Genomic DNA, 132333 nt, shown 5'->3' with positions numbered 1-132333 from the left:
AATAAATGTCATGTATCCCTTAAAATACAAAAAATATTCATCAAAATAAATGTCATGCACTAAAGTTTTATAGAAAAACAAAATTATGAATCATTTATATTTTTCAGTCCCTAAAAATATCATTTATAATTTAGAGTCGTAAAGAAATATAATATTATAAAAATATGAATCATATATATAGTCAAAAATCTATCAATTGTGACTATAGATATCATATACTATCATATTAATTTCGTATAACATTATAAAAACCCTATCGGATTTGATATTATCGTCCATATCAATGCACATAACCAATTAATATCAATTAATATGACTAAAACATTATGTTAAGCTACTATTATTTCACAATGGCAAAAAATGTAATAAGTCTAGTAAGAAGAGGATTTTTACACAAAGAGGTTGAGAAGTAATATGGTGTTGCCATATAGAAAATGTCATTCTTGTTAATAACACATGAATATAAGGTTAGTCTCTAAAAGTGCTTCTATTTTAATATATAAGGGATATCAACTATGTGACAAAAATTTGAATATGATTTTTAAACGGAACTTACTCTGCATCAGCAATGAAATCTTCGGGATCTCTTTTCCATTAACTGAAAACATCTGAATGCGACCCACTTGCACAACATGTCCGATGACATCTATGATAACCAAAATGGATTAGTAAAACAACTATATAACAATACGCTGCTAGTTAAACAATATTTGATACTTCATGAACAGAAAAAAATTGAATTACCAATCAGAATATGAGGATTACGCGATCCATCGAGGATATTTTTGAAAGGCACAAAACAAAAGACAGCCATTTGTGTTGGGTATCAACGAAATGTGACAAAGAGTTTTTATAACAAAACAAAAGACAGCCATTTACTCACCTAGCTTTCCTTTTATAACAAATGTGACAAAGATTTTTTATAATTATGGTAACATCAAAACTAAGACTATGCCACAAATATGAAACATTAAAAGAAATATCGCTAATCATATCAATTAAGCCTCAATTACGTGGTGATTGAGTTAATACGGAAAGAGTGCGATCTGATTAGGGACTGAATCCTAAATCAATCATGCTTTGCGAGATTTCATATTCAGGAAATTCAAGAAATTAATGCAAATAATAATGTACGATCTGATTAGGGACTGAATCATAAATCAATCATAATTATTCCTTGACTGGCATACGAAATTGGGAGATTTTATATTCATGATTTGCGAGATTTCATATTCAATAATGATATTTATTTTATCATTAAATCGTTTTAAATTATGCCTTCATTGTATTATAAAAATACAAAAGTATAAAAATTACGATACACATAAAATATAAAAACAATTCTTCAAAATATATGTTTTCACGAAACGATGGATGTGTATGAAAATATGACATACAACTATTATAAGTATGAGCATTATATTAACAATATATATATAAATATATATGTTCTTGGAACAAAAATATATATATATATATTCTACGGTGAAAAAAAATATATTTTATGTTAGTATCAGCATTATAACTTCAGTTGAGAAAGAATACAGCACCAAAATATAAAAGAAGTATACATAATGTTATTGTCTGTATAAACATAAACTATAAAACAGACATATAAAAGTGTCATTTCCTGCGAGCAATATAACTCTATTTTATAAACATATTTTGTAAACATAAAATATAAAAGAGGCATATAAGAGGTAGTTTATGGTTTAGCATGAACGTAAAACATTGGACATTAACTATATGCACATCACGTATAGCACATCACGCAAAGCATTGGGTATTAATAACATTTATTCCCTTTTGATTATAACATATGTCCATTACAATGGCATGAGAGGTAAATATTCTAGGCAAGGATGGGCTTTTGAAAAATTGGTGTGAGGTGAAATGTGGAGATGCCACATAGGAAATGACACACATGTAATAAACACATGAGCAAAAGGTTAATTTGATTAGTGGTCTCCTAAAATAATAGTAAGGGGATTTTTGAATATAAGAATATTTTTGACTAAAAGATAAGTAGAAAATTACAATATAAACGTTAAGCCATCATTTAAAAAAAAATTAGACGAATAAAAAAGATAACTACGTGTTGGTGCAGAAAATATACAGCATGGTGTACATATCTACACTAGGCCATAAATCTTATGAGCAGTGCCGGTCTAATGTTTTTGGATGTCCTGAACAAAATTTTAATAAATTATATTTTTATCATATATATAATTTATTCATTGTAAACTATAAAACAAATAAATTGTATAAAAGCTTTCATAGTTCTTTAAAAATAAATAAACTTAACATTTCATCAAAATAAATTAAAATAAATACAAAATTTATTTGAGAAACTTAAAAACAGAAATCTTACTAAAATTAAATCACAATAAAAAGAAGTCATCTATTAGTAAACCATATGGAGATGGTCTTTTTATGCTTTCACTTTTATTAATGATAAGTGAAAATATTTTCATAAAGTTTAATGTGTACCATGTTATCTTAAACATTTAACTATTTCAATTCCAATTTTATTAAAATTATTGAGAATATGAAATTTTCTTTTTAAATATGTTATTGCTATACAATGTACTGACTTAATATATTTAATAAGCAAAGTTTCATAGTAATGTTATTTTTTAATAATATCTTTATTAAAATTATAAATTCTATTTTACATATAATACTAACAAAAAATAATATGGAAAGTTAAATAAAATATCCCCCCCCCCCCTTAAAATTGGATGTCATAAGCGACCGCTTGAGTCGCTTATCCTATGAAATTAACAAACATGTTGAATCTTGAAAATATTATGTGATGTTTTTGGGTAAGTCTTAAATTTTTCGTTTCTTGATGTCCCATGTCGTTCGCTTCTTAAAACTTAGCTATTTCTGGAAACTAGTAGATAAACCATATAAAATATTACATGTTCTCACATGTGTGCATTTTATCTAGAATGGTAGGTTTCAAACATTCAAAATCTCTTTCTAACGTCGTCGTACCAGCAACCAGCTGAAAGATCAGCAGACTATACAGTGTGTTTTCGGAAAGTGTATTTGCTCATCATCCACTTCTAGTGTTTTTAATCAAAATAATGTCACAATACATAGTCAAATATCGGGGTTAGGAGAATGGTCTAGTATATTTATAGCTAGGATGATTTTCTAACTTCTTGTGTTTGATTAACCAATACAAAAAAAAGCCAACTTAGGTTTTTTCTACGAACACGACTCTGTAAGATATTTAGCTACCTTTCAAATTTATCAATCAAATCTCACGAACCAGAAAGCTTACCTACCATTCGACTCTGCCTTTTTCGCTTCCAACCTTTTCAATGAAAATAAATGCATTGATGGTTTTCTATATAATATTCCTATATTCCACGTCGTGGTGGGATTAGTAAATTTTCAGTAGAAAAATCTAAATCTTATTAGGTTAATATATACTATAGTATTATAGAATTTACAATGTCTCGTTTATTATTCTACGATACGAGAAAACATCAGGACAATCAGCTGTGGACACTAGTACAATGAGTTGTAGACCAATATATGGGGAATTCCGTAGGTGGTCTATATGCTATCACGGTATTACACTATTACCTGATTATATCCTTACTCGTATATAAACCACGTATACTCATTTTAAATTCAGCTCATTATCCGATACTTGTATATATCAAAAGGAATTATGCCTTTCACTAACCTAACGGTAAAAGCTAGGTGGTAAAGTGCCAATTTAAATTTCATGACACACCGGCAGATTATTATAGTTATATTCCCACACCGAACTTGGAACGATGTTCATTTCTGAACCTTTTTTTTGTGCACAAATTTCATTAATTAAAGTTTAAGGCGTTACAACGATTACAACCGGAGGTATACTCAACGGTAAGATGAACAACGATTTTTATTTCTGAACTAAAAACTTGTTCCGATGATGTGGGAGCTACGTTGATATGGTCTTCGATTTTCGGTGTTCTATAGTATTTCAAACCCCAGTATGGAGAAAGGCGGATATTATTTTTGGAAGAAAATTTTCATCTTTCGTATAAAACATAACATTATAAAAGTAGGTGTTTACGTACATATGCACATATATGTGTATGTAAAATTATTTAAAAGTGCTGATAAATATAGAAAATCCGTAAATAATATTAAAATATTTTTGTTCCAAATAACACTTAAAAGATCAAAATTCTTAAAATAATATTAGTTAAAACCCCTGTTCGAAACTACGCTAGGCGCTAGTCGGATGGCGAGTCTGGACCTAGCGAGTTACCGAAAAATCGGGGAATTCTCGGAGATTATGCAGGACCTAGTTTTAAATACAATTTAATATATTTATAATATGTTTAGTTAATTTTAAAGATGATGACACAAGTTCTTATACATAATTATAACTTCTTTAGATAATTTTTTGAAATGATCTCCTTTCAATTTATCGAACATTTAGATTTGAGCGTGTTTGATACGAGAAAATCCCTAATGTAGTATATATGTGTTTGTTTTGGGTTAGATAACTAATTGTAACTATTTAGTAATCAATAATTATACAAATCTGTCAATAATGAGTAAAAATAATCAATCGTATTTCAGCTTTAAAAAAAAAAAAAAACTTAGGCGGTCAACGCGGGATTAGGCGGAATTAGGCGGTTAACGCGGGAATTAGGCGGTCAAACGCGGGTCAACGCCTGGATTCACCGATTTGGCCCAACTCGCCGCGGCCACCCACCGAATAGCGGCTAGGCGACCACCTAGAAGGCTAGGCGGCCGCGTTTTTGAACAGGAGTTAAAACTTTATTTTATATCTGGATTTCGGTTTATCTATTAGAATTAAATATTTAAGAGTGATATTAGAGTTTGAATTTAAGGTTTGAATTCCTTTTAATCTTTTCACCAATTAATTAATGATATTAGATTTATCTCTTTTTATGCTACTTTGTCATAATTTTTCTAGTGAAGTCCAAATCATTTGCCCATAAATATAGATAATTTTAAAGTTTTAAATCCTGATAATCAATTTTCCAGTTCCGGGTTAAAACTAAAATCATTACTGCATTGCTTAAATTATAAAAGCTATAATGTTTGAAATACATATAAGCCATAAGCTAAAATCCTATTCCGAACCAGAACCATACTAAACCGTAACGTATATATGAGAACCAGGTTTAGATCAATAATTATTTTAAGCAAATTTATACCTAACCGAGATATGCATGGTTTTGTCAATTAAAAAAATACCTTTATCTTATATATAGCTTATGCTTCTCATTCCTCATTTCTCACTTACCATTCAAACCCACCACTATGACTAATCTCTTCCTCACAATCCTTCTCCCTACTTTCATCTTCCTTATTGTCCTCGTCTTATCTCGCCGCCGCAACAACCGTCTCCCTCCCGGTCCAAACCCATGGCCCATCATCGGGAACCTCCCTCACATGGGCCCTAAACCCCATCAAACACTAGCCGCCATGGTAACCACATACGGCCCTATCCTCCACCTACGGCTAGGGTTCGCCGACGTTGTGGTTGCCGCCTCTAAATCCGTGGCCGAACAGTTCTTGAAAGTTCACGATGCCAATTTTGCTAGCCGACCACCTAACTCCGGAGCCAAACACATGGCATACAATTATCAAGATCTTGTCTTTGCGCCTTATGGACAACGATGGAGAATGTTGAGGAAGATTAGTTCTGTTCATTTATTTTCAGCTAAAGCTCTGGAAGATTTTAAACATGTTCGACAGGTAAAATTTAGTTATAAACGACATTCTCATTTTTCTAACGCTATAGCTCACCTATAGATTTTTAACCTTGTCGTTAATTTTTATGCATGTTTCAAAATAAGTTTGTTTTAGATAAGTAACTATGGTACTAGATCTGGTATTTAACAAAATAAGTATAGAGAAATCTATTGCTTTCTTATAATATACCTCTATATACATCTATATTATATATATATGTGTGTTCATGTGTAGTATATTGAGTTATTCGAATTAAACTCAATTTTAACTGAAAGTTTTTTTTTTTTGAAACTCGAGTGAAGGTATTCTATATACGGGAAAATAGGCATAAAGTGTAACTGTGCAAACTCTCAATATCGTATAATTTGTACAGTGATACGATGTAACGTGACGATACTTCTACTACTATTTATAGAAAGTGGAAAGCTCAGAAACTCACGGAAAATTACTCTAATAAATGATATATGGACCACATGATTTTTTTATTTTTTTTGTAACAGCAGACCACATGATTTTCTTTTTTGAGAAAGGGCCTAAACATAACCACATGATTTTCCCATGAATATGATAGGCATCTAGATGGTGAATTCGTAATAGTTTATATGCTTGTTATGAAACCTTTGTTTCTTTCTTATTTTCGTTTTAAATATGTCAATGAATGAAACTAGATTATTTACGAAATTTAATTACATGTAAATTAAAATGGGAAAATTAGATATATATATATATATATATATATATTATTTTAGATACAGAACTTTAGGGTTTATAAACCGAGAGAGTTTATTGGATAATTTAATTGTAAAACTTTGCTTTATTGGAACTTTTGTTACTAGTGTTATAATTTTTAATCGAATATCATGACCTGGTTTTTATTGGTTTTACATTATTAAAAAATCATAAAATAAAAACTAAAAAGGTAAAAATTCGAAAGTTAACTATGTCATATTAGTTACGGTTTCAGAATCAAGCTTTTTTACTCAAGATTAAAAATTTAGATTTTTAAATTAGTAAAGATTTTTACCATATACCTATAATTATTCTAGTTGCTGAAGGTTCACTTTCGAATTCAAAAATCTTTACTAATTTAAAAACCATATACCTATAATTATTCTAGTTATTGTTATATATATGATTTTTAATTAGAAACCATATACCTATAATTATTCTAGTTGCTGAAGGTTCAGATCGTAGAATATATATTTTCTTACTTTGGTAAAAAAAGAAAGAACAGATTGTTTCGTACCTGTCATACTTAGGTTTGAAAGAGATAATCTAAATGGGTTAATATCAAAACTGAATTTCACAGGAAGAGGTTGGAACACTCATGCGCGAGCTAGCGCGTGCAAACACGAAACCAGTGAACCTAGGCCAGTTGGTGAACATGTGCGTACTCAACGCCCTTGGACGAGAGATGATCGGACGGCGGCTGTTCGGCGCCGGAGCCGATCACAAAGCGGAGGAGTTTCGATCAATGGTCACAGAAATGATGGCTCTCGCCGGAGTGTTCAACATCGGAGATTTCGTGCCCGCACTTGATTGTTTAGACTTACAAGGCGTCGCTGGTAAAATGAAACGTCTCCACAAGAGGTTCGACGCTTTTCTATCGTCGATTTTGGAAGAGCACGAGATGATGAAGAACGGTCAGGATCAAAAGCACACGGACATGCTTAGCACTTTAATCTCGCTTAAGGGGACTGATTTTGACGGTGACGGTGGAACACTAACGGATACTGAGATCAAAGCCTTGCTATTGGTTCGTATAATTGCTAATTTCTTAATCTCGTAAAATCAGGAGGGAGATGATGATTTACTGATTTATTTTTTTTATTATTATTACAGAACATGTTTACTGCTGGAACTGACACGTCAGCAAGTACGGTGGACTGGGCCATAGCTGAACTGATCCGTCACCCGGAGATAATGACAAAAGCCCAACAAGAGCTTGATTCCGTCGTCGGACGTGGAAGGCCCATTAACGAGTCAGACCTCTCTCAGCTTCATTACCTTCAGGTACCGTTTACTTTAACCGGGAACTCGTGATTGTTTTGGTTAAGCTCTTGTTTAACTGGTCTTGGTTTAAACAGGCGGTTATCAAAGAGAATTTTAGACTCCATCCACCAACACCACTCTCGTTACCACACATCGCATCAGAGAGCTGTGAGATCAACGGCTATCATATCCCCAAAGGATCAACCCTTTTGACAAACATATGGGCCATAGCCCGTGACCCTGACCAATGGACCGACCCGTTATCGTTTCGACCCGAGAGATTCTTACCCGGTGGTGAAAAAGCGGGCGTCGATGTGAAAGGAAACGACTTCGAGCTCATACCGTTCGGAGCAGGGAGGAGAATCTGCGCCGGGCTGAGTTTAGGGTTACGGACGATTCAGTTACTGACGGCGACGCTTGTGCACGGATTTGAATGGGAACTGGCCGGAGGAATTACGCCGGAGAAGCTGAACATGGAGGAGACTTATGGGATCACTCTGCAAAGAGCGGTTCCTTTGGTTGTTCATCCTAAGCCGAGGTTGGATATGAGTGCTTACGGGCTTGGGTCTGTTTAAACCTAAGTTTGCTTGCGTGAGAAGCTATAAATAGTGCCTTGTGATGTTTGTGTAATGCAAGTCCGTTAAAATAAAGTTATTCAAACGGCGTAAGTTGGTTCTTAAAATATATACATGTAATTCCCAAAATTAAGTCAATTAAGATGGTGTGATTTGTTGTATGTTGTCTGCATTGACAAGACACAAGAGGATGGCTGTCTGAAGCAAACCCGTTTCAGTTATATGTTTTCATACCACGACGTTAGATTCATTATATGATGCTTTTAAATTCAAATTTTGTGTATTTCATTGTTTCAGATTTTTTTTTTACAATACAGCTTGCTGTATTAAAACATTTTCCTTACAGTACCATATGCATTTAAAACTCTAGATTTTTTATGCCAGCAAAATCAGATTTTTCTATATTTACCATGCATTTTAAAAAGCTAGATATCTCCATATTTCCATATTACTGTGGAACACCACCACCACCTGCAATTCTGCAACACATGATGCGTAAGACATTCACTTGGCGTTTTCCAATAAGTTAAATAGTAAGTAAATGTGTAGAAAATATAGAAGTTTAGATATAGAATAGGTTTTTTTTTTTTTTTAGAATAGGTTGTTTCCCTTGTTTCTTTTAGGCTAAAAGTCTGAATATGTCTGTAACATTATAACTCGTTGGATCAGTCGACCAAGCTATCATAGATTGCAGTTATATTTATTAGAAATTTATCTTTCATTTTTTGTTGTTTGAGAGGCAGCAAAATCTTGTAATTTACTAAGAATTTATCTTTCATTTTTTGTTGTTTAAGATGCATCACTGCAATTTTTGTTTTTATTTAATTTTTTTGAAATGGGTGCATACTTACAAGTTCACATGGAGAGCTACAAACAATAATGAAAAAGCTGACTCAAGAAGGGCTTGAGAAGAAACAAGAGTCACGGAACAAGTTGTCGTTCTCAATCTCAGTACAGTACACTAGTGTCTGCTTGTACACACACTCTCTCTCTCTTCTTCTTCTTCTTCTATAACAATAATAGAAGAGAAAATTTCTATCTTCATCTCTCTATAATCTATCCCTCTCTGTTTCGACTAATCAACAGTGAACATTTGTGTATCTGCATTCCCCTCATGGCTGTTCTGTTTCTCTATCTTCTCAGTCTCCTCATGGCTGGCCATTGTAGTAAGAACTCTCGCTCTCCTCGCTACATCTCTTATCTCTTTATTTCTTTTCAGTGTGTCTACTTACATCACATATATTTCTTGCCTGACAAAGAAAAAACTCTTGTTGATGATTTTCAAATATTGTCTTTTAATATTTGAAACAACACTCTTCTTAAAACTTCTTGCACCTCGCTCACAATCTGTTTCCTTTGGTAGGCGCCACATGGTGTGTGTGCAAAACAGGGCTGAGTGACTCAGTGCTCCAAAGGACACTAGACTATGCTTGTGGAAATGGAGCTGACTGTAACCCAACTCACCCAAAAGGGTCTTGCTTTAACCCTGACAATGTTAGAGCTCATTGTAACTATGCTGTCAATAGCTTCTTTCAGAAGAAAAGTCAAGCTTCTGAGTCTTGTAACTTCACTGGTACTGCCACTCTTACCACCACTGATCCCAGTAAGTTTCTCAGAAACATTGTTATTGTGTAAAGCCTTAAATAGTTGCTTGAGGCATAGATAGTTCAAGGTCATTTTCGTGACGCTTTTCTCTCTGCTGTGTGAAACCTTTTTTTGTCACAGGCTATTCAGGATGTCCATTCCCTTCTAGTGTTAGGTATGGCTCTTTGCTTCCTACATATTTTTCTTACTATCTATAAACTGAAAGAGAGACAAACAAAAGATATCTCCCTATAATTAGTATTACACATTAATGTTGGATTAGCTTATAATTTAGCAGAGAAAAGTTATACTAAAAAGGCAGATCTAAATCAAAAGTTCACATTTACTATTATTACTAAACAAAGTTTAACTAGATCACAACCTACAATGATTTAAATTGCTTTCTTTATTTGGGGATTAATTATAATGTATAAACCTGTAAACAATGTTTTGACCTGCGTCTCAACTGTTACCAACGCTAATATTTCCGTTTACCTTATCTAACCTGAAATGAAACACCGAACACGTCTTACATAATACCGACGTTACTTTAGATAAAACTTACCTTATTTTAAATTTAGATAAAACTTGATAATGAGTTTTGTTGTTTTACTTGCTTGTTTTACAGTGGCACTGGAGGTGGTAGCAGCAGCACCGTGACGCCAGGTAAAAGCAGTCCAAAGGGAAACAGCCCTATCACGACATTTCCCGGTGGAAACAGTCCATACACTGGCAGTCCATTCACTGGCACACCAACCACCGGACTGCTAGGAGGCAATATCACTGATGCTACCGGAACCGGGTTAAACCCGGATTACTCAAACGAAAGCACCGGTTTCGTGCTGCGTAATTCCAACAATTTGTTCCTCTGCTTGTTTTCTGTCTTGATGATGCTCTGAAGACGATGGATGGTCTGGTCTATCTTTTGTTCACTATCTAAATATGTTATGTTCTAGCTCGTTTGGGTTCATGCTTATCTATTTTAAGGAAAGCAATTAACAATGTAAAACTGAATCGTTTTGGGACGAATTTGGTTTCTATTTAATATCTTTAAATCTTAAGAAACATATTAAATTTAAGTTTGACCCCTTTTTTATTCTGGATTTGGTTAGAATTAAGTCTTGAGCAATTAAATAACTATTAATAAACTTAGCTAATATGTAACTTTTTTCTAGTTTAAGTCAAACACTTTAATATAAATCTCGGTCTACTTCGGTTTGGGCTGTGGAATTGTTGGTGAACAAAACACTCTCGTTCGGTTAAGAGTCTCCGACCGGTAAATCTTTATATATACTTGGCAAGAAAACTGTTTTCTTCTACTTCAAGAAGCCGATCTTCTTCTTTTCTGATTTTCTAAAATCTAAGTTCCTTTGCATAACCATAAAAACCATTTAAAGATCCTTTTTTTTTGTAAAGAACCGATGGAGAATTTGAGCAAAAACTCACCAGTAAGATCATCGTTTCTTGATTTTATATCCCATGATCGTCTTTGGGAATCCATTGATTACCTTTTTGAACTGTTTGATGATTATGGATACGTCTTGATCATCATGTTTTGATATTGATCAACACCTTAATTCATATTTTCAATTGATCTGTTTGCGATTTGTTGATTATATTAAAATGTTGTTACATAGGAGCCTTGTCAGATGTGTGGACATATCGGTTACGTGGATTTAATAATGACCTGCTTCTACTGCAGAGAAGTCAGAGAGCATACGTAAGATCATTTTCATTTCTTGTTTATATATAATATGATTCTGATTGTATAACTCTCTCGTGTGCATCTTCAGCTATTGCGCAAAGATCTATTTAAAGTCACCCCCAGACATGTGGCTATGTGAAGTGTGCAGATCCTCAGCTCGCGTGTTACATATACCGAGTCTTGTTGACAAGGATGTGGAGGATTTAACAACTGATCATGGTGCTTCAAGCTCAGAGATCTCTAGCGATCGAAGCAAGAAACACAAACCACCGTATCTGGCGTTTCCTTCTCCAAAGAGAAAACCCAGGACGCCTCGAGTTCCAGGTAAAATATGTTTTAACTTCAGTTTCTGTCGGAAAATGAGATTATGTTTTTGTGTTTCTAATTGTGTATGGGTGTTTTTTTTCCTAGTTGATCCTGAGGAAGCTCATGATCCTTGTGTCTTTCGTCGGATCGACTGACACACCGCTAACTGAGTGCACCTGCGATTCCTTTGGGCTCAAGTTACTTATACCGGCTATGTGAGGTTGGACTTCATTGTCATGGGACGTCCTCTCATTGACATTATTTCCTTGTTACTCTGCGTTATGCTTATGACCTCATTTGAGTTTGTTGTTTAATTTTCATCATATAAAAATGTTTAATACTCAAATTTTGTGTTTGACTCATCATTTATTTTCTGGACTATTGAATGCTGGTAAAAAAATGCTGATTTGTATACTTTGAACCAAAACTATTATTTAAAAATTAACCGCGCTTTTAGCTTATTTCAAAGAATTTTGTGTAACAACCTTTTAAACTTTTGCGGTTTTTATTAATAACCGTTAAATTTTAGTATACTTAAATTTATAATAACATAATATATTATAAAATATTACTCTATTTGTTACACAAAGTTAGAAAACATTATTTCAAAATGCATGTTTATTATTATGTAAAAAAAGTCTAAAAGATGCATCATTTAAAACAGATCGAGTATTATTTTTGGTATAAAACCTACAAATCTATAATATAATTTACCTATTATAATGATAAAACTTTGCATAATCATAAATTTAGACAATGCATATGTAAAAATTAGTTCACATTTAATATCATTTATGGCAATAGTAATTGATTTCGTAATAATAATTATTTTCCTACAAGTATTAATTATTTTTTGGTCAACATATTACTTTCTTACTTAAATCTAAATTTCCAATAATATAATTTCTTACTTTCTTATATATTTTTGTATTTTCAATAAATTTTGTATCAGTTAATAATGACTAGTTGTGAATTTCAAAAAAAAAAGTTTACCCTTGTTGATTTTTTTTTGGTTTAAATTATTGAAATAAAATATCACAAAATATATAATTAATATTAAATTTTCTATTATTATATAGAAAAAGCTAAAATATGCATCATTTAAAACAGATTGAGTATTATTTTTAGTATAAAACCTACAAATCTATAATATAATTTACCTATTATAATGATAAAAATTTGCATTATCACAAATTTAGAAAATGCATATGTAAAAATTAGTTCACATTTACTATCATTTATGGTAATAGTAATTGATTTCGTAATAATAATTATTTTCCTACAAGTATTAATTACTTTTTTGGTCAACATATTACTTTATTATTTAAATCAAAATTTCCAATAATGTCATTTCTTACTTTCTTATATATTTTTGTATTTTCAATAAATTTTGTATCAGTTAATAATGATTAGTTGTAAATTTCAAAAAAAAGTCTACACTTGTTTAATTTTTTTTTGGTTTAAAATTATTGAAACAAAAAAAATCACAAAATATATATTTAATATTAATTTTTTTATTATCATATAGAAAAGTCTAAAAGATGCATCATTTAAAACAGATTGAGTTTTATTTTTGGTATAAAACCTACAAATTTATAATATAATTTACCTATTATAACTATAAAAATTTGCATTATCACAAATTTAGACAATGCATATGTAAAAATTAGTTCACATTTACTATCATTTATGGTAATAGTTATTGATTTCGTAATAATAATTATTTCCTACAAGTATTAATTACTTTTTTGGTCAACATATTACTTTCTTATTTAATCGAAATTTCCAATAATGTCATTTCTTACTTTTTTATATATTTTTGTATTTTCAATAAATTTTGTATCAGTTAATAATGATTAGTTGTGAATTTCAAAAAAAAAGTTTACGCTTGTTTAATTTTTTTTTGGTCTAAAATTATTGAAATAAAAAAAATCACAAAATATATATATAATATTAATTTTTTATTATCATATAGAAAAAATCTAAAAGATTCATCATTTAAAACAGATTGAGTATTATTTTTGGTATAAAACCTACAAATCTATATATAATTTACCTATTATAACGATAAAAATTTGCATAATCACAGATTTAGACAATGCATATGTAAAAATTAGTTCACAATTACTATCATTTATGGTAATAGTAATTGATTTCGTAATAATAATTATTTTCCTACAAGTATTAATTACTTTTTGGTCAACATATTACTTTCTTATATAAATCGAAATTTCCAATAATATCATTTCTTACTTTCTTATATACTTTAAAATTATTTTATTTGTTTAAAATTATGGAAATAAAAACATTCACAAAATATATTTAATATTAAAATTTAATATATTTATTAATATGTAAAAAAGGTTTGAAAATGCATCATTTAAAACGGATTGAGTATTAATTTTGGTATAAGACCTACAAATATATTGTAATTTACCTATTATAATGATAAAACTTTGCATAATCATAAACTTAGACAATGCATATATAAAAATTAGTTCACATTTACTATCATTTATGGTAATAGTAATTGATTTCGTAATAATAATTATTTTCCTACAAATATTAATTATTTTTTGGTCAACATATTACTTTTTTATTTAAAGTGAAATTTTCAATAATGTCATTTCCTATTTAAGAGGCTTCATTACAACAATCACGTTTTTCTATAAGTAATTAAATATAACCATGAATAAAACATATGATGTTTTAGTTTTTTTTAATGTTTGATTAGTTATGTATTATATCGATGAGAAAATTATATAGACGACTATATGGCCGATAATTTTACCACCGCATGAGAATATACATCTGACTGTACTATTTCCAGCCGTCCCATAAAATCAATGTCTGAAGATACGCTTGTATCATGCTGAAGACCTCTTGTAACCATTTTCTTCATGATTTTCATAATTTGTGTGTTTTGGAATTTGAATCCATACCTCATGGTATAAAAACATTAATGAACATTTACTCAAACTGGTGCTCTGGATTAAAGGATTTCAAAATGTGTTTTTTTCTTTCAACTAATTGAACAACTATGTATACCTTGACCCAAAAAAAAACTATGTATACATAGATTGCATTATATCATCTTATTTATTGGCTTTCTCATCAATTGAACGAGTATATACGCATTAAACCATATATTCAAGTATAATTAATAGAGAATTAACATGTGTGTCACATATTAATTTCTGTTTACTGATTTCAAGCATTTGGCACATGTCTCGACTTAATCTATCTTATTAAAACAGAAACATTATGTTGGACCTAACATTTATTTTGTAAGTTTTTAAATTAAATACACCTTTATACTTTATAGTTAAACATACATTAAATCACTAATGTTCATTTCTTTATACTATTATCCATGTTTCCAAACAATATACTTATTTCTTTATAATACTATTAATGTTTCCAAACAATATACTTATTTCTTTATACTACTATCAATATTTCCAAACAATATACTTATTTCTTTATACTACTATCAATGTTTCCAAACAATATATTTTTTATACTACTATCATTATTTTCAAATAATACAATAATTAATCTTAATTATTTTATATCTATCATTTTCTCTTTAAAATTTTGTAGAAACATCATAATTTCATAAATTGCAAAATAGTGAACTTTAAAATTTCGATTATAAGATTACAAATTATGAAACTATTACAATTTAAATCCAATTAGATTACATATCGGTCATCCATCAGTTCAATCGGTTAGTCTCGGGTTTTAGTGATTTTTTAATATGAATATTTTAAAAACATAAATTGAATTGTCAAATCTCCGGATTAACCGGTATAATCACAATCGGGTTGAATTTAAAAATACTGATTTAAATACAAAAATATTTTAAATACACACTCTTTAAAATTTACCAAAATATTTGTTAAATTATTAGTAAAATTTTTTATCGTAAAATATTCCGCGCTTCAAAAGCGCGGGTCAAAATCTAGTTATTTTTATAAATCTGGAGCAATAAACCCACAAACATAGATATAGTTACAACTTAAAACATTGTCGTAATGTTTTTTTTTTGAAACTAACATTGTCATTGTCCATATTTTTATGCAACTGATAAAACTCTGGATTTCAAACTTGATATATACACCTTCACCCTTGTATTTTTAAGGTAAGAAAGAGTAGAGAAAAATACTCTGAACCAATGTTCAAATACCAATGCGCTGCTGAGTAAGCAGAAGTCTTTACTAGTAGAGATAACAATTCCAGCTTAAAATACTTAGTTTTCCAAAGACTTCATTTAAACATCTAATTAATTTATTGGACTGGAGCTCATAAAAGATGAGCCTACAACTTCAGCCATGATTGGCCAATGGCACAATGCCCATAACTTAATGAACAAAGTAAGTGAAGAGAGAGTCTATGTTCCTCTAAAATCCAGTATAGAACAAAGTAACTTCGATGCTAAAACAATCACTAACAACAATATCAATTGGCCACGAACGAATATTCATTCTGTTTTTTTTTTGTGCGCCACAGAAAAAAAAACATGATTAACATCTAATGACGCCCTCCCTTACATGTCAATAACTATATATCCTTTATTAATTGAAAACTAGATTTTGACCCGCGCTTTGGAATCGCGGAATATTTTACGATAAAAAATGTTACTAATAACTTAACAAATATTTTGGTAATTTTTAAAGAGTGTGTATTTAAAATATTTTTGCATTTAAATCGGTGTTCTTAAATTCAACCCGATTGTGATTATACCCGTTAATCCGGAGATCTGACAATTCAATTTTGGTTTTTTAAATATTCATATTAAAAAAATTTACTAAACCTCGAGACTAACCGATTGAACTGATGGATGACCGATATGTAATCTAATTGGATTTAAATTGTAATAGTTTCATAATTTGTAATCTTATAATCCAAAATTTAAAATTCATTATTTTGTAATTTATGAAATTATGATGTTTCTACAAAATTTTAAAGAGAAAATGATAGATATAAAATAACTAAGATTAATTATTATATTGTCTAGAAACATTGATAGTAGTATAAAAAGTATATTGTTTGGAAACATTGATAGTAGTACAAAAAAATTAAGTATATTGTTTGGAAACATGGATAGTAGTATAAAGAAAGTAACATTAGTGATTTAACGTAAGTTTAACTATAAAGTATAAAAATATATTTAATTTAAAAACTTACAAAATAAATGTTAGTTCCAACAGAATGTTTCTGTTTTAATAAGATAGATAAGAAATTCGAGTAACCCTTGGCAGCTCGTACAGCTCTCGTCACTAACTTTGCCGGCCTATCGCCGCTGCTTTCCCAAAAAAAAAAAGAAAGAGAATCCGTTCTTTGTATTCTCAAAGCTCCAAAGTCTTCTCCTTTTCAGCTTATTTGATTACTGTTCAATCAATCAACTCATCTCTAATCGAAAGTCGAAACCTTTTTTTTTTTATCTGGGTTTTCTCCAATGGGTATTTTGCTCATTACTTCGATTTTCCTCATGGAGTGGTAGAAACCTGTGTGTGTGTGTGTAGCTTTTATACTTACTTACAGCTTCTCTCTTAGAAAGCATGAGTCTTTGATTCTGCAGCCTCGAGTGAGTTTGTTTTTTTCGACGAGTTCTAATGTTTATGGAGCTGAATTGGAGAAGTATCCAAGTGCTCTCCTGATTCTTGAGAAGAAAAAAACAAAAATAGAGGAGAAGAGAGATGGATCTATGGTTAATCGCAGCTACTGCTGCTACTGGATACATTACCAAGCATTTGCCAAATGTATCCAAAGACAAAGAAAGCGAGTCTTCTTCTTCTTCTGAGGATTTGACTTATGTGAAGAAGCCTGAATCTCCCAGATGTCTGGTTAGCACATTTGTCAGAGACAACAAGAAACCAAACGAAGAAAACTTTGAGGATTGCGTAAATGGGGAAGATCTTGATGTATTGGGAGTAGTGGATAGTGAGGATGTTTGTTCAGATTCCTTTGGGAACAGAGCGTTTCTCAGGAGAAAACAGCGATATAGGAAACTTATCAAGCCTTTTTCTATGGAGAAGAGCGTAATATCATCTCGGTTACATAGAGAGGAGGTATATATGCTTAGCCCGTTTCCATCACCGTGTGGTGTTTCAGTTTCAGTTTCGAGGCCCTTGGTTGTTACTGATGGTACAGAAGTAATAAGCAAGAAGAACAATGGAGATTCTCTTAGCCAGCGAGCTCAGAACTGTGGAATCCCTCAGCTAAGGAAGCTGGAATCTTCAGGTCTTTATGTTAAGAGAAGAGTCGGAGATGCGAGTAAAAGATCTGATAATGGGATTGGTAAACCTCTTTTTCTTTAATAAACTTAAAGGTTTGTTTATTACACTGAAGACATTTACATGTTAAGTCTGTTTTTTTTGGTCTCAGGAGCAAGTGATGCAGCATTACTGCTATGCGTTGGGATATCGATTGGGATAATGTCATCATTTGTAGCTAACCAAACCGAAGTAAACAAGGTCAAATCAGAGTTAAATCAGACAGAGAGTTTGGTAAAGGATTCAGAAGATGATGATGAGCTTAAGACGAAAGACTCATTGTTGACAGTGAAGGATGATGAAAAGACAGCAGATAATAGTTCAGAATCTATTGGTGGAATCGAAGCAGAGCTTGTAGCTGAGCTGGAAAGGCTACAGATCGACATCGACTCATCCAACACTGAGACACAACCCTCAGATGCCTTCGAGGTGAGCTTTTTAAATACTTTTGGTCATAAGATTAAAAGAGATAGACAAGTCCAGTTTGGTAATTGTTTTCTCAATTACTGCAGATGGAGCCGAAATCTGAAGTAGAGTTTGCGCAGGGAGAGCTGAGAGATGATGATGAACAGGTTGAAAGGCAGCGCTTTGGCTTTGATGAAACCGAGTCTAACCAGGAGGAGGAACATCTTGGAAACGCAGCCACACCTGAATCAGGAAACTATACAGTCTCACCTCGCGAGCTAAGCTTGCGTCTGCACAGAGTTATCAACTCACGCTGCGAAAAACGAATAAAAGAGCTCGAGATCGCCTTAGGAGAGAGCCAGAGGAAAGTGGAGGAGCTAGTCATGGAAGCAGAGGAAAGGAAGAAACCACCGTATTCATATTCATCGTCAAGGTTATTATGGGAAAGCCATGCAGCGAAGAGAGACTCGATTCGTAAGCATAATAATAATAATCCTGGAGAGATCCAAATCCAACCTCTGGTTATGAATCTAGCAGGGCCGCCGGCACTTGATGCGTTCAATGACTCTTACGAGGAGCTGATGGATATAAAAGATTATTGTGAAGAAGGAGATGAGATGCATGAGAATACGCAGCGAGAAGAAATGTATTTGACAAGCAAAAGCTCACCTAGGAGCCATAAAGATTACGTAAAGGCTTCCTCTAGAACATCAGAGGATGTTAATTTCTTCAATCTGCAAGATCTACTTGGTTTAAGCGACGAAGAAGAAGAAGGAGAGTTTGAGAGTGAGATGGAGATGGAGAAGCAACTGATAAAGCAGATTGTTGAGAAAACAAAACAAGGATCTTCTTCTGTGTTTAATGCCCAGAAGATGCTATCTCTCATGAAAGAAATAGAGCATAATCTATAACGAGCATAAAAAACTGGTCAGAACTTCATTGCTTTCTGATGAAAAATTTATAGACATCTCTATTAAGTGTATAGATATGTAAGATTTCGGTGAAACTTTGTCTTTGTGAGATCAAAACAAACTGAAAATGAAAATAAAAAAGGAAGATGTTAGGTTCAAACTCAAAATTGTGTGTGTATTGAGAAAAGTTTTGGAAAACAAATTGTTTGGAGCCCTTTTAAACGAGTCAGAGGTAAAAGAAACCTTCTAGTTAGGTGGGAGGGGTTCTAAAAGAAGGCGCCAAAAGCAAGGAGAAGCAGTGAAAGTTTTGAAAAAGGCGGCGGGGGATAATTAACGAAGAATCGAATGGCTCCCGCGCAAACAAAACCACTTTGCTTCCATTTAATTTTTTTTTTTTCACACAAATTTTGTTCGAGAAAAAAAAATAGACACATAGAGTTTGATAGAGATGGAGAATTCAGTGATCCAAGATGGTAATTGAGACAGTATTATCGAACCAATCCTTCCTTGATTCGTCCTCGATTCCACTTGAGATCGTCGTTCAAGTCGTGGATCTTAAACCTGTTGGAAATCGATATACGTACGTTTGTTTCTTGACCTGAGATACGGTTTGTTTGAGATCTGTGTTTCAAGAAATTGGTTTTTGTTTCGATTTTATCCAGCTAAAATCTATTAATCTATATTTGTTTTTTTATATGACTTCTTCTTTAATTCATACTCTATGAATAGTTCCTTAAATTTCTGTAGCGTTTTGCAGTGCTGCAAGAATGGAAATGACCAGGAGGATGCTGCATCCGCTTGTGTCCTTGAACCTTTACCAAGGAAGCTGGACCATTAAAGTCCGTGTTACAAACAAAGGAGTCATCAAAACTTACAAAAATGCTAAGGGAGAAGGATGACACATTCCAGATGGGACAAAATTTATTACATATCGAGGGGATCACTCAAGCTTGCTAATAAGCAGTTCAAGACGGTGCAAAACGATTATGAGATGACTCTTAATGAGAATTCAGGAGTTGAAGAAGCTGGGAACGAAGAAATGTTAACAAAGTTCAACTTTGTACCCATCTATGAGTTGGGTGCATACGTGAATCAGAGGGAGCTTATTGGTAAGAGACGCTTCCTTATATGTATAATAAAACTCTTCTTGTTTTGTATGCAATGTTCTAGTATGATAATCAGGCACTTTAATTTTTGTTATCACATTTTTTTTCAGATGTTATTGGCGTTGTCCAAAGTGTTTCTCCTACGATGAGCATCAGAAGGAAATATGACAATGAGATGATCCCAAAGAGGGATATAACTTTAGCTGATGAGACAAGGAAAACCGTTGTGGTGTCCCTTTGGAACGATCTAGCAACTGGCCTAGGGCAAGAGCTTCTAGACATGGCTGATAAGTACCCAATAATTGCGATCAAGTCTCTCAAGGTTGGAAATTTTCAAGGTAAAATTCTGAATTTTCATTTCAAGTGAAAATAAGCATTTTTGTGTAAATTGAGTGCTGATAGAAACCGTTTTTTTTTTTAATTCATAGGTGTGTCATTATCCACTATCAGCAGAAGCAATGTGGTGATAAATCCTGATTTACCAGAGGCTACAAAGTTGAAATCTTGGTATGAGTATGACTCTCAAGGTAAAGAGACTTCTACTTCTGCCAACAATGGACCAAGATCCATGTATACCGACAGAGTTTGTCTTTCTCACTTCACAAGCAACCAGTCTTTAGGCGAGGAAAAGGTACTTTCACGTAATAAGATCTGGAAGAAAGAAAAGTTTGTTTGTTATCTAGTTCCTGTTTTTTGTATTGCAGCCTGTATTTTTCAGTACTAGAGCTTACATAAGCTTCATCAAGCCAGACCAGGCAATGTGGTACCGTGCTTGCAAGACCTGTCACGAGAAAGTCACTGAAGCTATGTACTCTGGTTACTGGTGCGAAGGTTGTCAGAAAAAGAATGAAGAATGCAGCTTAAGGTGAGATGAGATGATACTCTGATTCATAAAAAGTTTTCTAGAGAAATTGGATCTTCTATTGTTTTTAATTGTGTGTTTGCTTAATGGTGTGATTAGGTATATATTGGTGGTGAAAGTCTCTGATTCAACCGGTGAAGCCTGGTTTTCTGCATTCAACGATGAAGCTGAGAAGATTATTGGATGCACAGCTGATGAACTCAAAAAACTTAAATCAGAGGTAAGAGAAACTAAAACCATACAAAAGGTTTAGAACATTATTAACTCTCCATCTAAAACTGTCATTGCTTGTGTTGGTTTTTTCTCCAGGAAGGGGTAGTGAATGAGTTTCAGACAAAACTGAAAGAAGCTACTTGGTCAGCTCATCTCTTCCGTGTCAGTGTTTCTCAACAAGAGTATAACAGCGAGAAGAGACAGAGGATTACTGTAAAAGGTGTTTGTCCGATTGATTATGCTGCTGAAACAAGACTATTGCTCCAAGACATTTCCAAGAACAAGAAGGCATCTCAGTTTTAACATTATTTGTCTTAGCTTTCGCTTAAAGGTGCCTAGTTTTTAACAAATTGTTGATTTGTTTTTTATATATTTTATATTTAAATAAAATATTATTTTTGGTTTAATTTATAATTTTGTAGACTTGTATATTATTGTTCCATTTAACAGATTTAAATTAATTAAAACTAATCAAAACAGTTTAAATTGATTTAAATTGTACAAATTGAATTTTTAAAAATTATTACAGTAACTTAAGACTGAGTTGCTGCCTAGACAAAAATACATTCTCAAGGCATTGTGAACAAGATAAAAGGAGCAGTTGCTTCTTTTTATTAAAGAGAGAAGAATGAAAAGTTTCAAAGGATTCCTACGAAAATAACTATAGAAGATTAACTATAGCTTAAGCAAAAGAAAAACAGAATCCACTGCATAATCACAGAAGTTTAGGCAAAGGAGAAGTCAACTCCTGGAAATTGTGAAGACTTCCGGTGAAGTCAGTGAACAGACCATCAACACCAATCTTGTTGATCCAATAATCATACTCCAAATACGCATCTTGATGAAACCCGGAATGCAAAAACTGATTCTCGTTACGGTATGTGTATGGATGCACCTAACCAAAACAACATTGTTCAAATCAATGATTAATATATAGCTAGAGAAAGAAGCTTTGAGTCCTACACACAAACCTGAAGGTTACGTGAATGTGCTCTTGCAACCAAATCCGTTGGTGTAGTGAGACGATTATTGCTAACAGGAACAATAGTGTCCTTCCATGGACCAATCCCAACCACATATGGTTTAATGTAATCTAAATATGCATCTGATGTGATCTCAGCGTATGTCTGCATTCACATACGTATATAAGCAGTGCCGTGCCTACATTTTGTGGGGCTTAAGGCAATTTCAAAACTAGGGCCTTTATAAAAAAAAAGTTATCATGTAAAATCTGAATTTTAATAAAGTATATATTCAGCATAATGGAAAATTTTAAAAATTATTTTATGTATAAAATATTATTTAAATGTGAAGTCAACACAGTTGAGAAAAAAAAACTAAAAAGGATTTGATATAAAAAAATATTTATTAAGGTTCCTTATGTATATTTATCGTATGGTGATTCAACAATGCATAACATATAATACCAAATGAATTAAGAAAATTATTTGATAAAATAATATGAAAAACATATTTAGAAAAGAGTAAATGATAAAATTAAAAAATCGATCTTATAAAAAGCTAAAGAGAAAAAAAAACTAAACATAATTATACATTTGTAGGAAACTATTTGCCATGAATAAATTATAAGACATAAAATGTTTTAAAACTATTTGCATATAAAAACTGGGGTCCCAAATTCAATGTGTGAAGTGGGGGCCTGGGGCAATTGCCTTTTTACTAAAACCATAGGCACGGCTCTGTATATAAGCAACTTTGATTGATTTTTTGAAAAAAAAAAAGTATTGGTAAAAGAAAGACCTTATTAGTGTCTTCGGTTAAGATAGTGACATCGTCGATCAAGAACACTTTTGGTGAGTCTGTCATGTTTGAAATGTAAACTAGCGAAGTTGCAGCAAAAGACTGAATGAATATTGGCTGTTTCAGCCAATCTTGAGACATATATGAGCCTTTGTATCCATATTTCTTCAAAGTTGCAACAATCTTATCCTCGAACTTTTTACCATCAGCCCATTTCACCTGCAGAAGATATAAAAAAAAAAGAGAACGTTTTAACAAAACCTCGGTATTTGTTTAATCATCAATGACTATAAGTGAAAAAGTTGTGCTTACTTGCTGATTGATGAAAACAGGGTTCTTGATCTCTGGATATATCCCAACAACTCTAGTTGCATCCAGCGCTATTGCTATAAACTCGTCCAAAGTAATAATTGGAAACTTCCCTGATAAATACCAAAAGTTTCCATTACAACTCGCTGCAGCAACAGTTGGTTTCAAAGTTTGTAATAAAGAAGAGAAAGCATATGAACATATTACCATTGTACTGTTGATCCCTGAAAGGATACCTCTGCTTAGCTCCAATTGTTTTCAGCTCCTCGAGAGTAAAATCAACTGTTCTTGGAAATTGTTCAATCTCATCGTTAAAAAGGGGGTTGTTAAAAGTTTATATTTAGTAGTTCTTTTACCAGTAAAGAAGCCGGTCATGTTCATCCCTTGGACTTCATAAGTTCTCTTACGGTCTGCAAACTCCTTGTGGTCCGCAACATCGGTTGTATCATCGAGATTCACATCGTGATGGCATATAAGAACACCGTCTTTCGTAGATAGAATATCAGATTCTATGAAATCTGCACCTTCCTCGATGGCCCTCTGCAATACGTAAAACACAAAATAAAACAGATACAGAGGTCTTAAAGAAACAGGACAAAAGTTTAGTGTAAAAAGTAGAAACTATTATTAAGGAGAATGCAATAACCATATATGCAGGAGCAGTTTCTTCAGGGAACTCGCCGTTTGCTCCTCTGTGTGCAACATTGAACGGACGAGAAGTCTGAAGCGGTTTCTTGGTTCCAGCTTTTGCTAGACTTGGGAGCGTATACAATGGCCTTGAGGCACATTCAGCAATCAACAATGACAGTAAAAGCAACGGTAGACAATCTGGCAAAAGAACCAATCTCACTAAAAATGGACACAAGAAAACCAAAAAAAATACAAAGAAAGCAACATCAAGATCATTGTGGGAGGCTTTGGAACTTACACTTGACGCCCATGACTTACCCACCCCTAAGAGTTCCTCACAAAAACAACGTTATATTCGTCCTTTATATAGATTATAAGAGCTCATCTAAAGAACAAATAAAAGATCTTCCCGGAAAAACGTAACAACCCATAAGAACATAAGAATATATCCTTTTGTCAAAAAAAAAAAATAAGAATATTCCAGTGAGAGATGCATAGTAAGTAGGACTAGGCAGATTTATCGTTTGAAAAGAATATTCTTTTCACTAGAAATTTATGATTTTATAATTCAAGAGTTTCGAGTTTTTTGGTTGTTTTAAAAATAATAATAATCAAGAGTCTGAAATTTAGATATAAGTGTGAACGAGGATATCATAAGCTTGGTGAATAGATGAAAACGTAAATTGTGAATAAAATATTAAACGCTTTACTTCTTTTGCATATCAAAGAATCACAGTCACAGAAAACAAGAAACAAATCTTGAGCTGAGATTACATAAACTAGACTATCAAGTCTAGACAAGAGACCGAGAAAGTGAAAAATAAAAACTAATGGAAGCTCCTCCATTGTTAATAAGGTTTCTTCAGACAGCCATGAGATCACCATAGTTACGCATGAAGAAGATTCCTCCTGCAAACTCCCCAAGTGCTCTCACTAGTTTCTGAAGAGACGCAACCAAAAAAAACAAAAGTATGTCGTGTCAGAGTGAGAAGAAGGGTTTCAATGGTAACAAAGTCAAGCAAAAGCACAAGGCATAGGGACTTGTGACTGATGAACCCTAGTAAGAGCATCTTCAGCTCTACTCTATTTTCACTCTAAAATAGAGTTTAGAGTAAAAATATTCCAATGGTACTCTATTTCTCATTATATAATACAGTGAAAAATAGGTTTACTCCAAATATAGAGTAAGTTGTTTTTTTTTCATTCATCACTCTATTTTCTAGAGTACCATTGGAGCAAACTCCATCTCTATTATAGAGTCACTCTATTTTAGAATAAAAAATAGAGTAAACCTTTGGAGATGCTCTAAGTCTCTAAATACCAAATTCGAATTCAATCAACTGCTCTCAAGACAAGACACCATGAAACTTACAAATAAAATTTACTGATTTGGCGTCTGAAAACATACAAACCATTGTCAACGTTGCGTGCTAGAGAAACGCAACTTTGATCCGTCTTGTTTCTTTAGGAGACTTCAAAGCAACTATTATAACTCTTTAAGGGTTCATTAAATTACCACTAATAAAAGCTTTTCATTTAGGATCTTCTTTTGGGTTTTATGAGCCCATCTTCAGTCTCATAAACACAGCCCGTTCCAAGGCCCACGAAGCAGAATCTCGGTTTAGTAACGAACCAATACAAAAATTCAAAATCCAAACAGATCAGACCGGTTTTATAATCTCTTCGGTTTCACCTGAACTGCGTTTTCCCATTTCCTCAGCCAAATCTCTCTCTCTCTCTCATCAATGGCGAAATCAGCTGCGACGGCGGCTTCCTCCCTCGTCCAAACCCTCAGGCGATACATCAAGAAGCCATGGGAGATCACTGGACCCTGCGCTCACCCGGAGTACCTCGAATCTGTGCCCAAGGCGACGGAGTATCGCATCCGATGCCCCGCCACGATCGATGAAGAGGCGATCGTGCCCACCGCGGATCCAGAGAACGTGTACAACATCTTGTACCACGCGAGGGATCAGCGCCGAAACCGCCCGCCGATCAGGCGATACGTGTGGAAGAAGGAGGACGTGGTTCAGATGATGAACGAGAAGAAGACGTTCGAGGAGTCGGACTTTCCTAGGGTTTACTTGACGACCACCGTCGAGGAGGATGAGAATGCTCGTGGCGGAGGCTACGAGTGACGAAACAGGTGAGTGAGGATTTCGATTTGATTGCTAGGGTTCTTAATTGGCAAAATGATTTTTGTAAAAGTTGAGAAATTTAGGGTTTTATTAGCTAAGTACAGCATTGGGCTTCTCGTTTGGTTTCTAAAGTTGTGAACTTTCTTACTGTTGAGTGAATTGCCATTAGCTTTACTCTCACTAGTTAGCTGCTGAAGGATCATTATTCGTAGGATCCATTGAACCATATCATTATGATGGCGGCATCTGGATGGAGATAGATGTTTGGATGTTCCTGGACAATTAGGTGGAATAGATTTAGAGGTAAAGTCAGTTTTTAGTCTTAGTTGAGTTTCAGTTTAGTTTGGTTACTGTAGTATTTTTGGAGCAGTATTAAAGAAATGGCATGTTATATTAGAGTCGCTACGCTGTGAGTGAGTAACCCCTGTTGGCCAGTTAGAGAATGATGTGTTTGGGTTTGTGCATTAGCATACAATTTTATTATTGCTGCAACAAACTCCTAGTAATTCAAATTTCCATGTTTGGTATATAAAAAGACTGCTGAGTTTCCATTTCTCCGTACTGAACATTTTGACCTTCTTTGTAGGTTTTTTTCTCCTGTAATCTGCTTTGGTGGGAGACAGACTGCGTGTGATATTAATCTCACTACCGAGAAGAATTCTCACTAGTTTTCCATTATTATTATCCAATAATAAGGTTTGTAGAGTCTTTACAAAACACTTTATGAGTTTGTTCCTCCACAAGAACTTGGATTGTTGTTCAGACATGACAATTACTATATGTTTTTGTTTCCTATGGTGAGTGAACTCATCAAAATATTATTTCAAGGCTAATGTAACAACACAGAGAAACAATGTAGTAGTCTGTGTGTACTTAGGTCCGTTTTTCTAATGCATCAGTGATAAGTGATAAGTATCAAGAACCAAAGAGAAAAATGCGGTGACTAATCTGATGTTGATTGAGGTTTCTTTAAAAAAACAAATGGAGGTGCGGGGAATCGAACCCCGTGCCTCTCGCATGCGAAGCGAGCGCTCTACCATATGAGCTACACCCCCAACTTTGGTAAAGGGATTCTCTCAAAAAATCATAAATCTGTTTCGAGAATATCCGCCGTTGATCCAAATGGGATCCCACATGTACAGAATGTTTGGAATATCAATCGACTGTTCAAATTCGTTAGGTGTTTCGTTTGTCAATGCACACCGAAAGGAGGAGTTGTCTTTAGCTGGACAAGGACGGCCTGTCGGAACAAACATCCACGAGTGTTCCTTACCAAACAAAACCAAACCGGTCAAAATAATGTTTTTTTTCTAACTAATAAACGAAATTCTGTATCCAATTCTTGGTTCGATTTTCGGTTTGTCAATACTCAAAACCAATCGATTTGAATTTTTTTTTAAATATCCGTAGATATAGAGAGAGATTACTTACATTACAACTCTGCTCAAATTGAGAGAGAGAGAGAGAGAGATCCGTTTGAGCTTCACTTTTGCTATCTCGATTCTGTCTGACTAAGTTTTCTCGCTTGTCCCTCGAGAGATCGGCGGTTTTTGTTGTTGTTTTGGCCAACTTCTGGACTCGCCGTAGCAGAACCAGAATCACGTCTTCTTCTCGCATTGGCACAATCAAAGTCGTGTTCTTGGTGGTAAAACAGAAACCAGACTCTTAAGTCTCTTCAAACCATACGATGAACGATCTTCTAAAGGTTAGATTTTTTTTTGCAAAGGTTTCTTCTTTCCCCCCTTGAAATGTTTTTTATATGCTTATTATCGTGTCTTAATGGCTTTTTTTGCCTCTCTAGGGTTCGTTTGAGCTTCCACGAGGTCAATCTTCTAGAGGAGGAGATGTTGAACTAGGCGAACAAGCAAATGATCAAGGTTTAGATGATTTCTTCAAAAAGGTCAGCTTCCCATTCATTTAATAATTCAGAGTTGCTAAACCACTTGACCTCAAACCTAAGAGCTTCCTTTCCTCTTTCGTCTTGTTAGGTTCAAGAAATTGACAAACAATATGAAAAGCTTAATAAGCTTCTCAAGAAAGAAACTTCAGGTATATTTATAAGCCAATGACCTTTTTTTTGTCATTTGTTCTGCATTGTTTTCATGGAAAAATTATTGTTTATTTTACTGACGAGATTATCCACATTTGTAAAACCCTATTAGGCTGCCCATGAGGAGTCAAAAGCTGTGACCAAAGCTCCTGCCATGAAGGGTAAAATTTTGTTTTTTATCTTGTTGTACATCTTTTTTTAGTGCTAATGGTAGTTTGCCTTGACCTACCCTTCTAATGCCTCGCCAGCAATAAAGAAGAAAATGGAAAAAGACGTTGATGAAGTCGGAAGTATTGCCCGTTTCATAAAGGGGAAACTCGAGGAGCTTGACAGAGAGGTACTGTCCACTGCCTCTTCTATACAGTTCTTGAATTTATCCCTTTATTTTTATATGAGTATTTCATTCAAATCATGTAGAACCTGGCAAATAGACAAAAACCAGGGTGTGGGAAAGGATCTGGTGTGGATCGATCAAGAACAGCAACAACACTGTGAGTATAGATAATTTTGATTTTTAGAACCTCTTTGGTTATAGGGTAGTAGTGGTACCAGCTGTTATACGCTCCATATGTAGTAAGGACTTGGCAAGCAGATGCTGTTGATATTGTGAGGTTTTATTTTCATGAAATCTATAAACTATATGACCTTTATGAGCGTTTGATTCTGTGCAACAGTTCCTTAAAGAAGAAGTTTAAAGACAAGATGGCTGAGTTTCAGGTGGGTTAAGACAACATTTTATTCATAGCTATATGAAAACTGTTGTTGTTTCCTCAAATTAATGTTTGTGTGGCTTGTTATAGGTTCTAAGAGAGAACATCCAACAAGAGTATCGCGACGTTGTTGATAGGCGCATTTTTACAGGTATTGTCTTTATTTGATGTTTACTTGATTGCTTCCTTTACTCCCTTTCTTTCTTTGTAATTTTTTTTGTGTTTGTTTCCTTTGCATTATTAGTAACTGGGCAGCGAGCGGATGAAGATGTAAGTAAAGCAGACTATTGAGTTTTAATATGGTCTCTTGGAAGTTTTGAATGAAAACTCAACTCCTTTGCCAATTTCTTGGATTCTTTTTTTGTTTCAGACAATTGATGAATTGATTGAAACTGGAAACAGCGAACAGATCTTCCAGAAAGCGATTCAGGAGCAAGGCAGAGGACAGGTTTTGAGCTTTTTTTTTTTAATTTCCATTTACTTCCAAGATTTTGAACATGCAATGTTGTAATAGGGTGTGTTTTATTTTAAATTTTTTTTTTATCTCCCAGGTAATGGACACATTGGCGGAAATACAAGAACGTCATGATGCTGTCAGAGACTTGGAAAAGAAACTTCTTGACTTACAACAAGTATGGTTTGATTTTTTTTCTTCATATTCTCTTACTCGAGATAAAAACATCTTTTGAACTGAGTTCGATGCAATCTATTAACGAGACTCTCTTTCTTTGTTTGATATATAAAGGCTATTTATCAAGGTGATCCCTTTTTTCTGGTAGATTTTTATGGACATGGCAGTTTTGGTTGATGCACAAGGAGAAATGCTTGACAACATAGAATCTCAGGTGAATTCTTACGCTCATAATAAAAGAGTAATATGGATGGAGCAAAGGTGTTTGGTTCCCTCATGCCACACCAAAATACTCTTTTCTTGTGTGGGTTGCTATAAAAAACAGATTGCAGACCATGGACAGGATACTATCTTGGAATAGCTCTGTAAATGGAGTTTGTGTTTTGTGTCAAGAGGAGGAAGAAACTTGCCAGCATCTGTTCTTTAGTTGCAAATACTCGAGTAAGGTCTGGAAAGAAACGATTGGAGGCATTTTGAAGGAAGCATATACTACAAGATGCACTGAGATCATTGAAGTCATTTCTCGAAATAGAAGCAACCCGTCTGAGACTTTTATTGTGAGATATGCATTTCAAACTCTTGCTCATAGTATATGGAGAGAACGAAATGCTAGAAGGCATGGTGAACAGCCTAATGATGAGAAGAAGCTTATAAAGATAGTAGACAAAATGATCCGGCTAAAACTGCTATTGGTGAAAGGAAAAGGAAAGAGATATTTGGATGAAGCGTTGATAAGGTGGCTGGATACAAGGATATGATGTTTCGAATTTTGGAGCTTGCTGTGATTGTGGGTCTTGATGGTATCTACTTAAGAAGGAGTGTTGGTGGTGTTATGGGTTTTTTGGATGTTTCTACGAAGAAGAATTTGCAAGATGCGAGTTTTCAGGTTGTCATCAAGCGTTCAAAGGAAGGTTTGGATTCTGAAAAGGAAAGTGGTAATCCCTTTGCTGTGATGATTCTTACTCTTTTTCCTCATTGGAGTTTTGTCCCAATTGGGTTTTCTCCAATGAGGTTTTAATGAGGAGAATCTCATGGTACTTCCAAGCTTGATTTTCATGGTTGAGCTTGAGGGGAAAGCGGAGATAGAGATAGTTTTTTTCTTTTATGGGTTTATCCTATTATTGTTCTTCAAATTATGTTGCACTAGTTGTAAAATGTTTTGATTGAATAAAATTTTACATTCATTCAAAAAAAAAAAAAGAGTAGTAAACTATATGTTGACCTTTAAGTTGTTGGTACACTCTTTAACATATGAGGTAACAGATTTTAATAGTAAGTAGTGAACAATTATAGGTGTCAAGTGCAGTGGAGCACGTGCAATCGGGGAACACGGCTCTTCAAAGAGCAAAGAGCTTACAGAAGAACTCGAGAAAATGGATGTGTATTGCAATCATCATCCTTCTCATTGTTGTTGCTGTGATAGTTGGTGGTGTTCTCAAGCCTTGGCAAAACAAGAATGCTTAAGAGGAATACAAAAGAGACTGTAAACAAAAACGAAAAAACCATCCTTACATTGAGTAGTGTTTATGAAACGTGTGAAGTTTGTATTCTTACTAAGAAACTAAAACAAACACAACATTCTTTATTAATTGGACCAACCAGAGCAATCATTCTGTTACGTAACAATATGTACCTAGTACTTACCAAGTAATTTACAATATGATTTTATTTTATAAAGTTTAAAATTTAAATTTAATATTTAACATCATAACACAGGAAACTATAATGTAAACTCCTTTGTTATTTATATATATGTAAGCGGGAGTTCGAATTCAAAGCAGAAACACAGAGTAGACTATATGCTACCCGTCCGTCTAGTGAAATTTCAATTTTTTGGCCAAATTGCGACTTCAGTGTAACCATCTTCGGTTGCACAGGCTCTGAACATCCCGTTGGTGTTAAACGGCATAGCAACTTCACCATTAGCAGAGACAGCAACGAGCCCACAGGTTCCTCTGGGTCCGGATTGGTCAACAGCATAAGCCGCGGCCTCGGTTAGAGACAGACCTTTGTATTCCATAAGTGCAGCCACTTCTCTAGCCATGGTTGCACGGATTATATATTCTCCTTTACCAGTGGCTGAGACGGCACAGAGGTGGTTTGCGTACGTTCCTGCGCCGATCAACGGGGAGTCTCCGATTCTGCCCGCCATTTTATTGACGTAACCGCCAGTTGAAGTGGCCGCAGCTAGGTTTCCAGCACCGTCCACTGCTACACACCCCACAGTTCCTACCTGGCTGTCGCCACGAATTTCAGGTGTAGGCGCTGTGTAATCCAACTGTGATGAAATGAACAAAAAAAAACTCAGGAATATCCCTCAAGAAGACACTAAAGCGAAACACAAACTTGAATTAAACGAATGACCTGGACACGATTGAACTCTCTGGCCTGTTTAAGCCTTGCAATGTTTTCAGGAGTTACGAAATAGCTTGATTCAGCCGTCTCAACACCCTGCTATCAAAGCAGCAGAAAGTGCACAAAATTGATTAACAAAAGAAAGTAGAAGAATCAATTTTTTTTTTTAACACACAACTGACATGTGCTCTAGCGAAAGCTTCAGCAGCGTCGAAAGCAAGATAGATATGAGGAGTTTTGTCCATGACGAGTCGAGCTAAAGAGACGGGATTAACGACAGTGGTGAGGCCAGAGACGGCTCCACATGTTTTGGTTTTACCGTCCATAATGGAAGCTTCCATTTCAACAGTGCCTTGCGCAGTTAAAACGGATCCTTTACCAGCATTGAAGTCTGGGTGGTTCTCAAGTTCACGAACCTTAACAACAACAACAAAGCAAACTTTAACCAAGAGTGAACCGTTAGTAACTAATATTATCATCAAGCTTGGCGAATCTCTATTATTAGCTTTCATGCAGGGTCAGATGATTCAGAAACTAAAACCGTTGACTATTTCGTCTTCAAGCTATCAGTATCTTCATCAATTGTTTTACAAGAAAACTATATGAGAGAGAAAGAGAGAAGCGTACGACGAGTTCGGTGACGTCCAATGGATGTTTGCCGGATTTGAGGGCGGAAACGCCGAGATCGAGGCAGTGACGGAGGGCCGTCTCACGAGGGATACGTCGCTCGTCAGGGAGATCGATCGGAATGTCTCCGCCGCCGCCGTGTAACGCTATCGCCCACCCCACCATCGCTAGACGGAAAAACTGAAAAATACGCACACACTCTCTCTTACCTTCTCAAACACTTTTAAAAGCATTTTTAGTGGACTCGCCACCCTCTCCATAATCGTGTTTTTAAAAACTCTTTTTTCTTTTGACCAAAACAAAAGAAAAGAACTCTTTTCTTTTTTCTACTCTTGTCCCAATGACCACTAGATTTCTTTCTGATGTGAAAAAAATGGAATCATATAAAACTCTCTTAAAATCTTCGTCACATTACACTAAATAGTAAACAAATCAGCTGAGTGTAAACTCAAGTCAGGTTCCATCACATTAGACGCTTCTTCAACTTCCATCTTGAAAATAAAAAATTTCCGCTTCCAAAACACCCTAAAAATCGCCATATCAAACTATATATGATCAGTTCTCTCTCTATGTATAAAACAACAATTTGGTAAAATCATATGTGAAACTAAATACAAGTAAAATTTGCTTTTACCTCAATGATCGTGATGGCTGCATCCTTATGTAGGAGATCATTGTGGCAAGCAAAGTTTTGAACGCAACCGGGGCAACCACTTTCAGCTGAGCAGCAGCATGCCTTTAAGAGATCAACCGAAGCTTTTAGAAGCTCGGTGAAAAATGGACGGATCTGCCAATCAAACCAAAAAAAAAAAAAAAAACATTTACCCAAATTGAATGAACAATTTTTTTATTGGTTTTTCAAAATGTGAGTTTCATTTTCATTTACCTGGGCGGATATGCCGGTTCCTCCAGGATGACGATCATATAGTAATATTCTTGATGGAAAATAGCTTGTATCACTTGCATTTGCACATTCCGGAGCTAAGTCTGAGTAGTTGCAACGCACAAATCTAGCAAAGAAAGTACCAACAACAAGAAGAAACAGGAAATTTATAATCTGCAATGACTCCTATATAGGAGAAAACAAGAAAAAAAACAGTAGTACGCACAGTGGAACAACATGGAGAAGAGCGTGACAAGCAGCGTGTAAACCAGAACGGAAGTTATCATTGCCCACTGCTTTTTTTACCGACTCAGGCACTTGAATCCAAACAGCCTATTACACCGGAAAAAAAAAAGATATCAGTATAATTGAGTGTATGTACCCAATTCTGCTTAACCGATTAATAAACCAAACGGATTGGGAACCCCTTTTTATGTATATGTGTGAGGCTGCAGGTTGAAAAGAAACCTGTGATTGGTAAGAGTAACTTGGGAGCGAGAGATCAACAGAATCATATGCTGTACTGGTCTTTTTCCGGATACGGTAAAATCCAAGCCAGTCTGTTTTCACACTACAGGGTTGAGCTTGTGCTGTTGTCTTATCTAGTTGATTCTTTGGAGCCTTGAATGCGTAAGCCTGAGAGACATGAACACGGTAATGAACTAAGAAAACTATCACACAAGAGAGCCACAATTAGGTTGTGCCAAAATTACTTACAGTTTCACCACCAGGTACATGGATATGTGTGCAATCCCGAGGCCGGGTGTAGTAATCCACGTTTACTAATTTACACAAAGCTATCTTTTCTTTTGTATCCAAAACCTCGACCAGATAAGTCCTTCCTTGGTTCATATAAATAGCTCCTTCATAGACCTGGAAAAAGGCTTTGCTTTCCTCGATTTCTTCTAGGACATCGTCACTTCTTTTTTCCACTACTTTGTATCTTTCTGTCTCTATGGCCCTAATAGAGACTCTCTGCGAAGGCTTTTTCTGAGAAAAACGTTGTCCAGCAAAAGGTTTTCAGAGAAAGGAAAAACAAGGTTCCGAATAGTAAAGTTCAGTGTAGTTCCGGATATACCTCTCGACCAATATAGTTCCATATTCTAGCAGAAGAATCACGGGACGGATCAAAACTTAAGATTCCTCTGTTCTTGAGCAATTCAAGAGAGTTGTTTAGGCTAGAACCAAAGTGTTTTCCATCGTACTGCAAACTCAATGGGTGCTCAACAGCAGCACAAGCCAAATGCTGCGCAAGGACCTGCAAAAAGCAAAGTAAAAAAGGCACGTTGGTATTGACAGTCCTCACTAGAAACTAAAAAGAACGATCACAGATTACAAACCTGTTCATTTTGAGAATCAAGATGGCAACACTCAATTGGACTACGGAAGAGCTTGTTCGGGAATTTCATGAAGTATTGGTCAAGGGGACCGTCAAAGGCAACATATAAAGCAAGAGAGGGCCTTTCTCGTCTTCCAGACCGACCCGCTTGCTGCCAAAGACTGAAAATTCAAAAGAGATCAGTCATTATCAGCTGCAGCTTATAGTATTTCAGTTTTTGAAGGGAAAAGAAAAGAGCCGAGCAGACTGATGCTTTACCTGGCAATACTGCCGGGAAAACCTAAATGCAAAGTTACGTCTATGTGACCGACATCAATCCCCAACTCAAGTGCGTTTGTTGCAGCAATACCACAAAGCTTTCCACCGAATAACTCACTCTCTATTTTCCTCCGATCCTGCAAAATATCAACTTCTTGATCTAAGTAAAAACAATCCATCTACAACAACACTTAAATATTGAAAAAGAAGACGTACCTCAGCAATGTAACCTCCACGATATGAAGATATGGCTTCAACAAGATGAGGAGCAGTCTTAGCGAGAATATCACGCCTACAGCATATTTTGCAGATCTTCAACTCCATAACATTTTTATATAATTAAAAAAATTCGAAAAGCCTAGAGTGAGAATTTAATTGCTGATTTGCACGAGAACTTACGTAAAACACAAAACAAGTTCACAAAGTTTGCGAGATCGACAAAAAGCAATGCAGCGTAGGCCATGCTGAACCATCTCTGCGAAAAGGTGTGATACTTCAGAAAGTGGGCTGAAAAGAAACGAAATAATAACTACTCTCAGCTACAGATTGATGAGCATAAATTTGATTTCTTGAAGAAAAACAGCAAATGACAAGAAATACCTTGATGAATCATCTGCAGCATCTCCTTTACTTTTCATGTCCTTCGAGCTTTCTTCAGATTTCTGTAATACAACAGATAAAAGAAATAAGGAGTAAATAAAGTCTCAGAGTTGGTTCAAATAAATCCAGATTTCTGAACCATACAATTGTTGGAGGGACTGTAGGATTCCACAGGACAAACAGCTTTTTGGAGGAAGGACTTCCATCTTTCTCTATCAGCTCGAGCTCAGATAAGTTTGCAAGCTCCTACACCATCAACAAGCATGTTTTGATCCCGTAGCATGGATTTTTGACAAGCAGATACTATATCCAGATAATCAGTAACGTAGGCCTACCATGCAATGTTCTCGAGGATTAGCAGATGTTGCAGTACAAAATATGAATGAGGGATTGACGCCATAAACTGGAAATAAGACATGCTTGGTCAGCTAAAAGTGTGCATATAAAAAAATTGTAATGGAACCTATTGCTTTGACCATGTGATCAGTATTGTCACCATGAGAGCAGAGGCGGCGTAGTCTTCTCAATATAAGAGCTGTGTGACAGCCAAACGCTCCCTTGTAAGTATGGGCTTCATCGATTACAACGTACCTAATATATTCAACGTAAACTCGACTTTAAGTCATGGATTATAAGCAGGCCTTGTAAAAGGAGCTAGTTAAACTTAAAATAAGAGAAGGATTTAACAATTTACTTCACAGAAAGATGTGTTACCTAAGGTTTGATAAAATCCGTCTGAATTGCCCATGAAGAGGCAAGATTGACATATGTAACATATCAGGATTTGTGATCAGCTATATCCATATATTTCAATAACGCTAGTTAGTGAAATATGTTTTTGGGAATTCAGATGAGAATGAGCTAATGAATCACTATTCTGTTGGATAAAGAAAGGCAGTACGAAATTACCAGTCTACCGTTATTCCTCAGCCATGTTCTATCCTTATAAGGAGTATCACCATCGTACACCCCCATATTTATGCTAGCTTCGTATCCTTTTATTAAATCGGACAACGCTCTAAACTGATCCTGAGCTAAGGCCTATACAAACCAAAAGTGAATCAGTTCCTACCCTAGAAATATCAAACATTAATGAAATTTCAAAATAGAAAACTTTTTAGAAAAGAGACAAGCTGGAGTAACCTTGGTTGGAAATAAGTACAAGGCACAAGCATCTGTATCAATGGTCAATTTCTCAAAGACTGGCACATTATAGCAAAGAGATTTTCCACTGGAAGTCATGGTTGCAACCACAACATTCTTCCCAGACAAGGCTGCTGAAATCGATTCAGCCTGATAAAAAAAAAGGAAAAGGTTCCAGCCAAAATGAATTCCATAGACTAAGAAATACATTACAAGATAAGGTACCTGATGGCTGTATAATGTATTGATTCCAATCCGTTTCAAGGCAGACTTCGTGATTTCTGAGAGCTCATCTGGTACTTCGACGTAGACAGCTTTTCGAGCATTGATATCTTCAACATGAACTATCTGCAACAGGAAAAATGAAAAAAAGGAACTAAACGAATGGAGATTTGCTCACAAACCAGACCTAGGAATTCGAGGAAGCACAGAGTAAGAGAGTGAAAGGGAGAGACTAAACCACCTGTCCTTTAGATCCAAAACCATTCCTGAGATGTTCAACCATCTCCAATGGTAGCAATGAATTTGTGCCCTGTTAATGGAATGAATATATTTAAAAACCTAACTACATGTCAACTAATAATCAGTGGTTACGCATCAAAATAGAGTACAACCCTTCAAATATGAAGGCTACAAACACTGCCTGCTGTTGCATTGGACGTAGTAAGACGATATCCAAAAGGGACAAAACCAAAATCTAAGTTGTCAACAAATCAACTGCGACCGTTCACCAAAATGCTTGAACTCATACATATAAAAGGTGTTCATTAAGGACCTATATTTCTAGAACGGGCCAATAACAGAATAAGAACAGCGTCAGAATCGGATCAGACTCTTACATGACACAACTTCCGGGATGAACGAGAGCCAGAGGGAGGAAATTTATCTTTTCCAGTCTGTCCATCCTCGTTGACACCGACACGTGTACTCTCCCTGGCGAAGATAAGCATGTCCTCCAAGGAAACAGTTTCTCCCCTCTTACAACGTTTTTTCAACTGTAAATCAAAAATACTTTAGAAATCCGCAAAATTTATGCTACACCGAAGTGATGGAATAATGCATGAGATGCCTAAGCTGTGACCTTCATCATAATTTTGATAGGTTTACACGAAAGAAAAAGGTTGGAGTAACAAACATACCAGTAGCGACTTGATGGACTCCCACAATGCAGCCTTAAAAGAAGTCTCCCGCTTTTTAATAGAACTAAAGACCTTTGAAAGTGGAGTTTTCTTCAGACCTATATAATACATGATTTGAAACAAACGCTAGTAGAAATCTTAATAGATAACTCCCAATAGCTTGGATTAAGAAAAATATGTACCTGGTTTCTCATATTTGGTACCTCCATCTGTTTCAAGAAAATCAGCTATAACTATAGCATTCTCATAGTTAGCAGCCTCAAATTCATCGGTGACAACCTTTACTACCTACAACAACCACAGTGGTTAACATACAACAAGAACAAAAATCATTAAAAAGGTTGGATTATCTAGAAATCTCGAAAAATCACCTTGGGGCATAAAATCGAAAGATTCTTGACGTCCTCTATACCGACACGAACTCCAGAATTTGCTAACCGGGCAAGCGATTCCTCCAATCGTGTAAAGTACAACTTTTCTCCGACCGATTCAATAAGAGATGAAAACAGGTTCAGAAACGTGAACGTCTCCATCGACAATTTCAACCAATCTGGACAAGAACACGAGTAGCCGCTTGTTTCCCTCGACATCAAGCACTTTGCGAAACCAGGAGAAGACAAGCAATTCCTAGACTTCAAAACCTCAGCAAGCTTCTCTGTGTTCTTCTGACCCTCGAACTCATCTTTACAACCATCAGACTCCAAAACACCTTTCAAGAATTCAACTGGACAACACGGCTTCTCTTGGTCCCGTTTTCTTTTCAGCCCAGCAGAATGATTCTCAGCTCTGGAGGCTGAAGCTTCTCGAATCATTGTGGAATACGCGGAACTGGAGAAGCTTGAACTCAATGGAGGCTCTGATAAATCAGGTTTTGGGGTTTGTGGACGCTCCTTCTTAACAAAAGGAACCAAAACCAAGAATTCACCGCCATTAATGGCAGTTGTAGCCACTCTACTGTTCAAACTCAATTTCGAACCCTAAAATAGAAAGAAAAGAAAAACAAGGTTACTTAATGACAAATAATAACACCAAACTCTAAATATTTTTTTGTTAAAAGACGTGGAACCCTAGACGTCACGAGATAGAATCAACTATAGAAGTTACAACGAGGGAAGAGCATAAGCATTACCTGGAAGAACAGATTGAAATTGGGAGAGGAGGAAGCGGGAGCGAAAGAGGATTTTAGGGCAACTTTGAGGTCGCGAATCGTCCCGTCCGAGGAAACCTGAACAATCGTAGATTCTCCGGAGAGTGTACGGACGCAGATCGCAACAGTGTTTCCGCCGCAGCGACTCTCCTCCGCCATTATTATCGAATTTATTTACTGTTCTGTTTGTTTCTCCGTTTAACGAAGAATGGTTTATATAGGCTTTACGCGACGGCGTCGTATTGGCGCGACGCGATATGGCGCGGAATTTGTGACACGGATAGATGATTCAGCACGTGCGAGCTTACATAAGATTTAGATAATAACCTTAAACGACCTTATATTATTCAATGAATTCAAATGCGATCCAAGATTATTTTTTGAGCTAATTAAGCCCACATTCAGTATTTTCATCACTCACACGATTTAAATATTACCTTTTTGGCACTGTACAATTCAAAGTTTAGACCTTTTTTATTTCTTTCCTCTTAAATTATCTTCAAAGTATACATAACACAACATGTTGATCATATAAACAACAAACCATATATCGATACAGGCTCAAATGAGTAACAAAAACTCGAAATGCATTCGTGATTTAGTAGAAACCATTACTTTCTGTTTGTTTCTTTTCTCCAATTTTTTCATGGTACAAAACCTACATACACCTTAATAAAGCAACGACAGAGAATCCTAAAGATGATCAATATTTAAAGGCTAAAGATTGCAAGTAGGCTCGAGCTTTAGCAGCCATGGCTAGAGATTCCTCATCTTCTCTTTGCTTTGCGGTAGTCACAGCTGCGACATAAGCTAGTCTTGCGTCTTCCATTTTCCTCAGTTCGGTATCATCTACATCGTCCTGGTTTAAACGTAGTCGCAACAGCTTTAGAAATGACCTCAAAAAGAAAAGGGACTAAAAATAAAATGATTGTCAATGTTTCTTGACTTACTAGATATGGAAGATGATCAAATTGGTATGGGGTTGGATCATAATCCCTGTCGAGTTTCTTGGATTCTGGTTTGGCCAAAGTTTCAAATACACATGCGAAGGAAGCGATTTCTCCTTCAACAGAATCTAGTTGTTCTTGAAGCTTGATCGCTTTCGTTCCTGTTGTCTTTGCTTCCCATTGAGTCTTCTCAAGTGCGGCTTGCCTGTCTGCAAGTTTGATCTAGTGAAGACAGCGAAAAGAAGCTATTAGCATTTGACGATGGTGAGAGAATAAAGAGGAAGCTTTTAGACATGTAATGCTTCCACAAAATGGTGTCAAGGCATTAGCAACAGGTATTCAAAAGAAACAACGGTCTGTGAAACACAAAGGAGATAATCTGAAGAATACACAACAGAAAGGGTGTACCTTTGTGTCGGATAATTGTAACTGCATAGACTTGATCAACGTCTCCTTTTCAGCAACCAACCGTTTTGATTCATCAAGCTTCACTTGTATCTCGTTAACCTGGTTTCTCTTTGATATTTCCACCGACTTTAAGACCTCTTCTTTCTCGGATAGTTTTGTCTGCAAGTCATTCACTTGCTCTCTAAGTCTCGTAAGTTCGTCCTTTTCTGCACCAGCCAACGCCTTTGCGTTGTCACCAACTTCCTTAGCATCGTTCACAGCATCGCTATTTCCCTCTGCGTCTCTCTTCTTTCTTCCTGGGACTGTTTGAGAAGCATTTCTCCCCTTTAAATCAGGAAAATGGAAATACAAGTTAAAAAACTGATACAGTCAGGGCCTTGAACAAACATTCACCTTGACACACATCTAATAAATGAGAGAAATGGAAAGTCGAAACCACCTGTTAAAGTTCTTTACCCATAAAAAAAAATCCATTGTTATAAAAAATATTTACTGCATATGATGACTTTCGAAACAGCTATGTATGTATATAAGAGAACTTATCAAGCCACTAAGCCAAGCTGATACCAAAAAGGAAAAGAGAACAAAAAAACTAGTTCCATATAAGTAACCAACCAGTGAGAAAATTCAAATCGGGAAGCTAAGTAAAAGTCTTGTTGAGTACATATGCAACCAACCAAACCAAGTAACGGTTCAAGCTATAATAAGATAGATAAGCACAAAAAAAAAGATGGAAACAAGCAAACTCACTCACCCTTCTGGACAAGGATTCTTTGGAAGGCATCTTAGTGTAGACCATGGACCCTCGCCGCTTAAACGAACTCTTGTCTTTCTGTTCCTATTAATTAACGGCGTCCAATGAGAAGAAAGGCATTAAAAATTTCAGCTTAAATTGGATCTATCGGAAGGTCATAAATTGCTTCGAATTTTCTCCACCGAATCGAATCGAAAACACCAAACCGCGATTTAACGAAACTTGCCTCTAATCTGATAACTGCGAGAGAGAGAGATTAGGTAGAGAAAAGATTGATTATTACCATGAATTGCTCGATGAGGGGAACCATCTCAACGAGATCTTTCAAAAGACGCCGATCTAGATTCTCGTTGCCGGAGTTCGCACCGGCGGCAGATTGGTGAGGAGACAGACGGAGATCGTCATCGCCGGCGAGCCACGAGCTATCATCCCCAAATCCAGAATCGCTTTGCAAATCCACGAAATGCTGCTGCTGCTGTTGCTCGTACATCTTCCTCCTCCTCCTCCTTCTTGCTGAATAGATCTGCTTTCAGTTATTAGTCTCTTCTACGCCAGGGTTTGAGCAGAGAGAGAGAGAGAGAGAGAGAGAAAGGAAAAACTTCAAATTTTTTTAATTTTTTTTTAATCCGTTCTCCAATTTGTTCGTCTCCAAGTTGGATCTCATGTTTTTTTCTCCAACGTTCATCTGAAACTACCTACTTCGAATGACTAATATGCCCTCGTCTTCTCACACTTTTGAATTATTTCCTTTGACTTTAGTTTGGAAAATGACAGATCAATTTAGAATCATGTATTAAGATTTCAAAAACAAATTTTACAGTGGTATTCTTTTTTCCAATGGGACTACAATGTGGGTAATTTTGATCGCAAAGACATAGTTTTGAATTAAGACAATACAAAGTCCTAACGAGATTTTCTACTGTCTTACCGAAATTGGTCAGTTCAATTAGCGCGTCCTTGTCCATTCAATAATCAAAATACAAAAGATAACACACACATAAATATATCACCTTTGAGTTTTGATAACCAGTAACAAACAAAATGTTTTATCACAGGAAGCTTATACATTGAAAGCCTCCCACTTAATGATCTTACTCCAAAGAAGAATTGAGAACAGAGTCATAAAAATGCGGTAAGCATAACCGGGTCTCCCTAGTCTTAGGCCTCCTCAAAAGATTATGGCCCCACGAGAAAAACATTATAAAAATTGTAGTTTCCAATGTACAAAGTAAGAAAATTTTAAGATTGAATATATCTATAAATTTTTGAAAAAGAAAGCCCTGTTTTGAGATAAAGAAGAATGAAAACAGACGTTTCAACTTTGGGGTTATTATACCCGACTGTGATGCTTTTTTTTTAACTTGTGTTGTTCGTCTTGAGCCGTTTTGGTTTCCGACTTTGCTTGGCGTCGTCATCGTTTCCAGTTCGAGAGACCGGTCCACGGAGTTCATGATCCTATCAGTAGTAAACAAGACTATAAACTATAAGTATCAAATGTGGTTTGAACTTAAATCATATAGTTAAAACAAGGAAAACCTTGAAGGAAGATGATTGTTTAGCAAGCTCGATTTCGACAGAGATGCTTGCTTTTGTTAAGTCCACTCCTGAGTTCTCCAATGCTTCTCTTAGTGTTTTCACCAATCTGCTCCGCAAACAAAAACAAAAAGGTTTTACATTTTTTTCACGTTTCAACTGTTACAAGATCAAAAGAGTGATTTTTAGTTTTTACCCTTGTGAGTAAACACTTGATATACTGATGTTGCCCGCATGAACTTCCTCGTCATCGCCTTCTTCTTTCAAAGGCTGAGTATGACTCCGTGAACTCTCGCTTGGCTCTACCGTCTCTGATGCTGCGACTCTTGTGTGCAAATGAGTTACGGGATTAACCGCAATTACGGGAGAGAGAAAACTGTTACTTTGAGCTGACAAAGGAACTGTCCCGGTCGTTGGCGTTGCTCGGTTCAGTGTTTCTGGACGGTCTGTAACAACGCCTTGAGGCGTTGTTGCAAGGACCGGAATCGGAATGTTATTCTTCTCTTCTTCCAATTTTGGAGCAAAAGCAACGGTTCCTTCAGGTACTAGATGTTGGTTGTTTCTTTGCTGTAATGTTAAAACAGATTAACATTACATGATTTGTCGGCTTTCAGTTTTAAACAGGCAAAAAAAAAAAATGAAGATTGAGGCATGGTTTGAAAATGCGATTATAATTACCCAATTCAATAGCTTCGCAGGATCGTGATTCCATCCTTGGTAGGGAGTCTCGTACTTGCTTGTTTTCTCCTGTAAGAATTGAATATACTCGATAACCTGTGTGAAATTTCGAAAATAATTATCTTTAACAAATTGAGAATGATCTGTTACAGGAGATTTGGCCAAAGAATGATATTTATACCTCGAGCAAGAAGGATGCCTTGTCCCGCTTTTGGTCGCTGTTAGGTATTAGTTGTCTCAACATTTGAAATCTGAAGAGAGATCCATTGACAAACTTTTGATTAGTCTCTCTCTCGTCTCTGCTTTACTTTTATAAATCCATTCTGAATTTTGCTGCATTTTGAGTAAATTACCTATCATTGATCTTGCTCCTCCTCCTTTGTTCTGTAGCAGAATGTTTAGACCTAGGCGTGTTCAGCTTTTGATCGTTACCACCGCCTCTAGCCTCTGCTTTTACCCTCAAATCTACGTTAACAAAATCAATCAGAACTTAAGCTTGTAGCAAATTAGAAAAAGTAACGTTGATGATATATCTGAGAGAAAACAAACCTCTATGGATCTGGCTAGTGGAAGAGCTTTCTTTCTTCATGACAAAATCTTCTTCATCATCAAAATCATCATCCTGTGAAGTTCCTTTCGCTGATCTTAGCATGTCCATGAAGCTCTGGCTCTTCAGTCCAGACCCTCTGCAACCAAAAGTAAAACTTTATTTTGATCAGCCCTTTTAAGTCCATAAGCCGCGTAACAGAGAAAACATAAGAGATGGGACTAACTGAGAGGATGAGCGTGAACTGAAACCGCTCAAAGGGGTATTTGTCAAAGACTGTGACCTTCGTTCAACCACTGGCCACTGTCCCATAGTTGCTGCATCATCAGCTAAACAGTATAAGAAAATCTCATTTCGGGTGGTTTCAAAAGCACTCGTAAAGTAGCTTAACTAACATCAAGATTCGATTTGTCTTGTTACCTCTGATGCCAGCTCTCTCTCCAGCATTATTCTCCTTCCTTGTCTGTCCCTTCTTCCCAGAACCAGATTCATCCCACAAAGTGAATCCGCTTGCTGCAGCAGCAGCAGCAGCGTACGAGCTGCTATTAGAGTTCGAATTCTCCTCCACAACGTTTCTCTCATTACCACCACCCGCTTGTTGTGCAGCAGCAGAGAACATCATCGGTGGTGAAAGCTCCGGCTTAGGAATCCTCTGCTGGTTATGAAAATAAGGAATAGGACTTATCGTGTAGGTTCCTATTCCACCGGGGAGCACGTGTTGCAGCGGCGGAGGAGGTGCAGGCGGAGGTGGCTTCTCAGAGGCTATCCTGGTTGTGTCAATCCTACTTGTCTCTTCTTTAGCACCAACACATTCTAACGGTTGTAGAAAATCATGGGTTTTCAAGTGGCTACCTGCTCCATGATTCATAAAAGTTTCTATAAACCATATCCACATTCTTTCACATTGTTTAAACTGGACGTAGACACACGACCTTACTATAAAAAGATTATAAATGCTGTTATGCGACCATAGTTCAACATGTGGCGGTTATATAATTATTTAAATCCCCTATTAACGGTCCCTTTTATTTTCTTGGGCTCTGGGACCATTAGGGGCCCAATTGAGACAACACCCATTTTGATCCATGATTCGTCTTAAAAGAGGGTGGTCAGAACAGAATAGATGCACGCGCGGAAAAAACGTGACGGCTTTAAGAGAATCTTTAAATGAAAAGGGTAAAAAGGTAAATTAATACCTTGAGGAGAAGGTGCAGTGGTAGGCTTTGGATCTGGCTGGAGAGTTGGAGGATGACTGCAGAGCGATAAAAAATCATGTGTTGGTTTTCTCCCTGTGGGAAATTCTTCTCAAAATCAAAATTAAAAACGAAAAAAAAAAGAAGAAAAAATCCTATTGGCAGTTGAATACAATAGTATAAAAAATTAAACTCTCCTTTTATTCTATTTTAAAATTAGGGTTATGTAAAAATGATAATTAGTGTTTTTTACCTTGGGTTTTGAAGGGACGAGGTTGAGGAAGCTCCATGAACAACAACAACAACAACAGCTTCGATGGTTCTTTAAATCTCTTTTTCAAAAAAAAACAACTCTCTGCGCGGGGAATTGTCGACGTTTACTTGCAAAATTGACGTGAATTCTCTAATATTCTGAAGCTAGCAACTCAGATCTGCGAGTTCAGTGAAGAATTCAACAGATGTTTCTCTTCTCTGATGCTTGTGGAAGTGAAATTGAGCTTTGGGATTCAGATAACTCTCCAGTTCGACGAGATTTACCGAAGAAAATCACCAAAACGATAGGATTCGATAGATCTGTCAAACAGAATTGCAGAGATTAACCATAATTCAGCAGAATTCAAGCTCAAACCAACAGAATTTCGCGTAATTCAAGTCAGCTCGTGAACATAGAGAGATCCACAAACTGTAGTCCAAGTCAAATCTAAATCAACGACGCATGCGATTTATGCTTTAAGATAGAAAAAGAAAAAAGCGTACCTTGCGGAAAAAAGCGTACCTTGCGGATAATATGAAACAACGACAATTGTGGTGAAGCTTTGGATCTCTTAGTTCGAACTCTTCGATCTGATCGGGAAAAAAAAAAAGACCAGCCAGAGAGTTCTGTCTCTCTCTCTCACTCCTTTCTCTCTCTCTCTCTCTCTCTCTCTCTCTCTCTCTCTCTCTGTTTTGAGAGGTAATGAGAAGGCGGAGATCTTTTATACAGTCATTAATAACGCTCCCCGTTTTAACAGCGATACACTCCGTTTAAACGACGTTAATTCTAACGGTGTCACGTGGTTGATGGATGTCTAGTTTAGTTTGCTTTTGTAATTGTGTGGTGTAATCCCGGTTTTATCCGTTTAGCGGCGCTCACAAGTACATACACACATCCTGACATCCACAAACAACAACCAAAAAATTAGCTAGTATACTGTTTTTGTTTAATCAATGACTTGAAGTATAAAGAAAACGATTATTCGTTTAATGCAAAATTACTTTAAACGAGAATGTAAGGAGATTTCCATTGCTTATATAATTTTAGTTGCATACGGTATTTATTTTACACACTGTATATAGCATTTATTTTCATCAACTCTACCAATTGATGGACATTTTTCAATATTCATTGTCGGCAAATGAAACTCACATGCAACTATTAATTTGAACATTTTTTATAGGCACGCATACGCAAACATATGTTCATAATACAATCATGGTGATAGCGAACATTAAATCTTCACGGATTCATAATTTAATATTCCAATCAAACAGCTTGTAGTTGTTAGTGACGTTTTCCCTCTATGTTTCAATTCATTGTATATTTTTGCGTGTCAATGCACTCTATTTATTTTACTATAGTTTATAGAAATTACGCAGACTATTATTCGTCGAAGTAAATGCAACCAAACGAAAATCAATATACTATGTGAACTCCATGTATTTGATATTCAATCATTCGTATATTCTCGTATTTCATAAACTGAATACCACCAAAACTCATATAAAGATAGAACATTATGGCATTTGATGAAATCACGTGTCCCTTCGTCATTTTTGGTTATTTATTTGTAACACCTATAAATCATAACTAAATAATACACAAAAAAAAACTATATATGATTATATCTAATCTATTAAAAGTGATGTACAATTTAGAAATAACCCTTAATTCACTTCTATAATTACAAGTGAATGCCATTGAGTTAATTGATTTAATTTAGTATTATTTATTTGGAAAGTAACTGATTTAAACCAACAATCAATGTCCTTAATTCATTATTATTCCACAAAATATTCCTAAAACCAATACCACTCCCATTCATTTAACTTAGATTAACGCCAACTATATAAATTTCATCAAGCACACTAAACACAAAGATATCTTTTTTTTTTGCATGAAACACAAAGATATCAATCTTTTGATTCCAAGATATTTTCTTAACTAACCAGAAATTGTGCTAGCCTTGATAATTATTATAAAGACGAGTTTTGAAAAATCAAAAACAAGAATATTCACTTGATACAAAATGATTTTACAATTATGTCAATCTATCCTTTAAAATAGCAGAGTTCATTTTCTACACTACCAAATGAATGAAACAATTCTTTACCTCAAAAATAGGCAGCATTCTAAGGTTTTATACTTTTTCTAACCTCCAAAGCAAAACTACTCTCCGAAAAATTCATTGCTACTACTTTTGGAAAAAGGCTGTATTAAACAGATGTGAGGAGACATATAATCAAAGCATTAATAGTAGGAATATTCAATCTGGATATCAGTTAATTTTTCCGATTTTCGGTATTTTTGTTTATAAAAAATAACTACCATATTAAAATCATATTTATTTTAGTTTGTTACATACTATCGTTTTTTGGTTATTCAGTTTTACACCAAAAAACCATAAATTTATTTATCTTTTTAAAATATTTATGAATTTTATATTATATGATTAAATATCGGTTTTAAATAACATGAAGATATTTCATCTTTCAAATAGCTTATTTTCTGTTTCTTTTACTATTTAAAATAATTAATAAGCATATTAATTTAATAATTATAATAGTTTTTATAGAATAAAAATAGAAAATTAGTAGTCTATAATATTATAAATAATTAAATATGCACACATATTTGTTAACAAAAAGATAAAAACTATGTTTTATTTAATTTGATAGAAATAAAACATAACTTTTATCTTAAAATATTAAATTTCTAAAATCAATATTTTAACTATGAAGATCATATCAATAAAATAAATTATGTATATATCCTTAACTATCTTATATAATTTACATATAATTATACTACTATATTTTAATTGATTGATTTCTTCGGTTTGATTGGTTTATATACCAAATCATATTTATATACTGTGGTTTCTTAAAAATGAAAATTTTGTATTACCGAATTCCAACCATTTTATCTATTTCGGTCTATTTGGTTGTAGTTGGTTCGGTTTTACCAGATTAAACACCCCTAATTAATAGTCATTTAATCTATTTTTATGGAAAATGAATAATACAATTTATGAGGTAGACTTTGAGTCATAAACAAAAGAAAATAAATATTTTTACTTCAGTTAAAAAAAATTCACTTGAAGTTAGTGGTAGAGATGATTTCTTTCTCGCAATGCTTTTCATTTACCACTTTACATAATATACAAAGTTTACACAATATATATGTTACAAATTGTAAATGAAATCTTTAATTATTTTTATATAAACAATAATCAAATAAAAAGTATCCGCCAACATTGCTAACACAATATACAAAACTAATTTTTTTTTTAAAATAATTGTGTTTATGTGTAAACAAAATGAAAAAGTTATATAAATCAAAAACGCACCCGCACACCCTAGTCTACGTTTAAATAACAAAAAAGTACCAAATACTGATATAGTGAGACTAGAGACTATATATTATGTGATTGCCGTATTAAACATTTGAAGGCACGCGAGATCAAAATGATTGCCGTAATAAACATTTTGCTTAATCAAAATTGTACATGGTGTTAAGTGATTTTATCAAAATCTGTGTGGCAGTTGATCTGTACAATCGCTCGCGCACACAAACACATTTCTATGAATCAATTCCATGCATATGCTGCTATGCACCTCAACGGGTTACCTTATTCTTTTCATATATATCTTAGAATGCTAGCTAAGTTAGCTGAAAAAAATTCATGATCATAAGCGGGTTGATGATATGAATTTATCGTAGAAATTATGCTATAAAATGATGGTATGCATGGGGCAAAAATAGTTTTCTAAGTGTGTTTGTGTGAGTGGGGATCTATGTACGTGAGATTAGGTGGAACAGATACAGCTCTTCCTTTGTGCAATGCCATTAACAATTGTCAACGAGACTAGGTCCATGATCAAGATCCTAATAATGCAAGATAAACCAATTTTCAATTTAGCTGACTGCCATTTGTTAAGGATCTTATATATTATTCAAAATTGTATACTGTGAAGGGGTTTTAATTATGTATTTGGGAAATAAATAGGGAAAATCTCTAAAATAGCAATTTTTAAGTTTTTGTCACAAAAATAGTACTCAAAAAATAAAATGATCAAAATAGCACTTTTTGTTTTGAAAATTTTGATTTTTTATTTTTAAATATTTGAACACATTACTAAAACCCCACCCCTTAACTCTAAACCCTAAGTCGTAAATTAATTAACCCAAAAGTTATAAATGCATATTTACCTTTTAATAAAACTTATTTTGGTCATTTTTCTCTTTATGATGCTATTTTGTGACAAAAACTTGGTTTGGTGCTATTTTTGTCTTTTTCTCAAACAAATATGTATATATATTTCATTTGTATTTGAACGGAGTATTGTAAATATCTTTATAGAAAGTTTGGGCTTATTCAAACATAAAACTTATATAAAATAATGATGGACAGGAGAATGCAAGAACAAGAGAGTAAATTACCGTCCCATCATTGCGTGTTACCGTCCCATCATTGCGTGCGAGTTAGGAATGAATTAATTATGCCATCATTGTCTTTCTTTTTTTTTTGTTAATTTGATAACTAAAATAAATGAATCTAAAACATAGAGGGAGGTGAGGAACTATAGCTAAACAGTGTTGGGTCACATGAAGAGGAAAATGATACAAAATGGGGAAAGGGGCAAAAACAATAACACATCCCCACATGCTCTCCACTTTGTCCCGTGAGTTGTTAGGTTGTATCTAAACACGCTTTTCCTCTTTCTTAATCTTTTCATATAACCCATAAATTGTTATTTTGCTCGCAATCTCATGGTTCTTTGAAGATACGTTTGTATTTTGGTTAATTGGTTAATGGCGTTATATTTGAGTTTCGGTCTCTCTACCGCACAAGTACTTGATTAGCTAAAAATGAGTATGTTTTATGTATTTAGTGGCTTAATTAGAGATTTAGAAGAAAAGGAATGAATAAAAAGTTAAAAACGTCAATTCAGAAGTGAAAGACGGGAAGAAGAGGTTAGCGTGATGTCGTTTTCGTGCTATAGTAGGGCCACGTGAATTGACTCTGCAACTCACGTGAGAAATTACTGTGGAATCTCAAGAGTAAGGGGCATTACTTGATTTTCGAACATGAATAACAGAGGTAACCGGTAATAACACGTTATACTTGTAAATGTTTGTTCATGTATAACAGATCAAGCTCCTTAACCATTGATGGTTGGGTTGGTACTTTGTTCTTCCTTTGACTTACATACGTATCTAATATATTACATCTGAAACCTGATCTATTTTCTAATGAAAAAGCGTGAAAAATAAGTTTTAACTCAAATACACTTGCATTTACCAAGTTAAACAGAATTAAGGGGTCCATTCCATAAATGTTTGAAAAGTTCTCTAGCTGGTAAACTATAAACCAATTCAATATGCAAACTTTGCATTTAACTTAAATTCTTGATTTGCTTACTTCAAATCAATCTTATCTCATCGGAGTAAGCCAGTGCAGTTTTTCACTTTAAAACAAAAGTTTTAGTGGGATCTGTGTACAATACTACAATATACAGACAAAAGTTATAGTTAGATCAATGTGCTATACTGTGTACAACAATTATGAGTTGGAATTCGAACAATATATTTTGCCTGCTTTTAGACGAATAGCACAGTAACAGTGAATTGTAGTTAATTAAGAGACTAACTTAATCCTTGTAGCAGAAAAATCATTTTCTTATCTTACAGATATTAATAAATCTTACACGTAAGAAAAAACTATTCAGGAAATCATAAGATTTATAAGTTAGCACATTCCGTCCATTTCATATTACTTGTCGTTCTACGTTTATGCACACAGATTAAAAAAAACATGTAATTTTACATATTTTCAAAATAAAAACATTATTACTAATACACCTAACCATATGTCAACCAATAAAAAAATGGAGTAGAGAATATTGTCAATAAATTTTGTATTGAAAACCGAAAACGACACTTATTTTGAAATAAAAATTCTAATTTAAAATGACAAATAATTCAAAACGGAGGAAGTATTAAAAACTGAAACATATTTACAATATATGATTCAATTCAAAACAAAATCGACTTGAGATCTCATATCACATCTCACTAGGTTCATGCACACGACAACAATTATTTTTAATCAATCAATAAAACATCTTTTTACATAGTAGCTATTAATATATCACAAGTGCTCTTACCCGGAGTTCTACAATTGATCAGACATTTGCCTTTACAGAAACCCAATTGAAAAATAAAACATTAAATCTTGAATCTTTAGCATACACAGAAGAGTGTATGGGAGAGCACCTCATTTGAATTAGCTGGCCTCTTTTTCTTCTTTCTTCCCTTCTAAAGAGGTCTATTAGTTGTCTCTAATCATTGTTATTTTCTTAATAATATAATCATAAAGTAATTTGAAAAGAAGAATAAGAAGCTGGATTTCAAGAAAAACAAATGTATTTGTATTACGGACATTCCTCTGTACATTTGCACAGGAATCCTCTTAGGGATCAGTTAACAATAGTAGATTATGTATCATGTGTCCTATGGTAAGACAAGGGATTAAATAACTAAATGATGGAGTATTAAATTAGCTAAAAACGAAAATTTAACCTACAAGGTCGGATCGGAAAAGGACACGTGGCGGTTGCGCCGCGTGAATCACGCCGTATCACGTGATAAGAAACCTTTTGGCTGCCTCCCATCCATCACGTGGCCAACTCACACCTCTCGATTATTGCGGGTCCCACATCTTTTTATTACGTTTTACTCTTCTACTAGGTGATTTTCCCGTGCTCATACACAAATACAAATATTTATAAATTAAATATATTACAATAGTTGATTGTTATTTAATTTTAATTTTGAATTAATTTATAATTTGTATGTATAATTTATACTAATAATATTATATTATTTTAATCAGGCATATGATTTTAAATAAGTTATCATTTGGGTATATTGGATTGCATCAATCAATTTCTCTAAATTCAACTAATATTTTTTATTTTAAATATATGAAAATTATGATTATTTGCTTTTACTTTGGTTGTTATCTTAGATATGTAAATATATTTGAGGAAGATTATGTATAACTTAAGATATATTGTGCTTAGAATGAAGTAAAAATAAACTAAATATTTGATTCCAAATTACAAAAATTAAACTATATGTTGATTTTTAAAATAAAATATTAGAAAGTAAAACAATAATCAATTGGAAGTTACTTACATAAGTAACTAATACTTTTTGGAAGCTCATGAACACATATCAATATTTACAATAACTAAAATATTTAAATAATTTTATGTCTTATATATATTAAATGGTAAACTGAAATTTATGCAAATAATCCTAAAAATGAGAATTCAGATTTGCGTTGGTATTTTGATTATGGTTATATTAACTGTGACAAACATAAAACATAAAATTTAATATTAAAAAACATTTTTAATAATGATAATATATAATATATCTACCTTGTTAAATTATATAGTGTTATGTTAATTTAAAATATTTTAATTATTTGATCAAAAGTTAATTTTACTTTATTTTTAATATCTCTTTAAAATAAACAGTTTAATTTTTTGTGATTGTATTTTAGAAATCATATTATATAAGTAAAATATAATTTATAGATTACGAAATCACATTATATACAAATAGAAAATATAGATATAGATAAATATTTTATTACTTCAAAAGTATATTTTATGTTATTTAAAATAGTCTTAAATGGAATATTTCTATTTTGTGAAATTTCTTTTTTTTAATGAAATCATATTATATAAATATATATTTTCGTTTTTAATTTTTTTAAAAAACTTTATAAATGTTTCCTTTTTATTATATATGTTATTTGGAAAAATTTAAAAAGAAACTAAATAAAAATTTCAATAATAGTATCTAAATGTAATTTTTTTAATTCATTAAGGGTATCAGCGTAATCAACCATCGTGAGAGTTAACGTGAGCGCGACACATAGGAAACTGACTTCTCAAATAACGTTTTACTCTTCTACTAGGTGATTTTCCCGTGCTCATACACAAATACAAATATTTATAAATTAAATATATTACAATAGTTGATTGTTATTTAATTTTAATTTTGAATTAATTTATAATTTGTATGTATAATTTATACTAATAATATTATATTATTTTAATCAGGCATATGATTTTAAATAAGTTATCATTTGGGTATATTGGATTGCATCAATCAATTTCTCTAAATTCAACTAATATTTTTTTATTTTAAATATATGAAAAATTATGATTATTTGCTTTTACTTTGGTTGTTATCTTAGATATGTAAATATATTTGAGGAAGATTATGTATAACTTAAGATATATTGTGCTTAGAATGAAGTAAAAATAAACTAAATATTTGATTCCAAATTACAAAAATTAAACTATATGTTGATTTTTAAAATAAAATATTAGAAAGTAAAACAATAATCAATTGGAAGTTACTTACATAAGTAACTAATACTTTTTGGAAGCTCATGAACACATATCAATATTTACAATAACTAAAATATTTAAATAATTTTATGTCTTATATATATTAAATGGTAAACTGAAATTTATGCAAATAATCCTAAAAATGAGAATTCAGATTTGCGTTGGTATTTTGATTATGGTTATATTAACTGTGACAAACATAAAACATAAAATTTAATATTAAAAAACATTTTTAATAATGATAATATATAATATATCTACCTTGTTAAATTATATAGTGTTATGTTAATTTAAAATATTTTAATTATTTGATCAAAAGTTAATTTTACTTTATTTTTAATATCTCTTTAAAATAAACAGTTTAATTTTTTTGTGATTGTATTTTAGAAATCATATTATATAAGTAAAATATAATTTATAGATTACGAAATCACATTATATACAAATAGAAAATATAGATATAGATAAATATTTTATTACTTCAAAAGTATATTTTATGTTATTTAAAATAGTCTTAAATGGAATATTTCTATTTTGTGAAATTTCTTTTTTTTAATGAAATCATATTATATAAATATATATTTTCGTTTTTAATTTTTTTAAAAAACTTTATAAATGTTTCCTTTTTATTATATATGTTATTTGGAAAAATTTAAAAAGAAACTAAATAAAAATTTCAATAATAGTATCTAAATGTAATTTTTTTAATTCATTAAGGGTATCAGCGTAATCAACCATCGTGAGAGTTAACGTGAGCGCGACACATAGGAAACTGACTTCTCAGATAATATTATAGAGATAGTTTTTATAATTAATTTTGTATATATCAGGATTATTGGTATAGTCATAGCTATTCATTGTAGAATTGTGCTATCGTTCAAATAAGAATTTTGTTTTCAGTGATAATTGTGAAAATATGATCAATTAATTATGTCAAACAAAAAGAAAAGACTGTTCAAATATCGCAAGAAAAATAGTTGTAAGTTCAGTAAAAAGAAGAAAATAGTTGTAAGCCGTAAAAAAGGAAACAGAAGAAGGTGAAAGTGAGATTTAGAGGAGCAGCATAGTCACGTGTGCCCATTCCCTGCCGTTAAACTGCCACACTGCCTACCGTCTCGCGTGCGGTGGGTCCCGTCATCTCTACTCTCCTTATAGTCGCCGCACTGTTGAACCCCGTGACGCCGTTTAACTCCAAACGTTGCCGTTAACTTATAAAATAGGAGTATTGCTTTTGTAATATACCCACGAATAACGTTAAAAATCTCAATATCATAGTAAAAATACCCAAGACATGCAGCAAAAAACGAGTAAACTTGACAATAAATTTCAATATCAATACTTGATCCAAAAATATTTTTAAAGAAACTTATGGTTAAAAAAAATCTTATGGTTTTAAATTAGAGTATGGGATTGGGAAAAGCTAGTGAGATTTTTGTGCGGGCAAATGGGAGGAGAGGAGAGACGTGAGAGCACGTGCCTGTAAAGAGAGAGAAGCGGTGGTGACCGGTCGCTTTCTCGTGATGGTATCACGTGAGAGATATTAACCCATTCTGGGTCCCTGTTTTTTTTTTAACTCTGACAGACAATATCAGGGTCACAAATTCGAGGTAAAGTAAAGAAAACTGGTGGGTCATATTGTGAATAATGTTATTTTCCTAGTCCCTTGGTTAATAAATAGCACACAGTAGTGAATGTGTTGCTCTCTAGTGTAAAATTTATTAAAAAAATTAAAAATTTTAAAGATAACACTGGAAAATTGTCACTACCAAGATGCTTTCAAATTACAAATGATGATTAAAAAATAATGGTGGGATATTAGTTTTGTTAAATGAACACTCTAATATTTATTAATGAGAAAATGAAGAAGATAAGATAAATTAAGATGGGAATAGAAGGAGAGGGCATGTGGTGTCCTTTCTCGAGTGACCTGTCGGTTTATGGGTCATTGATAATACGTGAAAGCGAAAGCTGTGGAGAGAGTTATTAATAGAGATGATGCCATCCGAGTGAGAGAGAGAAGACTCAAAAAAGAGAAGATGTGTTTTCTTTTGTTCTGTTTCCACACTGTTTTTTGCTGACGTGGCCTCTCTCACGTGCCTGGACTTATGCCCTTCTCTCTTTTTAATTCTTTTTCGATGGCGATCTCGATTAAGACGCGGCCCACTCATTATTCGACAACTGTCTCACTATTCCTCTTTTTGGTTGGTCCAAAAGTATCTCGCTAAAAAATTATATTCCTTTTTCTAGTCAAATAATAAAGGCATGATAAATGCTGCCACGAAAGAAAAGAAAAATTAAATAATCAAAAGACGGGCCGTATATGGGCCGAGATAGTCCCAAACCAGCCCATTTAGGCGGATCTTATCATGCCTCACTCATATCACCGATTCAATTTCTCGCGCACCGAATATTCCTCCGCCGCCGTTGATCCCGGCGACGAATTGATCTCCGATTCAGTTATAGTTTCTATTTGATCTTTCTCATACACGCGTGATCTTCGTCATGGATCCGTCGCGCCAGCGTGTCGAGCAGTCTCAGGTAACTCTTCCTCACGTTGATATCTATGGTGATGATAACGATGGTACGGAACCTCGTGGTGTGGTAGAAGGAAACTGCGACATGGTTATTGAATTAGGAATGGGATCCGGAAGCGTTTTTATTGAGAATATAGGTCATGATAGTAGCGATGTTGATGTTAACAACCACAATAATGATGATGATGATGATCTCTTCGTTGAGAGGAGGGATTCCGTGCTTGAGGATATCATATCGCCGGGAAGTGATATCCGGTTGATTACAATCGAATCTGGTTCTGATGATGATCATGAGAATGAGAGAGAGATGTGGGGGATCGATTTGAATGATGATGATGATGATGATGATGATGATGTTGGTGTGACTATACCTCTTTGTTGGGATTCACTCCAAGTAGAAGATAGTCCTGAGGATTTTGATTGGGAGGAAGTTGATGGTGGGAGGGATGAAAGGGAGATACTAACCGGTTTTGCAGTAATTGATGATGATGGTGGTGGTGATGGTTTGGAGGATGAAAGAGAGATACTAACCGGTTTTGCAGAAATTGATGATGGTGGTTTGGAGGATGAAAGGGAGATTGAGATACTAACCGGTTTTGCAGAAGCTGATATCGATGATGACGACGGTACTTCGGTCTCTATCTCCATCTCACCGATGATCTCTTCAGAAGGTTTAGCCACAGGGGAAAGAGCAGAGGGCTCGGGGAATCTCGAGTGGGAAGTCTTGCTGAACTCTCACACGCTAGAGATCAACTTTGATGTGGAAAACAGAGAGATCTTTATCGGTGGTGGTGATCACGATATTAACATTAATGCACCCGAGTACGACTTGTTGTTTGAACAGTTTTCTCAAGCCGGTCTTGCCAACCTCCGTCTCCCTCCAACGTCTAGATCTTTCGTCAAGGATCTCCCAATGGTTCAGTTGGTTGCTGAGAAGGATGAAGGTGCCGTCTGTGCGGTTTGTAAAGATGAGATGAATATGGGTACCGAAGCTGTTGGGCTGCCTTGTGATCATAAGTACCATGGTGAATGCATTGTACCGTGGCTCAAAACGAGGAACACATGTCCTGTTTGTCGTTATGAATTGCCTACAGATGATAGACTATGAGCAAAGGAAGAGCCAGAGAACAACAACTAGTAGCGACAATATATGGTAAATGGATTGGTAAGCATCGTCTATATATAATTTTGTCTTTATCTTGAAGAATATGTATATTCAATGTTTGGATTGAGTCAACCTTTATCTTAGTTTATTTTTTATCTTGTATTTTCGCCTCATTGTGTGAGCCATGTGATGTGACGATGGTTTAAGCAATAGAGGATAGCCTTTATATATACAGTTTGTTTTTGTTTGTTTGAAAAACAAAATCTCCGATCATTCAATCATGATTTTTTTGAACTCTCTATAAAATCTGGTTCTATTAAACAATCTTGTCAATTTTGGTGGACGACTTTGACCACTTCCTCCATCAAAACCTTAAGAAAACCTGTCCCATACTGAGCCAAAAACTATGCTGTGAGCTTCAGCAAGCTTAGATGGAGGATGCTGCATTTCTGTACACGGTCCATCATTGAAAAGTGTTCTTGTGTTGGCATGACAAACAAGCATAAAATGGAAAGAAAGTTGGGAAACAAATCTTGGTGAGTTTCAGAATTGATTCGACGTTAGTATCAAGCTATCAAATTGTAGTTGTGTAGTTAGTAGTTACTGACAAATGTTTCAAAAATATAGATGGGGGTAAAAGGACAAATGTCACCAAAAAAAAATTGGGAGTACGAAAGGATACTCTTCAGTCTCCACTCTATAATCGTATTGTTTCTAAACCAAAATTTTAAGTGTTTTTAAATACATCTATCGAAACATTTACTTGTAACCATATATGTTTAACTGAATTAGAAACCATCTATGTGGAACCCATAGACTTTTTCTAAACATTCTCTGGATCAAGTCCTAAATAAAAGTTGGGAAACAAATCTTGTAGTTGTGTAGTTACTGCAGGAGGATGTATGTGAACAAATGTCACAAAAAATTGGGGTAAAACGACAAACAAAGAAAATAAAACGGAATTGCAGAGAGATACACGTGCAGAAGAGATATGTCCCTCATGGTCACGAAACATGTTACCCTGTCTGTACTTAAGATACAACCAAAGATGATGGGTTCTCATTTTATGTCTCGATCTCTCAATTCTATACAACTCATACTGTGTGCACGTGTGTGTATGTGTCCATAGTTTATGAACCAAATCTATGCAACATTTTTTTTTCTTTTTAAGTGTTCTCATTTCTTGTACCGGCAGAGATTTTTTTGACATTTGTTCAACCAGTTTGTGTAATGGTTTTTACTAGTACAACATTCACAGAGGCTTCAACAGTTGCAGACTAACTCGTCGGTTCTGGTCCAATGTATATAACTATATTATTGCATGTAGAATTGTGCATTATAAAATAGATAAACAATTCACAATTTATTTGTTATATGTTGTAATTTTTTTTTGTTTCTAATATATAAAAAATTTCTCATGATGAATGCGACGAGATGTAGTGAGCAAAGTATCTTAAAAATGTGATTACGAGTGTAATATTCTTCCTGAATTGTTAATACACATCCTGATTTAATAAGGTTACGAGCTCATAAAAACAACTGTGCCAATTCTTTAACATCAATCATCACAATAGTAGTTAATACTAAAACCAAAAAAAACACAATATTGGTGGGAAGATCATCATGATATTCTTATTATGTGTCATAAAGTATTATGTATATTTATTTTAATTAGTAGTAGTAGACTAGTAGTAAAAATGAATATAAACAGAATATAGAAATTAGTAAGAGGCATTTATGCATTTACATAATGGGTGTACTATGGTAACCATTAAGAAACCCATAATGGATGCATTGATGTACATCTCAAGAAACCCTAGCTACTTCATTATCATTCATCGCCATAGTCACCCTCATCATCACTTTAACCACTGTGTATTAGTACTATAATCACCGCTACTGTTGTAACAGTAGTAATCAAATGGGCTATATATAATTAATTAGCAGGAAGAAAATAATTTTCATCATTAAACCTAAAAACGTAAACGACATGAGGACAGAACATTCGATCATATAAATAGAAAACACTGGAACATAAATTAAGTAAACATAAACATGAAATCATAAAATCAAATTAGCCCTTCTTGTCTAACCGATCGGACCAACGTAACTATGAATTGCACTATAGCTATCATTACCATCATCATGATCAAATTCCTGATTATCATCATCATCATCATCATCATCATCATGATTGTTGTTGTGAACCCTGGTCTCCACCAAAACCATCTCTTCATTAGTCTTCTTAATCTTTTTCTTTATAGAATTCTGCTCGGCGATCTCTTGAGGAAGTTTGAGATTTGCAGTGGCTTCCATAGGACCAGAAGATGCATCAGAGTCCATTGAATCACCACCATCGCTATCTTCATCACCATCATCATCATAGTAACAGTCTTGGCCATGATCATTAGAGAGTGAGGCTAGATACATTGTCCATCCAGATTCACAGCTGCGAGACTCCTCTTCGGATCCAAAGATCTTTCCAGACTCCATTTTTTATATAAATCACTACTCTTTTTAGTGTATATATATTTAAATAACAGAAGAGGAAACAAAAAGACCCAACAAAAGAGACCAACAATGAAAAAACCCTAAAGTGTATGACCGTCACCACAAGAAGCTATTTATATATGTAAGCGCGTGTGTGAATGCATGTATAAGCACTGGCTGGATGATGTAAGAGGGGTTTTAACAAGTTTTTATTTCAAAATAATACGAATTAATTGCTTTGTAAAAAAGTTTTTTTTTTGTAAAAAGGAAATATAATTCTTTGCAAAAGAGGAAAAATGGAAATTACTTGTTTTTTCTCTTCCTAGAAACCTAAAGATAACTGAAGGAGGCTGACTTTTGAAAAGATAAGGGAGTTGGGTGGGGAGAGATGGAGATAGACATGGAGAAGAGGTTGTATTTAAAACACCTGGGAAATGCTATTTATCTCTCATCCTCTTTCTGACCCAAAATACAGCTCACAACCTAAAATTAATATATTTGACTTAAATAATACAAGACAAACATACCCATCTAGTGCTGGGAATTTGGTTCAAAACCCGCGGGCCCCGGCCCATTAGGCCCGCTGCGGGGCGGGTGCGGGCTTAAAAAAATTTTGATTTCAAAAGTCGCGGGCCAGGCGGATCGGCTAAATAAAAGGCGGGGCGGGTGCGGGTTATGGTAATTCTAGAAACGGGTTAGCGGGTACCCGCTTATATAGAAAGCATGCTGTTTTTATTAGATTTGGCTAGTGTCGTTTTTGTATTCTAGGTTATTAGTGTGTGTCGTCTTTTTTTTTTAAAATGTAACTGTGTGTGGTTTTCAGTCTTTTATGTTACAAAACCAATCTGAAAACCCTAATCTTTAGTTTTCATTTCTCTTTGCCGTAACCCTAAATCGAGTCTCTCACTCTCTCACTCTCTCTTGGCTCTCTGCTGATCCAAAGTTCCAAACCGTCGACTTTGAGCCTCTTCTGGGTCTCTCAGTCACCAGTTTCGTCTCTCTCACGGTTCAGTCTTGCTCGATAACAACAAACAAGGTATTTTTGGCTCTCTATTGTCTCTTAGTTTCTTAGTCTCTCTGTCTTAGTCTCACTATTGTCTGTCTCTCTTGCTGTTTCTCTTTAGTTTGTAGATCTCTAGTTTGTCTCTTGTATTTTTTTGTCTCTCTCACGGCTGTCTCTCTCTGTCTCTGTATCTTTAGTTTGTGTATTGTGTTCTCTCTCACGGAACTGTCTCTCTCTAGTTTACTCGCTTGGTGTCTGTCTCACAATTATCTATCTTTTTAGTTTGTCTTTGTTGTTTCCATTTCCACGGTTCTCTGTCTCTCGAAGTTTGTCTCTCTCATTTTTTTTATTTTTTTTACAGGTACCGACATGGAGTTTGTGAAACAAGATGGAGTTGATGGTGAGAAAACGACACCAAATCCGAGTGTTCCGAGTGTGGGTAGCGAGGCGTCGAGTTTACCAACGAAAGTTTCTGAGGAATCAAGTCAGGGGAAGAGGAAGAAGACATCAGCTGCGTGGGACAACTTCTCTGTGATCACGAAAGTTGTTGATGGGGTTCCAGAGTTAAGGGCGAAGTGTAATCACTGCACCAAGGATTATGCGTATGAACCACACAAACAAGGTACCTCCAATTACAATAGGCATTCGCTAGTTTGCAATAGAGTGCCTGTTAGTGGGGATTTGGGTGCTATGATGCTTACTGCGCAAGGGAAACTGCAAGCTAGGAAGATTGATCAGGGTGTTTTTCGTGAAATGGTAGCTAAATGCATAATCGAACATGATCTCCCATTCTCCTATGTTGAATACGGTAGAGTTAGGAACATCTGGTCGTATTTGAATGCGGATGTGAAGTTCATCTCTAGGAAGACAGCTGCATCAGATGTGTTTAAGTTTTATGAGGTTGAGAAGTCTAAGTTGAAGTTGGAATTGTCTCAAATCCCTGGTAGAATCTCCTTCACATCTGATCTGTGGACTGCTATTACTGTGGAAGGGTATATCTGTTTGACTGCACATTACGTAGATAGCCACTGGAAGTTAAGGAACAAGATTCTGGCCTTTTGCGCAATGCCTCCTCCACATTCTGGAATTGATTTAGCTATGAAGATTTTAGAGGTTTTGAAAGAGTGGGGAATAGAGAGAAAGGTCTTCTCTTTGACTCTGGATAATGCAAGCAACAACGACAGCATGCAAAACATATTGAAGAGGCAGCTTGTGTTACAAAGGGATTTGGTGTGCGAAGGGGAGTTCTTTCATATCAGATGCTCTGCCCACATACTAAACCTGATTGTTCAAGAAGGGTTAAAGGTGATGGGGGATTCTTTAGGAAAAATCAGAGATAGCATCAAGCATGTCCAAGCTTCAGAGGCTCGAAGAAAATTGTTTGCAAGTTGTGTGGATTCTGCTGGGATAGATCAGAAGGCTGGATTGACACTAGACGTCCCAACCCGTTGGAACTCAACCTACAAAATGCTTGATCGAGGTATCAAGTATCGTTTGGCCTTTGACAGTTATCTAGGGATTGATCCAAGCTACAAGCTTCTGCCTACAGAAACAGAGTGGGATTTGGGCATTCAAATATGTGAGCTGCTTCAACCATTTGATGAGATAACCAACTTGATCTCAGGTTCGACCTATCCTACCTCTAACTTGTATTTTATGCAAGTGTACAAGATTGAGTTGTGGCTGAAATCGCATGAGGACAGTAGTTCAGAGGTTATTGTGGAGATGGTTAGAGGAATGAAAGCTAAGTTTGACAAGTACTGGCGTGAGTACAGTGTGATACTTGCAATGGCAGCAGTGTTTGATCCTAGATTTAAGTTGTCTCTACTAGAGTATTGCTTCTCAAAGCTAGATGAGAGTACTTCTCAACAAAAGGTGGATCATGTGTTTGAGAAACTGAAACATCTCTTCAAAGCCTACAGCATCGTAGCTACTCAAGCAACTCCCTTGCCCAGTGAAAACATAACAGTGGCTGAAACTCAAGCATCTCCATATGATGTAAGTGTCTACTATTTATTTAGTTGCTTATTTATGGATTCTTAGTGATACTTTATTTTTTTTTTGCTTCGGTGTAGGACTTCTACAACTTTCGCTTGAGGAATGTTAGTGCTAGTGGGAAATCGGCACTGGATATGTACTTGGACGAACCACCGGTGGACATGATGGCCTTTCCAAATTTAGATGTCTTGGCCTACTGGAAAGACAACTCTCATCGTTTTGGAGGTTTGGCTACTATGGCTTCTGATCTTCTAAGTATCCCTATAACCACTGTAGCATCTGAGTCCTCCTTCAGCATTGGCTCACGAGTTTTAAATAAGTATCGAAGCTGTCTTCTCCCACGAAATGTTCAGGCGTTGATCTGTGCTCGTAATTGGCTTCGTGGGTTTGAGCCGTATGACAGTGGTAAGTTTATGTTATTTCTTTCACAGTTTAGTACTTATTTTGTGTTCACTTACCTTCATTTACCTTCATTTATGTTTTGCTTGTTTGGGCAGAAACAGAGGTTACTGATCCTAATCCTAATGCTGAAGATGAGAGCTCGCCTACGCTAGAGTCGTTTGTAAGTGATAGTTAATTAAACTTTGCATTCATCTCATCTGTTTTCTGAACATTTATTATGTTTTTAACCATTTAGGTACTCTGAGAAAAGAGTTTGTTGCAAGACCAAGAAGGAAGAACTCTGTGTAATTTGTTTTTAAAATTCATTTCAGTTTGGACCATAACTTATGCAGTTAGTATCGTATCTCAGACTTTATTATGGTTTGGTGTTTGTTGAAACTTGAAAGTGTAATGCTTGTTGAGACTTTAGACTTTTGAACATGTTTGAGTTTTGTTTGTCGTTTGCTTTTTTTTTTTTTTTTTTTTTTCTGGCGGGTATCCGCTTGACCCGCTTGATTAATGCGGGGCGGGTGCGGGTTTCACAGCCAAGTTGTAGCGGGTCATGCGGGTAGTCTTTGAATTATCAAAAATGAATCAAACCCGCTGCGGGGCGGGTCTGGCGGGGCGGATCCGACCCGCTTCCCAGGACTATACCCATCCAATAACTAAAATTTTAACAAAATAGAAAAACAGTTTAGCAAAAAAAAAGAGCTTGAAGAAACACAATTTTAATCGTAATTAAATCTTTTCTCTTTATCATATTTAAATAAGCTAAACACAATATATTTCATAATCTTGCTAGTTTAGATAGAAACAAACAGAGTCCACTAAAAGGTTATGTTTTCGTGTACTCAAATTAAGATTATGACTCTTATATATCATCCATGTTTACGTTTTGTAGTTACAGATTTAGTGAAAAATTTAACCCCATCCTCCCCCCCCCCAAAAAAAAACAGTTTCATTAAATCTCAGCAAGCATTGAGTTAAGAACTTAGAGAGAGAAAGAGAGACGCGAGTGCCATAAATGGAGAGAGTTGATTGAGAACAGCAAGAGTCCAGCTAGAAGTCGTGAAGGAGAGAAAGTGAAATATCTTATCTCGCAGAGGGTGCAATAACTTACAACTTCACACTGTATCTTTTATAAATGCAATAACTTAAAGCTTCGTACTATATCTTAAAACAAGATAGTTTTACTAAGGTGTCATTGAGTTTGTAATATTGGAACTTATCCTTTCACATAAAGAAAAGACTATACAATAAAGTGCATAATTAGAATTTAATTCATTTCTTTCTTGTACACTACTCTCATCGTGTGTAATAGAAATGCTTATTATCCCTTCTAGCTACACAGGGAACGATTGTATTGTAAAGTTACACCAATGCTTTGGGATATTATATTCAAAGTGAGAGTAGAGAATGGACATATACTTTTCTTTGAGCAATTGAGAATGGACATATATAGCCAATTTTCAAAAAAAAAAAAAGAGAGAATGGACATATACAATGTACCAATTCTAATCATTAACCAATGTCATTTTATATTTTAATACTACATTAAAGTATAGAGGACAACACAGTTATAACGAAGGAAAGTGTAAGGGAAGAATGTTCCTAAGCTGAATCAAAGTGTAAAGGAAGAATGTTTTCAAGCTTTTTATTATGTTGGGTTTCTACTATGTTTCTATATATTTTTGCAATCTATCCAATTAAATCAATATGGTTGGGGAGAATAACTTTAGTCTGGTGAGAAAATAATTGGAAAATGGGTAATCGACAGTAAATAAGTACTAGAATTTACTACATCCCTGTGACTTGCGCTGTTCTGTCTTTCTTTAATCTACTGCTGTTAAGTCCTTTCTCTCTTCCTCAAAAAGTTCAAACAGCTCTTGCTGGCTATGTCACAATAGCAAATTAAATATACTTCACATGCACTGCAGTAAATTTACCTATATCAGGATTAGTTTAATACTTTAGTTCCAGTGCAGGCTACCACTTGAATTTCAGTTATCATTCTGTAATATCTAAGAGGTATGGAGTTAATCGCTATTTTTTTAAAAAAACGTTATATTATTTATGAAAGTTTGGTACAAAGAAATCCAAATAACTGAAATTCATATCGTCAGTTTTATTAGATAAATATTGGGTTTATTGGTTAAAATATCAGAAGTTTCTGAAAATGGAAATATAGAGCCGCAGAGAGGAATAAGTATAAAGGTACGATCATCATTTTTTATGTGGGGAAGTGGGGAACTGTAGATCTTTGTACTTTAGAGTCACAGAAGCAAGAAGTTACGTTCGAAATTAATAGTTTTACTGACTGTGAAATAAATGGGGATCAGACCTTTATCTTCCATAAATTGACTTACACTATTTATTTCTTTTTGTTTCCCTGAAGTGACTCAAATCCGTAACAGTAAAAGGTCGTACAACTATACATGTGGAATATATATTTGTCAACATATCTTCATCTATACAAAAACAATAATTTCATTTAAATAGGGAATAACTCCTTCAACAACATGTCATGTCTACGGCTATGTATTTATGTGTACCCATGCACCTAGTGAACACTGCTTTATTACACAACAACATTATACTCTACGTTATATGTTTCGTAACGAGAATAAAAGAAATCATTAAAACCATTATTAGAAACTACTCTCTCCGTTTCAGTTTAATTGTTATCTTATGGAGAAACTTTTGTTTTAAAATTTTAGTGCAAAAATTATTAATAATATTTTTCAATTTACTTTTTTATTTGCTGAAATATAGTTAGATATATAAATAATTGTATTTTTATTTTGAAAATATATAAATATTTGAAATTTAAATGCAAAATTTGTTAATAACATTCTCTAATTTATTTTTTTATTTGTTGAAATATAGTTTAACGTATAAGTAGTTGTATTTTTATTTTGAAAATATATAAAATCACATTTTTATTAATCTGTGTGTATAAATTTATAACAGACAATTAAAATGAAATGTAGTGAATAGTTTACATAAATATATATTTTGTTCGTCAGTAAATTTATTGGTTACCACTTACCACAAGTAAAGAGAAACAGAAGACAACGAAACCTAATAGTTTCAAATTACATGACGAATGTATCTAATACCTAAACATGTAAATAAAAGAGAGAGAGACAATGCGTTTGTGTGTACCCATGTATGCACCTAGTGAACATTTCTTTTACTACTTTCAAAAACCACTAGAATAAAGGAGATTCATTTGGTGAATTTCGCGATCAATTTGTCGACGTGGATAATGATATCGCCAATGCGCGGCCGAACCGCGGCCTGAGGTTGCAACATCCAAGTCACGAACTGGTGAAGAGCTTCAGGATAAGAAGCCTTTGGTCCTGCGTTTGGCCATTTAATCTGAGCGTTCACGATTGCTAGCTGAAGACTTCCACCAGATTCTCCAAGTGCATATTCAAATGGAGACATACCATACCTGCAAAAAAAAAAAACTCATATATTCAGTCAGTTAACTAAGTACGTGACTTGTTGAATCTTAGAGGGATGATAATCGTGTTTACATTATTGCATATAATGTGCAGCCTAGTGACCAGATGTCTGTTCTCTCATCGATATCTACATGGCTTGGGCAGTCCCAGAGCTCGGGAGCTCGAAACGGTGCTGAACAATGTTCAGATGCCCATTCCTATTGAAGTCAAGAAAACATGAAAAATTTCACAGCGCAAAATAATTTCATGACCGATCAGAAATGAATTATAACTATAATACGAATAGAAGCTTGTGATGAGTATGAATAAGGGATGGATATAGAACCTGTAACTGTAAAGCCTCTTGACGGGAGCGGATTTGCTTCCGTGAAGGACGAGCACTCCCAAAGTCCATCAAAATCGCAAGAGGAGGCTGTCCGTTTCTACGTGTTAAAAGCACGTTTCCAGGTTTGACATCGTTGTGAGCATATGGTGGATCCAGAGAGTGCATGTGTTCGAGTCCATCACAAAGCTGCAGTGGAATAATAACTTTCAGCAATCAAAGCACTTGCAATTTAAGGGGAACAGAAAATCAAATATGGAATTAAAAAAAAAAGAGAGTTCAGTTACCTGACGAAATATATGCAAAACATCAGTTGTTGAGAATGATTCCTTTCTAGCCTTCATAGAAGTGGAGTTATCCAGTAAGGTCCCATCAAGGTGAACAGGAAATAGCAAGAAGGCCTCGTGTTTACAAGCAGCCCCTTGGCCGTCCTAACCATATCAATAAAAAACAACACACTTTTTTACATGAGAAAACTACAGAGACAGAATAGCCATAGAATCCAACAAACAATCCCACAAGAAGGTTTGTGCTTATCTACTAACCTTAACAGAGATAATGGCGTGATCAAGGAGAGGAAGCAAATTAGGGTGGTTGAACAAGGATGAAACACGAATCTCCTCCCGCACCAGTTCCAGCTGCTCCTTGTTCTGAATCAGAACTTTCTTCACAGCATAAGTTCCATCAGCTAAAAGCAAATCACAGATTAAAAAAATAAAAAATCAACCTTAGTCATGGACTCATGGTACAAAGATGAAAGATGTCTTAAAGAAGCAGTTAAGCTTTAGTGCCAATAAAAAAATGATAAACCAATCTCTACAAGAGCTATTAAAGATAAAAAAAAATTGGTTGATACAGAGTCCTAACACAGGATCGAAACTGTTTGCTCTAAAAGCTCTAACGTCATTCTATGTGGTACAAAGATTCGCATATTCCGAGCTTAAACCCTAACATTGATTTAGCTTGATTCCTAAAACAAAGCTCACTGCCTGATCTCAAAACCACGATGAAGTTAGGCAAACCGAAACAGTAGTAGCTAAGATTCAACGCAGAATAGCAATCACGAATGGGAGCGCACAATCCGAGAGAAGTAATCAATACTAACCGGAGCGATGAGACGGATCCTTGACTTTATTCGCCAGACCGTCGGAGGCGACGATCTCCTTCACCAAATAGACGAACGCGAAACCGCCTTCGCCGAGCTGCCTCACGACTCTGAACCGATTCTCGTTGATCCAGACGTCGCCGCCTCCGTTGACGGCGTCGTAAAGCGCGTTCAGTCCCGAGAACGAACACCCCATACTATGCAGTTTCTCCTTCCTCAGTCTCCTCTATTGAAACCTTTCAATACGACGAAGATCCTTCTCAGATTCGCATTTCGTCTCTTTCTTCGTATCCTCTAGAGTTGAGCATTCAATGTCAGCTCTACGAGACGGGCACCAGCTCGCCTTAACTTTAAGAGTTAAGCATTCAATTTCAATAAGTGAATTAGTCATAATTAATTTGTTGCCATTAGCTTATTGGTTCTGGTAACAAACCATTACTAGAAAATATTTTAATATTTTAACCAGAAAAAGTCGTACCAAGAAGACAACCATCACCTTTTTGGGTCCAATAAAAAATTTATTTTCAATTTGGTATTTAAACCGACAGAAATGGTTTTACTAATATTAAACCGATCCGGTTTTAGAAACAATACAACAGTTCTGGTTCACTCTTCTAAATCGAATACAGGATTCATAAAATCCCGGGAGCGGGAGCGGGAGCGGGAGTATCTTCATTCCTGCGAAGAACACCGTCAATGGCCGTTGACGGCGACGGAATTAGGCTCCGCCGGCTGCTGCTGCGTAATGCAATGTATGTTTCCTCCAGCTAGAACGATCTCTCTTGCATTCTCGATCCCCACAACCTTCCCCAAGAAGAAAACAAAGAGTCAAACCGATTAGTTTTTTCTTTCACTCTTACATTTTTATTTTTATGAATCAAAAAGAGATTGTTAAACTACCGAGTGATGAGGATACGTCTCTGAGAGGACGCGAATCGCTTCTTCATCGCGTTTTGCGTCACCGAACTGCGGCACGATTATTCCTCCGTTAGCTATGTAGAAGTTCACATACGATGCTGCTAGTCTTGTCCCTGCAAGCCTTGCTTTAGCTTCACCTTCCTGCAACATTGCGACTAACATTATCAAATGTATTTTAAGATGTAAAATCTCAAAAGTCTGAGTTTCTTTTAAATAAATTTAGTTATAAAAGAACTCGTTGCCTGAATGATTCCAGAGGATTCTTCTTCGGTCATATAAAGCGGTCCAGGGACGTGGAGCTTGATGACTTGAATCTTCCTGCCACGAGCATCAACAGAGTTTGAGAAAACCGAAAGAGCTTCCACTGATCTTTCGTATTGAGGATCAGCTTCATCGTCTGTCCAAGACAGTAACACTACTCCTGGTTTAGCAAAGCAGCACATGTTATCAATGTGGCCGTTTGTGTCATCATCACCTTGCAAAAAAAAAACAAAAAAAATATAAGATACCCGGTTTCTATTAGAGAGTTAGTGAGTGAAGTGGGAGTTACAGTTACCGTATAGACCACGAGGAAGCCAGATGAATGTTTGTACTCCGAGATATCTCTTGAGCTCTTCCTCTATCTGCTCTCTGCTCATGTGAGGGTTCCGGTTTTTGTTCAAGAGACACTCTTCAGTCACAAGACATGTACCTGAAAAACAGCAGAGAATAAGCTTTAACTGAAGAAAATAATAAACTCAAGACTTGGTTGTTGAGGTTTCGAGGTTTACCTTCGCCGTCGACATGGATGCTGCCTCCTTCAAGAATCATCGAGTGCTGAAATCTTGGAATCCGCTCAACAGCGAGAATCTGATTGATTGATGGAGGAGGAGAAGAAAAGATCAGTATTTGAAACATGATGCTACTGATGGAGTAAATGTTGCTATAACGGTTATGAACCTTTTTTGAAACTAGGAGGTCATGACTCCAATCATTATAGCAGCCATCATCAGCTCCTGCCCATTGTTGTCCAAGTCCAAAAAAAGAGTGTCAAGCTTTGTAACTAACAAAGTTCTAGAGAAGAGAAAACCGCAGAACCTTTACCTCCCCAGGCATTGAAATTCCAGTCGACTCCAGCGATGTTTCGGGTTAGGGAACTGAGCTTTAATGGTATTTTCCGCACAACAAACTGAGAAACAGAGAGAGAGAAGCAAACACGATTAGGTAAAAAGTTTATAAAATGGAGGATAAAAAGAGAGAAGGGAAAAGAAGGTCACAGTTGGTCCAGAGTCGCGGAACCAAGAATCGTTCATGCTCATCTCAACAACTCTGATCTCCTCTGGAAGTTGTTTCCTTGCATTTTCCCACTAAACATTCATAAAAACAAATACAAAAAGAAGAATATTTTTAACAGAGACTCGAATTCGATGATTTTTTTTTTTTAAAATATATATTCATTGTTTAATGATTCTAACTAAGTAAACACACCTGAGCGGAGCTTGCACAGACTGTAACAGGCTCGAACATTGAGATCGCCTTTGCAACATCCACAAACACTCGTTGTGCAGGCAAAGCGTTGTGACGCCAGTTATCTTGCCGTTCCTGCAGCCATTGTTTATGATCAGAAACTCAGAATAAAAACCACAAATCCAAGATATATCACAAAAGCGTGTTTATAGATTGCGATGCCACAGATCGCTTTACCTTATTTCAAATCTATATGCTAAACTGAACTGAAACATGTCACAACAGACTTTGATGAGGAAGAGTAATAAACAGCAAAACTTAAACTAGAAGCTAAACCCTTCAGAAAAGCCAAAAAAAAAAAAACGAATGAGATTAAACAAAGCGAGCAGGATCAAGAAAAGAAAAAAAAACTGGAAACGAAAATCGCATGCAGAAGTTATAAACAGCGAGAGAGATCCAGTTCTACAGAATCGCCTTCAATTACTTTTCTCCGATCAAGGAACAAACGTTCATCAATGTTTCCAAAAAAATTTTAAAAAAGGAACAAACATTCATTTTCTACGTATATGGAGTTATTATACAAGAGAGGGAGAGAGAGTATACAGGCCAACCGATCCAGGTTTGAGCATGAGGTTCCCACTCCGCCGGCATGTAGAAGCCGTGATCCGCCGGAGATTCTCGTGACTCCTCCATTCTCAGATTGACTCTGCGTGATAGGTGGGAGAGCTGACAAGTCAGATATTTTTTTAAGTACTGTTGTGTGATAGAGTTACTACTTTTCAAGTTTTTATTACGATACCCCTACATAATTATCATTTTCTTTCAGTTGGACCACCGTATTTTTGTACTATTCAACTCTCGATTCTAGACCCCACCACCACCTAGTGGCGTGCGGAATCAGAATCTAAAAACCTACTTGCTGACAGCTGCCAACGAAAATAAGAATCTCGGCCAAACTTGTCTGTGCACGCGTATTTTGACATTTCAAGATGTTATAAACGTAGTTAATGACTAGATTTTGATCCGCGCTTCGAAAGCGCGGGTATTATTTTTCAGTTTTATGAAATATATTATTTGTTTGTAGTTATTGAATGTATTTATCATAGTGAAATTTTCTTTATAATAAATTCGACACATAGAGTGTCTCTAGTAAACTATATGCTTCTCTGGCATTTTTTTTAATAATGGTTATTGGATAATATTTTAGTAAAATAATTTTTGAATATATGAATATTTTAAAACAGTTTTTTATATAAATCAACTTTAAATTATTATTTTGATTTGAAATATGTATATAAAATTTAAATTTTATTTTATGATTATTTTAGTCAAAACAATGTTTTTAGGTAATTAGATTAGTCTATTTTGTATATTTTTTAAAACTGATATAATGGATTTCCAATTTTTATTAATAACATAAGCCATTATTTTTTCTTCTTATTTTTCTTCTTGACATACTTTTATCCATGTTTCAAAGTTTTAAATTTTTTTGCATTAGTTTTCTATGAGTTATTATTAATTTTATGATATTTTTTTTTGAAAATTGAACTCTTGAAATTTTATATTTGACAAAACTAAATAAGGTAATAATACTGTTTTTAAAATTGTTTTACATAATATACTATTTATATTTCAGTTTGTGTTTTTATTTTCACCATAAAGAATGTTAAATAAAAAGAATTGTAAATATAGTGACATAATTTTAAATAAAAAGAAATATAGAAAGAAGGTTGTTTAATTTATTATAAAAACAATAGCTAAATGTTTAAATAAAAAGAAGTATTAATTATGTTATTCATGTTTCCAATCAATTCTCATTTGTTATTAATTTACTGAAAATACAATGGCTAAATATGTAAATAAAAGAAAGTACACATCTCTACTATCCGTGTTGCCAAACATATCTCATTTATTCTACTATCCATATTACTAAACATATCTCATTTATTCTATTATCCTTGTTTCCAAACATCTCCATTTTGTACTTCAACTTTAATAATATAGATGTGACTAACTAGTAGACCATCAATCAAACATCACTTGATAGAAAGAAACAATGTTTTATGATCCTAAATTACAATCGCTAGTACAAAACCCAAAAATCATTATAAGGGGGCCTTAATCACTCTCATCATATTCAATACCAAATTAGCCACTATAAGGCACAACATGTGTGCCACTATAAGGCGCAACATGTGTTTCTTTGATTCTAGTGCCTAATCAGATTACTGAAGTTGAAAGCTCTTTAACATCGTCAGAGACTTGTTCGTAGTCTGTCTTCAGCTGTTTAAGATCTTCCGCGCTTAGTTCACCTTTGGCCGGTTTAAGCATGACCAAGACACAACAAGTGGGTCGTTTTGTTGCCCCGGCTTGCGCGAGATCCTGAAATATAAACATCATACAATTGACAAGTCTTAGACACGAGTAAAAAGATCCGTATTAAGATTAGATTAACAATTAGAACATTGGCTTACTTCTTTAGATGGAACGTAGACGTATGGAACACCAGCTTCTTCACACAAGACTGGAAGATGGGTAATCACATCAATGGGAGATATGTTTCCAGCTATAACACATAATCTGCAAAACCAAAAACAGTCTATTAAACAAACAAATCATAGGAATAGCGAAGTAGCATCAAAGAAACAGACAAATCATTATTTTCTAGCTAAAAAAATAGACAAGAAAATGTGGGTTTAAACCAGGCCCGCAAATCAAAGAACCGATTAGGTACTCAGAGAGGGCACAGACATTTCAAACTCGTGATTTAGTTTCCGTATACAGTACCATGCTACATTCATTTATGTTTAATCCAGAGCATCGGCTTAATTGTACACGGATTTTACAAAGAACATCGAAGAATACTAAACTAAAATCAAATCCAAGCAAAAAAAAAACATAGAATGTGGATCTCAACCAGGCCCTCTGATCACAAAAACTCAAAGAGGGCAGACATGTCAATCCGCAACAAAGCTCAGTTTTCGTGCACAGTACCATGCTACCTTCATTCTATTTAAATATCCAGAGCATCGGCTTAATTATACACGGGCTTTCACAATATAATAGATGCCATTATAATGTACGAAATGCATACTAAAATGATAGAATGTGGATCTAAACCAGGCCGTCTAATCAGTTAAAAACTCAGAGATGGCAGACATGTCGATCCATAGCTCAGTTTTCGTGTACAGTACCATGCTACATTCATTATTTTCAATCCAGAGCATCGGCTTAATTGTACACGGCTTTCACACAAAGAAACTAACATATAATGCACTCAAAAAGAAAAAAGAGAATCATGAAAAAGAAAACGAACCCTTTCTGGCCACGTCTTATGCTCTTGACAACTTCCTTGACGCCTCTCTTCAAGCATTTGTTTCCAGCAGCTGAGACAAACAGAGTACAATATCAGATATGTCTTAGGTTCGAGAATCTCGGCAAAAAAAGTAACACTAATGCGAATGGGGATGTATCAGATTGGTACCTTTTTGAATGAGTTTAAATGTTCTCTTCTGTAGCTTTTTGCCGGCGAGAGGTTTAGCGATAGGGGCAAGAGAGATAACCTTCTTCTTATTCTCCTTTTGAATCGACTTCTCTGCTTCGGTGTCGCTTCCCATCTTTTTAGCTAGCAACCAAGTAAAAAAGAGTGGCGGAAGTAATTAGGGTTTATGGAGGTTGTTAACCAAACCACGAGGTTTTTATAGAACTGCTTGAGCAGAAGAAGAGAGTCTGTTGGAAACCCTAAGTCTGTATGGGCTTGAAACATGTTAGATGTGATGGGCCTAAATATTTGGGCCATAATTGGACTCGACTATGTTCTTTAAAAAATTTATTTAGAATGGTTTTCTAATCGAATTTGTTTTAGTACCGGTTTATTAGTTCCGTCTGATATACTGTAGTTGATTCAAAGAGTTTTTTTTTTGTTTCTGATCAGAAATTCAAAGAGGTTTACAATTCAACATTATCACCTAGTTCTGTCTGCCTCATCCACCACGAGCAAAAACATATGGCAAAAAGATTCTATTACCAAAAAGTGTTGAGAAATGTTTTGACCTACTTGAGACAAAAAGTACAAGCAAACTAAAACACACATAGGAGCTCGAGCTTTCAGAGTGAAATTAAATCTTGACCATATCGGCTTTCAGAGTGAAATTAATTATTGACGCCATATCCAGCTGTAAGCAGTAACAAGAACTGGTGCCGCAGCTTCAAATGTGGAATATGATCACTGCAAAATTGAATCACTGGAAAAAAGAAAAGAAGCAACAGAACAGGAGAGAAACTAAGACTAGGATGCCCCAAACAATGGCTCTCTAAAATCTTTCGAAGTACAAACGCAAGGGATTTACATGACACTTAACGTCTTAGAGAATCTGTCCTATTCTATAGCATTCATACATAAAACAGAAACAAACAACGGCATCACAGACCACTGTTCGGTCCGACCAAGAGAAGAATCTACAAGATTAATCATTTTTCATATCAAAAGAATCTGGAGTTTTATTAAAATTAAACCCCAGATCCATTTGATATAGCCTTCAGTTGACTCAACTAAACTACCAGAAAATATTGCAAATTTTCCCTCACTGTTAAAACAGAAGAAAACAGATCAAGGAGATTATTGATTCAGTTTGTTAGGTCTACCAGAGGAACAAACTATAAATAAAATAATTGCGTAATCTTTGAAAGTCAAAAACGGATTCAAAAGTGATGATTGACGAAGAGGTAAACCGCTGGATGCAGAGGTTTATCGATCTGTTCATGCTTTTAATTTTTATCTTCCTTTCTTTCCAAAAAAAAATTCTCAGGAAGAGATCGATGAACCGCTGCCTCCAGCAACTGTCACTCTTGCTTTTTTATCTACCTAACCGAAATGAAATGGAAGAGAAAAAAGAAAAAAAATTCCCGATTTAGATAAACAACGAAATCTCAGATCTGAAAAAAGAACCCAATGGTATATTACCAGAAATAACAGTAGCTGATTGATTTTCATTGCACGACAGACGCAAATGGATAAGAGAAAATAATAATAGTGAACCACAAATATGTGAAAAACACACATGAATCTGGAGGGACAAAGAGGAATCTGAGATTTCGAGAAGATTCATAAATCCCTATGAATCCACACACGGTCACAGACAGTCAAACATAAAAAAAGGAAGGAAAGAGAGTGATAATGTTTGAACGAGTCATCCAGATTCTGATTGATTAGATACCCCTTCTCTGATTTGTTTTTTTTTTCTTTTTCTTTTCATTTGCCTGCCTAATTGGCGTACATCTAGCCTCTATCTCTCTCTCCTGAGTTTATGACAACAACAAAACAGTTAAATCAAGTCGACTCCCTCGTAATTGATGTAAAAAAAAACTCCCTACAAACTGCCCAGCCCATTACTAGGATGGTTCGATTATCTAATCTATTAAAGGGGAAGTACATTTTGTATTTGACCCTGAGTTTTGCTCAATATTTACCAACCTTTGCCATTGAGTTAATATTTTTATTTTAAATAAAAGTAAATTACCTTAAAACTTGCCATACGGACGACAAATGCGGCTGACTCAGTTGCAATTAATCTGTTACCAAAAGAATTGGTTCAAAATTAATTTATAAATCAACTATTATGTATTGTTCATATACTCTTGATTCTCTGAAAATATTATGAGATCACGTCAGGCGAAGGTACATTCACTGTGAATTGATAGGTTTATTAATGTCCATAAATTTTCAATGAAGAAAAGTTGTTTTTTTGTGAAAACCAAAAAAAAAAAAAAACATATCAAATGAAATTTCTTGATATTCACCATCATATGCCACTGTCTAAATGCTAATCATCTATGTTAGATATTTATATTTGACTATTTTTATATATTTTCAAATATTTAAATCAACCTAAAAGTATCATATATATTCTGTATGTTTTATATATAATAAAACTAAAAATAATTAATATGTATATAAGTATATAATTTCTTCGGATACATTTTGATATCCAAAATACTTATTGGTTATGGTTTCGGTTGTCTAAATATCAAAATTTTGAATAATTTTGATCGGTTCGGTTATTCAGATTTGAATTGTTTATCCAACTTTGATATTAACATGAAAAATAAATAGCAATATATTTTGAAATATACACCCGCACGGGCGTGCGGGTCAAAATCTAGTTCAAATTAAAAACAGAAAACAGAGGGCTGAAACGGGCTGAGTCAGACCAGGTCCAACTTGGATTAATGTAAACTTCAATAAAAAGCCCACTCAATATTAGGTCATGCCCTAATCAGACTTCGGCTTACAGAGTTAGAAAGAGAGAAAGAGAGAGACAAAAAGAAAACCGCCGATAAGACCCCGTCTTCGCCGCTACTCCGCCTCCGCTTCGATCTGGATTGAATTAGGTAAGCCTGTAATCGAAATTTTTCTATCTTCTTCATCATATAGATAATCGTGGTACAAGTAATCATCCACTCTTAATCTGATTATCGTTTCTGTAGAGAGATAAAACGATGGATCCGATGGATATAGTTGGAAAATCTAAGGAAGATGCTTCGCTACCAAAAGGTTCGTCGTCCTCGTCGTCTTCTTTTCCTTCCTTCGATCTATATCGATCTCGTTTAAGAGTTTGCGATTCAGGATTTGATTGCATTCGAGTAATATCCATAAACTCGTATTTAACAATATGTTTGTTTGTTCCTTATGATTTTTTTTTGTTTTCAGCTACAATGACTAAAATTATAAAAGAGATGTTACCAGCGGATGTTCGTGTTGCTAGAGATGCGCAAGATCTTCTCATCGAGTGTTGTGTAGGTAAAATATGATGAATCATCACTCTTTTGTTCATCATTAGCTGATTATCGTTTTTCTAACTGCTAATTTTCTTTCTATGATGGCAGAGTTTATAAATCTGATATCGTCAGAGTCTAATGAAGTGTGTAACAAAGAGGATAAACGAACAATCGCGCCTGAGCATGTGCTCAAAGCGCTTCAGGTTCTTGGCTTTGGGGAATACGTTGAAGAAGTCTACGCTGCTTATGAGCAACATAAATACGAAACCATGGTAATAACATCATCATCCCTCCAATTTGTCCGAAAATTTATTTATATAAAGCTCTGAATTTGTTTTTTTTTTGCAAAATTGTGCAGCAAGATTCACAGAGGAGTGTGAAGATGAACAGCGGAGCAGAGATGACGGAGGAGGAAGCAGCGGCGGAACAGCAGAGAATGTTTGCCGAAGCTCGAGCGAGAATGAATGGTGGTGTTTCTATTCCTCAACCAGATCAAGAACAACAAGTAGATGATAATACCCAACAGTCGAATCTACAAAGCTAATCAAGAAGAAAGGGAGAATCCTTTGTTTTTAACATTATCATTTTGACTTCATTTTTCTAGCGTTTCTTTGTAAAGTGCCAAAAAAAAAACATGGTCCGTCTTGGTGTTGATATGCTTTCCACATTTTAACTTAGATTTGTTTTTTTTTTCTCTTTTGAATTTAAAATCACTTGTGATTCAGATGTAATTAGTAAGCATTGCCTTGTTTTTTGCAACTGTCAGATCCAGATCCTTGTGTTTATAAGTTGATTGTTCTAAATTCTTGGTTTGGTTATCAATTTAATTATCATGATGATGTACACCGAATCTAATGTGAAGCTACTACATAAACATTACTGTAAGAAGTGTAAAAAGAATTGGTAAAAGGTCAAAAGCTATAAGTCGTTTGGGTTGGCCGGATTTTAGTTAGGCCCTAAAAAGTGTCTCTGGTGACTTGCTAGTTGCTAGTGAAAGCCGGTCGAGTCGAAAAAAAAACTTAAAAAAAAACTTAAAAAAAAAATGAATGCGGGGGGATCTATAAAATTGGAGATGCGGGGTATCGATCCCCGTACCTCTCGCATGCTAAGCGAGCGCTCTACCATCTGAGCTACATCCCCAATGTTTTAATGACCATTGCTAGACAATGTTCTAATAATAATACTATCCTCTTCTAACGATCCGTGGCTATATGAAAATACAAATGAAAATAAACATAAACCAAGGTATGTATACCCCCTATATGAACTTGTATAAACATCCACAAACTTTTATTAAAACATAGTATAAGATAATATGTTCATCCATGTATAGGAAGTTAGACACCAAGACATAGCTCAAACAATGAGACATCGAACTGAACCGTTGGGAGAACACTTGATGTAGTAGTTTTTTCTTTTTTGCTAAAAACTTGATGTAATAGTTGCCAACATAGTTTTCTCTTTCCTTTTTTCTTTTTTGCTAAAAACTTGATGTAATAGTTGCCAACAACATAGAGCTCTTTGTAGTTTTCCACACAAAAGGTTCAAAGAACGCAAAGTAACCTGACGTTTGTCTCAAACCAAGCATTTAAAGCCTTAGGAGAGGGGTTGGACCACTAGTTGTTTGTAGGTTAGGAACGTGTTTAATAAAACCTCACTTCTGTAATTAATTGTTTTATCTATCAGTACTAGATGTGTAGTTTTGTTTAGGCAAAAAAGAATGTGATTTAATTGGACTCTCCCCCTCGCCGACATTTTGTTTTGTCAAACATACAGACTAGTTTTTTGACTTTTTTTTTTCTTTTCCAGTTAGAGAAGCAAATGCTATGCATTATTGAGAAGTAGATAATTTCTTTCTATCCAATCAGAATCTCTCATTAATAATCTTAATTTCTTAATGTCACTACAATAAAAAATGCTTACATGATATTTTTGAAAAATGCAACGAAAATTAAAAGATCAAAATTATTAACGTCAATTTTTGTTTAGTTGTAAAGCGATTTATTTTTGAAAAGCATATTCTTAATTTCTTAAATAATGCGATCATTTTCTGTTTCTCATCTATTCTGAGCTCTTAATTAAATTAAAAATAAAAATCGGTATAATTCCACCGCTGCGACGAGAGAGAAGAGGAGGAAGGAAGCACAGAGATCTCTCTCTCTCTCTCTCTCTCTCTCTCTCTCTCTCGTTCCCCCCGGCAAAATCTGCAAAAAAAAGAAAAAAAAATCCATCGGATCGACTGTCGAGTCCACGGCTCTTCTTCGTTCGTTTTTTTTTGTTCTTCCTCCCCCTCCTCCTCATCGGAGCTGATGTTTTTTTTTTGAATTCTGATCAGATCTAAGTCCTAAGAGAGATTATTATTATTATGTACATGGATCGAGAGAGAAGGCTTTCCAATCGCAATGGGACTCCTCCTCCTCCCGAATACAGCAACGGCAAGTTCCGCGATGATAATTGTTACGGTGGATTCTTAGATCGATCGGAAAATTCCCGAGAGAAGAGTCCTTCTAGATCTAAGATCCTTCGCATCCCCTCGCCGAACTCGTCTCCTCCTCCTTCCAGCTCTTCCCCGACTTTCCCTGGCTCGAACTCCCCTGACCGGGGTTATATCGAGCACCGCGTCTCCAAGTTCGATACTCTCGCCGGCATTGCCATCAAATACGGCGTCGAGGTAACTAAAAAAAGGAAGAAGATGTTTTGCGATGAGATTAGGTTTTGAATTTAACTAATTAGAGAATTGAATTAATGGTACTGATAAAATGGATTTTTTTTTTTTAATTTCGAATCGAGGCGTGATTAAGAACACACGAGGGAAAGAAAAGTTTTGATTTTTATGTTTTTTTTTTAATTAATATTGTGTCGTGAAAATGCTCTGTTTTGCAGGTTGCAGATGTTAAAAAGATGAATGGACTCGTTACTGATCTTCAAATGTTTGCTCTCAAGTCTCTTCAGATTCCATTACCTGGGAGACATCCTCCTTCTCCTTGTTTATCTAATGGCTCCTTACACCATGGGTAAGTTAAAAGGCTGTGTGATATGCAAAAGCTATTGCTTATTATAAGTTTGGATTCTTATTGCGGAGTAGTTTACATTTATTACCTAAGCTTTTGTTTCTCAATTTCCCAAAGATCTAGAGCCTTTTGGTTGTGTTGAATATTTCAGTACCAAAGTGATCTCCTCTTGTCGTTTAATTTGCAGAGAGGGATGTTCATGCCACGAACTGGAACCGCCAAACGATAACAACGACGTGTTTGACTCATTCCAGTCTTTGAGACTGAAATCTTCGGAGAAGAAAGTTTCCCCAGCCATGTACTCGCTGCAAGGCTATTACGGGCTAAAACCAGCAAACAGAACAGTTTCCGAAGGAGGGTTCTTGGAGATGGGAACTTACAAGACAGAAACTTCTCATCATCATCTCTCTAGCAACGGTGGTAGTAATCAGTACCTCAGACCTTTCCCTTCCACTAGCACTCCCTTAAACCACCACAGGAAGTCGAGAAGCTTAGCCAATGCACTTTTCGATGAGGTTAACCAATCACCGGACAGCAACAACACCGGTCAAGAAACGAGTTCCGATAAGTTTATGAGAAGACGTCAAAAATCCGAAGCCGATTTTTCATCCCGGACTCCGGAACTTCTGTTGAAAGAGGAGAACAGTAGCAGCAATGGAGGGTTTTTATCGATAGCTGGAAAAGGCCTAGCTTTGAGATCGAAAGCTTCGAGCAGAACTAATCTATCAGCAGAATCTGAGACTAGTAGTTTCAACCCGGTACCAATCAACTTGATGGATGCTCCAGTTTCAGACAGCTTTGGCAGTGTTAGAAAATCGTCGAGTGCATCGAGTCTGCAAGATCCCGAAGGTAACAGCAGCAGCAACGGTTCATCATCACTGTCTCTATGGCCGACTTCTAAATGGAGCTTGAAACCTGATTTGCTTACGCCTGCGGCTATTACAAGCTCAATCTTTGATGGGTTACCAAAGCCTTTAACAGGTCGGAAAAGCAAGACTGCTATGGACTAAAAAAGCAGAAAGGTCAGTTTTTATTCTCGTTATTTAACTGTACCCATTCTTTTTTTCAAACTATACAAATCAAAAAGCAGAAGAAGCTATTATAGCCTTTATGCAAAGTAAATAGATTAGAGAAAATTTTCTGAGGAAGAAAGAAAAACACTTCCAAATTGAGAAAAATTATGAAGGAGGAAAAGAAAGCTTGTGATAGTGATGTAATGATTGTGCTTTTTTCCTTCTTTTTTTTGTAAGTTATTGAATACTTTTCTACCATGTGGTTTTATCAGCAAAATCTGTAGCGCAGTCAATTTTTTTTCTTTTCATTACAATGAACCTTCCTTGACAAACACTAATATATATTCCATGCATTTATTAACAATTTGTTAAAATTGTTGGTTTGTGAGATTTGTATTACACTGTCACTATTTTATATATATACATTTTCTTTTATGATAATAGTGCTTTCCAGTAAGTCAGGTATGAGCTGTGGTTTCGTTGACTAATATTACAAACGTATCGTGTGAACACAGCTCCACCGCTCTAAAAGTCCCGGAATTAATCAAACAACCGCGTTAGGTAAAATAATGTTAATATATACTTTCATCAACAATCAAAAAAATATACAGCATAAATCCACCGTTTTAAAAACAAGCATAAATTTTTGCAAGTGGATTAAATTAATTGGAATATTTAACCTCGTACTTTCTCGTAAACGCATGATAGAAAAAATCGCCACCCACCGACAATCACCGTCGTCAACACTGCCGCACCTTCATGATCTCCCATACCAACTCCACTTCTGCCGCCATCATTTCCACGACCAAGAAAAGCGGCCTGAAGTCTGCCGCATTTGTGGCGACAGAAGTGGTTCTCGGCTGTGGATGTAATAAAAAAACGTAATAGCACAACCGGTTATAACAACGTAGTATAATAAACATCAATGACTGAGATGAGTTAAAAAAAAATTATTTTGTAGATAATTCTTTAGAAAGTTCCATAAGTTACTAATTCGTTGTCCAACATCTTTAGGGGGAAGATCAAAACCAAAAGCAATTCTATTTTACCGAGTACGGGCATAACGTTTTCAAAATATGTTACCTAAAGAAAATCAACGAAGCAGATGATCAATACGTTCTGTTATATACCAGTCTTCAACTTTTATGAGGCTCATGCTTCATTTCCAGCTCAATGTCTTTACGTCGACATTACGTGAAAACTTGGTCCAACCAGGATGCATCTGTTTCTAACACCCCGGGTTCCAAAATGTAAACCTAGCTGGAGACAACGCAGCTGAGTGTTAGTATACTCAGAAATTGAAATCAACAAAAAAATCAGGAAGCCAGATATAAGAAGAACCAAAGAATTCATAGACAACATAGAAACCATGCAGATCAAGGAACTAAATCACTCGTAAAACAAATTCTACAATTAAGTACCAGAAATTTACTTAGGTGGACAATGCTCGTTGAGTTAGTTTATTGGCTCAGGTAAGTCAAATCCCAACAAATATAAAACACAACTGTATTTGTATTCTCCTTTAGCCCAAAAAAAAATTGTATCTGTTTCTCGCAGTTTTCAATCCGTACTTGCACAAAAGTTACAACATCAGGTCTTCTCAAACAGTATTACACTGTTGTCTAAAACAAAAGCTCACTATGTCACCAGCACAAATATGACTTGCAAGGATATTATTAATTCATGGATGCTGGAAACCCTTTATAGATTGAACTATAAGCCCCATAGACAAGTTTGGTTGACAAATATAAAGAGAAACTAATACCTCAAGTTCTCAACAAACTTCTGATATAGTGTGTTTTCAATATTGATATTCTTGTAGAACTCGCTGAATGAACTTGCGGTTGTTTAAATGCATGCTTCATGTTCCTGCTACGGCTCCAGGCAGGAAAACCTAGGTTATGCAGAGAAGAGACACCTGTCAAAAACAGCAAAAACGGAAAGTAAGTTAGTGAGCAAAATAGCATCATCGCCTCAATAACCGTTGGAGAAAGCAGTAATACAGAGGTTCAACATTACGGGTTCTCATACAGTCATCTCGTCTAGGAGGAACTGTAGAGAACACCAAAAAACTTTAAAGTGACTTTACCCACAAACAACAGGAAACACTAAATAAACATGTCACCATTTTCGGGAACCAATATTAGGTTCAATAAACTTGCACCTAATACTTTCGAACTTACTTCTCTGTGCAGAAACTACACTCATCAGGTGTTCATTTTTTCAAGATCGGGTCTCAAATACAAGTAAAGACAGTTACTAGTTTTATAATTCTTATCAGACAGACTTAACCCAATATATTAGGAGTTGAAAACTCGAAACTCGTTTAACTAGAACGTTAAGAACATTTGTCAGGAAAATTTACAATATACAGCAGTATTCTCCTGACAATAGCCTGAAGAGTTTTGATGCCTCTGGAAGTGAATATACCGCCAACAAAAAGTCTTCCATGGAAGGGAGAGAAGTCTATTTCAAACTGTTTGATAACAATCCAGGAACAAGAAAATTAGAGACGGAGAAAGTGAAACATGCTAATGAAAACTAGCAACTTCCTATTTTAAGTGTAAAAGAACAACCGAAAGGTAGTCTCTACCTTAACTTCAAGAAGGCCTCCAACGAGCTGCAGAAGATGGGTCAGGCCGAGATGGTAGCATCTGAGAAGCAGTATGACCTTGAATAGCAGATTGAAACGTTAAACATTGCAGGGAAACGCAACAGATCCTAACTTCATGTATGATCGGCTAAATTCAGATGGATCGAGTTAGATCGTCTCACCTACAACTGTAACCGCATGCATATTATTAGCAGCAAATTGATAGCTCATTGGCCCTGAAGGTGGTCTTTCTCGAGGAGGCTGAACGAAACCTGTTGTTCCAAATAAGATCACCAATGTCAACCAAAAAGGGAGAAGGGAGAAGCATAACCAACTGATGCAGCAGAATGTCCATAATAGGTAGACGACATGAACATGAACAAACTAACATGCAAAGGTATGTGATGTTCTCGCATATACATACCATCTGTAACCGTAAGAGAGCCTGGAAGTGGGTTTCTTCCACGTATCCAAGCTCCATGTTGAGTATCTGCACGACGTGCATTTGAAGGCAACCGCCATTGATCCTCATTCATATGTCGCGGGGCGTCAACTGGCTGAATTGGAAAAGGGTAAGGAGGAGGAAAGGAGGAGCGTTGGGGTTGTGATTCAATAACCCGACTTGGAAGCGAAAAATGGCTGGATGGGGCTGGAGCGAGATGCGTAGTCCTCGGGGCATGTCCCAAAGAGATACTGCTCGGCCGAAGTGGTTGGTCCTGTAATGAGGCTTCATGTTAATAAATCAAAAAGTACAAGCCAATGTAGCTTGAGCAATTACAAGATGACTAGATCAGAATACGAGTCAGTGAGCTTACAATAGCAACGATAGACCGCTGCGTAGATATATGGTATTCATGTTGCAATACTGGATATGATGCAGGAGCAAATCCTGGTTGAAGTGGTAACGAAGGATAGCTAGGCTTGGACGGTTGAGTTATGGATGATTGTGGTAGAGTTATAGATTGGCAAGGTGGTAATGGAGCTGGTGCTGCTGGTAAAAATTGCTCAGAGAGAGGCGGTGGTGGTGGTAGCTGCGGTGGAGATGATGGAGGTGGAGGAGGGGATGGGGATGGAGGAGAAGGAGGTAGGGGAGGGGGAGACGGAGGCGATTCATGAGGGAGCGGAGGAGAACCCTCTGGAAAAGGAGGCGGCTCGGTTGCAGGAGAACCCTCTGGAAAGGAGGCGGCTCGGTTGCAGGAGAACCCTCTGGAAAAGGAGGCGGCTCGGTTGCAGGAGAACCCTCTGGAAAAGGAGGCGGCTCGGTTGCAGGAGAACCCTCTGGAAAAGGAGGCAGCTCAGTTGCAGTGGTTGCAACCGGTGAGACCCTTGCTTCAATCCCACAGATATACGATGGTTCTTCAATTCTTCGCTGATAAGAAACATCTTCAATTTCACGCACACCATTGACAGCCTCTAACACACTGTGAGGTTTATCACTCGAACTATCATACGAAGGATCTTCATCTCTTGGCTGATAAGAAGCATCTTCCATTTCGCGTACACAGTGAGGTTTATCACTCGGACTATCATGTGCCTCTAATTTGCCTATAGCATCGGCTGGTTCTTCAATATGTGTGTTTTTAACTTCCCGTGATGTGGTTGGATGATCCTCATCTTCTTCATCGTCTCCAACAGTATGAGAAGATAAAAATCCAGGCAGCTGAAAACTCGCATAACTGCAGAAAAAATAGTTCACGTATCAGAACCGCAATAAATCTGTCTCTAACCAGATGCCCATCAGAAACTATAACCGGAAAAAATTGCATACCTCCCATACTCATCAACAAGCATCCCCTCCATTTCCCTTAGAGGGTCATCTACAGAACGCTCAGATCTAGAAGGACGTCGTAAGGTAAACCCAGCGGTTGCATCGCCGCCAGAGGTACTAATATCACCAATATAGCGACGCAGGAGAGAATCTGGGAAAATCTTCCTCTCAAGCCACAACCTCAACACCTAGCAGGAGCAAGAGATTATTGACTCTGAACAACAAAAACATGAGAGTGCCCTCGATCGAACAAAGAGCAAAAAACCTTGCGACATTGATGGCGATTTTCACGAGCACCAGTCCCTGACGGAGCCGCAGCACCTAGAAGGCGTGGCAAGGCTGCCTGCACAGTAGGAATATACAACGCGCCAGCTATACCTGAAGAAGAGTTCACATGCATCATGATCTATCATTTTAATATTATTAGTTATACATGATAGCAGACAGATACACTATCTTCGACTGTAGACAGAAAGACAGCAACAGTATAAATATACCGCAAGCACCTCAAAAGAAAATCAACCACTTGGAAAGAGTTGCTACATCCATTCAGGAGGAAGCTTACCTTGTTGGCTATGGGAACACTGGGTGATCGAATCAACGAGAAAAAACAAGTCCACTTTACGGCGGAAATGAGGCTCACTTTCTAGCTTTCGTATGAGAAGTTCCACAACCTAAAAAAAAAAAACGCTGCAGATAGTTCTCGCGAAACATTTGACCAAAGCAAAGGCTGAATTGAAACTTCATTTGCAGTCTATTCTTAAGCTTATCATAGATAAACGACAGTCTTAAGAAAGAGGTCAAAAAATGTTACCGATATTAGGTACCACAGTTTAACTTACCTCACTGGCAATCCCATGCTTGGCACACTGAATTGCCTGGCGTGTTGCACGTCCAATACTTTCCTTCGTTCTGGATAAGGTCTCTATCATTCCCTCGAAAGCATCTTTTGAAATTGCAGCCTCAGTGACAGCATCCCCAACTGGCATATGCCCTGAGCTAACTCTTCTCTCTTCATTCTCTTCAATCTCAGCTTGGCTACTTGATGCGGACTGGTTTCCATGATTTGACGGAGTTGTAACTTCTTGGTGTCCCAGAGTATCAGTCACCATGGCGTCGCCAGCAGGAGATGATACATTCTGAACCATGGAAGGGCTGTTATTTCTCATCTGAGTTTCACCGATGCCAGAGAACTTATTGTCTAAATTCACAGACGGTGAAGTATGTGTATGTGCTTGTTTCCTTTTTGCTTGGGCAGCTGCAATCAGAAACTTCATAGATGAAGAAGAATCTGGCAACCCGGAACTGATCAACGGAGTACTTCCATTTTCTTGATTGACACCAATCCTACAATACGAAAAGAATACAAAGATTATAACCTCCAAGCGAAAGAAAAACATATCAATAACATAGGGATATACAAAAACATACCTCCCAGCGGACAGGTTAACAGAAGTGTCTATTGACACTACAGCATCGTTCAAACGAGTTGCAACTTTTGGAGTGTTTGTTGGTTTTTCCCCTAATGCTGGTTTGCTTCTTTGAGATTGAGAAGAGCTAGCTCTATCAGAAACAGCCACTGCATCCTTGGAAGAATCACCTTGGCATTTTTTTGACATCCCCACACCAGAGACTTTTCCGATTTTATGTTGTCGTGCCACCTGATTCTTAGTTGAAACCAACTGAGGGGACTTCTTAGGAGATTTCACGACCTGCTTAACATTTTTTGTGGGCAACTTGATGACTGGTTTTCCCATAGACGAGTTGTTAGTGAGGCTCTCCACGCTATCTGGCATTCCTTCACCAGAGACTTTCGCAGTTTTATTTTGTCCTGTCACCTGTTTCTTGACTGCAATCTGCTTGGGGGATTTCTTGGGAGATTTTAAGATTGGCTTGACATTTTCTGGGGGGAACTCGGTCGCAGATTTTCCCATAGGCGAGCTGTACGAAAGACCCTCCACGCTATCAGGAAGTGCACGTGAAGCCTCCTTGTAATTTTTATACAGCGGTACCTTCCCTGTTTCGGCACTTTCTTCAGATCCTTCAAACCGCTTCACTTTAATAGAAGTATCATGGGACGCCTTAGCACTTTTAGGACCATCATGGGACGCCTTAGCACTTTTAGGACCATCATGGGACGCCTTAGCACTTTTAGAACCATCATGGGACGCCTTAGCACTTTTAGAACCATCATGGGACGCCTTAGCACTTTTAGGACCATCATGGGACGCCTTAGCACTTTTAGGACCATCAGTAGTATCATTGCGAACATTGATATGTCCTCCATGCACCGGAGTCTTTGGATCTTCATCGTCATCTTCATCAGAGATATAAACTGCCCTCCGTCTCTTAGGCAGCTGAGCAGCTGAAACCTTCACACATTCAGCAGAAGATGAACTGATCTTCCGCTCTGGATGATTTGTTCCCTTTTTATCACGAGAGCCAGAAAAGGAGGAAGATTTTGTGTGCTCAAGTGTATGTTTGTGGCGCCTTGTATAACCAACCATTTCCTTATCAGCAGTCTCACGCTTTCGAATTGACACAACGCCAGCTGAATCAGATCCCTCGGCTTTACCATCAGGAAGAAGACGTTTCCTCTTAGATGGGTTTTGATCCTTAGCATCTTCAGATCGTTGTCTCTTGGCAGCACGTTGACTTTCATCTGCTCCTGATGCAGACTTTCCAAATTCACTTTCAAACCTCTTTTTCTTCCCCAAATTCCCATTTTTAGAGCCAAGTGCATACTCATGCTTATCACTCGAGACACCGGCGCTTGGTTTCTCTTTAAGCAACTTTTTTGAGCTTTTACAACCAGCGATATTAAGATCCGAAACCAACTTATTGTCAGAAGATTCCTTTTTACTGCCCTTTAATTGACCAGTGGAATTATTATCTGTAGCAGCTCGACTATCAGGCAGACGCTTGGCTCTAAGAACCTCATCTTTACATCTTTTATCCGAGTCAGGCTCCAGTGGCCCACCACCCGGGGAGGAATCTTCCTCTCCTATGTCAGGCTTTGGCTCCGCACCATCATTCTCAACTAATTTATGGAGATCAGGATCCACCCTAGAATCGAACTTATCAGAACTTTCATCCGCACCAGTGTGTCTATGATCGGTTCCATCCAATGCCTTAGACTTTGTCAAACTAGGCTCAACAGCATTCAAAAGAGCCTCACTGGACTTGCAACTCTGCGACTTCTCAAACGCAGCGGAGATTTCCTCCACAGCTGGTGCGAAGTGCTTGACCGTTTTCCCTTGACATCTTTTTAGAAGTTTACTCTTTGCCTCACTAGTGAAGGCTTGAATATCAGGAGGCGCAACAAAACCTCTGCATTGAAGTGTAATTACATTGGTCAAAAGTCTTAATATTGAGAGAACGAAATCACAACAAAGCAGTTGCTTTTTGCAATCAGAGAGGGAACACTACCTAACTCCAGAAACATGACGAACAGAATATGAATATAGCTTTCTAACTGGGGATAAGAATGATCTAAAACCATGAACAATAAGTAGAAACAGAAGAAGAGGCGCATGCTTACATTTCCTGTGTTCCAAAGAAATAAACGAAGTATTTCTTTGGGTCTGGTACCTGATCCCAATCTTCGGGCCGGTCGATCTGAAACACAAAACCATTTTTACTTTCACAGTAGTTAAAGTCAAAAATGAACAATCCTACGCAGCTCTATCAGAAATAACAGCAGTTCAAAACGCTCCAAGCTTAAGAGACACTAACATAGCAATAAGCTAGAAGCCTTATACTATGAAGCCGAACATCAACAGCGAGAGAGAGAGAGAGAGAGAGAGAGAGAGAGAGAGAGAGAGAGAGAGAGCAGAAGAAGACGAACCTTAGCAGGCCAAGCAGGGAAGCCTTTGACTTTAGCAAGAACCAGATCACCCAGTCTAAACTCTCCTTTCTCGATGCCTTTGCTCCCTGTTTTTTTACGGCTGGGAGCCATCGGCGACGCTGGATAAGAACCCTAATTTTGTGAGTACAGATAGAAACACCGAGCGGAATCGCCGATTCCAAAACAAGCTCAGAGTGTATTCAATAAGAAACTTCGACTCTTATTCACCAGAGATTTCTCCACCGTAAAAAAAAAAGATTGCTGATGATAGATGGAGAGGGCTTAGGGCTTCAAGCAATGAAGCGAGAACGAGTAAGAGAGATGAAGAAGGGAATTAGGGTTAGAAAAACCAAAATTTTAGTCGGAGATTTTGTGAGATGAAGAGGCTATAGCGAAACTTGTTTACTCACGTCGCCGCCTTTTCGTCTCCTTCCCCCCTCTTCACAGACGAGAACGAGATCACTATTTTATTTTCCTTTTTGAATTACTTTATAGTGTGTGACGGAAAAAAAAAATGGTAACCATGTTAAAAAAAATATTGACTTGATTCTATTTCATATTAATTGGTGTTTAATTTTTTGCCCAATTATTAAAAAAACTGTTAATTTTTCATTCATTCTACAATGACTAAACCTAATCTAACCAATAAAAAATCATTCAATAAAATATAATTGGTCAAAAAAACAAAAAAAAAACATTAAATATTTGCTTGGAAACCTAAAAACATCATATAAACAGAAACAGAAATAATTTAAAACATGTGAAATGCAGTAAGTTAATAGTTATATTAATTATATATTTTCTAAAATTTAGAACATTGCCTTTACTAACTTTTTGTTCCTGCCTGCCCTTTTTCACAATCTAAAAAATTTACAGGTGATCAAGTGCACAATAGAGGAGCACATACGGTTTCAAGGGCTATGTACTCCCCAGAATGTATTTGAGAATCTGATGTTGTTCAAAACTTAAATCAAATGGCATAGAGAACAGATCATTATAAGCAACTGCAAGACTAGGCGACACAAAGCATTCTCATCGTTATTATTGATGAGACTGCAATTGGGATGGAGATCAGAATCCAACGCCAATATTTATCCACTCAAGCATTTTAGCTGAACCGAAAAAATAGTCTTAAGGATTTGATACGAGGAAAAATAAAAATGGTTTGCGAGAGGTTATCAATATCATCATCAAGACAAGAGCAAAATGAGAAAAAAAGAGAGAGTAAAAAAAGTTTATTACTTTGATTACCAGCTTCTCTTAACTTTTATCTTTGCTTTCATCTCCAACAGCATCCTTCACCAACTCCATCGGTCTCTCATCAATCACTTCATCGATTATACCAAACGATTTAGCCTCTTCAGGAGTCATGAAATGATCCCTATCCATGTTCTTCTCAACCACATCGATGGGTTGCCCCGTGTGTTTCACGTACAGCTGGTTCAAAGCATCCCAAACACGAACAATCTGCTTCGTGTGGATAGTCATATCCTTGGCTTGTCCGCTGTATCCTCCCGAAGGTTGATGAATCATGACGCTCGCATTGGGAAGTGACCGTCTCTGTCCTTTGGCACCTGCTGCCAACAGAAGAGAAGCCATGGACGCAGCTTGACCTAAACAAATCGTGCTTATCGGAGATCGAATGTACTGCATAGTATCGTAAATCGCAAGACCTGCCCAATTGCAAAGCCATAACGGATCAACATTTCACCACTAAGAAGAAGATTCATTAACAACTTTTACACAAATGATCGAATATTCCAGAATCTTTCTGCAATGAATCCAATAAGTTTGATACTAATCACTATCATCTTCTACAATAGCACGAGTAGATTCTCAATTACAGATCCAAAATCCAAGGCAAACAGATTATAGATCAAGCAATCGAATCCATGGACATCTGGCATAATAATTACAGAGAGATCGTAACCGGGAATCGGATAAGCGTACCGGCGGTGACGTGTCCGCCTGGTGAATTGAGGTACATGTGAATCGGCTTCGAAGGATTCTCGGACTCGAGGTAGAGAAGCTGAGCCACGACGACGTGGGACGTGTCGTCGTTTATGGGGCCGTTGATGCAGATGATACGCTCCTTGAGCAGTCGCGAGAAGATGTCGTAAGCTCTCTCGCCTCGCGATGAAGTCTCGATGACCATCGGTATTACACTGTAGCTTCTTCTCGCTATGGCGGTGGTTATCGCCGTCTGCGGTGATAGTGTCCACAGCCTCTTCGCGCCGGAGATCAGACCCCTCATGGCTCCAATTTTCTAGGGTTACGCCTGAAAGAAAGAGAGGAAGAAGAAGCAGGAGACGCTGACTAGTAGCTTGTGCATTTTCCGCCGGATATCTGTACTCTTTTTTTAATTTCTTTTACTGCATTTTTATTTTTTTATTTTCATATTGCTAAGAATATAAATTTTACAATGAAAACAAAATATACATATATAAAAAGGGTAATTTTCTGAAATAGCCTTTTTAATTTTTTATCGCAAAAATAACCTACAAAAATAAAAAAAAACCAAAATAACTATTTTATTTTGAAAATTTTAAGATTGACTTTTGTTTTTAAAAATTGAATTCATCCTCAAAACTCCACCTCTTAATTATAAACCCTTAAATCTAAATTAATTAACATTAAGAATATAAATGCATATTTATACCTTTGATAAAACTTCTTTTAGTTAGTTTCCTCTTTTTAGTCTATTTTATAAAAACAAACTAATAAGGAATTAAAGACTATCTAATGAAATTCTCTATATTAAAAAGAGATTATCCAATTTATCTCAAATCTTTGGTTTTAAATATAAAATACATATATAAGATCAAAACTTTTATCTCCATGTATAAATCTATAGGAGTGCCGGCTTCGAATGTGTCAAAAGTAATTTGCGTTCAAAGTATGATTTGATTAAACTTCTTACAAATATATATATATTTGACCAGTAGACTGAAGACAAATCACTACTAGCGGTTAAACATCCGTTGTAATGGCAGCCGGAACCAGATGTTTCATCTGCTTTGGGCCATGACTGTCTGATGGCACCTCTATAGCCTGTCTCCCATCTAAGCCGGTAAGGATATGATGTTCAGAAACTGATTATTGTTGCAAACATGATCAAGATGACAAGATAAAGAAGTATGTTGAGGCAAACGAACAAAAAAAATACAGCAAAGACTCTGGTCACATAAATGTTTATACTATGTCTGGCTATGTCACTGTCACAAAATTCTCACATATTTTCAAAGAACTGAAAAAACGTGGGCACCACCGACCAAATGAACCAATAACAAATATAAAAGCAAACAACGCTATTTGCGGACTAAATATTTCTTGTAGTTTAATAAGTGCGATCAAACATTATTGTTATTACTGTAGATGCATTGGAATTTTTGAGATGACCAGATTGTAGGCTTAGATAATATTGACTTCCAAAAAGACCACAGATAATATACTATCCATTTAATGTATCCATTTCACAGTCGATCAATCATCGTTATTAAACGAAGACACTGTTTATCCATCTTTAGAAAAAAACAAAAAAATAATAATATTTGACAAAACCAATTATAATATAAAAGAAATCGTCACGACAATGAAACGCGATTTTGCCGGCCAAGAAACCCGTCCATAACGACTTTTCTTTTATACGACTCTGAATTCAAATCCGGCGCACACACGGAACCGTCGCTACCGCTGCGTTTGCGTTTTGCTAACGCGGCCGCGTCTCTGAGACGAGGTAGAAAATAACACCAAGCGGATGTACATAGAATCGCACAGAGTCGACCCCAAACTAACATAATCACCAGCGTCAATACAATGACTGAAATACCAATCACCGGATCAAACTTTTCGACCCGTGACCCGCCTTTCTCCCGAGACGGTTTCATCTTCGGTTTCCCGTAACGGGCTGAGTTGGATATACGTGCAGGACACGTGTCTCCTCTCGAGGAAGGCAACGGTTCAGTGGGTTTTGATCGGTCGGTCGTTACGACTTGTAAGTCCTTCGGTTTTGTCTGAATAAATAAGCAAACGAACGATACGAATAAAATTTTCAACCAAAAAAAAAATAGGACTCAAATCATAAATCGAGTTACTGTCAAATGTTTTTAACGTTTCAAAAATCATAAGTACAAAAATCGACATCAAAGACTTTTGTTTTTACCTCTCTTGTTTCATGATTCACGGCGGTCTTTTCATCAGCCGGAATATTCTTACGATCAGTCATACGACTTATCAGCAGAACGGGTTTCTTCTTATCAGTTTTATCTTCTACGCTCGAAGTCGGTTTCTCTGTTTCCTCTATCGGCGCCGGTTTGATCTCGCCGTTCTTGAAGCGAAACTTAGAACATAAAAACCACCGACTTGGCTTCTTGCTCTTCTTCTTCTTCTTCATCTTCCTTTCACCACCCTTGTCCGTCTCAACCATCCCCTTGTCTGAGTATTTTTCCCGAGAAAATCCGAAACATCCTAGAAAATACGAAGAAGAGCCGTTTCTTTCTCGGGCTCTCTTATCGGTTCTGGCCATTGAAGTCGAATTGAGGGAAAGAGAAACTGTGCATTCGTGCGAAGACTTTGAAATATCGCTCGGAGCGGTTGGGTTTTATCCTATTTTCTTATTTCAATTAAAATAATAAGTCATTACTATTGACACAGTTTCGAATCAGGGTGACATAAACTATTACTTTGAAAAAAATTGACTGATATTTATTTTTGTCAAGTGAGGTGCATGAGTATCGGAAAAATATATTATGGAAATTTCCAGAAGATAGGGTAGAAATAAAAAGATAAGTAACAAATAAATTGCTAAGTAAAATACAAGAAAATGAAAACAGTTAAAAATAACTTAAGAACACATGTTAAAACCAAAAGGAAAATATGTGTAATGTCTTTATCCAGCATGAAAAATGGTTAAGCAAGTAAAAAAGAAATATTCCCACTTTTTGATATTTTCTAAATGTAACGGATATTTTTACAAGATAAGACTATAAAAGTATAGTACATGTTAAATTAGATTTGTTGTTGGAATATTCAAAAAAAATAGTGACAAAGCAAACCTGTCCGATTACATCATGAATTCAGATGTATGAACAAAACCGTGTGTCCAATAACGAATCACATTATTCAATACGGTAGATAGATCAGGATGAAAAGATTCATCCTGATGGAAAGGATTAGTTTAATGAAACACAAAGATAAAATTAATAAAACCAAAGTAAAGTTGAAAGGAAGAAAAATAAGTATCGTAGTGATCACGTTCCTAACTTCTACGTCGCACTTCTTCATTTAGCTTTTTCTCGATGACCAATTCAATTTTATCCAATAAAATATGTCGAGATTTTTGATTCTAGTATTATTCTTTGTTCTTTACCTGTGCGGGGTGCGGCTGTACCTATTTAGAGATCCATTTCATCCCATTTTGGGCTAGAAACGTTTGGGTCTCTTTAATATATTCGGGCTCAGAAGATTGTTGATATCTGAAATAGTAGCAACAGAAATTGCCACTGTGAGATTCAATGTTTCGAAACCTATAAAAGAATTTTAAATGAGAAGTAATAAATTAATGTCTGGAAACGCCGATCGTTGAAAGATCTATTCAGAAAGTTCAAATAACAACAGCACCACTCAATCAATTACATTTGCTAGTTACTGCAACCGCGACGCTCGTGATGTGTCAAAAGAAGAAAAGATGATCGTGTGAGACTAAGGTTATATGATAACCACATTATAAAAAGGCGTCGGGCCTCGATTTATTCTTTACTGTATATAGAAGATCTGTAAACAGAGAGGCAAGAGCTAGCGTGTGACAATGGAGAAGAACGCACTCTGGCTGCTGTGCTTTCTGGTGTTGCCGGCGTTAGCCTGTGGTAAGAAGGAGGATGACCTGGTTACCAGTTTACCGGGTCAACCACCGGCTAACTTCAGACATTACGCCGGTTACGTTAATCTCGGGCCTCAGCAGAAGCAGAAGTCACTTTTCTATTGGTTCTTCGAAGCTCAACAAAACCCCTCTCGCCGTCCTCTAAGTCCTCTGGCTCAACGGAGGTCAGTCTCTCTCTCTCTCTACATACGTACGTATGTGTATCGTCACACTTATCGTAAATTTCAATGTTCCTACCATCACTGGGTCAAAAGCTCCATAGTCACGCATTTCGACAAATAACTATCTGCTTTATATAATCATTTACAAAAAGAAAGACGACAAAAGACTCAAAAATTTGAATCATCTAAGAGCAACATTATTGGTAGGACTAAATTTTAGTCCTTAACTTATTTTATTACTATTTTTTTCCTTAAGAGACAAAGCTAAGGACAATTCCAAAAATATGGATTATTGGTAGGACTTTTGTTGTCTCTTAGCAAAATAATTTTTTTTTAATAAGTAACTATATATAAAAGATAAGTTTTTAATAAAACATATAACATTAAAATTGAAAACATAATAAAATTACAAAGTTGGAACAAAAAAAAAACAAAAACCAAAAAATCTATTCTTCATCTCATCCAACTCTTATTGTTAACAAAACTACAACTCATTCTTCCCTTCTAACTACTCCAATTCATCAGATAATGAAATGCAAAATCATAGCTTCATGACCATACAATCTGAATATCAAAAAGACTTGTAATAGGATATATGCATACCAATAAAGAACCGATTTGCAGCGAGAGCATCAAGTCGAGGCAGGGGAATATAGCACACGGGACACTGGTTGTTACATACTTGATTTCAGCTGACATTGGCAGCTCTTCTTTTGGAGATAGGTTCATCAAAAGTGCAGTTGTTTCTGTAACAAACAAACAAAAAGAATGAGCTCTCAGTTTCTTCTTTCAAGGTTAATAATATACGAGAGTTCCAAAATCATCAAGCAGACCTATTTTCACAACGTGCTCTTTACTCTTAGCAAGACGCTCATCTTTGCTCTTTCCATTTGTACGAGACAAGTCCTACACAGCCAAGAGCTTTAGTAAAAAATAAAAATAAACGAGACAAATGTCAATATATCTGGAGATCATGTGTGTTCTTACCGGAAGGGGAAAGCAAGGTGACTGCATGCAAGCAGAGTTGAAGTAATCAATACACTCAGCCTGCGTCTTACTGCCAACATAGTTCACAACTTCTTTCCAATTCCCAAACCCATATGTCACAATTGCCTAGAAAAAAAAACAATAGCCAAACCTCCCAAGAGTCAAAACCAAAATACGTTAGGTGATAGAAACGTTTGAGTGAATGATTTTACCTCAAGAAGGAGTATCTCTTCATCCGCATTCCAATCACAAGAAACAAGCGGAAAAGACAAATTGTCCTGTCACACACACAAAAAGGGTTTAGATAAGATTCATTCAACACTAACAAACAAACAACACTACCAGAGATTTGAGCCTAAAGGGATCAATTTTACACAGTTTTTCCTAGCTAGAAAAATTAAACCAATAAATTGAATCATTGAGTCAATTCGAGATCAAACCTTTGAATCATTGAGTCAATATATAAATCGGACGTTTCCGATGATACGATCACATCACCCATTCTCATAATAACTTCTCATATTCTCTTAAAAGCTTACGTTTACGGTTTCAGATGACGAGTCCAGCGGTCGATCAAGAGAATATCCCTCCTCCCGTGGACGGAATCAACACGACAGTTACGACGGAGCCTGCTGCGAAGGGAGGCAAGACGACGAAGAAAGCTAAAAAGTGAAGCCAAAGAAGATGATCAAGGATGCGATTGTATTGTTGAAGGAGAGAACTGGAGCTAACCAATACGCGATTCAGAAGTTCATCGAGGAGAAGCACAAGGTGTTCTCGCCTTCGTTGCGTCTCTCTCTCTCTCCTTTCTAATTAACACCCAATTGCATCCGGCCAGGTGGCATAAGGACCAACGCGAAAACTTCTTAGTTAAGGACGTCCCTCTGTAATATTAGCCTTTTTGATTTATTTTTTGGCCCAATAATGCTTAGAACTCAGCATAAGGACACCGATAATAATGGTCTAAGAGCATCAATATCAGTGGGACTTTTGCCCAAGTCCCTAGTGTTTTTTATTAGTTTTTGTAGTTTAGGACTTTGTTTAGGGATTTTAATGAGATTAGTGAATATTGGTGGAACTTTGGTTAGTCCTTAGGTAATTTTTTTTTAAATAACTATAACATATTAGACCAGAATTATCCGCCATTAACGAAGCTTGCTTGCTTCTTGATCTCTTCTTCAGCATAATTCACTGCTCAATCACGCAAAGAAAATTAAAACTTTAAGCTAAAATCTCTTTGTTATTTGCAAAACTGAGACAGAACACGAGAGAGAACATATCAAACTAACCTCAACGATCACGACTTTTCCGACCGACCAGGAATATTCCACTCCATCACGCTCCAGTTCCTCGGTCCGAACTTCTCCACGCTCGCTCAGCATAACGTCTTCCTTCTTAGACCACGTCCCTTTTTTCTTCTCCTCCCGCTCGTCCCTTCTCCACCAAACTTCGCCGCCGCATCTCCGTCACCACCGCCACCGTAATCATCTATTCTCCCACTCGCCACCGACGATCGTCTCCAAATCTCTCCCTCCATACGTTTCCTCTCTTCGAAATTGTAGCTTCAATCTCCTCCAATCTGGTAAAAACCTAAAATTGGAAGGGCTCCAATTCGACAAAGCCCAAGCCAGTTTCTTCTCTCCATTACAAAACCCAGATTATCAGGAGAGATCACGAGAGAGAGTAAGCTTGCTTCGTCGAAGGCGTAGAAGAAACTTTGTGATATCTCCCATTCTGACGCGTGGCATCAAAGACGCCACAAAAAAGTTCTTAGTTTAGGACAATCGAACTCGTACTTATAATTATCGGCCTTTTTTATTTAAATTTGAGCCCAAAATCACTTAGGAACATTGCTAAGGACACCGATATTGATGGTCTAAACACCCCTTTTCTATAAAAGTTATAGAAATAATAATAATTTAACAAAAATCAGACTTGTTCATCTAGTTTAACGATTTAAACTGTTGATCATCAGTACTTATTGAGATTTTGCAGGACCTGGTTGCTCATCGATCGCTAGTGGTGCTGCGCAAGCACAAGGCCCGTTTCTGGTCCATTCCAAAGGTGGCAACCTCACCTTCAATAAATTCTCTTGGAACAAAGGTACAACGAACTATTTATAACAATGAAATTTACATTTAAAGATAATGAATACATTTATGTATACAGATAATATATATTAGTTCTAGTACTAATTTTTTAATAAATCAAATGTTTGTGCAGAGGCCAATATCTTGTTCTTGGAAGCATCGGTAGGCGTTGGGTTTTCGAACAGCAATAACTCAACTGATCTTCAAAACCTAGGAGATCAAGTTACCGCACAGGATTCTTTTGTGTTTTTGATCAACTGGTTCAAGAAATTCCCCGAGTTTCGATCAAACGAGTTTTACATCACTGGACAGAGTTATGCAGGTAAAATACATAAACAACGAATCAAAAGTCCAAAGTTAGTTCAATTTGGTTTGACATGGTTTATCTTTTAAGTGTGGTATTGTAAAATGTTATATTTTGGTCTTCAAGGACTTTCAAGTAGAGTTTGGATAATAGATCTTGATGCGGATAAATATTTAGAATATTTTTTATGATATTCTTTTATATAGTTTTTAGATTTTAAAGTCGTATTCAGTTTTTTTTTTTAATTTGATTAATAAAGAGCTTTGTCTTTTGAAAGAATAATATTTTCTATCATTTGTAGAGATAAATGGACCATTTCTCCACTAATTGGTTTTATGTTGAAAACTCATCTAATTTAACATAATATCAGAGTCCAATTCAAACAATTTAACTCAATCAATTATCGATCCAGCCCAAAGTCGGCCTATTGATCATTGGCTCATTGCCCAAACATTCCAAGATTAACTTTCAAAGGGTCATCATTTCAAAGGGTCATATTAGGAATAAATGTCACATATCGGAAGTTGGAAATGATCTTAAGCAATAAATAAAATAGATAGACCACTTCTTTTATCACCAATTGATTTTAGGTTGAAAACTCATCTAGTTTAACAAACAGATCCCAAACGAGAATTTCCTAAAAGTCCTTGGTTGAGCTAACAGGTCCCAAATGTGGTTTCATAATCTTTTGGTTGAGATGTTTATCGTTGCTTTCACTCTATCTATCTACCTATTCATTCCATGCATGCATGTGTATGTCTATATATATACACACATAAGACTGAGTAGCGATTTTTGTTTTCTTAGGTCACTATGTTCCTCAGCTTGCGGAGGTCATTTATGACAGGAACAAGAAGGTTGCAAGAGACTCTCGCATCAATCTGAAGGGCATCATGGTATGACACTATATATGTATTACGGACAACAGTTGCTTTCGGAACAAGAAAACAACGTTTCTTGATATACAAGTAAACGTATATTGAAATGAACATCTTTAAGGAAAACCAACTGGACTTTGGTTGTTGACTGCTGCAGACTAGAAATCCCGTACTCAATGAACCCACAGACGCTGCAGGCATAGTTGACTACGCGTGGAGCCACGCTTTAATATCGGACGACGTTCATAAACACGTTCACGACTCGTGCCGTTTTGGAGATAAACTAACCCCAGACGGAACGGCACAATGCAACAAAAGTTTTACAGGGTTTACAGCTTAAGCCGCAATCAATATATACATCATCTACACTCCCATTTGCCTCTCCTCCTCGTCATCCTCTAAAAAACATACGCGTGTTATGTCTCATAATCTCCTCACTTCACAAGTACGTAACATTAACCTTCTTATAATTTGATTTTATTAGTTTCTATCAATCATTGATGAAATTATAATGGTTTTGAATGGTCAGAATATCTGGGATAGGTTGCCTTTATGGGTACGACCCGTGCACACCACTGTATGCTGAGAAATATTTCAATAGGAAAGATGTGCAGACCGCACTTCAGGCAAACGTCACAAACATACCTTACCCGTACACAGCTTGCAGGTCAGTGTTACAAGTTCATTTCATACACAATTTTATCTCACAATCAATTAACAGTGAGAAATTACTTACATTCTACTAAATTAGTATGCTAATAATTGTTTTATCAATATTCGTATGTTTGAGGTTGGTTTTAAAGTATGTGTGCGCCTTGTGCATGGTTTAATCAGTTCGGTGATAAAATGGACTGAAGCTCCGACCGCCGTGATTCCCATCATCAAGAAGCTCTTGAAGGGTGGCCTCCGCATTTGGATCTATAGGTATTAACATTATAAAAACATATCATAAGTTATATAGAAATAAATATAGCTAGTCATTATAAACAATTGGTAATTAGTTTTAATAGGACTGGTTCTTTTGGTTAATAGCGGAGATACGGATGGGAGACTTCCAGTAACATCTACGCGGTATAGCTTAAGGGAGATGAGACTTAAGGTGGAGTCACCTTGGAGGTCATGGTTCCACAAGAGTGAAGTGGCTGGATGGGTTGAGACTTAAGCCGGAGGCCTAATTTTTGCTACAGTTAGAGGAGCTGGTCATCAGGTTCCGCCAGAGCTGGCTTAATAGGGAGGGCGGTCAGTGCGACCGCCCCAGAGCCCGTTCTTAATCCAATAATTTTAGAGGTTTTGATTATCTTCATTAGCATATTTGATCACAAAAATTTTTGGTTAGTTATGTATATGTTGTGAAGCTGGTGCGAGTTCAAAAGTTGAAGGAGTAAAAATATTAAAAATAACTATTCTTTTTGTCGACACTAAGAAATTAACTAGCTATAGGGTCTTAAAATAATACTTGCCCAAGGGCCATGTTTGTATTAAGCCGGCCCTGGGTTCCGCTCTTTGCTCCAGCGCAATCCCTCACCTTATTCTCACACTCTCTCGCTTCCACCCCGTTGCCTTCTACTCGCTTCTAATCAGCACCACAAATGATCAAGTCATATTGCATGTTTCTATGAAAAACTCAAGATTTCAGTGCGTCTTTTATTTGGCTTGTTTTGCGATTTATCATGTTAGCTGTGTGGTGAGAATAATGTAATACTCTTCCTAGAGTCCAATGTATATGAATGTGAGATCAATGGAATAGAACATAGAAAAATCTTTGAACGTCTCTCTTTAATGTTTGTTTTTGATGCCTGATTCGTTAATTTTGGGGGATTTTTCAGGTTGTTGACTTTTTTGTGCCATCGTTTCCACTGATTTTTTGAAAAGTAGCATTTGTAACAAAAAATTATAGTGAAATAAAATTGGGAAAATGTAATCGTGGATGAGGCTAATCAGTAGGATATGATATAGTAGTACCGTCACGAATGTGAGTGTTTTTCTTATCATGCCATATGAAGCTTCTCATCTGATTTACGGTCTTGTCAATGTTTTCTTTCAGAAGCTTCGGTGTGATAGTGCGCCGTGACTGACTCTGATAATTAGAAAAGCTTCTAAATATTAATTAGTTTAAAATATTTCATTATCTTTTTTTTTGTAAACTATATTTCATTATCTTTCATAGATAGTAGATACATATTTAAATGATCATCATGTTATTCTTATTTTTTTAAAATATCATGTTATTCATATGGTCACATATTTTAGTTCTAGGAAAACTCATCTGTCATTCACCAAAAAGTTCATAAACAGTAATTTTGTCTTATGCAATTAAAAATTATATATCATTCGGTCTTTTTGTTTTGTTGTAACATATTCACGTGAACTCGTAATAAACAATTAAAAAGATATATTCCTATCATGTAAATAAAAGACTTTAAGGTAAAAAAGAAAAGGAGCTGTGCCAGGGGCGGATCTACAGTGTCACGTACGGGGGCACGTGCCCCCAACTACTTTACAAACTTTACTTAGGTGTCCCTTATACTGTTAACTCTGATAGAGCAATTGGTATAGACGCTCTAGTTAACTCCAGCATGTAAGACGTTCGAAGCTCCTACTTGGCGTCTTTTTTTTTTTTTTGCTGTATAATTATTAATTAATGTGTTGTTTCACTTTCACACTGTACTAGTGTATTGTATCTTTCTTTAGTTATTGTAGTAGCATTTCCCTACTTTTTGTTTTATTATTAATATTTTTTTTTTTTGGACAAAGTTTTATTATTAATATTACTCTCTCTTTTTCCTTGTTAGCAATGTCTTTTCTTTATTTGTTTTTCATAGTTTCTTTCTATTATATTTTCATATTTAGAGTTAAATTTGCTTTGAAGCATATTTCCTTATTTTAAGAGTAACCATCCACAATGGATAATAAATGAATAATACTAATTAATATTAAAATAAGAAATCATTCGCAATTAAGTTAATAAATTTAGAATTTAATTTTTAAAGATATATATGATACTGACATATTGTTATCTATTGTAAAATTAATGTGTAATTAATAACATTTGTAAAAATATAATAATATAAATTAATTATGAATTGAAACAAATTAGTGTTATTGCTGTTATAACAGTTTATTGTTATTTATCCTTTGTTATTAGCAATTAATAATTTTTATGAATAATTTTCTATATTAATTTAATATTATTAATTAATTTTGTGCCCCCGTCAAATAGTCGGTCTGGATCCGCCACTGAGCTGTGCATGTCTCTTTTGGTCCAATAAGAAAAAAAAAGCAATACAAATAAAGAAGTGGGGGCGTTCTTTTCTCATTTACTCATTTCGAGGAGAAAGACGTTTTGGCGATGAAGAAGAACGCACTATGGCTACTGCTCGTTCTCATGTTGCCGGCGATAGCCTACGGTAGGAAACCGGAGAAGAAGGTAACGGTTTCGTCGGGAAGGAAAGAGGAGGACCTTGTGACTGGTTTGCCCGGCCAACCACCGGTTAACTTCAGACATTACGCCGGTTACGTGGATCTAGGGCCTCGACAGAAGCAAAAGGCACTTTTCTATTGGTTCTTCGAAGCCCAACACAACTCTTCTGGTCGTCCTCTCGTCCTTTGGCTCAACGGAGGTCAGTTTCTCTCTCTCTTTCTCTCCCTCGTTTACATAAACAAAGACGCAATAGTACAAGTTTTCTTTTTTATAGTACAAGTTTTTAATTAGCAAAAAAAAACAGTACCATCTTTTTTACTTTTTTGTTAAACTATAATAATACTTTTTTTGTTAAACTATAATAATGCAAACTTCTAATGATTTTTAATTGTAAATTTCACTGTTTTTGAGAGTTTTTACTATATGCTTAGTTCTTGGGGCATCTCCAACCCTACTCTATTTTCTACTCCAAATATCATTTTTGAGTAAAATTTTCTCCAACACCATTTCATTTTCAACTCTAAAATAGAATAATAGCTAGGGTTACTCCATTTATGGAGTAATCTTACACATTACTTCATTTTGGAGTTGAACTTTTTTTATTTATACAATTGTCCTTTAAATCTTTAATGTTCTTATTTCTTAATTAATAATATTTTAAAATGATGAAATAACATGAAAAATAAGATATTTCATTATTTAATAATTTGACATAAAATGCATAACATAATTAAACAACATAAATAATACAAAATAAAAATAACATAAAATAAGTGATTTAAATATCCGAGTTCAAAATTTTCTTGCTCGATTTAGGAATATCAAAGATAAAAAAGCTCGTTTTTCATTACGAAATGCATTAATTTATCATTTGTGGGAAGAATATTCTAATGATTATTATCTAACCAACTTATATATTATGATTTATTCTATTTTTATGATTTTTTGTACTTTTTAATAATAAATATTTAATTTAAATAAATTATATTTAAGGTATTTTTGCAAATATAAAATAGTTGGGATTAATTGGTAAACTTTTATAAATTTAAGATATTACTAACAATTATTAACTATTTTGGAGTAAAAAATGGAGTAATATATTGAAGTAAAACTTTACTCCATTTTGGAGTTGCATCATTTTAAAGTAAAATTTGCATTAATACATTGGAGATGCTCTTAACCGTACATACGTCACATGAAATTCGTTTAAATTTTCATGTGTATCCATATATATATATCACAAAAGTCTTCCAAAACTCTCATGCGTATAGAATGTAAGAAGAAACTAAAAAAATATCTTCAGTTGCAAAAAAAAAAGAAACTAACATATATCATTTTACTAAACACATTAGAAATGTTTTCGGCTGTTATTTAAGATTTTCGTTTTGGACTAATTTTTTTTTTTGTATTTCAAGTTTACTTAAATGCTATGTAACTTGGTCTGAGAAAAGATTAAGTTGTGCACATTACCCTACCAAGCTCCATCTGTCTTTCCTACTCTCTTGTGACAAAGACAAGTAACCTGCCTTGTGATAATTTCTTAACGGTTCTTTTTTTCCTTGAGTAAATATATTGCAAGAGATAGTAAATGGTCGTTCCTACTTAATCTAAGTTAGATGCCGTGTATGGCTCGATAATAATGGTTTTCAGTCATTTTGTTTCCTACTGAAATGCTTAATTTAGAAGTAACAACAGATATGATCGCTGGGAATGAGAGAAATATTAATTGCATACTGTAATCGTTATAACCAACGGTGCATCAGTAGTTTCTTGCCTTTTTATGACTATTTTATATACTTCTTATTAATGTGCAAAACTGAAAACTATAGTCTGTCCTATACATGTATATTGACATGGCAAACCGAGCACATACTCAAATTACATATCATGACGCAAAAGATGATATTGATATGTTTCCACTATTTGTTGTCGTGTCTTTTTATTACCCGTCGCTTTCATCTGTTGTAGCTTTTCTTGCAAAAATGCAAAATATATTTATTCATATCCTATTATACATCTAATAAAGAATCATAATATTTTTGGAATCTACACAGTTTGATTAGCCTTTTGTTGTACAAAAAAGAATCATAATATTTAGTGAAAACAGAGCTTCTAATTAACTTTTTAATAGTGAAAAAAACTCGACTTAGTTAAGTGATTAGCGAATTTTGTATCAGCTGATGTTCCAAATTATTTAGAAAGCAAAACTTATGGAACATAGCATTGAAAACAACAGTCTGAAAAAATCAGTATGTTCACACTGTTTTTTTCGTATTCATTTAGAACCTCTGGAGACGTGTATGGTCCCGGCTCTCTGATAGTTACTTGGACTTCATTCAATGTCCTTTTCTTTCTTTCTCAATCATTCAATGTCCAGTTCTTGTTTCTAGCCGTTAAAACTTTGAGATTTGTTTTCACCTTCTTTGCTTTCAAAATTCTAGATATATAGTCTGTTCAGTGATTCTGTAAACTGTTTGTCCTTATTCGCACGCGGTTCACATTCCAATATTCAGGATTTTTAGTGGTACGAGAAATACCACCCTCGTATTTTCAAATCGGTGCTGGGGACGACGAGATAAGATGTTGAATATTCGACTACATATAGAAATATACAAACAACGTTTACGTGGACATTATTAAATACATATATGAATCAACAGAAAAAGTGTGTAATTATTCAAGTAAACGGGTGAGTGACAGCAAAAAGAAGACATTACCTTTAGTAATCTGATATATTAGTTTATAAGAAAATTAGTTATATATATCACATTATATATGAAAATTATGTTTTATAGACTAAGATATACGTTTTTGACTTACATGATGGTTAAACACCTATATACTTATCAGTTATCAATTTATAAAGCAACTAGGAATTTAAAGGATTTAGAAAACTAAATTACATAGATTGAATATGCAGGACCGGGTTGCTCATCGGTAGCCTATGGAGCTGCACAAGAACTAGGCCCTTTCCTTGTTCGCACCAACGGTGGCAACCTTACCTTCAACGACTTCTCTTGGAACAAAGGTGCAGCAAACTAAACCACATTTACCCATATTTGCTTTTAAACGTAATAAAACGATTTATGTATACAAATATTAGTTGTGGTTACATTTTTGAAAACATATATTTTGTAGAGGCCAATATGTTGTTCTTGGAAGCACCGGTAGGGGTTGGATTCTCGTATACTAATAACTCGGTGGATCTTGGAAAGCTTGGGGATCAAGTTACTTCAGAGGACTCTCTTACTTTCTTGATCAACTGGTTCATGAAATTCCCTGAGTTTCGGTCCAACGAGTTCTACCTCACCGGAGAGAGTTACGCAGGTAAGTACTTAACCAATCCAGTTTTAGGTGGTTTATGAATTATACAAACCTATATATAAACAACATTGAATGATATGCTCTTTGATCTTCACGATTTGTCAGGTCACTATGTTCCTCAGCTTGCGGAGGTCATTTACGACAGGAACAAGAAGGTTCCAAGAGACTCTCGCATCAATCTCAAGGGTTTCATGGTATGTTACTTGTGACACATTGTAACTATATTTCTTGCGATATAAGTAAACGTAAAAGGTCTCCTTTTGGTGACTACTTTTGCAGATTGGGAATGCGGCTATCAATGAGGAAACAGACATGACAGGACTAGTAGACTACGCATGGAGCCACGCTATAGTATCTGACGAGCTCCATAGTAACCTTCATAGCACGTGCCGTCTTGAGGAAGAGCAAACGAGCAACAAGACCATACAATGCATCGAAAACATCAAAGCTTTCTCGGAAGCTTACAACGATATCGATATATACAGCATCTATACTCCCGTTTGCCTCTCCTCTGATTCGTCGTCTTCTTCTCCAAGAAGACCTAAACTCGTCGTGTCTCCTAGTCTCTTTACTTATCACGTACGTATACTCTGTACTGCGCAAATTGGCTATAGGGACGACATATATTAGTTTGTTGTCTTGTAATGTTTCTTTGATTATTTTCAAAATGGTCAGGACATGTGGGATAAGTTTCCTGCTGCCGGGTACGATCCATGCACAGAAGCCTATACCGAAAACTATTTCAACCGGAAAGATGTGCAGGTGGCGCTCCATGCGAACGTAACAAACCTTCCTTATCCATACACTCCTTGCAGGTTTGTCCTACTTCCACTGCGTAGTACTAGCAATGGCTATAGATCGGACGATCGTTTGTAACTTTAAATATTTAAAGTTATTGTGTATTTGTGCTAACAAGCCAGTTTTAGATACAACGGATAAAACGTTCATCCCTAAATTTTAAAAAACTATTATGTATAGGTTTCAGAACTCTCAATTTTTTTTTAAAAAAAATTTAGATTAATCTAAAAATGTTTATGACCCCTAAATTCCGGCCATTAGTATGACATTTTAGAAAAGATGGACCATCCAATTTACATTTTGATCCTAATGAGCAAAGTTTATTATATGCATGTGCGTTATCAATTATTATTCAGCGGGGTAATAAGGAGATGGAGTGAGGCTCCATCCACCGTGCTTCCCACCATCCAGAAGCTTTTGACGGGCGGCCTACGCATCTGGATCTATAGGTACATATACATGTCTATGCTTTTTGTTCACCTTTAGTTAATCCACTTCTTTGTAAATCAGTTTTAAAATCTGTTAAATTTTGGTTAATATAGCGGAGATACTGATGGGAGAGTACCAGTAACATCTACGCGTTATAGCATAAAGAAGATGGGACCAAAGGTAATGTTACCGTGGAGGTCATGGTTTCACGAGAGTCAAGTGGGTGGATGGGTTGAGACTTACGCTGGAGGACTAACGTTCGCTACAGTTAGAGGAGCTGGTCATCAGGTCCCGGTCTTTGCTCCGGCGCAATCCCTCACCCTATTCTCTCACTTTCTCTCTTCCACCCCATTGCCTTCAAAACGTTTCTGATCACTACCTCCAAGCCATGGCAAAGTTGTTGTTATCTTGAAACCGTTGTAGGGTACTTGATACCCAATTGATATAATGAGTTTCAGTTAATCAAATAAAAACATTTTAAACCTTTCTATGCTGATTTGTTTTGATGATTTGAATTCATATTATCGTTTTTACACCAAGAAAATATAAATATTATTGTTTATATTACTGAATTATTTATCATAATGTTTTGATTACAAGATTTAGACGAATAGTGTTGCTCTTTTTTTTTTGAACAACAAACGAATAGTGTTGCTCAAAAAAAAGAAGATTTAGACGAATAATAAAAGAGGCTCTTAAGGAAATAAAACTTAGAACGGCCCAGTGAGGCCCAACGGGTGAGCTAAAAGCTGAAGCTCCTGGCCCGAGTCGTGTCTTCTTCCCTTTTGTAAATCACCTGAAGAGGATCCTTTCAAGCTGGAAGCACTTGCGATTCATCTTCTTCTCTGCTCTTCGATCCCGTAGTGAGGAGAACAAAGAATGGCGTTTGCTAAAATGTTTTTTCTTTTCAGCAAATTTCAGCAGGTGAAAACTGAATCTCTTTCCGATAACTTCTGCTGAATATCCTCTTGGTGCAGGATTATAGTCTTCACCATATAAGATGTTTCCTAGTAGTTAGCTATGCGTGAATCTGTTTGTAGCTTGTGGCATTGGAAATGATATACTTAGCACATATGTGAGTCCTAACTAAAATGAATCTCAATGATTCGATGTCCGTAGATGTAATATGATCAATTAGCATTGTAAACCGTTTTGTAAATCCAAGAACTTTGATGTAATAAATGTTTCTGAGACTCTGAAAACATCAGTCTGCTCCAAATACACTATCAAACGTGCTGAGATTTTGTTTTTTTTGTCTGTGGGGTCTGTCTCCAGGGTGTTGGTGTTCTAGCAAAGAGTACCACTTTTGCCAAGAATCCACGGCAACTGCAATATGAAGCCGATATTAACAAGCTTTTTATGTTTACAAGGTTTTTTTTCTTTTTTTCTTTGAACAATATTTTTACAGTGTTTCAAAGAGAGAAGCTGATTGCTAAGTATTAGCGTAGCTGTTTATCGGTTTTATTAGTAATGGAGATTCTCTGTCTTATTAGCTATAATCGTTTGGGACGAGATGCTGAAGAGGCTGATGCAGAAGAGATCATTGAGATGGCTGGCAAAGCCACTTTATCTGAGCAACAGAAGCAAGTACAAGAGAACATTCACTACCAGCTCGAAAACTTTTGTGCTTCCATGGACGAGATTCTTCTTCTTCTTCCTCATAAAGACAAAACAGAGGAGCTAAACGAGTCAGGATCAGAAGCTTTCGCCAACTGCAGACAAGACAGGTGAGTCTTAAATAAATAGGTGTAGTGAACTTATGCATATCCAGTCTCTTGTTCTTATCTTGATCATCTTTCTCACTGATTCTTCTTCTTCAGCACAGTAGTTCCTGAGACTAAGCCGCTTAAACTTGCTGAAATCTCGAAGCTATTAAAGGATAGGATTGGGTACACCCTCGAGATCAAACCATCCTTAATACCTCACAAAGACGCAGGTCAAGGTTGTTTCATAGAAGGTGAAGCAGACGTGGGAGCTGTCTTAGCCTTCTACCCTGGTGTGATTTATTCTCCTGCTTTCCACAGATATATCCCCGGGTATCCAGATGTCGATGCACATAACTCATATCTGATCACGAGGTATGACGGGACGGTAATAAATGCTCAGCCTTGGGGTCGTGGAGGAGAATCACGGCAAGTATGGAACGGCTCTTTCACAACGCCTGAGGTTAGAACAGATGCTAAAACCGTGGAGCACGGTTCAGACAAGGAAACCAAGATTCTGACTAAGCCGCTCGAAGCTGTTGTTGAAATGAGAAACCCGTTGGCGTTCGGTCATTTCTTGAATCACCCGGGCAAAGATATGGATCCTAATGTCATGGTTTGTCCGTATGACTTCCCTTTGTCAGAGAATGGGATGCGAGCTTACATTCCAAATGTAGCTTACGGAAATGCAGGAGAGGGGAAGATGATGAAATTTGGAGGCTTGTCGTTTAAGACCGGGAGTAGTAGCAGTTTGGATGCTCCTGTACTTAAGACGGTTGTTCTGGTGGCTACAAGAGCGTTGTGCAATGAAGAATTGTTGCTGGATTACAGTCTGAGTAACTCCGAGAGAAGACCAGAGTGGTATACTCCAGTTGATGAAGAGGAAGATGGAAGGAGATAAAAGCTGAAGTCTAGTTTCTTGGGAACGAGATTCATAGTGTGATGAAAAAGTTGCAATTGCAAGACTTGTTTTATCTAAATACAAGAATACAATCAAATAAAACAAGGTTATATTTCTCTCAAAATCAAAAAAGTTACAACAGTTCACTTGGCTCTGACCATGTTACAACCCTTCTTCCTCATCTTCTTCAAATGGCTTAGTTGCCAAAGAAACCTGGACCAGCACGCGAAAGCAGTTCTTGCCCAGCGTCTTTTCCCATCTTCACCATGTCCTCAAACACATACGGACCTTTTCTTGAGGTCTCAAGAACTGTCACAAAGATGGAACATATAAGAAATGAATGATGTTTCCCATATTGGTATACGTAAGAATGCTTTCTCATACCTCGAGTACCGTCAGGGGATGCAACCAATCCCCTGAAATAGCAGTTGCCTTCGTCGTCCTTGGCAGCGTATCCAGCAATAGGAGTACGGCATGAGCCATCCAACGTTTCAAGAAACGCTCTCTCGCATGCAACTGCTAGTCTCGTTTCCTCGTGGTTCAATGAGGCTAAGTAGTTTGCCTACAGATGTTAAAAACAACAAAATCTAAAGGTCTCATGAAAAGAAACATCACCAGATGTGTTAAAAAGAAACCTCTGTCTAGATTAACATACCATTTTATCATCATCGGTTCTGCAGGCTATTCCGATTGCTCCTTGAGCAACAGCTGGAAGCATCTCATCGAGAGATAAAATAGAGGCCACATTCTCTGTCATACTCAACCTCTTGAGACCAGCAAGAGCTAATAGAGTAGCGTGAACTTTTCCTCCTTGAAGCTTGGATAGTCTTGTCTGCACATTACCCCTAAAGTTCTCCTCAACCTGCAGAGTCATCATCAATAAACACATGTGTCAAGATGTGACAGCCCCTGCGTTGTGAAAAAAGATGTGAAAAAACTCACGCTTAACGAAGGATACTTGTGGAGTATCTGCGACTTTCTCCTAAGGGAAGCTGTTCCCACAACGCTTCCAGCTGGAAGATCGGCCAGCGAAGCTGCAGTCAGACAAATGAAAGCATCTCTGACATCTTCACGCACAAGGTTACACGGCAAAACCGTCTTCTCAGGTAGATAAGTCGGGACATCCTTCATGGAATGGACAGCTATGTCGATATGACCGTTTATCAAGGCCTCGTCGATTTCTTTGGTGAAAAGCCCTTTCCCACCGATATCAGCAAGCGGCTGAGAGAGAATCTTATCACCAGTTGTCTTAATGATCTCGATGTGGATAGCTCCGTCTTCAGTGAGCTCAGGGTGTTTTGACTGGAGCTTGGCTCGTGTCTCGTACGCTTGAGCAAGTGCTAGAGGACTGTCCTACACAGTGAAGAAGAGTATATATAAGCACAAGGCTAAACTTAATAAACCACTAATGCAAAAATCAATCGCACGACAAAGATTTGGCTAGTAGAAACACAGAAACAATTGTCTAAGGAAGTAAATGCGTGTATTTTCTAAACCATCTACTCAAACCCAGGGAAGAGGATCCAACTCTAGGATCGATCAAAATCAAGACTTTGGATCAGAATTGCGGAAACTAAGGCAAAAAAGAGAGACTTTACCTTCCCCTTGTGCCAATTCTGATGATAGCAGTACGTGTCTTCTGTTCCACGGCAACACATGCTCTTACGACGCCGTAAGAGCTCTGTTTTCGGCTACATTTAGCTAGAGAAGGAGAGGTGATCTGCGGAAGAGAGAATCCGATGACTGAGACCGAGCCGAGGGAGCAGGAGTTGACCGGGGGGGAAGGTTGACGCATGGGAGCGACCTTGTGAGCTTGATAGAGAGAGGAAGAAGCGATATCCATGGATTCCGGGTAGCAGAGTGCAAGAAAACAGAGTGAGATTTAGAGGGAAAGCTCAAGTTCTGAAATGATGGAGGTTGATAGCTCTGAAAATCTAGGAAGATTTTGGATAGGATAATCGCTTTAGTTTCGTGGACTCTTCCTTATTGGGCCAGATGTAAAAAGTATCTAATGGGCCTTGACTAAGATTATAATCTATTGACCTCATACTTAATGGGTCTATCGTAAAGTATCTCATGGGCCTAAGCTAATCTTACAATCTTGTATTATGCTGTCTGTTAGCCCAAATAACTCTGGGCGGGTCGGTCATCGTCGATAGATAGTGGGAATCGAATATAAGAATGAGAGCTAAAGAGAGAAACTGAAACAGATCAGAGTTTTCGAGAAAGCGCGAGAAGGAGAGAGGGAGACGAAACGATGTCGTATCTTCTACCGCATCTGCACTCCGGTTGGGCTGTAGATCAGGCGATTCTGGCCGAGGAAGAGCGTCTCGTCGTCATACGTTTCGGCCATGATTGGGATGAGACTTGTATGCAGGTACCTTTTTCGATCTCGATTTGTATTCGTTAACTTCGAATTTGCCATCTTATTGCGTTGATTGTTTGAGAATTTTAGCCAATTAGTGACGAGGATTAGGGTTTTGCTGCTGATACAGTGAATTTGGTTTTGATTTTTGTTTGGTTGGAAAGATGGATGAGGTGCTTGCATCTGTCGCAGAGACGATAAAGAACTTTGCGGTGATATACCTGGTGGACATCACTGAGGTTCCGGACTTCAACACCATGTACGAGCTCTACGATCCTTCGACTGTCATGTTCTTCTTCAGGAACAAGCACATTATGATCGATCTTGGGACTGGTAACAACAACAAGATCAACTGGGCTATGAAGGACAAGCAGGAGTTCATCGATATCATTGAAACCGTCTTCCGTGGTGCAAGGAAAGGTCGTGGTCTGGTGATTGCTCCTAAAGATTACTCCACCAAATACCGCTACTAACCAACCGGGTCTTGCCACAACATTTGATCGAAACTCTTTATGTCATGAGTGATTCTGATCATTTGAAATATATATCCTATGAACTTGTGATTTGTTATTCCGGATTTTGCTTGCTCTCTCTATCGGCTGTTTGCCATTTATGTGTGTGTGTAAGTGCTTCAGACTTACTTCAGTGAAATGATGATTACTTAGAAGCCAAATATTGTGTTTATTTAGTATTAAGTACAAGGTTTTTCTATCTCGTCTTATGCAGGGGTTTGAATATTTCTATATTCATATTGTTCAGACAGAGCAAAGGTGGATCTTCGAGTAGAAGTTGAATATGTATCACGATATAGAATTTCCTTAAAACATAATTCGACTAATTCAACAGATAGATTAAGCAAAAGACTGAATAATAGATTAATACCTCATGTTACCAAAATATAACGTTTTGAGCAGAATGATCAAAAAGAAGTCAAATGTAACGATGAAAAATGTGATTATTAGAAGATGTTAAGATGTGATTAACTAAGTAATTACTTCTTGTTATAATAACAGTCACTATGTTAGCAGAATTCTGGAAACAAAAGAATGGGTTTGGTTTGGGCTAATAGATATTAAGAAAAGTATAGCCTTCAAAAAGGAAGCCTCTTTTTTTTGTCTGCTTTTGATTCTTCTTCAAAAACGAAGTTTCTTTTTTCTCCATTTTCGTCTTCGCCTTTAGGGTTCCCACAAGTTTATTCGGATCAGAGCCTTTTTTTTCCTGAGCTGATCTCTCCTAGTACCAACCATGTCTAGGCAAGTCACAAGGCTCCTCGGATCTCTCTCGTCTAAAGCTCGCCGCTGCTCGATCGGCTTCTCCGAGGTTTCTCCGTCATGCCAGTCTCTCACTTCGCTGACCCAATCTCGCTCCTACGCGTCGTCCCCTCCTGCAGCCGTCTTCGTAGACAAAAACACCAGAGTCATGTGTCAAGGCATCACCGGAAAGAACGGGACTTTCCACACCGAGCAAGCCATTGAGTACGGCACCAAAATGGTAAAATCTCCATAAGATCCTGATGATAAAGTTGGCTTCTTTCTTCTTCTGCCTTGTTGAAAGCTAGTGGCTTTTGCTAATTTATTGTTGTGTGTGTGTTAAATAAGGTGGCAGGAGTGACACCAAAGAAGGGTGGAACAGAGCACTTAGGTCTCCCTGTTTTCAACTCTGTTGCTGAAGCAAAAGCTGAGACCAAAGCCAATGCCTCTGTGATTTACGTTCCTGCCCCTTTCGCTGCTGCTGCTATTATGGAGGGTATTCAAGCTGAGTTAGATCTTGTTGTCTGCATTACCGAAGGAATCCCTCAACATGACATGGTATTATTACCCAATTCATTAGTTTTCTTGGTTTTGTATCCTTACAATCTGCATACTCCTGTTGTTTGGTTCTCTCTCTCTCTCTGACTTGGAGCTTGTGATGATATGTTTTATCCTTTAGGTACGCGTAAAGCATGCTCTTAACAGTCAGTCAAAAACTAGGCTGATTGGTCCAAACTGCCCTGGGATTATCAAGCCTGGTGAATGCAAGATTGGAATTATGCCTGGTTACATCCACAAGCCTGGCAAGATTGGTATCGTCTCTCGTTCTGGAACCTTGACTTATGAAGCTGTAAGCTCCTTTTTCTCTCTCTGACATTTTTGTTCACTTGTTGAGCTTTTGAAATTTTGTGTAGATAGAGTTGGTTGGTGGTTATGGATTTTGATTCTTGTTATGGTTTCTAAGTGTTGTTTCTTTGGTTTCAACTTTTTTCATACAGGTTTTCCAAACAACTGCTGTTGGTCTAGGCCAATCTACCTGTGTGGGAATTGGTGGGGATCCTTTTAACGGTACCAACTTTGTCGACTGCTTGGAGAAGTTCTTTGTTGATCCTCAGACAGAAGGTAGTCTTTTTGTCTTAGATGGCTTCGATTCCTTTAGTTCGTCTATTTTCTTAGCGTAGCTTAGTTGAAAGATAGAAATTATGAAGAGACATCTGGGTGTTTCAGGTATCGTTCTCATTGGAGAAATTGGAGGCACTGCGGAAGAAGATGCTGCAGCTTTGATAAAGGTAATACATATAACCAACCAACTTAGGAATCTAATCTATTTTGACGTGGTCCATCTCTGTATTGGCATTTATAAAAAATAAAAATAAATCTAAAACTTTTGGTTTTTGATGATTATAAACAGGCAAGTGGTACTGAGAAGCCTGTTGTTGCTTTTATTGCTGGACTCACTGCACCACCTGGTCGTCGAATGGGGCATGCAGGAGGTAATTTTCATAAGCAAGCCATCTATCTAGCGCCTAAACCGGAGTTATCAACTTTTGTTGGTTTCTTGTTCTCATTTGCTTTCGCTGTTTTTTTTTGTTTGTTGCAGCTATTGTTTCTGGTGGCAAAGGTACGGCTCAGGACAAGATTAAGAGTCTAAATGATGCTGGAGTGAAGGTTGTTGAATCTCCGGCCAAGATTGGAGCGGCAATGTATGATCTCTTTAAAGAAAGAGGTCTTTTGAAGCACTGAAGTGAATTTTCACTAGCTCACGTTATCTTCCATCTTGAAACATTCAAGAAAAACCCTAATTCCTCACTTCTCTTCTTGAGGTTGTTTTTCTAAATCGATATTTTTTTTTCAATTGAAGAGTTGATTATCAAAAGATTTGAAAATGAGAAGAATTACAATTTTTGTTCAAATGCTGGACTGAATAAATCGAATTTGCTTGAAATTTCTTAAATGTGTATCTTCCATTACAAGGAAAAAGAGTGGGGGCAATGTTTCTCTAATTTTACTCATACCCAAATATCCGAAATCGATTGTTTAGCTGTATTAATAGGTACTGCAGCATATGATCAAAGAACAAACACAATAATAGTCTTGACTGTTAGTCATTGTCAGCATTGGGAACCATCCAAGTTCCAACCAGAGTCGAAATGCGTTTTGTCATGAGCTGTTAATCTATGTGGTGTTCTATTCAATTCAACTATACTGTTTCCTACAGTTTCTTCACTCCTTTCTTCTCCATTGTTTCTCTCATTGATCATTAAACGTTTGCTAGCCTTGACATATCGTCCATCATTATGCGGTTGCAGGCTTGCAGCTTTACAAGCTTCTTTCCAACTGTTTCCGCAAGCTCCAAGTTTCCATGTTTAATACATCCGTTAATCCGAGCATCCAACATTGAAGTACTGTTCCAAATAGTACACCCCTGTGCCTGCCATTAGCCTTTCTATTAATACACATATCCATCGCAAATACTTCTTCATCTTTTTTCACATGTATGCGCATAAATACCGTGTAAGACAGAGCTGGGTCCATGGCATCAGACTAAGGTTAGCAACAATGAGGAAGCTACCAATCTCAATAAGTATCCCCTGTTTATATTAGAAGCGTTTACTTCATTGTCTACTCACAGCAGCTACAACAGGCAATCTGCCGTCTTTAACTAAACCTGTAACATAACATGATGTCCGATAGTCTTCCACAAACTTATTCGTAGCATCAACAGCAACCAGGTAGTTCCTATCTACTAAAATCGGAAACCTTCCTTTACAAACCATTTCTCTGAATATCTCAAACCCGGTACTGATGTTTTCACTCGACAGAAAAGAGCATACTAGCGATAAGTAAACAGCTGAATCAGGCTCCATTTCCTTTTCTTCCATCTCACGGAAATAAACCAAAGCTTCACTTGACCAGCCACACTTGCAAAGACCTTGAATAAGCGCCATGTAGGTAATTATATTCGGACAGCAATCTCTGCTCTTCATCTCATTCCAACGAGAGATTGCTTCACTAGGCCTTCCACTGACGCATAGCCCATGGATTAAGCTAGTGTAAGTAATGACATCAGGGTCTTTCTCATCCTCGTACATCCTCCCAATACAAGACATGGCCCTATCAATATCACCTTCCTTGCACCATCCATCTATCATACTGTTATAAGTAGCAACAGAAGGTTTTAGTCCTTTTGATACCATTTCGTTGAACAAGCTATCAGCTTCAGTAGTTCGAGATGCTTTGCACAGAGCTTTTATCAGTACATTGTACGCAATCACGTCAGGGGAATGGCCACTGGCACATATGTCTCGAAATAACTCTAAACCTCTATCCACTCCTTCATTTTTTATGAGACCGTCAACTGCAGCAGTATAGGCCACCATGTGATTAGAGAAACCTTCTCCAGCCACATCATCAAGGTATTTGCAAGCATCAACGGCTCTCCCATTCTCACAGAGCTTTTTCACAAGGAAGGTTGAATGCTTTATCCATGGCTCGAGTCCATAAAAACGCATCTTTTTCAGTAGGTCCACTGCTCCTGCAACATCGCATCGTTCAGCCAAGCAACCATAAATACAATTAAGTGTGAATTGACTTGGTTCCTTCATTTCCTCCAACAGTCTCAAGCTTTCTTCTAACTTTCCTTCTCTACACAACCCCTCAATGATGTTGTTGTACATCATAAGACTTGGATTAAAGCCATTTTGAACAATAACATGTAACAACCTCACTGCCATATCTATCTTATTAGCTTTGACCAAGCAGTCAATCACACTGTTAAGAGTATCAGAATCTGGAAGAATTGCTTTATCGTGATCCTTTAGAAGCTTAACAATCTCAGACTCACCATCAGACTCATGATTTCCCAAGAGGCTCTGAACAAAACTGTAAGCATCATGCACCAAATCATTCCGAACAAACCCCTCCAACAGATTTTTGTACAAAACCATCACATATTTTGTGTCTATATCCCCAATAATCACTTTCATTATTCGACTTAACTCACTTTCTTCAGAAAACGAACGTATCAGCTTCCCAAGTATACCTCTATCAGGTATAACTCCCGACTCCTTCATCTCCAAGTACAAACTCAGAGCCTTCTCAAGATCTTTAACCTTACACAATCCTCCTATCAACACATCATACAACGCAATATCACCCTCCATACCCATCCCACGCATCTTCTCAAACAACAGAAGCCCTTTATCAACCCTACACTCCTTCACAAACCCATGAACCAAAACACAACACGTCTTATAGTTCAACCTGATCCCACGCTCTTCAAGCATCTCAACCAACTCAAAAGCCTCATCCACCTTACCCCACTTGCAAAACGACACAACCAAAACCGTCGAGATGTGTTCATCGAGCCAGCCTCGACCACGAACCTCATCGAAAACACTCAACGCTCTCTCGAACTCGCCGGCGTTGCAGTAAACCCGCAACACCGGTGTGAGTGTATACTTGTCGAAATCAAACCCGCAACGCCTCATCTCCTCCAGCTTCTCCTCAACCAAACCAACCGAGCTCGACCTCGACTTAGAGATCGCTTCTAACAAACAGTTATAAGTGTACACATTGGGAACGCAAAGACCCATCTCTCTAGCTCGATCAAAAACAAAACTTGCTTCTTCCGCGAGCCCGGCGTCTCCCAGACACCTGATCAAGAACCCTAACCCCCCGGGGGACATGTGACAGCGAGAGTTCAGAACGTCTCTAACCAAAGCCTTCAGTGAGGCATTTTGTCGAGCACGTGATAGGATAGAAGCCATGGCGTTGTAAGCGTACATGTCGTTTCGGTAGCCTTGCTGTTTAGAAGCCCAGCTGAAGAAGAGATGAGCCGGGGCCCATCTTTTGAATCCGTTCAAGACGGTTTCGACTACTTTGGTGTTTAGCTCGGGGGCGAGACGGAGAAGGTCGGGGTCTGAAGGGGAGAGAGGTTGTCTTGTTGTGAAGATTGTGATTAGGTTTTGGGCGAGTTCGGATTGATTGGGAGGAAGGAATGTGTTGTTGTTGTTGTTGCTGTCTAGCTTCGTGGTGATTGGTCGGTGAAGTTGGCGTTGTTGTTGTCTGGAGAATCGCTGTAGAGGAGAGCGATTCTTGAGAAGGCCATTATTACAGAGAAACGATCGGACCAAAAAAATCACTTTTGGCACCTGAAGGTTGTGTGTTTTGGCAAATATTATTACAAACGCGACTTTTTGCTATAGCCTTAGATTTTATTGCTGTAGAATTTTATGGAAAACACTGAAAAATTATTTTGGATATTTGGCTCTGCAGAACATTTCTACATCTGTAGGTTATTGTGGTTTAAAAAAATAAATTAAAACTTGATTGCTCTTGTTTTGATGCTTCAGCGATAAATGAGGCTGTGGAGAACACCCACAACCACTACCAATCACACCCTTTATCTAACAGAAATCAAATCGAAAAATCAATATTTCAAGGGAACTGTAATAAAAATGCAGTCTTATGACAAAATCTTACATGTGTTATGTTTAATTGGCTGGAGTAAACATAAAATAACTAAAGCTTCTTTAGCTCTTTTATCCATTCATCAAACAAATAACACAGGTTCATATAATCATAAAAACGTATGCGGCGATCACATAAACATCGGTAATAGTTTAACGCACATGCATATATATTTATTCCATCTTCTGTGAATCTTTAACAATAACAGTGGCATTGGCCTCCGTTAGTAGGTTTGCAGTAACCACCTTTTCCATTGTCGCATCCATCGAGACACCAACTGTTGCACCTCTCTTTGTCATTGCTTGGGTTGCACTTCCCAAATTTCGGGTGAGTGTTGCAACACAACGAACCACTTCCTTCTATCCCATATCCTTCAACATCTGCCAATTACACATAACCATAAGTTCACAAACGTTTTCTTTGGTCAACAAACCTTAATTAATTATCATACAAATACGTACTAGTGGCTAAGACGAGGACGAGGAGCAATGCAAACGAAAAAAATTTCGCACTGGCCATTCTAAACTTCTTTTTAGATTTGTAATAGTGTTCAAGCTTGTTTTTATTTTTATAAAAATATCTGTTTTTGCTCTTATTTATACTGAATAGATTGTGCATTTAGTGATAATAGGGTTTGGTCTGCTCTACGAGCGGATTAGTAACCGAAAAAATACAATATATCAAAAAATTTATTGAATATCTCAAAATGTTTAATTTAGTTAAACTGAAAGTAATCTTTAAAATATAATACTAAAAATTATAATTATACGGCATTCAAATTTTTAATATTACAGTTATACATTTGTATATATCATTTATTTTTGATCTATTTTTGATAACTGTAATACTTTGGTTGAAATGTTGATTGTTATTTTTTTTTGTTACATCTTCATCATTCTTTCTCCGGTCTATGTTTTGAATATATATATTTTTTGTTGAAAACTTGAAATGCTGAAGTAACCACATAGCAATATACAATGTATTATGTTTTTTTAACATACAATGTATTATGTTTTGAATATATATAATTAGATTATATATAACTCGTGATGCTCTTTTGGCTGAATTTTCCATTATTGTAGAGGGCTAAGAAACATTACTACATAATTTATAATTGTTTGGACGAAACGTGATTTGTAAAAAAATGGTTAAGGTTAATCGGCATAACGTCCAGAGGTGAAAACATAGTGGAACTTTCAAAGAAGCCAACCTTGTAGATAGGCCTGGCACAAAAACTGGACCCGAGGACCCGAACCGGAATCGAACCGAAAAATCAAGGTATCGGGTATATTCGGTTTTTCAGAAATAACCGTTTGGGTCTTAAACTGTTGTATCCGAAGAATCGGTATCCAACCCGACCCAAACCGAGAGCCGAATGAGTATCCGATATCTTAAACTGATATTATGGATATCTTAAACTGATATTATGGGTATCTTAAACTGTTGTAAGATATCCATAATATCAAATAATATAATTTTAAACTTAAGTGCAAAATTTATATGATTTTGCTCATTTTTACATCATTTTGTTTTTTTCATAAAACTTCCAAACTTGCATTTTATTTGTGATATGCAATGAACTAGCAAATGCTATATCTAAAATGAAACCTAAAATAATCTGAATAAACTCAAATAAAATACTCAAAATCATTAAGATCATCATATATCTTGTTAAATATACAAATGAACCGTTGTACATGCAATTTTGGTAAAACAATTGTACATGTAGACAATAAAATATATGTGTACACTGTGATGGTATTTGAACTTGCAAAATATATGTAATTGGTGTACATGTATTTTTTGTAAAACAATTGTACACATGTACGATAAAATATACGTGTACACCGTGAGCGATGAGCTTGTTAGACTCAGAGACTGATTTGAGAGTTTAAAATCTCTAGTATTGTGTATATACATGTGAAAGTTTCAACATTTGTACAACCAATATTTTTAGGTATATATCAAATTTCATTGTCCATATGTACAAAAAAGTATATGTACACTGGTTCACAAACATTATATATATATATATATATATATATATATATATAATATATATATATGATTAGTAAAACTTAATGTTGTGGAATATAATGGATGTGACTTAGGCGTTTGATTTAGGCTAAATAAAATTAAAGACTAATAATGTGGAGGTTGAGGATTAGTGTATGTTTGAAAGTTTAATTGGACTAGATTGCACGATTAAAAGTCTTGGGGAAAATTGGTGAAAAAACTTGACCATATTAAAAGTCTGAAATAAATTGGAGAATAAATAAAAATTGGAGGACCAAATGTGAAAATAGTCAAAAGTTGACCATTGTTTTTTTTTGAACTAAAAAGTTGACTAAAAATGATCAAAAGTTGACCACTGTTACTCCAACCAAGCTTTCTTTTGAGCTGTGAATGAATCAACGATGATTTTAGTGTGGAAAAAGTTTAACGGCAGAAAACGGTCAGTCCCAGATTTAGTTTCATCGTGAATGTGAATTAAAGTGGAGCTCACAGTTTGTGGTCGTCGACAACGGAGCTCTCCGGCTGCTCTGTCGCGTCGGTGCAGGCTTTTCACGGAGACATGTTTGTGAATCGAGCTTGACCATGATTCGAAGATGAATCGACGCGACGAAGATGAAAATGAGGTCGAAGATCGTGGTGGTGGCTTGAAGTTCATCATGTTGGGAGATCCTAATTCATCGGAGATAAAATTCCGGTGGACACAAAGTCACGATATTGACATAACGGAGCTCTCCATTAACTTCAGGTGATGATTTTCCCATTACCATTGTTGCTTTCATCCTAAAGTTGAACCATCGATGATACAGTTACAAAAGAAATGGTGATAAAGATATAGTTAATGAATGGACCCTAATAGTTATGACTTAGTTATGTTTTGGCCGAAAAAGAATGAAATAGTTAAAAGAAAGTGTCATAGAAGTATAAAATGTCCTATAGTGTAATAAAATCTCAAAATGTGTCTTAGAGTGAAAATCTCTCTTTTAAACTTCCTTTTTATTCTCCCTCCTTCCTTTCTTAGAGCATCAGCATCAGTGAACCCCATGAGGGGTTCACAACTTTATTTTTTTTATTTTATTTTTTTATTTCTTTTTATTTTTTCGTTTTTTCGTAAACAAAAAAAAAACGGACCACTAGAGGGTCGCCACGTGGCGAACTCGTGACGACCCGGGTTCATCCAGATGAACCCCAACTCCCCAAATTCGTCACTGTTCATTAGTTTAATATTTTTTTTTTTTGGAAGTGTGTGAACCTTCCCATAAACCCTTGATGGGGATGCTCTTACTAAGTCCTTGTCACATAAACAATCAATCACAATGATTTCCATAAAAATCAGTACCGATTATTGAAATCTAAATAGCAAACCCGTGCTTAAAAACGCGGGTATGTTTTCACTTATTAACCCAAAATTAATTTACAAATTACCATTATTTTTGTTTAAGATCATAAACAATTTGAGTTTTCTTTTGTTTTTATTATTTGTTTTTTTTCTTTTCAGAATAAAAAGAAATAGAACAAATATTGGTCAAGAGTAATTTGCATGAATTTATAAGTTTTTATTAGAGAACATATAATTTAAAAGTTTTTTGAAAATTATGTTTGAGTTTTAAGAAGTGTTTTCATATCTGACCCAACTCTGTTGACTTGTAGCTCTGCTGACTCGTAGATCTGTACCTTTATATCTAATTCAGTTTGGATTTAGTGAATTTTTTTTAATAAAAATCTGATAGAACCCGGTAAATATCCAAAACCTCGTTATTAACTTGCGATCTGATACCAATGATCCAATAAAACATAAAATATCTGATAGTATTTTTATTTTTTTATTTTTTATTAAATTAATCATATACTTTTTAATATTACATAAACTTATAGTCTTTAAACTTTGATGATATTTCTATTATGTCATCCAAATAAAAAGATGATATAAAAATTTGTTAATATGACAGTATTAGTCTATTTTGTTATTAAAAACCTATTATAAGTTTGTATTTTCTTTTTTAGATTTAAAATTAATTTCATGACTGGTAACATTTTTGACTTACATGCTTAAATCAAACTAAATCAAGTGTAATACATATTACTAATCAAAGCCAACATCAACAAAATTTCGATGCATTAGAAGTTGACTTAATATTATTTAGGTTTTAGGTTAGTTATCCTACGGTATTTATTTAATTTTTAACATTTTTAGTTTTCTTCAATATATATGCATGTTGTCTCACGTTTTTTTTAGTTAATAACACATTCTCAATTTTTTTATAGATGTTTGCTAGTTAGTCAATTTATATCTACGATTTCCATTTAAATTATCTAAAATTATTTCTATAATTTCAATAGCTAATTATATTTGGTAACTAAAAGTCTTAAGTAAATAAAATTATAAGTAAATATACATAGGTCTTCTGTTAGAATAAATAAATAAGTATATTAATATATTTCCTTAATTTTAATTTTAATTTTAATTTACTAAAATAATATATTACAAATTTAATCAATTTTATTTAACTGATAATAAATGTTACTATTATTGATAAATTTTATCATCTCCTACACTATATTTGATAAGTGATTTTGCTACATGTCTTCTCTACGATCATTCTCACAAAATAATAATACATAGCTACTAAAATTGATGATATTTCTTATAGATTAATATGACATGGACAATTATATTTAATGTTAATTTATATTTTTGGTAAACTTTTAAAAATATGGTAATAACTCATATATTACATTTATTGTTGATTTATATTTTGGAATTTTTTAAAATATGGTAATAACTCGTAAATCATCACTAAAATAAATATATTCAATTATGGCATGTCAAATTTTGAATATCATTTAATTAAAAATATTTCAAAAATTTATACATATTTTTGTAAAATAATAAAAATTAAATCATAAAATCAAATTAAATCGTAAAATCGTTAGTTTCTTATATATATCTACAGATTTTATAATATTGTTTAATTTTAATTTTTGACAATTATGCAATTTTTACATTTTTATTTAATATTTTTAATTAAAATAGATAGATAGAAACATATACCTAAGATTATAATTTTAATATATACATGCACATTCTTAAATATAATTCAAACAAACAAAATTGTTTTTTATCTTAATTTTAATACTCAGTTAAATCAAATTTATATTAAAATATTGATAAGAAAAAGAAAATTTATAATATTAATAAAAATTAAATATAATTTATATTTATCTATTAAAAATATTTAATTTTTTTATTGCACATAGTGCAGGAAAACACCTAGTTGTTGTATAATATATATTGCAACTTATACATCAAAAATGTTACCATTTAATTTTTTTTGACAACAAGATACAGACTCATATAGACTCTGTAAACCAAACCGGGTGCTCTGTATCCATATGGACTGTAAACGACGATTGTTGTCTTACACCACGTGCTAGACTGTCCGCCTTTTTGTTATGCGTCCTTGAAATATGAATAATCTTTGAGCTCTGAAAACTTCTCTTGAAACTCTTAGGGGGATGTATTCAACTGAGAATTTCAGGTAATTTGTATTAAAATGACAAATCCACTGTTATTCAAACATAAATTTTAAAAACTCATTAAAAATCCACTGTTATTGAATTTGACATTTCGTAAAGTACTCTGAAATCCACTGTTATTGAAAATATTTTAAGTTGTGGGATTTTAAAGTTTTGAGGTGATTTTAGGGTGTTTGGGTGGAGTTTCTTAGTTAAAAAAAATAAAACTCAAATCCCATTGTTTTAGGTGATATTCTAGAGTAGTTTAACAAAAATCACCTAAATCTATCCAACTTATTAAAATCATCTAAAACTCCATTAAAAATCAAATCACATCAAATGCTAAATTGAATACACCCCCCTTAATGTCCTCCAAGTAACTTGCAAATGCTGGTCATTCTTTTGGTTCTGAAATCATCTTCACCAGTTGAGAACAATCCGTTGCAAATGTAACATGAGATTGTCGTAAATTCCTCATACATTCCATTACCCAAATGAGAGCTTCTACTTCCGTATGTAAAGGGGACTGACTGGCCCTTGTATTTCTAACTCCCAATAATCCTTCAAAGCCTTCTAAGGTGCTATACCAACCTTGTCCTGAGAAATTCTCATGTGCCTTCCATGATCCATCTATGAAATACCATCGTCCATGTCTAGTCGGTAATACTGTGTCGACTGATTGTAAATCATGTAGCTTTTCCTGTGCTGCCGCTTGTTGAGCTTCCAGCCAAAGCAGAGACTCATTCTCAGCAAGCTTAAGAGTACTAAAAACTTTGTTATTTCTTCCTTTCCAGATGTACCAGAGTATCCATGCGAAGTGATGATCTTCCATTTGTGGCATAACCCTCCAAAAGAGATGATCCATATTTGTAAATAAAGATTGTCCCGGAAAAGCCCCTGGTTGGAATGGAATCCTTGATAGTGCCCATACTTGTACCGCCGGTGGACATTCAAAGAAAACGTGGTTAATAGATTTTTCTGGTGCACCACATCTGTCACAACAAATGTCTCCATGTAGTCATGTACCTTGCAAACTCACTATATAAATCTACGGTTTCTACCACATAATTTTACTGTGAATTATGTCGAATTATAATTTTTTTTCGTAACTCAAATCTAACCCAAAGTGTCACCAATCGGACGTTGTATATTTGTCCAGGGCTGTTCAAACACAGTTACTTTGTTACTGACGATAACAAAGATAACAATCCCAAGTTGGCTATTATTAGTAAGCTTGTTCTTGACTAGATATATTTTTACTCGACAATCATGGATTTTCTTATCTCTGAAAGCCCAATATTTATTAATCTTTTGGGCCCAATTATCGTGCTTAAGGCCCTTGCGCGAAGTTAGTCAAATTTCCAGCAAAGGTAGAGATATAGCGATCATCCGAATCTTAAACACGAGATGACATGGACGATACTGATTGGTGAAGTAAACAGAGAAAATCTAAGAATGGCATCGACAAATAAGAACTAGAACCAAAAATCGAGTTAGAAAAAACTGTGTGTATGAAACACGAGTTGATTCTCTTTTGGCAGAAGCGTTACTTTCTCGTATTTTTGTCCACAACCTATAATATTTTGAATATTTTTACTTTTTAAATGAGAAATGGGCTCCAGCTGTTTAACACATTTGACAATTGTCAAATGATTCGTACACGTAAGTAAATAATAGTGGTGTTTTCATTTTCAGTAATTAGGTGATCATTAGCAATTATTGATGAATGTATTGACAACGAGTAAAGATCATAATTGAGTTTAGAGCTGGATTCGGGTCAACAGTTCAGGTTAAATCCGTTAACTTGTGGATCAATTTATTCTTATGACTCAAAAATTAATCTGATACCCGCATCCATTCTATTCAGATTTACAGGTAATCCACGGATATATATAATTATTTTTTTTTTCTAAAAATAGTACATGTTCTTAAAATAAATTTTGCAGGTCTATAGATATCTACGATTCAAAAAATTTCAACTCGCTCTCGCATAAAATGTTCATAATTCACATCCGCATTTGCGAATAAATTTTTCAAATAGTTTAATATACATTTGCTCCGCAGCGGATCAAACAAAGCAAAATCTTTGGATTATGATTAAAATTTCCAAACCCCTGTGTAATCGGAGAGAAAAACCGAAGTGAGATTTTAATCTAGAGAAAAAAATAGGGAAAAATAAAAATATTTATTGTGCTGGATTACTCTCTTTCTTTCTAGAATAATTTTTTTGTATAAAGGGAATCTGTATTTTAATTTTTTTTAAAGTTGATTGGCGTAAAACGAGAATAACTTATAGCTAATTTTTGCTACTCCACTTTTTTTTGTTTTGTTACTCCACTTTCCTTACGACATATATGCAATCCAATCACAACCCAATATTTTACCAGTACATCGTGATCGCATGGCCATGTAACAGCGAGACATTTACCAATATTTAGTCGTTATGGCTGTCTGATGTGATCATAACTTCTTTTTTTTTCTTTTTTCTTAATAAAGGCTTCATAATCATAACAAATATTAACATGATAGATGATATCATGATAGTATAGTACATAATCTGAATGATTGAAAAAATCTTGTGTCGATTACTATAATATGAAATTATTGTCGTGACATAATAAAAAAGATCTCGACGCAACGACATATCACAATAAGGGGTATCTCCTCCAGGTGGACACGACTACTTTTCTTTTGTAGTCACGCCCCAAATGGAATTATTATTTTAATTTTCCGTAATGGTAAAAACGAATCCCCTATACGAGAATCATTGTCATTTAATACGTTCACGTTACATTTGCCACGTGGCAGCTTCACAGTGATTTGAGAACAAATACACTTACGTATCACGTGCAGAGGATTCTCGGCCAAACTCTACATAAATGTGTTCACACTATATACTATTTTACGTTTGTTTCAATATAAAACTCACATGCACGGTTCTACGGGTTATACAAAGTTCTACATAGAAAGATAATTTACAGAAAAAAAAATCATTATCGCCTATATTTATTTTATTTTTACTTAATTTATTTTAATATAATAATATCTTGCATGAGTTATTTTGAACAAAAATGTCTTTTAATGTTACGGTATCCCTTATATATTATTTGAGAATCATTTAAAAAATATGAACCTTAGTTTTATAAGAATTAAAAAGACCCATCCTATGTGGCATTTGTATATGTCTTCCAAATCTTATTTCAAAGAATTCTAAAGCACTTTATATAAACTATAGTCTAAAATTTATACTCTCTAGCATTACATTGGTCGCATAGATTTTTCCTTAAATAAAACCTACGGAATTACCTAATGTGACTAATATATATATATATATATATATATATATATATGACAATTAATAATCTTAAATAATAAAGATTTGATAACAATTTGTATACTTTCTATCATTTTTGTTTAATTCTTTATTATTAAAATAAATTACACAATTACATTAGTGATATAAAAAAAATTAGATTTTTGTATATGTTATATTTTGATTTTTTCAAAAGGAGTATAAATTACTAAAATTGTTAAAAGTTTTATATAAACTTTTGTGATCAAGGTTTAAATTTTTTTCTATATTAAGATACAATGATTGTAAGACCGTATGAATAAATAATTTCATTTTAATAGGTTTATATATATATATATCGTATGAAAATACATACTAATTGGTTCATATCGTTTAAATTAAACTATACATCGTATGAAAATACAACAGATAAGAGTGATTTTTTTAATTTATTTATCCTAAAATGATTGTAAAAAACAAGAGTGATCGTTTGATTTATATGCGCACACCAATTTATTATATATAGTAATTGATTTCTTAGTTATTTGATTTATATAATTTGCAGAAAAACAGAAATATGTAGTAAATACAAAATATTGCACAATATGATGCGTGCAATTGATATATGTAGTATATAATTTTCATAATTTTTAGTAAAACGAATGTTTGTATTAGTTAGAAAGATTGGTGAATAAGCGAAGAAGATATAAAATAATTAAAATTTAAAATCATGCAATTAATTTATCAATATCTGAATTATTCGAAGGTTCCACTAATAATGTATACTAATATTAATGAAGAAAATAATGTCTTAGTGTCAAATGATGATTTGTTTATGTTCTTAAAACAAATTATATTTTTGTAATTAAAACAATACTAGAAAAATCAATTCTATAGAATTAAACAAATACAAACAAAAACAAAATAAAACAAACCAAACACAAACCAAACTAAATTACAACTGAATCGAACACAATCCAAATCAAAATAAAACCGAGATCAAACCAAACTAATTTGAATTGACTTTGGTTAAGAGTCTCTTAGACCTTAGTAAACCAAACCGAACCTAAATCCGTAGTTTTTTTTTTTAACAAAACCTAAACATGTAGTTAAACCGATATGTTTACCCCTAATAAAACCGAGATATTACTGATTTGACATCATTTGTCAATATTATATATTTTAAATATTCACCATAAATTTCACCATGCGCAAAGCGAAAGTTTTATCCTAGTTATGACTATTCATCATACTAACATGTAAACACGAACGCGTGTATTGAACAATAAATACTAGCGTCAGAGATCACGTAATTGTCACCTCAATGACACACTCGTGATTAATCTTGGGCTGTAATTCCAGCAAAACGTAAGCCTGATATATACTCGGGACCCATTCTTAACCTAAAATCTTAAATTCTCTTGCCGTACCATGGTCCACACGCTGCAGTCAACACCGGGAGTCAAGCGCGTGAGCTCAGACGCATACGGACACAGAATTTTAAAAACCCTAGCACAATAACAAGTGAGCTGTGTGGGACCCACACAACCATGTGCCCCCTCCTTCCTGTCTCCACCAGCTTCCTGCTCCTCTCTAAAATCATTCTTCTTACCGCTCCTCCTCCTCTTAATTCTTCTTCTTTCTTCTCGAGAAAGAGAGAGAGATAGATAGATAACAGAAACTCTTACTCCACCGACACTCCATGTCTAACGGCGACGGAACAGTGACTAACGGCGTCATAGTCGAGCAGACGTCAGCAACTAACAAAGGAGCTCTCAACGCCGTGAAGAAGAAACCACCGGCTAAGGACCGACACAGCAAAGTAGACGGGAGAGGGAGGCGGATTCGCATGCCGATCATATGCGCGGCTCGAGTTTTCCAGCTGACCAGGGAGCTAGGCCACAAATCCGACGGCCAGACCATCGAGTGGCTCCTCCGTCAAGCCGAGCCTTCTATCATAGCCGCCACGGGAACAGGCACGACCCCGGCGAGCTTCTCCACCGCTTCTCTCTCCACTTCTTCCCCGTTCACGCTCGGAAAGCGCGTCGTGCGAGCGGAGGAGGAGGGAGAGTCCGGAGAATTATCAGCTGGACACACAATCGGGGCTTCGGTGATGAGTGGTGGTGGGTTCTGGGCGGTTCCGGCGAGGAATGATTTCGGACAAGTGTGGAGCTTTGCCGCCGGAGCTCCGCCGGAGATGTTGTTTACACAGCAGCAGCAGCAGCCGCCAGCTACACTCTTCGTCCGACAACAGCAGCAAGCTTCCGCAATGGGTGAGGCTTCAGCTGCTAGAGTTGGGAATTATCTTCCGGGTCATCATCTTAATTTGCTCGCTTCTTTGTCGGGTGGGAATACCGGGTCGGGTCGGAGGGAGGAGGAGGATAACCCACGTTGAAAAAAGGTTCCATTTGGGTAATGTATAGAAAAAAATCGAGTGTTTAATTTATGTCACTGAGACTATTTTAGTTTTGTGTTCTTTTGTGGTCGTTTTTAGTTAATTTTAAGGTTATAATTGTTTGTTCGATCAGAGCTTTAAGAATATTTGGTCCTCGGAGTTTGTTTAAGAGAGTGACAGTAAGATGGATGGATTGATTGATTGTTGTTTACTGAAAACGCCATAAAGAAGAGCAACAAAAGGCTCTTTGTACGGTTTTGTGCGTGATTTCTTTTATGGCTCTAGCTAGTCTCAGTTAAGTTGAGCCCACCGGTACTATTGAATATTTGATCTCTCCTCACCACCGGTCAACAAATTGAAAATTTGAATGTGTATCGTGACTTGTATGAATGGGATTCGAAGATAATCAAACAAAAAAAAAGATCTAATACTACTCTTTTTTTTTGTCAAAGGATCTAATACTACTCAAACAAAAGAAGATAAAGAATAACTAATAGAGACTGTTCTGTGTTCGAGGGTGAAACAACACTAGTGGATCAGCAACTTATAATGATGATTATTCTGGTAAAATCATACGCAAAACCGCGCTAATCGCAGTAGTTTGACCGTTCACGCACCTTATAGAGACTCGATGGAAGGAGCATCATAACCTTGCGAGGGAAGGAGTGTATCAAGTCGTGAGACATCCTGAGTTACTAGTGGTTTCTCGTTTTGTCTGTCCGAACGCAGGTGCGGTGTAATAGTTTCCGCAATTGCTGTTGTGGTGTAGCAATAACTGTAGGATAAAATATTAAATATTATTACACATTTTTTTGTTTCGATACACAATCAAAAGATGATTAGTATCGGATACAGAAACAGCACAACACCAAAATAAAGAACCAGCTCAAAGACCAAAAAACAAAACAAGATTACAACGAGACCGACTTGGATTTAACTACCCAGGAAACGGTATGGTGGTTCTTTGCAGATAGAATACCTTATGAGGAGCACTACTTGAAGCAGTTGGAGAGACAGACACAGTATGTGGGAGTATGGGCTCCTTCTGGTGATCCTTTTGCAAACTGAAACATTTGAATCGACAGTTAGAAAAAAAATTAGATACTCTGCTTCATTTTATGGGATAACCGCCAACTACCACTTTACCGCGCCAAAACCAATCCGGTTTAATTTGGTCCGGTTTAATTTCATATTCATCCCAATTAATTTATTATTTTTGCCCGAA

At 35.7% G+C, this 132333-nt stretch overlaps 29 protein-coding genes, 2 long non-coding RNA genes and 5 other non-coding genes across 50 annotated transcripts; 16 read left to right on the top strand and 20 right to left on the bottom strand.

Moving 5' to 3' along the window:
* The first annotated feature begins 5272 nt into the window (after nt 1–5272).
* On the top strand, nt 5273–8470 carry LOC108814778 (flavonoid 3'-monooxygenase). Its single transcript, XM_018587404.2, has 4 exons — nt 5273–5745; nt 7052–7498; nt 7585–7755; nt 7830–8470. Exons 1-4 carry the CDS (start codon nt 5308–5310, stop codon nt 8307–8309), a joined length of 1536 nt encoding a protein of 511 aa, XP_018442906.1. The 5' UTR covers nt 5273–5307; the 3' UTR covers nt 8310–8470.
* An 834-nt stretch (nt 8471–9304) lies between these two features.
* Nucleotides 9305–10972, top strand: LOC108815971 (PLASMODESMATA CALLOSE-BINDING PROTEIN 2). Its single transcript, XM_018588523.2, has 4 exons — nt 9305–9475; nt 9673–9912; nt 10035–10068; nt 10522–10972. The coding sequence occupies exons 1-4, from the start codon at nt 9424–9426 to the stop codon at nt 10790–10792; spliced, it is 597 nt and encodes a 198-aa protein (XP_018444025.1). The 5' UTR covers nt 9305–9423; the 3' UTR covers nt 10793–10972.
* Nucleotides 10973–11064: 92 nt separating this feature from the next.
* Nucleotides 11065–12277, top strand: LOC130497644 (uncharacterized). Its single transcript, XM_056990609.1, has 3 exons — nt 11065–11613; nt 11687–11922; nt 12010–12277. Exons 1-3 carry the CDS (start codon nt 11543–11545, stop codon nt 12057–12059), a joined length of 357 nt encoding a protein of 118 aa, XP_056846589.1. The 5' UTR covers nt 11065–11542; the 3' UTR covers nt 12060–12277.
* Nucleotides 12278–17175: 4898 nt separating this feature from the next.
* On the top strand, nt 17176–19593 carry LOC108814706 (uncharacterized). Its single transcript, XM_018587329.2, has 3 exons — nt 17176–18207; nt 18295–18611; nt 18695–19593. Exons 1-3 carry the CDS (start codon nt 17607–17609, stop codon nt 19496–19498), a joined length of 1722 nt encoding a protein of 573 aa, XP_018442831.1. The 5' UTR covers nt 17176–17606; the 3' UTR covers nt 19499–19593.
* Nucleotides 19594–19935: 342 nt separating this feature from the next.
* Nucleotides 19936–22077, top strand: LOC108816515 (replication protein A 70 kDa DNA-binding subunit B). The gene is given in 8 exon segments (XM_018589092.2): nt 19936–20078; nt 20256–20392; nt 20395–20607; nt 20715–20942; nt 21033–21235; nt 21309–21469; nt 21566–21686; nt 21776–22077. Coding segments are annotated over 8 exon segments (1380 nt in total). The 5' UTR covers nt 19936–19968; the 3' UTR covers nt 21983–22077.
* A 182-nt stretch (nt 22078–22259) lies between these two features.
* On the bottom strand, nt 22260–24829 carry LOC108816311 (glycerophosphodiester phosphodiesterase GDPD6). The gene is made up of 8 exons (XM_018588893.2): nt 24678–24829; nt 24396–24577; nt 24106–24289; nt 23957–24031; nt 23753–23862; nt 23441–23659; nt 22651–22806; nt 22260–22574 (listed from the first exon to the last, which is right to left on the bottom strand). Exons 1-8 carry the CDS (start codon nt 24688–24690, stop codon nt 22395–22397), a joined length of 1119 nt encoding a protein of 372 aa, XP_018444395.1. The 5' UTR covers nt 24691–24829; the 3' UTR covers nt 22260–22394.
* A 1245-nt stretch (nt 24830–26074) lies between these two features.
* Nucleotides 26075–27338, top strand: LOC108814617 (uncharacterized). Its single transcript, XM_018587226.2, has 2 exons — nt 26075–26525; nt 27104–27338. The coding sequence occupies exon 1, from the start codon at nt 26125–26127 to the stop codon at nt 26515–26517; it is 393 nt and encodes a 130-aa protein (XP_018442728.1). The 5' UTR covers nt 26075–26124; the 3' UTR covers nt 26518–26525; nt 27104–27338.
* Nucleotides 27339–27499: 161 nt separating this feature from the next.
* TRNAA-CGC (transfer RNA alanine (anticodon CGC)) lies at nt 27500–27572 on the bottom strand. Its single transcript has one exon. It is a non-coding gene; the product is annotated as a tRNA-Ala (tRNA).
* A 143-nt stretch (nt 27573–27715) lies between these two features.
* LOC108817650 (syntaxin-132) lies at nt 27716–31506 on the top strand. 3 transcript variants are annotated; one of them, XM_018590393.2, is made up of 13 exons: nt 27716–28222; nt 28319–28417; nt 28506–28560; nt 28678–28728; nt 28816–28904; nt 28985–29058; nt 29242–29284; nt 29368–29428; nt 29522–29547; nt 29648–29725; nt 29829–29909; nt 30057–30122; nt 31202–31506. In XM_018590393.2, exons 1-13 carry the CDS (start codon nt 28205–28207, stop codon nt 31370–31372), a joined length of 912 nt encoding a protein of 303 aa, XP_018445895.1. In that variant the 5' UTR covers nt 27716–28204; the 3' UTR covers nt 31373–31506. The 3 variants fall into 3 exon arrangements, with proteins under 3 accessions (XP_018445895.1, XP_018445893.1, XP_018445892.1); XM_018590391.2 differs by having other exon boundaries at nt 27726–28222; nt 28506–28566; nt 28680–28728; XM_018590390.2 differs by lacking the exon at nt 31202–31506 and adding an exon at nt 30241–31115 and having other exon boundaries at nt 27737–28222; nt 28506–28566; nt 28680–28728.
* Nucleotides 31507–31556: 50 nt separating this feature from the next.
* LOC108817649 (uncharacterized) lies at nt 31557–39599 on the bottom strand. 3 transcript variants are annotated; one of them, XM_056991158.1, is made up of 28 exons: nt 39382–39598; nt 38624–39229; nt 38435–38540; nt 38253–38350; nt 37953–38108; nt 37577–37645; nt 37339–37461; nt 37114–37263; nt 36880–37011; nt 36685–36764; nt 36467–36561; nt 36306–36373; nt 36115–36216; nt 35971–36032; nt 35770–35877; nt 35587–35662; nt 35371–35507; nt 35114–35273; nt 34852–35031; nt 34491–34763; nt 34242–34409; nt 34000–34106; nt 33777–33900; nt 33525–33677; nt 32891–33070; nt 32446–32679; nt 32273–32359; nt 31557–32186 (listed from the first exon to the last, which is right to left on the bottom strand). In XM_056991158.1, exons 1-28 carry the CDS (start codon nt 39556–39558, stop codon nt 31734–31736), a joined length of 4464 nt encoding a protein of 1487 aa, XP_056847138.1. In that variant the 5' UTR covers nt 39559–39598; the 3' UTR covers nt 31557–31733. The 3 variants fall into 3 exon arrangements, with proteins under 3 accessions (XP_056847138.1, XP_056847137.1, XP_018445891.1); XM_056991157.1 differs by having other exon boundaries at nt 31632–32186; nt 32273–32362; XM_018590389.2 differs by lacking the exons at nt 31557–32186; nt 32273–32359; nt 32446–32679; nt 32891–33070 and adding an exon at nt 33165–33415 and having other exon boundaries at nt 39382–39599.
* A 311-nt stretch (nt 39600–39910) lies between these two features.
* Nucleotides 39911–42183, bottom strand: LOC108817488 (protein MICROTUBULE BINDING PROTEIN 2C). 2 transcript variants are annotated; one of them, XM_018590199.2, is made up of 5 exons: nt 41792–42183; nt 41509–41586; nt 40755–41078; nt 40350–40568; nt 39911–40258 (listed from the first exon to the last, which is right to left on the bottom strand). In XM_018590199.2, the coding sequence occupies exons 1-5, from the start codon at nt 41996–41998 to the stop codon at nt 40103–40105; spliced, it is 984 nt and encodes a 327-aa protein (XP_018445701.1). In that variant the 5' UTR covers nt 41999–42183; the 3' UTR covers nt 39911–40102. The 2 variants fall into 2 exon arrangements, with proteins under 2 accessions (XP_018445701.1, XP_018445700.1); XM_018590198.2 differs by having other exon boundaries at nt 41509–41592; nt 41792–42179.
* Nucleotides 42184–42447: 264 nt separating this feature from the next.
* On the bottom strand, nt 42448–46402 carry LOC108817487 (transcription factor BIM1). 4 transcript variants are annotated; one of them, XM_018590195.2, is made up of 12 exons: nt 46216–46402; nt 45713–46032; nt 45463–45567; nt 44687–45118; nt 44493–44595; nt 44269–44405; nt 44073–44184; nt 43901–43970; nt 43720–43815; nt 43238–43608; nt 43045–43150; nt 42448–42963 (listed from the first exon to the last, which is right to left on the bottom strand). In XM_018590195.2, the coding sequence occupies exons 2-12, from the start codon at nt 45747–45749 to the stop codon at nt 42865–42867; spliced, it is 1668 nt and encodes a 555-aa protein (XP_018445697.1). In that variant the 5' UTR covers nt 45750–46032; nt 46216–46402; the 3' UTR covers nt 42448–42864. The 4 variants fall into 4 exon arrangements, with proteins under 4 accessions (XP_018445697.1, XP_018445699.1, XP_018445698.1 ...); XM_018590197.2 differs by having other exon boundaries at nt 45463–45555; XM_018590196.2 differs by having other exon boundaries at nt 44493–44583; nt 46216–46401.
* Nucleotides 46403–56522: 10120 nt separating this feature from the next.
* LOC108814307 (uncharacterized) lies at nt 56523–58070 on the top strand. The gene has a single exon (XM_018586847.2). It carries the CDS (start codon nt 56653–56655, stop codon nt 57790–57792), a length of 1140 nt encoding a protein of 379 aa, XP_018442349.1. The 5' UTR covers nt 56523–56652; the 3' UTR covers nt 57793–58070.
* Nucleotides 58071–59737: 1667 nt separating this feature from the next.
* Nucleotides 59738–60667, bottom strand: LOC108816859 (protein SUPPRESSOR OF PHYTOCHROME B 5-like). The gene has a single exon (XM_018589421.2). It carries the CDS (start codon nt 60280–60282, stop codon nt 59878–59880), a length of 405 nt encoding a protein of 134 aa, XP_018444923.1. The 5' UTR covers nt 60283–60667; the 3' UTR covers nt 59738–59877.
* A 5979-nt stretch (nt 60668–66646) lies between these two features.
* On the bottom strand, nt 66647–68905 carry LOC108818076 (uncharacterized). Its single transcript, XM_018590933.2, has 6 exons — nt 68559–68905; nt 67999–68141; nt 67741–67884; nt 67457–67642; nt 67204–67328; nt 66647–67118 (listed from the first exon to the last, which is right to left on the bottom strand). Exons 1-6 carry the CDS (start codon nt 68752–68754, stop codon nt 66890–66892), a joined length of 1023 nt encoding a protein of 340 aa, XP_018446435.1. The 5' UTR covers nt 68755–68905; the 3' UTR covers nt 66647–66889.
* Nucleotides 68906–69040: 135 nt separating this feature from the next.
* Nucleotides 69041–71694, bottom strand: LOC108818074 (agmatine deiminase). The gene is made up of 10 exons (XM_018590932.2): nt 71526–71694; nt 70944–71057; nt 70733–70822; nt 70560–70644; nt 70416–70471; nt 70247–70325; nt 70033–70167; nt 69719–69951; nt 69459–69617; nt 69041–69362 (listed from the first exon to the last, which is right to left on the bottom strand). The coding sequence occupies exons 1-10, from the start codon at nt 71613–71615 to the stop codon at nt 69252–69254; spliced, it is 1152 nt and encodes a 383-aa protein (XP_018446434.1). The 5' UTR covers nt 71616–71694; the 3' UTR covers nt 69041–69251.
* Nucleotides 71695–72949: 1255 nt separating this feature from the next.
* Nucleotides 72950–74607, bottom strand: LOC108818409 (H/ACA ribonucleoprotein complex subunit 2-like protein). Its single transcript, XM_018591374.2, has 4 exons — nt 74407–74607; nt 74239–74308; nt 73397–73502; nt 72950–73304 (listed from the first exon to the last, which is right to left on the bottom strand). The coding sequence occupies exons 1-4, from the start codon at nt 74537–74539 to the stop codon at nt 73143–73145; spliced, it is 471 nt and encodes a 156-aa protein (XP_018446876.1). The 5' UTR covers nt 74540–74607; the 3' UTR covers nt 72950–73142.
* Nucleotides 73609–73725, bottom strand: LOC130498224 (small nucleolar RNA snoR100). The gene has a single exon (XR_008937145.1). It is a non-coding gene; the product is annotated as a small nucleolar RNA snoR100 (small nucleolar RNA).
* LOC130498226 (small nucleolar RNA snoR100) lies at nt 73824–73932 on the bottom strand. Its single transcript, XR_008937147.1, has one exon. It is a non-coding gene; the product is annotated as a small nucleolar RNA snoR100 (small nucleolar RNA).
* LOC130498225 (small nucleolar RNA snoR100) lies at nt 74027–74132 on the bottom strand. Its single transcript, XR_008937146.1, has one exon. It is a non-coding gene; the product is annotated as a small nucleolar RNA snoR100 (small nucleolar RNA).
* Nucleotides 74608–77174: 2567 nt separating the features above from the next.
* On the top strand, nt 77175–78504 carry LOC108815858 (protein Dr1 homolog). Its single transcript, XM_018588374.2, has 5 exons — nt 77175–77312; nt 77409–77475; nt 77632–77721; nt 77808–77971; nt 78058–78504. Exons 2-5 carry the CDS (start codon nt 77421–77423, stop codon nt 78241–78243), a joined length of 495 nt encoding a protein of 164 aa, XP_018443876.1. The 5' UTR covers nt 77175–77312; nt 77409–77420; the 3' UTR covers nt 78244–78504.
* Nucleotides 78505–78766: 262 nt separating this feature from the next.
* TRNAA-AGC (transfer RNA alanine (anticodon AGC)) lies at nt 78767–78839 on the bottom strand. The gene has a single exon. It is a non-coding gene; the product is annotated as a tRNA-Ala (tRNA).
* A 929-nt stretch (nt 78840–79768) lies between these two features.
* On the top strand, nt 79769–82585 carry LOC108817145 (uncharacterized). The gene is made up of 3 exons (XM_018589757.2): nt 79769–80370; nt 80583–80713; nt 80898–82585. Exons 1-3 carry the CDS (start codon nt 80065–80067, stop codon nt 81718–81720), a joined length of 1260 nt encoding a protein of 419 aa, XP_018445259.1. The 5' UTR covers nt 79769–80064; the 3' UTR covers nt 81721–82585.
* Nucleotides 82264–90399, bottom strand: LOC108817143 (protein HUA2-LIKE 1). Its single transcript, XM_056990659.1, has 16 exons — nt 89932–90399; nt 89626–89702; nt 87516–89414; nt 86927–87431; nt 86650–86758; nt 86350–86462; nt 86085–86272; nt 85611–85992; nt 85132–85461; nt 84741–85032; nt 84499–84588; nt 84317–84394; nt 84089–84199; nt 83489–83641; nt 82807–82983; nt 82264–82583 (listed from the first exon to the last, which is right to left on the bottom strand). The coding sequence occupies exons 1-12, from the start codon at nt 90040–90042 to the stop codon at nt 84324–84326; spliced, it is 4167 nt and encodes a 1388-aa protein (XP_056846639.1). The 5' UTR covers nt 90043–90399; the 3' UTR covers nt 82264–82583; nt 82807–82983; nt 83489–83641; nt 84089–84199; nt 84317–84323.
* Nucleotides 90400–91057: 658 nt separating this feature from the next.
* LOC108814689 (ATP-dependent Clp protease proteolytic subunit 2, mitochondrial) lies at nt 91058–92273 on the bottom strand. Its single transcript, XM_018587305.2, has 2 exons — nt 91882–92273; nt 91058–91604 (listed from the first exon to the last, which is right to left on the bottom strand). Exons 1-2 carry the CDS (start codon nt 92183–92185, stop codon nt 91192–91194), a joined length of 717 nt encoding a protein of 238 aa, XP_018442807.1. The 5' UTR covers nt 92186–92273; the 3' UTR covers nt 91058–91191.
* A 1079-nt stretch (nt 92274–93352) lies between these two features.
* Nucleotides 93353–94525, bottom strand: LOC108816309 (uncharacterized protein At5g23160). The gene is made up of 2 exons (XM_018588887.2): nt 94094–94525; nt 93353–93944 (listed from the first exon to the last, which is right to left on the bottom strand). Exons 1-2 carry the CDS (start codon nt 94454–94456, stop codon nt 93516–93518), a joined length of 792 nt encoding a protein of 263 aa, XP_018444389.1. The 5' UTR covers nt 94457–94525; the 3' UTR covers nt 93353–93515.
* A 920-nt stretch (nt 94526–95445) lies between these two features.
* LOC108814647 (uncharacterized) lies at nt 95446–97827 on the bottom strand. 6 transcript variants are annotated; one of them, XR_001943680.2, is made up of 6 exons: nt 97398–97763; nt 97170–97235; nt 96958–97083; nt 96804–96876; nt 96574–96716; nt 95446–96098 (listed from the first exon to the last, which is right to left on the bottom strand). It is a non-coding gene; the product is annotated as an uncharacterized LOC108814647 (long non-coding RNA). The 6 variants fall into 6 exon arrangements; XR_008936891.1 differs by having other exon boundaries at nt 95446–96095; XR_008936890.1 differs by having other exon boundaries at nt 95446–96051.
* LOC108814645 (uncharacterized) lies at nt 97800–102670 on the top strand. The gene is made up of 7 exons (XR_008936893.1): nt 97800–99060; nt 99181–99369; nt 100159–100247; nt 100387–100674; nt 100759–100896; nt 101064–101153; nt 101262–102670. It is a non-coding gene; the product is annotated as an uncharacterized LOC108814645 (long non-coding RNA).
* Nucleotides 102671–103498: 828 nt separating this feature from the next.
* On the top strand, nt 103499–108689 carry LOC108818386 (serine carboxypeptidase-like 35). Its single transcript, XM_018591345.2, has 8 exons — nt 103499–103849; nt 106571–106678; nt 106789–106977; nt 107080–107168; nt 107254–107553; nt 107650–107789; nt 108129–108221; nt 108315–108689. Exons 1-8 carry the CDS (start codon nt 103579–103581, stop codon nt 108571–108573), a joined length of 1449 nt encoding a protein of 482 aa, XP_018446847.1. The 5' UTR covers nt 103499–103578; the 3' UTR covers nt 108574–108689.
* Nucleotides 108690–108966: 277 nt separating this feature from the next.
* LOC108817632 (uncharacterized) lies at nt 108967–110946 on the top strand. The gene is given in 5 exon segments (XM_018590370.2): nt 108967–109125; nt 109477–109571; nt 109695–109901; nt 109903–109928; nt 110027–110946. Coding segments are annotated over 5 exon segments (1152 nt in total). The 5' UTR covers nt 108967–109080; the 3' UTR covers nt 110806–110946.
* On the bottom strand, nt 110843–112742 carry LOC108817633 (porphobilinogen deaminase, chloroplastic). Its single transcript, XM_018590371.2, has 5 exons — nt 112404–112742; nt 111748–112153; nt 111461–111667; nt 111190–111367; nt 110843–111114 (listed from the first exon to the last, which is right to left on the bottom strand). The coding sequence occupies exons 1-5, from the start codon at nt 112646–112648 to the stop codon at nt 111002–111004; spliced, it is 1149 nt and encodes a 382-aa protein (XP_018445873.1). The 5' UTR covers nt 112649–112742; the 3' UTR covers nt 110843–111001.
* A 267-nt stretch (nt 112743–113009) lies between these two features.
* LOC108817634 (thioredoxin-like protein YLS8) lies at nt 113010–113843 on the top strand. Its single transcript, XM_018590373.2, has 2 exons — nt 113010–113182; nt 113335–113843. The coding sequence occupies exons 1-2, from the start codon at nt 113063–113065 to the stop codon at nt 113641–113643; spliced, it is 429 nt and encodes a 142-aa protein (XP_018445875.1). The 5' UTR covers nt 113010–113062; the 3' UTR covers nt 113644–113843.
* A 441-nt stretch (nt 113844–114284) lies between these two features.
* LOC108818234 (succinate--CoA ligase [ADP-forming] subunit alpha-1, mitochondrial) lies at nt 114285–116216 on the top strand. Its single transcript, XM_018591132.2, has 7 exons — nt 114285–114661; nt 114769–114978; nt 115100–115270; nt 115419–115542; nt 115648–115709; nt 115832–115913; nt 116021–116216. Exons 1-7 carry the CDS (start codon nt 114416–114418, stop codon nt 116161–116163), a joined length of 1038 nt encoding a protein of 345 aa, XP_018446634.1. The 5' UTR covers nt 114285–114415; the 3' UTR covers nt 116164–116216.
* Nucleotides 116217–116345: 129 nt separating this feature from the next.
* Nucleotides 116346–119545, bottom strand: LOC108818233 (putative pentatricopeptide repeat-containing protein At5g08310, mitochondrial). Its single transcript, XM_018591131.2, is given in 3 exon segments — nt 116346–116851; nt 116932–119503; nt 119506–119545. Coding segments are annotated over 2 exon segments (2493 nt in total). The 5' UTR covers nt 119531–119545; the 3' UTR covers nt 116346–116851; nt 116932–117035.
* A 478-nt stretch (nt 119546–120023) lies between these two features.
* On the bottom strand, nt 120024–120411 carry LOC108816869 (defensin-like protein 22). 2 transcript variants are annotated; one of them, XM_018589429.2, is made up of 2 exons: nt 120354–120411; nt 120024–120272 (listed from the first exon to the last, which is right to left on the bottom strand). In XM_018589429.2, exons 1-2 carry the CDS (start codon nt 120409–120411, stop codon nt 120088–120090), a joined length of 243 nt encoding a protein of 80 aa, XP_018444931.1. In that variant the 3' UTR covers nt 120024–120087. The 2 variants fall into 2 exon arrangements, with proteins under 2 accessions (XP_018444931.1, XP_018444932.1); XM_018589430.2 differs by having other exon boundaries at nt 120024–120280; nt 120359–120411.
* Nucleotides 120412–130270: 9859 nt separating this feature from the next.
* On the top strand, nt 130271–131364 carry LOC108814356 (transcription factor TCP21). The gene has a single exon (XM_018586911.2). The coding sequence runs from the start codon at nt 130416–130418 to the stop codon at nt 131106–131108; it is 693 nt and encodes a 230-aa protein (XP_018442413.1). The 5' UTR covers nt 130271–130415; the 3' UTR covers nt 131109–131364.
* Nucleotides 131365–132333: the final 969 nt, after the last annotated feature.

This window comes from Raphanus sativus, chromosome 7 (assembly GCF_000801105.2).
Source record: "Raphanus sativus cultivar WK10039 chromosome 7, ASM80110v3, whole genome shotgun sequence".
NCBI lineage: Eukaryota > Viridiplantae > Streptophyta > Magnoliopsida > Brassicales > Brassicaceae > Raphanus > Raphanus sativus.
The sequence above is the reverse complement of the archived record's forward strand: the minus strand, read 5'-3'. Positions and strand labels throughout refer to the sequence as shown.

Bases quoted from the DNA above. Each gene is read 5' to 3' on its own strand.
- LOC108814778 (XM_018587404.2), top strand. From the start codon at position 5,308: ATGACTAATCTCTTCCTCACAATCCTTCTCCCTACTTTCATCTTCCTT. The intron at 5,746-7,051 runs GTAAAATTTAGT...TGAATTTCACAG, and splicing joins ATTTTAAACATGTTCGACAG to GAAGAGGTTGGAACACTCAT. The intron at 7,756-7,829 runs GTACCGTTTACT...TGGTTTAAACAG, and splicing joins CTCAGCTTCATTACCTTCAG to GCGGTTATCAAAGAGAATTT.
- LOC108815971 (XM_018588523.2), top strand. From the start codon at position 9,424: ATGGCTGTTCTGTTTCTCTATCTTCTCAGTCTCCTCATGGCTGGCCAT. The intron at 9,476-9,672 runs GTAAGAACTCTC...TTCCTTTGGTAG, and splicing joins CCTCATGGCTGGCCATTGTA to GCGCCACATGGTGTGTGTGC. The intron at 9,913-10,034 runs GTAAGTTTCTCA...TTTTTGTCACAG, and splicing joins TCTTACCACCACTGATCCCA to GCTATTCAGGATGTCCATTC.
- LOC130497644 (XM_056990609.1), top strand. From the start codon at position 11,543: ATGTGTGGACATATCGGTTACGTGGATTTAATAATGACCTGCTTCTAC. The intron at 11,614-11,686 runs GTAAGATCATTT...GTGCATCTTCAG, and splicing joins AGAGAAGTCAGAGAGCATAC to CTATTGCGCAAAGATCTATT. The intron at 11,923-12,009 runs GTAAAATATGTT...TTTTTTTCCTAG, and splicing joins CAGGACGCCTCGAGTTCCAG to TTGATCCTGAGGAAGCTCAT.
- LOC108814706 (XM_018587329.2), top strand. From the start codon at position 17,607: ATGGATCTATGGTTAATCGCAGCTACTGCTGCTACTGGATACATTACC. The intron at 18,208-18,294 runs GTAAACCTCTTT...TTTTGGTCTCAG, and splicing joins AAGATCTGATAATGGGATTG to GAGCAAGTGATGCAGCATTA. The intron at 18,612-18,694 runs GTGAGCTTTTTA...CAATTACTGCAG, and splicing joins AACCCTCAGATGCCTTCGAG to ATGGAGCCGAAATCTGAAGT.
- LOC108816311 (XM_018588893.2), bottom strand. The intron at 24,032-24,105 runs GTAAAAGAACTA...TTCCAAGAACAG, and splicing joins CATGACCGGCTTCTTTACTG to TTGATTTTACTCTCGAGGAG. The intron at 22,807-23,440 runs GTCTTTCTTTTA...ATGTGAATGCAG, and splicing joins TAACCGAAGACACTAATAAG to ACATACGCTGAGATCACATC.
- LOC108814617 (XM_018587226.2), top strand. From the start codon at position 26,125: ATGGCGAAATCAGCTGCGACGGCGGCTTCCTCCCTCGTCCAAACCCTC.
- LOC108817650 (XM_018590390.2), top strand. The intron at 29,285-29,367 runs GTGGGTTAAGAC...GGCTTGTTATAG, and splicing joins ACAAGATGGCTGAGTTTCAG to GTTCTAAGAGAGAACATCCA. The intron at 30,123-30,240 runs GTGAATTCTTAC...AACAGATTGCAG, and splicing joins TTGACAACATAGAATCTCAG to ACCATGGACAGGATACTATC.
- LOC108817649 (XM_056991157.1), bottom strand. From the start codon at position 39,558: ATGGCGGAGGAGAGTCGCTGCGGCGGAAACACTGTTGCGATCTGCGTC. The intron at 37,462-37,576 runs GTGGTTTAGTCT...TTCCTGTTGCAG, and splicing joins GTTTTGGATCTAAAGGACAG to ATAGTTCATGTTGAAGATAT. The intron at 34,764-34,851 runs GTATATCCGGAA...CGTTTTTCTCAG, and splicing joins GGAACTATATTGGTCGAGAG to AAAAAGCCTTCGCAGAGAGT.
- LOC108817488 (XM_018590198.2), bottom strand. From the start codon at position 41,998: ATGTACGAGCAACAGCAGCAGCAGCATTTCGTGGATTTGCAAAGCGAT. The intron at 41,079-41,508 runs GTGAGTGAGTTT...CCTGATTTAAAG, and splicing joins AAGAATCCTTGTCCAGAAGG to GGGAGAAATGCTTCTCAAAC. The intron at 40,569-40,754 runs GTACACCCTTTC...TGTCTTCACTAG, and splicing joins TACAATTATCCGACACAAAG to ATCAAACTTGCAGACAGGCA.
- LOC108817487 (XM_018590195.2), bottom strand. From the start codon at position 45,749: ATGGAGCTTCCTCAACCTCGTCCCTTCAAAACCCAAG. The intron at 43,816-43,900 runs GTATAAATATCA...AATTTCACACAG, and splicing joins AGGCATCCTTCTTGCTCGAG to GTTATCGAGTATATTCAATT. The intron at 43,151-43,237 runs GTAAAAACTAAA...TTTGCGGAGCAG, and splicing joins TCAAGTGTTTACTCACAAGG to ATTGGTGAAAACACTAAGAG.
- LOC108814307 (XM_018586847.2), top strand. From the start codon at position 56,653: ATGGATCCGTCGCGCCAGCGTGTCGAGCAGTCTCAGGTAACTCTTCCT.
- LOC108816859 (XM_018589421.2), bottom strand. From the start codon at position 60,282: ATGGAGTCTGGAAAGATCTTTGGATCCGAAGAGGAGTCTCGCAGCTGT.
- LOC108818076 (XM_018590933.2), bottom strand. From the start codon at position 68,754: ATGGGGTGTTCGTTCTCGGGACTGAACGCGCTTTACGACGCCGTCAAC. The intron at 68,142-68,558 runs GTTAGTATTGAT...ATTTGCTTTTAG, and splicing joins GGATCCGTCTCATCGCTCCG to CTGATGGAACTTATGCTGTG. The intron at 67,643-67,740 runs GTAACTGAACTC...ATTCCACTGCAG, and splicing joins TTTTGCATATATTTCGTCAG to CTTTGTGATGGACTCGAACA.
- LOC108818074 (XM_018590932.2), bottom strand. From the start codon at position 71,615: ATGGAGGAGTCACGAGAATCTCCGGCGGATCACGGCTTCTACATGCCG. The intron at 69,952-70,032 runs GTAACTGTAACT...TTTTTTTGCAAG, and splicing joins GCTTCCTCGTGGTCTATACG to GTGATGATGACACAAACGGC. The intron at 69,618-69,718 runs GCAACGAGTTCT...GCAATGTTGCAG, and splicing joins AATCCTCTGGAATCATTCAG to GAAGGTGAAGCTAAAGCAAG.
- LOC108818409 (XM_018591374.2), bottom strand. From the start codon at position 74,539: ATGGGAAGCGACACCGAAGCAGAGAAGTCGATTCAAAAGGAGAATAAG. The intron at 73,503-74,238 runs GTTCGTTTTCTT...TTGGTTTTGCAG, and splicing joins ATAAGACGTGGCCAGAAAGG to ATTATGTGTTATAGCTGGAA. The intron at 73,305-73,396 runs GTAAGCCAATGT...TTTATATTTCAG, and splicing joins TCTACGTTCCATCTAAAGAA to GATCTCGCGCAAGCCGGGGC.
- LOC108815858 (XM_018588374.2), top strand. From the start codon at position 77,421: ATGGATCCGATGGATATAGTTGGAAAATCTAAGGAAGATGCTTCGCTA. The intron at 77,476-77,631 runs GTTCGTCGTCCT...TTTTGTTTTCAG, and splicing joins AGATGCTTCGCTACCAAAAG to CTACAATGACTAAAATTATA. The intron at 77,972-78,057 runs GTAATAACATCA...AAAATTGTGCAG, and splicing joins AACATAAATACGAAACCATG to CAAGATTCACAGAGGAGTGT.
- LOC108817145 (XM_018589757.2), top strand. From the start codon at position 80,065: ATGTACATGGATCGAGAGAGAAGGCTTTCCAATCGCAATGGGACTCCT. The intron at 80,371-80,582 runs GTAACTAAAAAA...TCTGTTTTGCAG, and splicing joins CCATCAAATACGGCGTCGAG to GTTGCAGATGTTAAAAAGAT. The intron at 80,714-80,897 runs GTAAGTTAAAAG...TTTAATTTGCAG, and splicing joins AATGGCTCCTTACACCATGG to AGAGGGATGTTCATGCCACG.
- LOC108817143 (XM_056990659.1), bottom strand. From the start codon at position 90,042: ATGGCTCCCAGCCGTAAAAAAACAGGGAGCAAAGGCATCGAGAAAGGA. The intron at 89,415-89,625 runs GTAAGCATGCGC...ACTTCAATGCAG, and splicing joins TTCTTTGGAACACAGGAAAT to AGGTTTTGTTGCGCCTCCTG. The intron at 85,033-85,131 runs GTAAGCTCACTG...GCCTCATTACAG, and splicing joins AGCGGTCTATCGTTGCTATT to GACCAACCACTTCGGCCGAG.
- LOC108814689 (XM_018587305.2), bottom strand. From the start codon at position 92,185: ATGAGGGGTCTGATCTCCGGCGCGAAGAGGCTGTGGACACTATCACCG. The intron at 91,605-91,881 runs GTACGCTTATCC...GCAATTGGGCAG, and splicing joins AGGCGGACACGTCACCGCCG to GTCTTGCGATTTACGATACT.
- LOC108816309 (XM_018588887.2), bottom strand. From the start codon at position 94,456: ATGGCCAGAACCGATAAGAGAGCCCGAGAAAGAAACGGCTCTTCTTCG. The intron at 93,945-94,093 runs GTAAAAACAAAA...TTATTTATTCAG, and splicing joins TGAATCATGAAACAAGAGAG to ACAAAACCGAAGGACTTACA.
- LOC108818386 (XM_018591345.2), top strand. From the start codon at position 103,579: ATGAAGAAGAACGCACTATGGCTACTGCTCGTTCTCATGTTGCCGGCG. The intron at 107,554-107,649 runs GTACGTATACTC...CAAAATGGTCAG, and splicing joins CTAGTCTCTTTACTTATCAC to GACATGTGGGATAAGTTTCC. The intron at 107,790-108,128 runs GTTTGTCCTACT...ATTATTATTCAG, and splicing joins TATCCATACACTCCTTGCAG to CGGGGTAATAAGGAGATGGA.
- LOC108817633 (XM_018590371.2), bottom strand. From the start codon at position 112,648: ATGGATATCGCTTCTTCCTCTCTCTATCAAGCTCACAAGGTCGCTCCC. The intron at 111,368-111,460 runs GTATGTTAATCT...TAACATCTGTAG, and splicing joins GAACCGATGATGATAAAATG to GCAAACTACTTAGCCTCATT. The intron at 111,115-111,189 runs GTATGAGAAAGC...TCTTTGTGACAG, and splicing joins ATCCCCTGACGGTACTCGAG to TTCTTGAGACCTCAAGAAAA.
- LOC108817634 (XM_018590373.2), top strand. From the start codon at position 113,063: ATGTCGTATCTTCTACCGCATCTGCACTCCGGTTGGGCTGTAGATCAG. The intron at 113,183-113,334 runs GTACCTTTTTCG...TTGGTTGGAAAG, and splicing joins GGGATGAGACTTGTATGCAG to ATGGATGAGGTGCTTGCATC.
- LOC108818234 (XM_018591132.2), top strand. From the start codon at position 114,416: ATGTCTAGGCAAGTCACAAGGCTCCTCGGATCTCTCTCGTCTAAAGCT. The intron at 115,543-115,647 runs GTAGTCTTTTTG...TGGGTGTTTCAG, and splicing joins TGTTGATCCTCAGACAGAAG to GTATCGTTCTCATTGGAGAA. The intron at 115,710-115,831 runs GTAATACATATA...GATTATAAACAG, and splicing joins ATGCTGCAGCTTTGATAAAG to GCAAGTGGTACTGAGAAGCC.
- LOC108816869 (XM_018589430.2), bottom strand. From the start codon at position 120,411: ATGGCCAGTGCGAAATTTTTTTCGTTTGCATTGCTCCTCGTCCTCGTC. The intron at 120,281-120,358 runs CACTAGTACGTA...TGGTTATGTGTA, and splicing joins CTCCTCGTCCTCGTCTTAGC to ATTGGCAGATGTTGAAGGAT.
- LOC108814356 (XM_018586911.2), top strand. From the start codon at position 130,416: ATGTCTAACGGCGACGGAACAGTGACTAACGGCGTCATAGTCGAGCAG.